We start from the raw sequence: 144,179 nt of genomic DNA on the forward strand, positions 1-144,179 counted from the left end.
AATCCACTTGGTAAAATAATCAGTAGCTACTATAATCCACCTATGACCTCTTCCAGATTTTTTGACGATTTCTCCAATAAAATCAATGCCCCATTGGACAAAAGGGGCTTCCACTAAGATCGGGTTGAGGGGTAAAGCTCCCTCATACTTCAATTTTTATGAAAACTTCTAGCATGGGTCACATCTCCAGACATGTTCATGGGCATCTTTAAATAAAGTAGGCCAATAATATCCAGCTCGAACTATCTTACCAGTAGTTGTCTTGGCATAGTAGTGACCTCTACACACTCCATCATGCATTTCAGTTAACACTCTTTTAGGCTGGGATTTATCCAAACACATCAGCAATACCCCATCTCTATTCCGCCAAAATAGATCACCTTGAATGAGGACATATTTTTGTGACTTCAACTTCAATGTTCTTTTCTAGTTATGGGTCATCCCTTATGAAAATGTTGCATCCCTTAAAAAATGTACTCTCTAAGTACCAGGGCTATGTCTCAATACTGGTGAGTAGGATGTTCTCAATTTCAACATTATTCACTTCAACATCAAGAAGGTTTGATTCAGCCATCAGCTTAGCAAGGCCTAAACCTCTCACTAGTTTAGTGATCTTAATCTCTAAATCAAACTCCTGGATTCTGGTTATCCATCTGCATCTTTTACCAGTGACCTCAGACTAGGATAGAATATCTTTGACAGCCACATGTGGGACATAAGAAATTACTCATGCATTTACAAGATATGGCCTAAATGATTTAATAGCCTTGACCAAAGCATATGCTTGCTTCTCCATAATTTCATACTTTAACTCTGCAGCTTGTAAAGATTAGCTATAAAAATCTATAGGATGTTCATATCCTTCATTATCCTTTTGTACAAGAACTCTAGCCACTATGTGATATGAAGCAAAAGAAAATAGAGAGAAAGGCTTACTGTAGTCAGGGGACTTCACTGGTGCTTCCTAAATAGCTTTTTTAATTTCATCAAAAGCCTTTGAAGCTTCTTCATCCCAGCAGAACTTTGTATCCTTCTTAAGCAGTTTAACAATGGGCTTAACTATCTTTGCAAAATTTGCAATAAATCTTCTAACAAAATTTACTTTGCCTAAGAAAGATTGGATACCTTTAACACTCTTTGGCTTAGGTACATTTTTATAGCTTCAATTCTTTCAGGGTCAATCCTAACTCTTTCTTTGGAGATAATATGCTCGAGCAACTTCCCTTCAATGACAACAAAATGATACTTTTTCAGATTTAAGGATACACCAAATTCCAGAGCTTTACTGAAAACCTATTCTAAGTGCCCACAGTGGTCATCTACCCTTTTAGAGAAACACGTAAAATCATCTTGATATACTCTCATGATAATATTGATGAATTTCTTTAAAGCTACAACCATTGCCCTTTGAAAAGTAGCTCCAATATTTTTCAAACCAGAAGGCATTCTGACATACACGTATGTTCCCCAAGGGGTGGTGAAAGCAGTTTTGAATTGTTCACATTCTTTTACTAACACCTGGTTATACCTTGAGAACCCATCCATCATAGACAATAGGTCACAAACAGTTACTCTCTGCAACATTGCTTCCATATTAGGAGAAGAGTAATTATCTTTCAAGGAAGGAACATTTAGGTTCCTAAAATCAACACAGAGTCTTATGTCCCCATTCTTCTTTCTAACCGGGACCAAATTTGACACCCATGATGAATTCCTTATAGGCTTAATGATTCCCCCTTCCCTTAACTTGGTTAATTCTTGCTTCATTTTAGATTCCAACAGGGGGTTGATAGGTCTTTGTTTCTGTCTAAAAGGCTTAGCATCTAGAAGCAAAGGGACTTCATGCTGAAACATATCCTTTCTATACGCCTTCAGATCTTCATAAGACCAAGCAAAAACATGCTTATATTTCTTTAATAAATTAATAAGGTTTACTCTGACATGAGGAGGCAAATTTTTTCCAATATACACCAACTTAGGGGATGATTTTGTCCCCAAGTTTAATTCCTCTAGTTCATCTAACTTAGTGGTTGATTGCTGATGCAGATGACTGTCACTGTAACTGAACATACCTTCCAGTTCTACCAACCCTTTAGGTATTTCATTAGTTTCTAACTGAACTAGGTCATTTCCAAACATAGTTTCTCTATTTTCAACCACTTCTACTAAGGCATTGCAATCAATTTTCTGTCTATCATAGTCATCAATGCATTGTATAAATCTGAGAATATCTTTATCATCAGAAAACACTTGCCAATTATGTACATTGTTAGGAATGGCAGGCCTAGCTTTTATCTCAACTGTGGATATACCGGTTAGTGTTGCACCATCATTCTTTAATACAACATTTGCTAAGAAATCAGCCATGATATTCTTTGATCTCTCTATCCAATTTATAGATAATGCACTAAAATGCTCAATCACATCCCATACTGCATGCTTATATCTTTTCAGTCTATCATTCTTAGATGAATACTTAGCTCTAACCTAAGAAACAACCAATTCTGAGTCTCCTAACACTTTTAACAACTGAATGCCATACCTTTTTGCAACTTCAAGCCCCAATAACAAGGCTTCATATTCATCAGTGTTGTTTGTATACTGAAAGGCTAGCAAAAAGGAATATTTGAAGGTTATACCTAATGGGGACACAAAGAGAACTTCTGCTCCAGATACTTCTTTAGAGAAAGATCCATCAAAATACATGTGCCACAAATCATGCTGTTGAGATTCCAATTCAGTCACAATAGAGTCAATATTCTTCAATTGAGGTAAAATTGGTTGTATTCTAAAATTGTCAAGATCCACATCAATCATACAGTTGAGCATACTAGGATCTACTTTCTTAATTACCCTAGGGGCACGTGGTTCTCTATACAATTTGACTTGGTTTCCATTAATTGGGATAGTAGCATATGACAGATCCAATTGAACATTTCCACCTATTGTTGTAGCCCACTGTCTAGACAACAACATGCCATAGTGAGGTTTAGTGTCAGTTACAATGACATCCATCTTGTATGTTGCTTCAGGGAATGCTACTATTTTTACTTCAACATCTTTGATTGTACCTATCACTGGCACTTCTCTATTATCCATAACATAACACTTCCCATACACTATACTTACTAACAATCCTAATTCTTTCATGACACCATAAGGCATTACATTTGCAACTGCACCAAAATCTATCATACATTTTTTAATTAACCGATTATTCACTAACAAAGTAACATAAAAAGGATCAACCTACGAAGGCTCTTGTGTAATAGTTGTTCCAACATATACCTCTGGAGTTTGCAACTAATGATCCTTTTCACCTTCCATTGAATGTGAAGGCAAAGCTGTGCTACTGTCAGATATCATAGAAAATAAAGATAAAGCAGCTTCTCTATGTTCCTTTATTTTCAATAACTCTATCAATGGAATAGTGACCTTCATCTGGGTAAGAGCCTGAGTCATATCAAATGTGGAATTATTAATCAACTCAGTATTAACCTTAACTTTCTCTGTCTTAGGTTGACTTGCCTTCTTTATTGCAACAATTCCTTGTATATCACCAGTAGCATTATTATCCATACCTTTGGCCATATCTTTTAATTGGTCATTCCCTTTTTGACTATCTTGGGGCAAGGTGACTTTACTTTCTACTTTCTTCTAGGATACCTCTTTTATAAACATTGAACCAGGTTCACCTTGATCCCCATCCTTCTTAGTACTTCTCAAATTGTAATTGTGCTTCGCTTTGGCTATGGCAGCCTTACTGAGATTTCTTACTTCTTCATCACTAGGTCTTCTGAGATGAACTTCTCCATCTTCAATTGTTACCACATTCAAAGTGGGATGCCAATCAAGTGTCAACTATCCTTGGTAAGACCTTTTACTATTTAGCACATCACATTCACTAAGTTCACTTTGTAATGACTCATCATCAGTTTATATGATAGTTTCAAACATATTTATATCAGGCTCAGCCTCTTGTCTCATGGATTCTTTGAGGGCTTGAGCTACAACACATTGATGAGGAGAATGTGGTCCATCACAAGCCATGCACCAAGGAGTATTCTCCATATTATGAACGTTCCCTCCTTTCAAAGGATCTGGGGTATCTTGGTTCTGAGTGTTTTTTGACTTCTCATTTTGAGGTTTGCCATCCTTCCAAGTAGTGTTGTGAGGCATGTCATGCAACCTAGGAGGCCTATCTTGCCAATTGTAATGAGGCTTATCATTTTTACTCACCTTGGCAGTAAGATCTTTCATGGCAGTCACCAATTTCTCTATTTTGTCTTCTTCTTTAGCAACTTTATTGGGTTGCTATTTTGATTCTTGCCACAACCTACCATCAGTTCTTCTCCCTACTTTCCCAGATGCTTTCCTATTACTCTCCACATTGATGGCAATTCTGAATGCATCCCTCAGATTATGCGGATTTTAATCCCTCAAAATATAGGCCATTTTAGAATCAAAGGCATTGTAATAAATATTCAGACACATATTATCATCTAACCTCATCACTTGATATAGCCTATGCATTGCTTTCTGAAATCTAGCATTGAAGTCTGTGACAATTTCATTATCAGACTTTCTAATATATTATTGAACTTATTGAGCATAAAGCTCACATTTGTCTTGTCACCATACTGTTCTTGAAAGCAGTTTTTAAAATCTTCCCAAGACCTGATGCTATTCACAAGGAGACCTCTATACCAGTCCCTTGCATCATCTACTAAGGACTGTACCGACAATTTCATAATGACATCTTCATCTATTATTTCATAGTCATTAATTAAGTCACCAAAAGATTTTAAGTTCTCTTCTGCACTGATTGCATTGTTGCCAGCAAATTTGTGGAGTCTATCCCTTAATTCTGTAGGAACATGGTTGGGGTACCTTGGGATTCCATCAAAGAAAAGTTGTCTGTATAACTCTGTATAACTCCAAGTTAATAGGTCTTCTCTAGAATTGATTAGCAGCAAGATTATTTCCCATGTTCATTCTTACATTAGGGCCATGAGTTAGAGGGATTTGGTTACCTTGGTTATTAATAGGGGCTATATTAACTGGAACATTACTCATAGGCAAGGCTGACTAAATTTTGACTGGAGGGAGTGAAGCTTGCTGAGGAACAAGTTTATTTAGGTTTGCTAAGGGAAAACTTATAGGAGGAGCTTTTAGATAATTAATCTTTCTTTTAACTTCTTGATTGGCTGCTTCTAATTCAGCCTTTTCCAACTCCATTTGCAAATCTTCTTTCTCTTTCCTCATCCTCTCCATCTCTCTTTCATGTGTAGATAGCATGTGAGAGATCTTTTCTATAGTCTTAGATCCAGACCCACCTTCCATGCACTTTTGCTTCCCCTTATCTATATTATTTCTAACAGGTTGTGGGTCACTAAGGACTTCCCTATTCGATTGCACAACAGATTTGTATGGAGGGTTGGTCTTGGGAACTAGAATTTCTTTGATGACTGGACCTTCATCCTCACTCGTGGCTTTCTCTTTGGTAAATAACTCAAGATCAGCTATCTATCTTAAAATCCTGTCTCTCTCCATCAATTTTGCTTTTACCTCTCTTTCTTTATCTACTTCCTTTTATGTTCTTAAGGAAATTAAATGATGGACTCTTCTATTCAGGACTTCAATTTCTTGGGATACCTTATCTTCATCAGGGAAGATTTCTTCAGAGTCTAACACATTGACTTTGTCAATATCAATTAAACTGATGTTTCCATCAATTGTCCTAGGTACAAAATATCTCTTAATATTTGAACTATTTTTGTCCTTCCCAGACAAACTAGCATGGGAGATCCCTAGATTTAAAACTTGGACATCTTCAATATTCCCAAACAGACCAAAATGGAAGCCTAAAATATCATGCACAGATTCGTGGGAAGAAGAATTTGAATTTGCATAGATGGGTCTCTCAGATGACTTACTAGTATTGATGCTCTTCTGTACCCAAGCAACATTAGATGGCTCATGTACAACTGATCTTTTCTGGCCTCTCCGTGCCTGTTTAGGTAATCCCTCTTGCAACATCTCATGAGGATGCTTCCTCATGAAAGACTCGGTGTTCCTTCTTCTCTGCATTATACTTGTTTTCTTAAAAGAGTTACACTTATTTAAAAGGACTGGTTATACTTGTTAGAGTCGCCACCCACAAAGATTGTGGGAAATAAGAAAACAAGCTTAAACAAATTACTTGCCAATATTTAACAAAATCACAAAGATTTTCAAAGAGACAAATAACACAAATGAGAGATCAAGCAATCTTCCACAACACAAATATTCGAACAAACTTCTGAACTAATTCAGGAAACAATCTATAACATAGATATGCACTATGACTCTCCCCAGCAGAGTTGCCACTTTTGTTAGTCTCAAATTTTGATTTCCCTTCTATCCTTCATGTAAGAAATAAATCAACTCTATCTGCATATGAAAAGATCAGGGAAATGGAACTCAAGAGTAACATATAACAAGGTTTTGAGACCTTCTACAATTTGAACTTATCCAAAGTTTAGGTGGGTATACCTTCTGTGAATACTTTCACACTTTAAAATTTAGATCCACAGTAAACCAGTGCTAAAAAACCTATGGATTTCATCACCTCAATGAAACTGAAACACTAAAAGAAAAACTTGTATTCATTTTCAGTATTGATCTTCAAGAAAGATAGAAAGAAATCCTACAATCTGATAGCAGTGCCCTATCCGGGCCACAGAGTCACCTAAATCAAGCAAGAGTTTTCAAAATTGAACATTCTTATACATTTCATCACTTTGGCTTTCATGAACCCCATACATGCTTAACATATACATAGGTCCTTTCCCACTTAACTAAAACAGTTCATCAAATTCAAATCAACAAACAGTTGATCTACTGATAGAAATATTTCATGCACATTTAATCCCTCTCCTAAAGAGAAAAGCTAGAAATATGTCTATAAGATTTCCCTACAATCCATGCTCATTTGAATAACCCTAGATTCCTCAAAATGAAACCAACAAATTAACGAATGCACACCAGAAGACAACACATATTTAGGTTTGAAAAGTATTGATCTGTATTTTCATATTTATTTTGAAAATGTTACATAATTCAAAGTAATCTTTAAGAGAACCAAAAAAACCTAGATATATTTTGCCAGAGGTTCTTTACAAAATTCTTGTGATGTCTTTTCCTAATAGTCCTAGTATCCATTTATAACATCATGGATGCATACAAGCTTTGGAAAAACCTAAGAAAAGTTTGTTGCAAACCGCAATGTTCTCCAAGAAACAGTTACAAGTGCTTTTCGGTGTCACCTCTTCAAATTGTTGTTCCACTGAAATATCTTCTAACCATTTGGGAACTTCTTCTCTTTGTCCAGCATATTTGTCCTTCCATTCCTGGAACATGTCATCATTCAGCTAGGAAAAGCTAACAATCTTTTTCTTCATTCCTTCCAGCCTTTTCCAAGTGACCCTTAATTGCCCAATTTCTGTTTCTATGAAACTATAATGTGATTTTACCCTTTCAATCTCAATTTTCTTGACAAATAAGGATGTGTCATTAGTGTTAATGATTTCATTAACCCTTTTGGACAATTTGTGGTCCAGCTCTTCTAACCATGCCTTCTCCTCTTTTAACTAAGTTGGACCAACAAAACCTCCTAGAAACATCTCATACTTGTGATCAAAATATTCCTTTCTATATAGTTGGGCCTTTCTTTTTACACCTACCATTTCCTCTGATAGTATATTCATTTCTTTTATGAATTCATTAGTGGACCTAAGATTGTCATTTGCCTCTACATCTGCATGGGATTAACACATGAGCTCTAACTCCTTACCTTTAGGCATCCACTTATTAAGAATTGGTTCCAAGGTGGTTTCATCCTCTCTTAATTCGGTCAAAATATTTATAATTCTCTTCATATAAATGTGAACAATAGAGGGCCTAACTGAATCAACAAACTTCAAAATTGTGGCTTTTACCTTTTCCTCATATTTGCTTGCAAACAAAGCTTGAGCCTGTTTTCACTTTTTCAACTCATGTTGAACAGTTTCAGCTGACTGGAAACCAGAAGGCATAGGAGAAGGGGGATATTCTATGATAGTGCTCATAGGTGGAGGTCTTGCTAGAGAAGAGGCTGTCATAAGAGTAGAGGATTCACCTGGATGGTGCTGACCTGCCAACTAACTCTGAAGTCTAGCAATAATACTGTCTCTATTGGCTACTCCCTCTTTGGCCTCATTGTAAGTCTTTAAGATTGTTTCCAATTTCAATTGGAGATTAGCCTTTTCTTTTGCCTCTTTTTCTGCCACTGCTACATTGAACTTTGCAGTTTCCAAGACCGTACTTGCAACTTCCACCACCCCTGTATCTTGGATTCTTTCTACAATCATGCCTCCTAGGAGACTAGAATCAGATACATCTGTCCTTCTTTTATTTTCATCCTTCTTTAGTGACCACATGACTAAAGCAACATTATCTCTATTGAAGGTCACTCCTTCCATGGGTTTAGTTTCCTTCCTGACTACTTCAAGTACCAGAGTATCAGCTATATCCCACTCAGGGAGGATTAAAACAACAGCTTTTGATACCATCTCTCTTCCCTTTTCAGGAGTAATGGTCTTGAGCTCTTGAATCATTTCTTATTTCACCTCTTCCTCCACCTGAGTTATATCTTTGTGAGCCTTCTCACTCTTCCTTTGTTCACATCTAGCTTTAAATTGTTGCATGTTTTGCTTCCATACAAATTGCATTATGGCCCCTATTGTAACAAAGTTACTATCAACCAGGAACTCCTCATTGGCTTGTGTGACAGTAAGGTCTAACTCTTTACCTTTGAGCTCACCATCAGTCAAGTTCATTTCAGCACTAGGTGCCTCTTCTAGCATCCCCTCTTGTGTCTCCTCATATGTGTAGGCAATCTCCCCGAGACTCCCTAACTGTAACAACTGTTTGGCCACCGGCTACTCATCTCCTATGTGGATAGGGGACTAAGATGGAGAATACAGAGTCTCCTTTGTTTGCACTTCCCTCCCCACTCTTTGCCTTTTAGGGGAGTCTTGGATGCCAATGACATCCTCAATTTCTCTTTTCCCTCTTGAAGTGGAAGGCTCACCTGTCATTGGCATCATCACACTGTATCTTGATTTCTTGTGCATTACATAATCACCTAGTGGGATAGCCTTAGCAAAGGCAGTATTAGCTAGAACCAATTTAACCCTGTCAGGATCATTTCTCGTTATAGCCTCCCTTTTTTCTTTCAAAGTTTGCATGAGGTCTTCAAAATAAAGAATTAATAATTTTATTTTTTCCTCAAAGGGATTGAAACTAGAGAGAGGGTCATAACTGCCATCAAACTAATGAATGAAGTCAAGAGCCCTTTTATATGCAACCCACTTCTCTTTCCTTAGTTCTTTCTCATCCAAATTGAATTCATTCCTAATTAGTTCTTCACGGAACTGAAATTGGTGAGGCCTACCTTTACAAACTACTCTCTTTCTAACCATGCCGTTGAAAAAGTCTTCAGGGTCTGCACATCTTGAAATGACAGTTGACAATCTATATGGTTTAAGGAATTATTCAAAATACTTCCAGCCATCTTTAGTGATCACAAAATGATGTACCATGGTACAAATACATATCTCCCCAATTATGAACAATCTTAATACCTTCTGCAAACTCCTTGGGCCTGAGGAATTCCAAGAGAGCTTTATGAATCCTTGGGTTTTCCGTGCACAAAATAATCCTAATCTTCCTTATCTTTCACCTTGACCAAATCCATTTCTTTTGCAAAATAATCAGCACCCTTGAACAAAAACATGTGCATTAGAAGAGAATACCATCCAAACAATCTATCCACCTTACCATTTTTTATCCCTACTAGCCCTGCATGAATTTCATTAGTGAGGTATGGCGCATAATCAAATGTTATTGCCAGAGATGGGTTTATAATTTGTGCAATCATCAACATGTAATGGGTTGGCATGTTTTTCTCAGCATCTTCTCCAAAAATCTGACAAAGTGCCCAATAGATACCTTAGCTCTTAGAGTAAACAGATTCAGGGAGAAGGGTTCCATTATACTGGGGCCTACAGAATTTAACCCTCCTATTTTAACAAAGAACTCTTTCAATGGGCCACTCCTAAGGTGATCCCTTTGTGCATCATAAACCTGGGCCAGTGATTCAAAATCAATAGGCTCTAACAAATTTGAAGCTTCACTAAGCTTAAACACACTTCTAAATTCATCATCTTTAATTTCAATCAGGGCTGATCCTTTCACATTCCTGATACATCTAGCTATAGGGTCATAATTTTGTGCAATCAAAGTCAACAAATATACATCCATGAATACACCAAGGACTATAAGCTTCCCCACATCCAATTCCCATATGCTATTTAAAAGGGAAAGGGAATGTCTCTGACCAAAACAAACCTTGAATAATCCTAAACCTGACATCCCTATTTGTGGATCCCTTAACCAATTGCCTTTGTCATATAGGCCATCCCCAATTCTTAAACAAGGGTTCTTTGGTACCAATTCTTTAGCCTTGGCCATGACATTGGTAGACATAGTTAGCTATTCCAGAAAATCATCACAAATATTCCTATCCTGGTAATTTACTTTTCTTGTTAACTCCCTTCTTGGCACCATCCTGTTAATGCAACAATATCAATTGGAATTTGCACAAAACTCTAATGAAACAATTCACATAGCAACACCGATTCTTAGACTGCAATTAGCGAGAAAAAGCACAAAAAACTTGTTAATCGCTTGAAGAAAACCGCTCTGCACCAGTTCCTCTACAATAGACTCGTTTGAAATGATGCCAACATTCAAGTTTGATACGGACCCTAATACGGTGACTCAACATTGAGTTGAGAAATTAATCCTGCATGCTTCGGCCATCACCTCAGAATTGAATTCATAAAAATTGTATTAAAAAATAGGCTCCAATAGACCACAAGTTCTCTGAGTCTTTCTCTATTTTAGTCGTTTCACCATTTCACAAATTTTAAAATCCCTTCACTTTTCTTTCGCGAAGCAATGACGATCGTTGGATCTCGGGAACTTGCACTACTTTTACTCCTTCCGGTCTTTCTATGTTAGTGACGGGCCCTACCTTCTTTTCGCCATTTCACGAACACTAAACCATGTGCACTTTTACCTCACGAAACAACTCCGTCCACTAGATCATCATTTACTTGCTCGGTTTTTACTTCCTACAGTGACCGCTAGTCTTCTTAACTAACTGCGCTCAACCATGACGGTAACGATTTTCGCCACTTCGTGAAGACTAAACTGTAGGCATCTTTGGGCTGTGAAACAATGACAACCGTTGGATTGACCATGAGATGAACATCATTTAACATGCTTTAGACCTTCCAAGTGGGCCCTCAGCTTGGAGACCAATTGCTTTGTCTCATTACTGGCTAACAAACACCACGTGGCAATCAGCTATTTGCTCAGGAAATATCACGGGGTTCCATTCTGAAGCCGCCACGTGTTTTACTTCACCATTCTCAACATAACTGCTGGTTGAACCAATGTGGGCCCTCAACTACCCTTCAGAGCCACATGTATCTGACAAGTCACTAGTTCTTTGCACAAAATAACCCATCTGTCCTGCCATGTCGCCCGTCGTGTGATTGCCACATCATTTTTCTACTTCGCGAACATTAATCTCCTCTTGACTTGAGGCCACGAATCCATGACAACCATCTGATTAAATCCTACTTAATTGGCCTTTAAAACTTATGACCTACCTGTCCGTTGGGCCCACCGACCTTTTTGCTATTTCATAGAGCTTAAACTTCAGGCCACTTATCTTCGCAAAGCAATGACAATCATTGGATCTCGAAAACTTCCTCGTTTGTTACCTTTGCCGTGACCACCTCTGTCGGGCCCTCCACCTTTTCGCGACTTCACGAAAGGTAAACAATGGGTATCTTTAGGTCGTGAATCAACGTGAGTCGTTGATCTTTTCTAAGCTGATCATCCTTTAACCAATTACCTTACTCACCTTTGGGACCTGCCAAGTCTTTCGCTACTTTGGAAAGGGTAAATCATGTGCACTTTGGGCTAGCAAGGCAACGCGAGCCATTGGATTCAAAACAAGATGCTATCCTTTAATCAGACGGTCAACCATCTAGTTGGGGCCGCCTAGCCTTTTCGCTATTTCGCGAACATTAACCTGCTAGCATCTTTGCCTAGCGAAACAATGACAACTGTAGGATTAACAATGAGTTGCATAATTATTAAGGATCCTGACAAACATTAGAACAAGACATAGGCAAAGGCATAAATTTTGAAAATATTTGAAAGACCGCCTAGGGAAAAACCTATGGGGGAACACTTTTAATGATAAACCGACCCTTCTTTAAGTGGCAAAAGTAACACAAAAATAGAACATAAGGGTTTTTCAAACATAGGAAGGGCTAAACTTCAAAAAACCTTAAACCCCCATCTGACCCAAGAAACTCAGGGGTAACAGGGCCATGCTAAACACATTTTTACAGACTTCTAGCCAAATATGGGACAAGAATACCCTATTTTTAAAATAGTGATAACAACTTCCATTCTCTTTTCACGATATGTTATTATATGGTTTATATGTACGTGTTCAATAGTTTGGTTATGTAGCTACAGGTACCGAGCATCGACTCCACTTGAACCTTTGATATCTGAGCGTGCTCTACAACCCAATGATAATGTGGAAATTGGAGTTATCAGTCAGACCCTTGTCTAACCATTGTCCATACGAGAATGAGTCCCCAGTCATGTATCCTTGTTTCTTGGTTGTCTAGTCATGCAATTCGTTAGCTTTGTTGGTCTTTCGTATTTTGGCTTGTCACAATTCATTACTCCTATGTATAGTATAATAATTATCTAGTATTTTTGTGAAAGAGATTAATATTATATATAAATGGTATTTATATATTATTGATTAATTAATTAATAAAATTGAAATTGTGCAAGATTAAATTAAACTAATGTTATTGGTAAAATGATTAAATTTATTTTACCCTTGTTGCAAATAATTAATTAAATTGGGAAATAGGACATCTAATTTGGTATTGTATTGTGCTCAAGGGAAATTAATTTTCAAATGGTAATTTATAATTAATTGTTTTCAAATTTTAAAAATCTACATGTGTGGGAGTTACAAAAAGAAAATGGTAAATTGATTAATGAAATTAATAAGTGGATTCTTGCATGCTTTTTGGGGGTTAATTTTAGGGGAAGAAATGTTTTTTGCTTCCTGTGAAGTCTACGGTGTGGAGAAAGTTTCTGAAGATGGCTTTTGAAAAGAATTTGGGAAAATTGGTTTGAAAAGAAGAAATGGGAGAAACAATGGAGTTTTGTCTTGGGTTTTTGCTGTGAAATTAGTAAAGGGGTTTGAAGGATTTTGTTGAAGCTTCTAGTTTTGTGTGCTTGGCATATTGTGCTCGGTGGTTGTGAATCTTCTTGAGGATTTTTTTAATGCTTCTATGCATGATTTCCAGATCACATTTTAGAGGTAGGGCTCCAAATGTATTTCTTGCATATAGAATTTCTTTTAGTTTGATTGAAAAATTAGTTTGTTGTTTATTTGAAAAGAGAAAATAAAATGGATTGTCCGTTAATGGGGATTTTTGGGTTATTGAAATTGATCTGTAAATCAGGGTTAAATTAAATGTGAATTGGAAAATCTGATTTTTTTGGGGGGGGGGGTAGAACATATTTTGGTGAATCTGCACATTTGGGATTTATGGATTTGAAAATTTATAAAATCATTCATGTAGAAATATTTCTGACAAATCAAGATTGTTTTGTGTTAATATATATATATATATACATATACATATATACATATACATATATACATATGCATATATATATATATACATATATATGCATATATACATATGCATATATATATATATGCATATATATATATATATATGCATATATATGTATATATATATGTGCATATGTATATATGTATATGTATATGTATATATATGTATATATATTTCTATGTAAATATTATTTCTTGTTAAATCTCTATTATGTGCATTAAATTTTATTACTGCATATTATATTTATGTGTTGTGTCTTTGTGGGTGTCGTGGTAAGCCACGATACCCATGGTATAATCCCCGCCAAAATACCCTAGAGAAATAAACCAAAATCTACTAACAAAAAGAGATTTTTTTCTTTTCTTTTAAGATAACCATTACAACTACCCTATTACTAGTATTTAGCAATGTTACTATCATTATTCATCAATGCATCGGTAACTATATAAATGAATACATAAATCAACAAGAACATAACCATATAATTGTATTACACAAGAAAAACATCTATTTAATCAGTAACTTAACTACATAATAAAACCATATAATGCATCTCCATTCCCTAGGTTATCTCAACATCACTACTTGACATTAAACTAGCACATTGCATATCCATCTAGAACACCATATACTATCATCCAACTAAACATTTTTCTTCCCATGCAACTATGATAAAATATTAACACATATGTATAAATCTATTCCCTTTCATACTCTTTCTAAGGTTCATTTTTAAGTACCAATTGAATATTTCTAATACCCGTCTTTACTCATTTGAACACTTAACACATCATAAAACTAAATTCATTTATCCTTCTTTTAATAATGGTGTTTGATTATTTCCTTAAGAACAACTCATCAATAATACTATCCATAGCCATATGAAAGATCATAGCAGCAAGTACTTATCTACATCCAAATAGGATTCCAATCTACTAAACGGGTTCGAGAGCCATATCTATAACATGAACCACATACCAATACATCATCTTATAGCAATAAAAATAGCATAGTTCTTCTATATCAAGTTCATTTACATAAGAGCACATGGAGAAAGCACATAGTCTCTTTGCTACATCCCATCTTAATAATACAAGTTACATAGACACATATTCATATTCCTCATTTACAAGACATTGTAATATGGTAACATCTCTAATACATAGAAATAAACACCAAAGGACAACCACATAATAAAGAGCCATATTTCCATACGAACCACAACTACTCCCTTAACTTCCATATCTCAAGATGTCTAACATTGGAGATTAACATCTTTCAAATCAAGGCATATATGATAATTAACATAACCACTACTATCCATAAAATTTAATCAAGACATAGCATACATATCTCTAAATCATTTAATTCCTTTCTAATCAAGAACACCATCTAAAATTAGAATATCCATTTACAACAATGTTATTCAATACTTTTCATTTAGAAATAATCTTACTACATGTTTTATAATACATGATCTCAATACGCTGATTACATAGTCTTCTTTACATTTCCATATTTCATGACACATGATATCAATTCTAATTACATAAATATGTTCTAAGAATCCAAGCTCATGATGATATACTATAGATCCAAATCGATGCACACTAACATCCAAGAAGAATATCCCAATGGTAGAAGGCATCAAACCACCCGACCATGTGGAACCAAATAGGAACCACCCCCCGTGCTAGGAGATGACATAAGATTCCAACTCACACTCAAGACCTAAGCTGACACCTGACAACCATAGGATACAACATGACACTACAAGACTCCAACATAAGAATATAACATTGAAATACATCACATGCCTAAATCAAAGCAATCAACCTCCAGAGACGTAATTCAACAAGTCAAGGCTTATGGATAATGGAAACATGTGGGGTAGAGTGTAATAACATGCTAACCTCATGTGGCATCTATCTCCACCTTGGAGTCACTCAAGGGAGATCGGGTATATCGCTCCAACGGTCTTCCCAATCTAGGATCCCAAAACCATCTCCCTGGGTTCGTCAATTGGGGCATACAACATCATATTCTTAATCTTGATTAGGTGAATTCCTAAATACCCAACCCACTAATTAATTATCAATAATGTTATCACTTGAAAATTAAACCATAAATGCTTCATGGGGTTCCATAGGTCAAGACCCCTTTCCTACAGATCTAGTGCTCATAACCTAGGTCCAACACATGCAAGAGCCCACTCCCCCAAACACGGGCCAAGACCATAGGGTAAAAAACATAACAAGATGCATCTTATAACAACATGAAACTCAACATGGGAAGCATCCAAAAGTCATTATAAAACTGATACAACTAAATCACAAAGATAGCCATCAACATACAACCAAGAGCCACTTAACAAGGACCAAGCCATAAGCTCATAATGCCAAAATGCAATAATAAAGAAAGCCTCAAGAATGTCAAATATACATAAATAGGGGAAATACATGAATCCAATAACATAGAATGATCCTCCACAATGAGGCACAACATATCAAAACCTCAACGGACAAGCACAAAGCCACTTGCTAGAGCACAAATGGATTCACACATATCACAAATAAATGGCACAGTGCCCCAAAACCATCAAACATAACAAAACAAGCCTCTGGAATAAAGACCAAGTAGAGAAATCAGCTAAGGGACTCAAAAACCAACCCATAAATATGTTGACACTACTTTGGTGCTATTGAAGCCCATAGTAGCGCTATAGTAACAAGGGACCAACTCACGGAAAATGAAATATAGAGATATTCAAATTTACCCAGATTCGAGCACAAGCCTTATGTTGGCATAAATACGACCAAGAAGTCACTAAAAGCCAATAAGATATCAAAACAAAGCCTTGTTAAGGCCAACAATACAACGCATCCAAGAATTCCAACTTATATTGTCAATAACTTGCACATAAATGATTATAGACATAGCCACTCTAGATCTAATCAAACCAAATGGACACAAGACATGATATACAACAACAAATAAACCTCACAAAACCAATCATTACCACAAATAAGTCACAGGCAAATTATAATCAACATATTAACATACACAAATGCCCTTTTCCGACAATACAACACACATAGATTCATAAAAACATATATACATCTTTTTCTAAAATATTACTTCCAATTACTAATAATAGAATAATCATTCATTCCCAAATCTCCCCAAACAATCTTTTAGCAGTCACAAAGAAAACAACTCTTTTCAAAAATAAAAATGCAAGAATGGAAAAAGATCTCCAACCTGGAAGTAGAGTGATGGTAATGCATTTGTAGAAGAGAAAAAATCCAAACCAACAAGCTTTCCAAAATTCAACCCAACCAAGCAATTCTCCCTCCAAGCAATTCTAAAATCCAAAAGTCGCAGAAAGATATCTCAAAGCACACCCACAAAAATGCTCACAAAGCCAATAAATAGAATCTCATTCAAAACTAGAGAAGAATATTTGCCATCAAAATATTCCAATAAAATATATTCTATACCAACCCCCCAACCAAAAATCGAGGTAAGAGTATAAAATAATATTATTTACTTACCCTCAAATCTCAACCAATAAAATAATAGGGTAGGTATAAACATAATATTTAATTACTCAATTAGTAACAAGAGAATGTAATAATAATAATATTATAATAAATAATAATAATAAATTAAAGCCCAAATAAAATAAATCAAAGGCAATATAAATAAATGCTCCAATTAAAAATAAAACCACAATTAACATAAATAAATAAACAACCAGTTAAATAATATTATCCTCACAATAACAACTCCCAAGAGGGACCAATTAGCAAATAAGTAAAACAACAATGCAAATAAATAAGCAAAACAAAAAATAATCCAACAATAAATAAATAAATAAATAACCATTAAAGAAGATTAATGTATAGAGAGACATGAATACCCATCTAGTAATTAAACAATAAATAAATAAATAATCCAATAAATCAAAAGCTCAAATAATAAATAAAAACCAATATAAATAAATAATAAATAACCAATAAATAGATGAGCCAAAAATAAATAAATAGATAAACAATAAACAAATAATTAAATGTACATATACATATAAATGCTCTAGCCAATATAAGTTAAACTCAATACTATAAATATCTCCCACATACATATAAAATAATCAAATAAATAATAAATAAATAAATGTATGCACTGATAAGCATAAATACTCAACTAATATAATTCCACCAATTAATTATTAATTAATTATAAAATCCCAGAAAATAAATAGGTATAAATATATTGTATCCGTACTAACCATTATTTAATGATTTACGCCAATGGCTATATGTGTGTGTGTGAAAAGTGGAATAAGTTTGTAAGTTGCAAGACACAACACTTCAATTAAGTCATTACACATATGGTTAGACAGATATAAGCATGAATATGAAAACCATAATAAATCGACTAATTTCCATCTAAAAGATGTGAGTATAAGATTGCTCTCAGATTTGTATAAGCAATACCAGTGACTAGACTACACCAAGATGAATGATTTAATCTATATGAGCATGAGATTAAGCTAAATGGATACAAGATTATGCTAGATGGATGAATAGTAAGCTATATGAATTCAAGCAATCATGAAAATATGCAAAAAGAAATTAAACTAAGATGCAATAATCTCAAAAAGCAAGCACACAACCTTCAATGACTCCAAAGCAAAAGCTGTATAATAACAATAAATCTCCAAGGTGTTTTGAATAAGAGATGAAGGCTGAATTTATAGAGAATCACAAGAGAGATCAAGAAAAAAACACAATTTAGGATAATTGAAATAATTGAGAAATCAGATTCAGTTAACCTTGAGATAGATTCCAATTATAGTTTAATTGAAATGCATTTAGAAAAGAAGTTTGAGTTTGCATTAGAGATATAACTCAATAAATTCCATGCACATGAGATAAAAATAGGCAATTCTTTGATTTATTCAAGAAAAGAGTCTTTTCAATGGAACTGAACTTCTTTTCTCAAAATCTTTGAGTTCCAATTTTAGAGAATGATTAATAATTTATTTTAATTGCTTTTCTAATTTCAAGTTCTCAATTTAGAAGAAAGAAATAATATCTCAAGTTTGATTTCTCTCTCAATTCAATTCTTTTATTTTATTTTCAATTTAACTCTTGCTTTGCATATTAATTCCTCTTTTGTAATAAATGAATTCCTTTTTTTATGATTAAATGGCAAATTTATTAATTAATTAAATATGCTAGGACATTTAATAAATTAAATAGGATAATTGATCAAAATGATTTACTTGGAATGATTTAATTAATTAAATTAATACAGAATAATTCACTTGCCGTGTGACATTTGATGATTGAAGAATTAATTTTTTGTGTGCTCAAAGTTGATTTATTGCCTTTGGTTAGGACCTTGGTGATGTTGTCGAGATTAGGGGCCCATGGTTAAGATGACCAATTTTAGGGTATTACATTTGCCCCTCTTTGAATTAATGTGCGAGCATCGCGTTGGTTCAAAGAATAGTTGATGTCTAGAAGATACCAATTCTGAACTTGATTGATCACAAACCAGATGAAGAGTAAGGTGTTTAGCTTGATTTGAAACGATGAAGCTAAACATAGTTGATTAAAGTGAAACCGATCCCAAACTTGATTGAACTAGGACCGATGAAGAGAAAAGATACCGAACTTGAACTTGATTGATCAAGAAGCGGATCTTACTGATTTAGAACTTGATTGAACTAGACATAGTGAGCGAAGATAAAATTGATCTTGAACTTGATGGATCAAGACATGATGAGCGAAGATAAACTGTCTAGCTTGATTCGATGCGATGAAACTGAACACTAGCTTAGATTGAGCGTGTCATCAAAGATACTCTTAAAACTTTTGATTGAGTTGAAATGAATAATCAGCTTGATGAAAAGCGATGAAACTGATTAACGTTAAGAGACTGATTCAGATGAAGACAAATATCATCTTGATTTAAAGTGATGAAACTGATATGCCCCGAGCGATTGATTTGACTCAGATGAATGAGAGATCCCAACTTGATATGAAGTGATGAAGCTGAGATGCCCTTTAGCGATAAGAATTTGTTTGATTTTCTTTAGTTGAAAACATTTTTACTCAACATCCTACTTACATATTGAAGCTATGATTTTTACTCAACATTTTTAGTTGAAGCGGGAGCGAAATCGAAAGATAGCGAGGGTACATGATGATTATAGGCAATTGATGGTGATAATAATTATTTGAGCGCAAAGATTGAGTTAGAGGATATGCGAAGATTTAGTGATGATTGATGAGAAATTGAGCGCAAATTGGAGAAAAGAATGAGAATGTGATGAAAGCGCTAAGTGGTCGCAGTTGTATTGAAATTGACTAGAAGAATGATCTCGGATTTTGATTTCGATCTCGAAAATGGAATTAGGACGGGCAAATTAGCTAAGGGTACAAATTTCATGTCCATCGGAGCAAGTTGAAAAATTAGGGTTTTGGCTATATAAGGGGTCAAAGTGTCATTTTTAATTCATTTTAACCTCTCCAAGTTTGAAAATTAAAAAAGCCTTCTACGAAGAAAAATGGTCATTCTGATCCAAGAGCACCGATTTGAGCGCTAGAGACGTCATAATCGACCTCAGAATTACGAGCCAGCAGTGAGTGACTAATCTTAGACCTATCCATGTCATCAATTTTGAATTTTTTTGTTAATTTTTTGAATTTTTAGTCTTGTTCAAGTCGGTCATTATCATTTTTCGTGCGAGATGACATATTGTGTCGTACGACAAACTGATTTGTATTGTTTTGTCATTTAAGTCCATTTGATTTTGCAATTAATGTAGTTGGATTTGCATGATGTTTAAGTTGTTTTATAGCAAATTTGGATGAGTTTCTGATGCTCTATTGTTTGATTCTTGCAAGTTTGATTACCACATGTTCTTTTTCGATGCATCTATCCTCTGACTATGAGATTAGTGCATGATTTATCTGATATAGATTTGGCACATATTGACTTGTGTGGGTTTACTCACCTTCTACAGATGCCAGATATCCATGTGAATCATGGGATGCGCACAACACTTGTTGAGAGATTCCATTCTGAACATAACACGTTTCATTTACTAGTTAGGGAGATGACCATCACTATCGAGGATGTTTATAGGATTCTCAGGATTCCATTCGCTGGGGATAAGGTTGATTACGATTCTGCACAATGTCTTGGCTTACTAGCTTTGAGATAAGTATTTCATGATGAGGACATCCTTACATGGGCTATCAGCTAGGATGAGATGATAACCAGGTACAGTGAGCAGTTTCCACTGGCTTGTGTCTTGGCAGGATTTATTGGTTGCTTCATTATGCTAGACAGGGGATAGCAAGGTTTCTTATACGGCTGGGCTAGGATGTTGCAGAGGCTTGTGGATCACCCTGAGAGATTAGGATGGGGTTTGTGTTTATTTGCCCACATGTATAATTAGATTCTTGAGATTGTATACAGAGAGGGGAAGAGCATGGTTGCAGGGGTATTGATTTTACAGATATGGGCCTGGGAGCATATCGTAGTTTGCAGACCTATAGTGTATGACACCAAAGATCCACATAAGATGATTGTTTATAGATATTTTGGATACATTACTCAGCCCCACTTGGGAAAGACAAAGTACTGGGGATGATAGCTGGATGATTTGATAGTTGTCATATGGAGACCATACATGGGTCTGGAGCCTTGGGACGATTGGAGAGCCATGAGGAGAGATATGTTCATGACTCATCCTCTTATGGGCAGATCAGTGATAGTCATCGAGCACTTTGTTGTTACTCGGGTGATGAGGTAGTATGGTAGGCCTCAAGGGATCTCACAGGAGTTTACTACATATGCTCGTTATGTAGACGATGAGAGACAAGGATGGGCCCCTAGGTTGTCCTACGCTTTGAGCATGCAGGCACTAATAGGGTTATAGTGACTGAGGTGGGATTACTTGGATGACATCGTAGATGTAGGGGTATTGCCCTAGTACAGGGATTGGTTCCAGCAGCATCTGTTCGCTAGATTTATAGATCCAGCTGAGTAGACACCTCTCATAGAGGAGATTGAGGATGATGCCCCTGCACAGGCATAGGGAGAAGAGATAGGGATAGGGACAAAGAGAAGAGGCTCCTAGGCGGGTAGGTGGTGATCCTAGTGTGAGCAGCAGTAGGGTACCAGCTGAGGGGAGACTACAGCAAAGAGGAGAGGATGGGTCTCTAGGGACTGTTGGTGTGAGGATGAGTGGTGTTAGGACAGCAGAGGGTGGAGGATGAGTGGTGTTAGGACAACAGAGGAGGGATGAGCAGGGTGGAGCTGGAGGCAAAGATGGAGGTGGAGATGTAGGTAGAGAGCCTCTAAGGGAGCATGCAGCATCTGTTGCAGTCTGAATGATGAGAGCGTGATTAGCAGGTCTGCAGTCACAATTGACAGTGGCTCAGACACAGCTTACAGAGAAAGCATAATAGCTAGCGGACCTTAGAGCTAAGAGATATCACCAATTAGCTTAGGTCAGAGTTGAGCATGATCGTCAGCTGGTGGAGCTCAGGGCAGAGCATGATCGTCAGGTCATAGAGACGATGGCAGAGCGAGATGCTCTTCAGCAGGAGGTCTTACACTAGACTAGTCAGGTGACTTATTACGTTGCGGCTTATAGCATAGCAGTTCCTATAGCGCAATAGGTTGTTCCATATTCCTAGTATATGGCTAGATTTGAGGGAGCTCAGGCACCAAGACAGGATGTCGGTCAGCAGGCTCCACCTCCTCCACCACTTGGCGATGAGGGAGAGACAGAGAGCTAGATTTCTTATAGCTCTTAGATTTTGTTAGATACCCCATTTTTTGTAGCCCATACAATTCTTGCTCCGATGGGAGATTGTAGATGATAGTTATATCACTTGTACTCTGAGATATTGATGATTATATATACGAGATCTTGATTTGACTTCATTGTACTTGTGTCGATTGATTTATGAGATGTTTCTTCTATATGCTTTGTTCTATAAGTATGCATATATGTTCAATATGGATGTATGTAATGCAAATGAATATGAATGTTTGTTTTGTTTCTTCATATGCAAATAAATGATGAAAATGAATAATGAGTAATGCAAATTTCTTTTTTTTTTTCTATGCAATGATATGAATGCAAATGAATGTGTAAATCTATATAAAATGCATATGTATCCAACTAACATCTCAATACAAAAGTACTCAATCAGAGAAATGATGAAAAAGAGACCACTCAGCTTAGAAATGATGAAACTTCAAACTCTCATTAAAAAGATAAAGAGGTCATTGTTATCATGCAAACATCACTCAGAATGCAGAAAATGCAGAATGAATGCAACTTAAAACTAGTTACTGGATTTGAAATGCTTAATGTTCACCACTGAGCGTTTACAAACATAGCAAGTAGATTAGAGTTCCTTCCTTTTCATATGCAATATTAATTATCTTGTCCGCAATGACCCTTTTTTTGTTCATATCCTTGGACAGATTACGCATGGACCCAAATTGCACATTTAAAGAAATTCCCTCAAAATAGACAAAGAAATGATGCCAACCTCCCTGTAGCGTAAAACTAAGTGGAGTCAAGGTATGTGTGGTGATTTCACCTTGATGTGAAGGCTCTTATCATAGACACCTAGCTGATTAGATGTTTCCAGATCATCAGAATCATTCCTACAAGCAGAAAACAAAGAAAATATTATGCCCCCAATCCTTGCTCCTCTTAGTCAAGATAGACTTCCTCGAGTTACTCAGAGGGAATAATAATTGAAAACCAATATAAAATACAACACACAAAGAAAATTTTCATGCATATCTCAAACTGTTTAGTGATTGTTTTCAATAATGTTGTTTTGCTTGTGTAGTCAGTGATAAAACTCTTCAGTAGTTAGGAGATAGGTGACTAACTAAGATTGGATGATCGGGTATCACTGATAGAATGATGACTTGGTTGATACTACTTAGAACACGTAAAATGCTCATTCGATTACCCTAAGACTAGGACATTGATCAATTTCAAGCCATGAGGGTTCTAAAAGAACCAGGATGTCACAAAAGTAAAATATTTCTCGAGATCATCCAACATTCTCTTATAAGGCATCAATTTCTCATCTTGAGTCTGATATGTATCATTGATTTGATTGATGATTAACTGAGAATATCCATAGATGTGTAATTCCATAACCTTCCATTTGATAGCCAGCTTGATCCCGTTTACTAGAGCTTCATACTCTGTAATGTTGTTTGTGCAAGGGAAAAGAATCTTATAAGCCTTTGGGATTGAATACTTTTGAGGAGTAATAAAAATTATTCCAGCACCGAAACCATGTTGCATGAAAGACCCATCAAATAAATTCTTCCATGATTGTTGAGTAAGGTGTATTATTTATCCATCTGGAAATTCTATATGCAGCGGTTGAGTGTCTTCAAGTGGAGCATCAACAAGTTGATCTGCAATTACTTGTCCTTTGATGAATTTGTGTTCTACATATTCAATATCAAACTCTGTAAGAACCATGACCCATTTAGCCAATCTTCCCCTAAGTGTTTCTTTGTTGAGAAGATATTTGAGCAGATCAATCTTAGCTACTAGCTTGATGGAATGTGCTAACATGTAGTGTCTCAATTTTTGTGATGCAAAGACTAATGCTAAGAATGCTTTTTCTATTATAGTGTAGTTCATTTCATAAGACACCAATGTTCTACTGATGTAATATATAGCTATCTCTTTTTTATTTTCACCCTATTGTGTCAGAAGTGCCCCCAATGATGAATCAGTAGCTGATATGTATAATATCAATGGTTTACCCTGAATTGGTGGCATCAATATTGGTGGATTGGATAGGTACTCTTTGATTTTCTGTAGGTTTTGTTCACATTCTTGATCCTAGTTGTAGATTACCCCTTTCCTTAATACTTTTTGTGAAAGGTTGAGCCTTATCTACTAGCTGAGAAATAAAGTGTCTGATTGACTAGAGACGTCCTTATAGACTTCTCATTTGACTGATATTCTTTGGAGGTGGAATTTCCATTATAGCTTGGACCTTCTCAGGATCAACCTTAATTCCTTTCTTTGAAATAATATAACCAAGTAGTTTACCAGATGTCACTCCAAATGCACACTTTTTAGGATTTAGCCGGAGCTTTAATTTTTCCATTCTATCTAGTATAAGGCCTAGCTCTTGAATATGTGTGGATCTCTTCATAGTCTTCACTAAAGTATCATCAACATAATCTTCCATATTCTTATGCATCATATCATGAAAGATAGTAGTTACTACTCTTTGGTAAGTTGCTCCTGCATTCTTTAGCCCAAATGACCTGACGTTCCAACAGAAGGTTCCCCATGCACATGTGAAAGTTGTCTTTTCTTGTTCTCTAGGAGCTATTTTGATCTGATTATAACCAGAGAATCCATTCATTAGTGAGTACATCTCATATCCAGTAGTCATATCCACTATCATATCGATGTTAGGCAATGGAAAATCATCTTTTGGACATGCTTTATTGAGATCCTTGAAATCTGTGCAAACCCTAATAGATTTGTCTCCCTTTGATACAGGTACTATGTTTGAAATCCACTATGTGTAGTCTAGAGCTTTGATAAATCCAACTTTTAGCAGTTTTTCTAGCTTGGCTTTGACTAACAATGCCACATGAGGGTGCATCTTGTAGAGTTTTGCTTGACTGGTTTAACTCCTGGTGTAATAGAAAGATGGTGCATGATGAGATCAAGATCTAGACCCGGCATATCAGAGTATGTCCATGCAAAGTTGATCTTCTTTTCTAGGAAGAGATTGCTGAAATATTTCATCTCTTCTGCTAATAATGATTGAGCTAAGTGGATGATATGTGGTGTCTCTTGACTCCCAATATTTACTGGTTGAGTTTGTTCAATCAATATAGAATACCTTTCCTAAAAATGACTCGGCAGTATATCAAGTATCTCACCTTCAAGTGCCTCAAAGAGGTTTTCACCCTTAGGTATGTCCTTTATTTTTTCTCTTTTGATTCTGACACCCGCCACAATGTGGTTTTCGCCATCATATCTTTTCTTTTTCTTTTTTTGTTTTTTGCGACTAAGATACTTGATATTTGTTTTAGTCATGTTCTCACTTTGTTCACTGGTGGAAGAGTCCATTGGTTCAACTGCATAAAGGTTGTAGGCTAACGTATAGTCATTGGCAAAGATAGGTACATTTATAGGTTGGTTTTGGAGACTACAGTCAATTAGTTCAGGATGTACCAAGGATAAATTTTGGACAAGTTCGAGAGAGTTCACAATATTATCATCATAACTGCGGACCGATAAGTTGAGTTCTAGAAGACTACCTTGCATAAATGTCTTGAGACCAGGAATAGTTACAACATGATTATCGAAGTACACGTTAATATTTAGTTGACCAAATCTAATAGACCTACTCGTAGCACCATTTTCTTCACCAAACTGGACTACATATCGTGGTTCGATAGTAACAAAATCAGTAGATAGATTCCCAACATCCATGACAAAGGAGTCAGAGTTTGATGTTGAATAAGTATTGTCATCAATAGGACTGTTGTCAGAGTCATCTGAGTCATAAGATGATGTTTCCGACTCTTCTTCAAGTGATTGAGTGAATTTATGTATAGTGTCAATACCTACATCTTTGATGTTGCAAGTTCCTTCATGATTTGATTCATTTATCACTTGTATCTGACATACCCGTTGACATAACCTTGATGGTTCTATGAATTTTTGTCTTCTACCCCATTCATCTTCTTCAAGACTAATGAATGGTTCATTTTCTGTAGCTTCCAATTCTTCTTGTGTAGTGCCATACCTGATTTGTTATGTCCTATTAGAGGGAGACATAGTAGGTAAATAATTTTCTTGTGTGCTTCCTTCTTTCAGCTTTCGTTTATAGTTCGCCTATCTTTTTAATCCAATTTCTTCTATCTCTATTTGTAGATTTAAGCGTATCAATTCTTGAGTTTCATTTGTGATATCATTGGACTCTTCTGGAGTTTCTGTACTAGATGTATCTGAGAGATGATTTGGACCCCATTCATACTCATTTGAGTCCATTTCTGAATCATCTACTTGTTGTCTACCAGTGTATGTGATTGAAATTTTCAGTGGTGCAAACAATTCCTTGATTTTTCCTACCTCTTCTCTCATATCCTCTGATACTTCTACTCCTTGTAATGTTGTAGCTAATACCATTGGAACTTGACCATTGGTTGTTTCCTCTCTCTTGATTGCTATTTCTTCTTATTCTTTTTTATACTCTTCTTGATCCTATTGAGTGTTTACTTCCTATGATAGTGAAGGCAGTGTCTTTTTCTTCCACTTAGACTTAGAAACATCTTTTTGGTCTGATGTCTTTCCTGGATTGTATCTCAGTCCTGCTATATCATTTGTAGACTTTGTTTGTAGATGAATGGGTTCAATAATAACTTCTTGATTTTTTCCCAGAGGACCAATACCTGCATATCCCATGCATTGAATCATTTTATATCCTAGACCATACTATGTCGGAGAAATCTCACAATGTCTTACTTCTTTGTTTTCACTATCTTCTTTGAAAATCCATTTGAGAACAACATGCTCTTCTATTTCATCTACAAGGGAAGTAGAGAATTGTACAAAGAGACTGCCATATATGACATTTGGAGTGGAAGTCTATGGCATCATAACCTTTGATGGTTTCCCTGATTGTCTAGGTGATGGAGGAAGAGAAATGAGTGAAAGTACTGGTTCTACCTTGTATCCATCCATGCTAGTATCTGTGATTTTTTAATTTCTTTTCTAAGTCCTTCATCAAGGTTTCTGAGCTTTCAGCTGTATAGGCTACTTTATTATGAGGCACAAAGATATCAACACTCTTTGTCAATGCATTATAGGGGGATTTTGTATTAGCAGGAATAGTGACTTCAACCTCATTATAAGGAAATTTTAAGCACTAGTGATATGTAGATGGAACTACCTTCATTTCATGAATCCATGGCCTGCCCGGTAAGACATTGTATGATAGAGGAAGATCGAGCACCTGGAAAACAATATCCCTTTCTACAGGTCCTACTTTGATTGGTAATAGTATCAGACCTTTAGAGGTTCTTTCTTCTTCATCATAAGCTTTAATTGTTATTTTCTTGGCCAGATCAATGACATTTTCAGAAAAGACCAGCTGTGTAAGTAGATTATAGGTACAAATATTCAACCCAATGCCTCCATCTATCAAAACACATTTAACTCAGTGTTTATGGATCATAGCTTCAATATGTAATGGTTGGTTATGTGGGTGATTCAGTGAGTTTTCATCTTCTTCAGAGAAAGTAAGATAATGAGGCGAAGTTAGGCAACCCACCATAGATTGAAATTGATCGATATCTAAATCTTTTGGGACATTAGTTGTGAGAAACACTTTGTCCAAGATTTCTTTGTGAGCATAAGAGATTTTGAGCAATTCAAAGATGGAGATTTGAGCATTCATTCTTTTCAATTGTTTGACAATGCTATATCTAGAGGACGATGATGAAGTAAGCTGTTTAAATTTATCAAATGTTGTATCTTTTTGTTTGTTTGATGAGGTTGGTAAGTTTGACGTCATTTTATCAGGATTTGAAGAACTAGCTCCTTGGAGAGTGACTTTCTTTTGAGCGCGGGTCACATCATTTGCATTTCATGATTCATTTTGTTTATCTTTGATTATAATCACATTGTAATATTCAGGTTGGGAAGACTCAATCATGTTGATCACATTGTCATTGTTGGTATAAGTGTAATTAACTTTGGCACCTTTTTTTGACTTTGAGGAATCACCTTGTTCATAAACAGGTAAGGGGTCTTTGAAAGCTTTGTGATCAACATTAGTTGTGTGATTTCCAACAACAATTTTACCAGCGTCAATGAGATCTTGAATCTCATGCTTGAGCTTCATGCAATTGTTTGTGTTATAACCTTTGTTTTGATGGTAGCAATATTCATTTTATTTCCACCATTTTGGTTTAACTTCCGGATCAAATGGCCTAGAAGTGTCTAGTAAGGTTATCAAATTGTTTGCCAATAAAGTTTTGAAAGCATATTCGTATGATTCCTTCAGAGGAGTGAAGTTGCGTTTGGGTTTCAAAAGCCAAGGTTTCTCTTTAAACCTTTCTTTTACTTTCTTCGAAGGATTTTCTACTGCGGTTTCAGCTGCTTTGAGTGCTTGTTGTCTTTGCCATATTTCCAATATTTGTTCTTTTCTTTGGAACTAGAAGCTTGTTGTGTTTCTTTCCAAAGTGATATATCTCCTTTCTTTATAAGCACATCTTCCATCCTGAGGGCATTATCTACCATTTTGTTGAATGAAGGATGCACTTGCATTTGAATACTGTATTTAAATTCAGGGATTAAGTTGTTGACAAAGATATCCATCTTCTTAGAATATGGAATAGGCCGTAAATATCTAGAGAACAACTTTCTCCATCGTTGGAGAAAAGTGAGAAAGGGCTCTCTTGTTTTCTATTTGGTATTGCAAAGCTCTATCATAGTGACTGGAAGATGAATTTTATAGGAGTGTTGTTGTAGAAACAGTTGGATTCATTCTTCAAAAAAAATTATTCCCATAGGTAGGCTTGGGAACCATTCCATAGCTTGCCCTCCTAAACTTCTCAGGGAAAGGCACATGACATACATTTGGTCATGCATGAACTCCATACATAAAGCACAAAATTCTCTAATATGGTCTTGGGGATCTGAGTTACCATCATATTTGTCAAAATTTGGGATCTCCACTCATGAAGGAAATGGAGGCATGTATATGTTTTTGTTAAATGGAAATGGGCATATTGTGTCCAGAGAATATTGCTTTGGTAATTTATCCTTGTTTTCCACTTTTGTGATCTCAATTTGTAATGCTTGTAATTGTTTGTTTACCATTGCTAATGGTGTCTGTTCCTCTCTAGTGACGAGGGTCTCAACGTCATAACTAGTAGGAAGTTTAGCGCCTTTTTTTGCTAGCTCTAGAAAATAGTCTTCTTTTTCTCTAGCCATGATAAGCTTCATTATTTTTTGGAAATATTTATCCTTTTGAAATTTATGAATATCAGTTTCTGGAGGTTCAGAGGCTTCCGATTCACTATATGAGGAATCACTGTCTGTATCATGGACACTAAAATTGTCATAAGTTTTGTGTTTAGCAGCTTGTCTTTCTTGTTTTGTTCCAGATATGGTGGGAGATAAGGACTGATCATAAATTTGGACATCTGAAGATGAAGGTTTATTAGTGAGAGGATCCTTTACGTAAAATGGATTATTTTGATATGAAAAGGATTGTCCTTTGCCCTCGGCAACCTTCTTATGAGAACTTCTGGTTTGAATAGGCATTTTTATTGATTGATGTGGCCTAAAGTTGTTTGTGATGCAGAAGTCAAGATCAAATTTAAAGTTGTTGTTTGTTTAACATATCGATTGAGAGAAGCAACTAAGATTTAGTCTGGTTTCAGGAATGATCTATCCTGTGTAAGATGCTTATCTAAGTTACCTAGTTTGATTTAAGAGAAGTGACTAAGATTCAGTCTGGTTTCAAGAATGATCCATCCCGTGTAAGACGTTATCTAAGTCACTTAAGTTTGATAAATGGTTATTGAACTAGCTAAAAGATGATTGACAAAATCGTGCAACACTGCGACAAAAGTGCACTGTTCAGATTTGTTTATGCTCAGAATGCTGATAACAAGTTTTATGCTCACTGTAGACTATTTTAGGAAAGTTTGACTGTTTTGGACTGACAAAATCAGAGATTCATATGACAGGTTTTACAGGACCAGACGACAGTTTAATAGCTTCAGGATGATATTAGTAGTATTTCGTACGAGTTGTAGTCTAGGCTCATACTATAGATGGGTATCCCTCAGATGACAAACTGATGAATGCAATGGTATTTTGTACGACATAGAACCAAAGACCAGATGATAATTCCCTAAGAAGGATGACAATTTATCAGGTTTCATACAACACATAACTGAGGCTCAAATGACAAATTGTTAGACCTGATGCAATTTCATATGACAAAAGGTATGTAGGAGGATGATAAATCAGAAGACTCGTACGACAGTTTACTGGACAAAGACAAAATTTTTGATAGACCGAGTTTTTAATGACTGACGACGACCAGTTTTGAGATAGACCGAGTTTTTGGATAACTGAGATAGACTAGTTTTCCACATGGACAAAGTTTCGACTAGGATAGACTAGTTTTGACATGGACAGAGTTTCAACTAGGCTAGACTAGTTTTGACACGAACAGAGTTTCGACTAGGATAGACTAGTTTTGACACGGATAGAGTTTAGACTAGGATATACTAGTTTTAACACAAACAAAGTTTTGACTAGGATAGAATAGTTTTGATATGGACAGAGTTTCGACTAGGATAGACTAGTTTTGACACAGACAAAGTTTTGACTACTGAGTTGTTTATTATTTTTTCTAGTTTTGGTATTTCAATTTCAGTTTCAGGGATGAAAACACAGCAATCATGCAATATGTATAATGACTCCAATCATAACATGCTAACCCTATGAAAATTAGTGCGAGAAGAAAACCTTTGCTTGCAGACTCAGGTACACACCCAATATCTAATCAGAATACGGCCGCTAAGTCTCACGCAATGGATTCTCAAAGCTGTATTAGCCGACTCCAAACACTAATGGGGGCACGAAATGACAAGTATCTTGGGTGAGTTACTATATCTCTTGCACAAAGATTATCCCCCCTTTTGGAGGTGAACCAGGTAGCTTCTAATTTTAATTGGAACTAGTAAGGGATCCATTCGACGCATCGAGGTATAAACTCAATTAAGAGGTCTCCCAGCCTTGAAAATCAAGGTTTAATATACCCAAAGGTACATAGGAGAGCTATTCCCGAGCACTACCGTTGACTTGATTTTCATCAAATCACATTTATTTTATAGTGGGTTGGAGTACTTGGCATTTAACCGTTCCCACTTGGGTCATTCCCCTCTCATCGGCCATAATGGCTTCGAGTTATTAGCTCCTCGGGAGGGTAGGCCCACTAAAGATATACAAATCTCAAACTTAAAAAAATGCCTCAAGGGTCTAGATTTCTGCTTGTCTATGCAGACAAGAGCATACTCTCCTACCTCTCAGAATTTTCTTAAAACACAAAAGATAGATTTTTTCATTAACCATATAGCAAGTTAGGTGCCTAAAAAATGAATTTAATAAATACACAATGTTTGCTTGAATCTCCTTAGGCAACCTTCAAAGACAATGAATCAATAGTCATATTGTCTTTGTTTGACAAGCATATTCTTCGATAAGTGTTCTGCAAAAATTGATTAGGATGTGAAAATTTCTCAAACATATGAACAACAAGCCAGGGTTAGCATTAGTATGATGAAAATTGACTAAGAAAACTCGAAGAAAGAAATCTGCTTTTTAACCCAGAAACATAAAGTACCGTACGACAATTCTCACAGAGTAGTATGATAATTCATACAAGATCGTACGATATTTGCAGTTTGTCATCCTACACTGTGGGAAAACTTGTATGATAATTCACAGAAACTATACGGACGAAAATCCAAAAAAATAAAAATCTGAAAAATAAGAAAAAAGTTAGTCTTCGAGGCCGAAAGATGTAGTCTTCTGCCCCACGGTGGGCGCTAGAAATGTGTGTGTGAAAAAGTGGAATAATTCTGTAAGTTGCAAGACACAACACTTCAATTAAGTCATTATATGTATGGTTAGACATATATAAGCATGAATATGAAAACCATAACAAATCGACTAATTGCCTTCTAAAAGATGTGAGTATAAGATTGCTCTCATATTTATATAAGCAATACCAGTGACTAGAATACACCAAGATGAAGGATTTAATCTATATGAGCATGAGATTAAGCTAAATGGATGCAAGATTATACTAGATGGATGAATAGTAAGCTATATGAATTCAAGCAATCATGAAAATATGCAAAAAGAAATTAAACTAAGATGCAATAATCTCAAAAAGCAAGCACAAAGTCTTCAATGACTCTAGAGAAAAAACTGTATAATAGCAATAAATCTCTAGGGTGTTTTGAATAAGAGATGAAGGTTGAATTTATAGAGAATCACAAGAGAGATCAAGAAAAAAGCACAATATAGGATAATTGAAATAATTGAGAAATCAAATTCAGTTAACCTTGAGACAGATTCCAATTATAGTTTAATTGAAATGCATTTAGAAAAGAAGTTTGAGTTTGCATTAGAGATAATTCAATAAATTCCATGCACTTGAGATAAAAATAGGTAATTCTTTGATTTATTCAAGAAAAGAGTCTTTTCAATGCAACTGAACTTCTTTTCTCAAAAGCTTTGAGTTCCAATTTAGAAAATGATTAATAATTCATTTTAATTGCTTTTCTGATTTCAAGTTCTCAATTTAGAAGAAAGAAATAATATCTCAAGTTTGATTTCTCTCTCAATTCAATTCTTTTATTTTATTTTCAATTTAACTCTTGCTTTGCATATTAATTCCTCTTTTGTAATAAATTAACTCCTTTTTTATGATTAAATGACAAATTTATTAATTAATTAAATATGCTAGGATGATTAATAAATTAAATAGGATAATTGATCAAAATGATTTACTTGGAATGATTTAATTAATTAAATAAATATTTAATTAATATAGAATAATTCACTTGTCATGTGATATTTGATGATTGAAGAATTAATTAATTGTGTGCTCAAAGTTGATTTAATTACCTTTGGTTAGGACCTTGGTGATGTTGTCGATATTAGGGGCCCATGGTTTAGATGACCAATTTTAGGGTATTACAATATGTAATAATTGATTAATTAATTTTCATAATTCCAAATAACCAATAAAATATAATTCCATGAAATAAACATTAATGAGTAATAATTTTCCAATAATAATAATAATCACACATTAATATTAAATATTAATGTCATCCATTGGTTTAATTTAATATTTGAAAACTATATAAAGTGCTTAATTATTATTTAATAAATAATCACAAACTCACAAGACAACTTGACATAAGGTTGAACAAAATACCATGTGACACAGACCAATGACTCAAGCCAAGACAGTAATTGACAAGGGTATCAACTTAAGCCTAGAGTATGAGAGGGAAACATATGCCATCTCCAACAACTTGTCATTGGGATAAAGACATGCTCAAATGTGTGAGACTAGGTTGAATCAATGTTTGGTACTTGCAATCTTGTATCCACCACTAAACACAATACAACATATATACAATACATATACATCATAAATGATCAAGCAAGTGATCGAGAATCGCAATGTCATATCATGCTCGCAATGAGTGGTATGACATTGTCTCTAATCACGAAGACACTAGAAGACAATCACAAACATTGTAGTGTCAACTTAGTCATCTTAATCATAGAGTAAGGTTAACGTAATCATAATGTCATCAAAATCCCATTAGCAATATGATCCATCATGAATAATGATCAAATATAGATCCATCATCATATCCAATACAATCATGAAATAGGGTTATTACATAACATGATACCATCAAATCATCATAAAGTAGACTAAGCTAGATTAATATAATCATTTGATGTACAAAAGACAAGATAAATCAGGGAGGGGCACTACACATGGCGGTGGGGAACCACCCACCATGGGCTTACCCACAACGGTGGGAAACCATCCACCGTGGACATGGGCTTCATGATGGTGGGAAGCTCACCCACCGTCGAGGTCCACGGTGGAATCATCACCCCCCCTCACGACAATTTGTGTTTCAGTCTGTAGCAATCAAATTAAATATAAAAAAAGAGATTGTTTTATTATTAAAAAAATTATAGATATTAATATTTCTTGTTAGATTTTTTATGTGGGATCAATTATATATATATAGTTATTTTGACAAGATAATATAATTGAATACAATAATTATATTTGGATAAATAGAGCTAGGTTATAGAGGATAAAATTAGATATTTTTAGATTAATGTTAATATATATATATATATATATATATATATATATATACACACACACACACACATACATATATATATATATACACATCTACATATACATATATATATACATATACATATGCATATGTATATGTATATGTATATATACATATGTATGTATGTATATGTATATATGTATACATATATACATATACATACATACATACATATGTATATATACATGTATATATGTATATATATACATGTATATATGTATATATATACATATATATGTATATATATACATATATATGTATATATATACATATATATGTATATATATACATATATATGTATATATGTATGTGTATATATGTAAACACACACACACACACACACACACACACACACATATATATGTTTTGTGTTAAATATAGATATATCTAGAAATTTGATATATTTTTGAGGAAAGTAAATGTATTTAGATTTATACATATATGTTATCTCATATAATGAATTAATCATGTGGTTAAGTTCTGTTTAGGATTATTTTTATGTATACTTTATTTGAACTCTACATTATTTCTTTGAATTTGTTGTTGATCAAAATCATGATAGCCAACTGACAACAATGCATTACGTTATCTTAAATGATTGAATAATGAAATGTTAGTTTTATTGTTCTAATTAATAGGAATAAAATGAGTATAAAGATTTAAATTTGGGTTATTGGAAATTAATGTTAATTTGTATTAATGGATGTATAGAAGTTAATTTTTGGACTTTTGGTGATATGTTAAGATTGGATTCTTCTATGTTTGGCAATATAAGACCCTGTAGTTGGTTTGATTCTTGATCATCATTGTGGTATACCAAGTTATGTTATTAAATGCTTTTGGGCTCTAGATACTAGGAAAATGTTTCAGTTCCTAATTGTGTATGGTTTCTCATTGTCATTCAATGTAATGAGATTGGTGTCCTGCATGACTTCTATGTTAGTCATTCTTTCTTTGTTGCATTGAACCTTCTTGTTTGTAATCATGTTCTAGCAAGTCAGTGAACCTTGCTATGGTAGAGGGGTCTACACTCTTGGTGTTTTTGGGGTGTCTATTGAATTTTGGATTCCTAGGTGCAAGTCAAGGGGGAGTGGCTTTCATTGAGGGTCAGGACCCAAAGTGGCCGCTAGGGTAACTCAATGAGATTTTTGTAATCAAGTGAAAATTTAAAATAATAAACTGGGGAGGGTAGCTAGTACATGTTAATTAAGATAAAATTGTTGCCTCTCTTACGCTCAGACAATTGCTTAGGTTTGAGGTAAGTAAAGAAGACTTGGAATGGTGCCCACCAATCTTGTCCCTTTGAAAGGTTGGTGTGGTCCACTAGTGTTTGTATGGGGGTCAGGAGAGGTCACTAGGGTAACCTAGGAAGGGGGTCGAGATCTAGTGAAGACTCACAAGGGTAACTCATGACAACCTAGTGATGACACTTTTCCCTATTGCATACCTAGTGGTCTATCTTATATTTTTCCTTCTATGGATTGCTTGAGCCTCTCAAAATTGGTTATTTTTCTTTTAATTTCTTGTGATTATAGCCTTATGGGTCTCCTATGATTGTAGTCTTGTGAGCCTCATGTGAGTCATTTGTATCTTCTTGTATTTCCTTCTACCTCTTGGGTCTAGCTGATACCTCCTAGCATGAGGGGTGGACTTGATGGTACCACATGGTTGGGTGGAGTGCTATTTAGACACTTTGGGTTTTGGTTCATCCTGCATCATGTTCATGATGGCTCATGGGAAGATTGAAGACTTCATTATGTACTAGATTCATGTATTCAATCCATTGTTTGTACCCATGGAGATTTTACCCTTATGGATACCTTGTGATGTAATAGATGAGCATATGTATATTCTTTTGGAAATGTATTATGAATCACGTTCCTTGTAAATGGCCTATCTTGTTATAGAAGTTTCATTTGTGTTAGTTTCTTGGTTAATGTTATTCTTGAGTAACATTATTGTGGGGCCTTGAGGACTATTGCTAACAAAAAAAAATATTTTCCATTGTTTTATTTATTTAAGTCCTCTGGGCCTCATAGCGGGGCATTATAGTACAACTATGCTAGCACCAAGGTACCCCATGCCATAGGTCATCCACCATCAACTGCCTCTATCTTGACTATGATAATACCAAGTACAATTGACTTGCCTCCATGATCGGGTAATACATATCCACTAACCAAGGTGCATACAAAGAAATAAATCCTCTTAGCAGGTGGTGCATGTGCCAGTGCCTACTCTAGGGTTAATTGTCCATGGTGTAAAGGAACATCTATTCCCACCAATAGTCTCACGACCTTTGCCTAATCATCTCTCCTAACAATACCCTGAACTCGTCATATCGACGATTTGTAAATATGATACATGTTCTCTATAGTCACCGTGATCTCTCTTGTCAGTAGGTGGAATTTCATTGTCTCACTCCTCCATTTCTCGATCAATGCTATGAGCATGGTCATATGTGATCTAATGTTGGGCATCTAATGGGGTTCACCTAGCTTGCTCACACTTCACCTAGCTGGTGTTGCTCAATTCCACCAACTCTCCAAGTCTATTTATGCTCTAAGACCTCCAAGTCCTTCTCAATCTCTTCTATGGCTTGCTTCTTGTCAATCTCAAGGGGTTTTCTTCAAGTGTTTAACTAGGAACCCTACCAATTCATAATGTTTCCCATGTGCTCATTATGGTTGTCTTGGCTTCAACTTGTCAATTTGACCTCCTACTATTGTGAGTTGATGCATAGGTGTGGAGGTTGCTTCTAACATTATTTGAATACCTTTTGGGTCCATTTTAGGTTTGCATCCATTTGCTTTCTTACCGATTTCACCATTTTGCCTAGAAAAGGGCTACAAGGAATGAGCCCTATTAGGCCTCCAAAATCTAGTTTTCTAGAACTTAGAGGAAAATGGTCCAAAATACCCTACAAAAAGGTTTGATATTATTAAATTATGCACATATCCCCAAGTTATTTAGGTGGTTTTTGTTTCTCAACCCACCGTACAATGCCTAACCCAAAAAATGAGGGTTTTGAAGGGGTTCTAGGCCTTCTAACCAGCAGTGACTGGTAAAGTTTGTGAAATGGGCATTAAATGGTCTTTTCAAGGCTTCTCCTTGCATTGGAAACTTTTTATGAACTTAATGGACCCCTCCAAAAGTTTAGATTGTGGTTTTTCATTCACCCTTGCACTTTACACTCTGATTTCACCATGTCTTCTCTAGTCGGGTTGCTCCTGGACTCGCCTAGAATAAGGTGACAGTCATATCAATATTCATCTCTAGAACTTGTCCCTACATGTGTACACTACACAATTGGTTTCCTTACATATCCCAATAGGCCATGATGGTATCATTGAGGGATTTCATGGGGCAACCATTTTACACAAAATTGCTATGTACAAGCCAAAACTGGCTGTTTGCAAACTAAGCAATGAAAACACTAACACAAACTAACTACAAAGATTTAAATGAATTAAATGAAACTTAAACACACCAAAGAAACTCAATCCATTACTGGATCAATGGATTCAATCCATTTGTATTCACAATATGAGCAAAATAAGCCAAAATAGTGTCAAACAGTCCGAAAATGAGTAGTTTCAGATTGTTGATCATACAAAAACAAAAACTCCAACCTTGGAAAATATGAAAGAGAAGGTTTTTAAAGTATTCCCAATGTGTGGAGGCATTCTAGGGTGTTGGGCTATCCCTAACTCCATCACTAAGCATTTTAGGACAAAAATTGTTATGACAACTTTTGCAACTTTGCACTTTTTGAACTTTTTGCTTTTCTAATCCATGAAACCTATTCTAAGTCATTACTCATGACTTTTAAAGCATTCCTAAGACTATTTTAACCCTTCCTAATTCCTATACCAAGTTTTTCCACTTTTGACCATCAAGAAGGTCAATTTCTTACTCAAACCACTACCTATACACAAAATGCAAACCTAGGAAGACACTAACTCAACTAGGCCTACATTTGACTCCTCACACCCACTCTTGGACCCTCCTAGAGTCCTTATTAAATACCTGACTTGGCTAAGGTTAGTACAAGACAAAATTGAGAAAAACCTATAAGCCAAAGCACTAGGTGCTCCTACACCAGCATCCACCCCACATATCCCAATCCAATTGCATCAATCTGTTCCCAATTGGTGGCACTCAGCTCCACACCAAGTCTCAAGACAACCGATCATCTCTCTCAGCTGACAAGTATATCCACGCTCCACTGTACATCAAACAACAACTAGTCAATTTCTTGGACCTCTTTCCTACTTGTTTGTCCATCTTGTTCACCTTTTCAGTGATTCACCCTATCCTTTTTCTTCCCTCTTTTTTCCTTCTTCCTCCCTCTGACCAACGGGTTTGCAAACCCATCAGTTCTTCTTTGGTGGAAACACATTCTTGCCACTTTTTAAGTGAACCTGCTATGGCAAGATGAATTTTTTATAGCCCTTTCTTGTCACCTATCTCTAACCCTAGCGGTTTCGTGAATCTGCTATAATGGGATCACAATCCCTTTTCTTTCCTACCCTTGTTGTTCAAACCCACTATCACGGGATCGCGTTCCCACGATATCCTATCAAGAACCCACCGAACACTTTATGACAGGAACACATTTCCTAGTGCCATAAATGCTAAAAACAAAACTAAAATGAAAACACAAGATGAGTTTTAGGGGCCTACCTTGCGGTTTGGCACTCAAAGTTGCCTCACATTGTGTAACACGTCCACCCGGTGCCTCGGTATCACCTGCTCAACCATCTCATCCCCATGCACAATAAGCTCTGAAATGCACTAAAAACAATGAAAATCTCTCTCAAAGCTCACAATTCTCAACAATCATGCGCGCAAATGAGCCCTCTTCTAGCCATTTTTAAGTATATAAGGTTCTCATATGATCCTTTTCATCATCCTAGGCCTTTCCAGACCTCTTCTTTTAGCGTATCTTCTTCCTAGGGTCTCCTTTTAGGTTGTCTTTTTCACCTCTTACTCTCGTTTCTTGTCCCTTTCTTTCCTATTTGTTGGGCCAGATTTTTTTCGAGATGCCACCTGAGCTTCATTCCCCGTGCACCCTCTTGAGGGGCACACCTTCCCTCATCTTTCCTCCTTTCGTCAGTCAAGTCTGAGGCATTTTTTCTTCATACTAATGCTATTCTAGTGTCACTACGAAGAGGGGAAAAATGTAGACACCTAAAATTTAATTAATCTAATTAATGAAATTTTAGTATCCCGAATGCTTTTAAATTAAATAATTAGCATTCTTCCCCTTCTAGTTGATTAATTCTATTTATTACTCTATGGCCTTATTTGATAAATTAATGGATAATCTAAGACCATTTAATTAATTAAATCCCCTTTAGCCCTTCTTCTATTAAATAAAATAAATTTATTTTATTTTATTTAATTCATTAGCCTTTTATCCTATCCCATTAATTAATTCCTAATTAATTAAAGCCACCTTCCCATTCCCATAAATTAATTAATTCCCCCTTTTTCATCCCCTAATTTGAATTAATTAAATTCAAATATTGCTATTTAGGGCAAATGGCTCCTAACTCTTAACCACCTAACCCAACCTAGCCTAATCCCTATCTAACCTACCCCTTGTCCTTACCCTTGGGTTCCTAACCAACCCTCCATCCTAACTTCCATGTGTTCACATTCCTCCTTATTTTCCAAATATTGGAAAATATCCTATTTGGTTGGTTATTCCCCAAAAAGATATGTCCTTGAGGACACATGTCATCTCTTCCCAAAACTTGTGTCCCTCCATTGGGACACTTGTCTCCTCCCCTTGAGAAACTTGAGGACAAGTGTGGAACCTTCTTCCACATAGCTCACTTTGGATTTCTACTTGTTCTCCTTGAGGATAAGTGTTATCTCCTCCCATCCTTTTCCTCTCCTCTCATCTCTTCTCATCTCGTATTTAATCCCCACTTTTTCTATGCTTTTCAGCCACCATCATCCAATTGCACCGTTACTTTACAAAAATCATTACTCACTCCCATTTCATCACCATCCATTATCATTTGCAGCCATAATCATGGAGCAATATCGAGCATCTAAAGACGTCATCAAGCACACACAAAATCGAGAAATAATCAAATTGAAATGGGCATTTTGGTTTGCATTGCATGGTTATTTTAGTTTCGTTTCCATTTTATCATTCTAGTCTTGAGGTTTATTATGTTTTGTGTATTTTGGTTAATTAGCTAGCTTGTAATCCCTTTATATTTCAGACATATTTTTCATCGCATAGATTCCATCATGACAATTTACCTCCACTAGCTATCTAAGCTTTTTCCATGATGACACTCTCCCTCTTCGACTTGAAAGAATGTTGTTGGTTTCTATCATGCTTATAAAAATAGGACGCATAAGTATTCATTATCATCATAATCATTCTTATTTTATCCTTTAAGTAGTATCATACTCAATCAAATTGTCTTTCCTAATTACTTGATATTAAGCATTTACTGCAATAATTCAATGATTAAGTTAGGCTAATTGAATGAGATGTGACACAGTGTTCTAATATAATAATTTTTCTAGAGAATATTTAATAGTTACATGCTACAACAACATCGACACCACACCATTAAGATGAAGAAAAACTAGGATCTCTCACTATCGAGTTGGAGGTTAGTTTGGGCAATAATGTTTATGATTTGACCAAGGACAAGGGGGAAGATGATGATGTTATCTCAACATTGAGGGGACTCGATCAAGAGATGTGTCTTGATGATGAGATGGATATTTCCACCATTCCTGATTGCTTAATGTAGAGCATGGAGAAAGGGAAGAAGATGATAGGGACACAACCTATTGATGACATTGATGAATATCTAGCTAGGAATGATAAGGAGAAAGAACCAAAGTAGGCTAACATATTTTCCAATATAGATAGAGATGAACCTAGCATGCAAATTGCACAAGTGGCTATCTCGATGGGTGATGTAATCAGAGATGCGGCTACTCCCATGGATTACTAGATTGCTTCAGTCGTCATTTCATAAACTACAAAGACATAGGAGTTCTAGGAACTCGATGACACAATCTGAACTATCAATGCGAGATTGGATAGGGAGATAGAAAAGAAAAATATGTATAAGGAAGAAAACATGAAGCTTAAGGAATATATTGCAGGGATGAGGCATGAAGATCCCACTTTTATCTCACCTATTACAATTGATCATGATTTCACTTTGACCATAAGGCAGAAAGGAATACACATGCATAATTTGGGAAGTGGATTAAAGATGTGATAAAGGAGGTAGATAATTTCCTAACCCAATTTGTCCAGGCATTTGACAGGACATCAATGCTCACATTTAGGATACAATATTTGGAAGGAGTTTGGGATGATTTCCAACCTATACAGGAGAAGACCATTCTATGCCTTGGAGTGTTGAAGAGAATTCATGTTCCCACGTTGACCCATGAGGGAGTTATGCAAGAGGGAGATATCTATGATTTCCAAGGTTGGTATTGTTCATTGGCCATACAACAATCTACTTATGAGCACGCATAGAGAGTGTGCATAAATGGAAGGATCAATTCAAGAAAATCAATCCAAAATCCTTGCTCCATTAAATAATTATTAGGTGTAGATGTTATTGCTTCTAGCAGTCTACACTTAGAGTAGACAAGATGAAGTTAAAGTACTTCAGCCAGTTGGATTCTTTGAAGAAGAATCAAATTGATGATTTGGTTTCCTTGCTAACCCATGTCCATAGTTTGTAAAATCTCATACCATATTGGGAGAATGTTTTGGATGCTTGTTTTGATGCATTGGATGTGATTGATGCACAATAAGAGGCTTTTCCCAGCATCACCATGAATGAGCTAGATTCAGTTCTAGCCAAATTCTTGGAATATGCCTCTAGAGAGAGGAATGTAGTCCAAAATCTTCTAGAAGATTCCCTACTTGATGACTAGGCATCATTCCATTGGATCACATGTTGGTGATTCTCTTTTTGATGTAAACCCTAATTAGGACAACTTTAGAGCTATGTTGGCATAGACTTGGCCCTTGATTCTAAATGAATCTTGGCCATTCATTTCTTTTGAGACTCTATATATACCCCATTGCCTCTCATTTGTAAGAGATATTTTTGAGAATTATCATCTACATGCTGTAGATTTGAACACAATCATTAATTTTTTGTGATTTTGTTTAAGTATTGTATGCATTTGTGGTTCTTATTGCCTCCAAGTTAGATTAGAATTTGTTTCAAGCTTTTTAGATTGAATGAAAGAAGTGTTGAATGCATTTTTTGGGAACCCATTTAATCCATACCACTAGCTTCTTGTTGATTGTAAGATTGCCTTGCGTGGTCAACTAGAATTTTATTGAGCTTAACTTTAATTATTGTGCGTCCATTGTTATGCATTGCTTTTGATGGCATCAATGTTTGACGGTTATAATTTGAATATCTATGAGATGATATTTACCTTAAATGATTACACTAAGCTTGTTTCAAATTGTTCATTGACGGTGAGACCTTGCCTAGTAGGATTTCATTAAATCGTTCATTGCCTCTTGCATTCTAGGTTTTAGATTAGAATTTCTAAACCCCATTCCTTTTGTCCTTTTTTAAAATCCTTGTTAGATTAGATAAAGATCTCAATTTCAAAATCCTAAGTTATCAACATAGCCTATTCCAAATCCATGATAAGATTTATTGCTTTGAATAATTGTGTAAGTCCCCAAGTGAAAACAACATATCACATCAAGCCATTGAGATACCCACGTGTCAAGAACTGACCATAGAAACCTTGGAATTGTCTTAGTTGATCAGATATTTAGTATCTAAGGTGATTTTTTTAAAAGGAGCATAAAATACATTGGTATTTTATTTTGTGTTTGTATGTGCTTAAAATACACATCAACACACCAGAGGATCTGTCATATCAATTTTGACAATTTTGTGAAGATTAGTATGATAAAAGTTGTGAGAGATTTACCAACATTGACTAAACCAGATAACAATATTTATAGAGAATGTCAAGTGGGAAAGAAGACAAAAGGAATGTTCAGAGGAAAGGAACAATCGTCTACCAAATTATTGGATTTGATACACACAGACCTGGGTGGTTTGACTAGAATAATGAGTTTATAAGGTGAGAGGTATTTCATGCTTTAATTGATGATCATTATAGAATGACTTGGGTTGCATTTCTAAGAGAAAAATATGAGGCATTAGAATAATTCAAGACACTTAAAGAGCTACAGTTGAGAATGAAGTAGATATAAGAATTAAGTGTTTGTGATTAGATAGAGGAGGAGAATTTATTTTTGATGAATCTAATAATTTATGTGAGAAATATTGAATTAGAAGGCAATTATTAGCTCCTAGGACACCTCAACAAAATGGCGTAGTTGAACAAATGAACATGACTATTCAAGAAGTGGCAAGAACTATGATCAATGAAGAAAACCTACTGAAAATTTACTAGAGAGAAGCTATACACTACTGTGTATACCCTTAACAAAGTCTTATTCAAAAACAAATTTGGGAAGGCATCATATGAACTATGGTATGGAAGGATCCCTTTTGTGAAATATTTCAAAGTTTTTGAAAGTACTTGCTATATTTGAAGAGATGAAGGAAAATTTGGAAAAATTTATAGCAGATCAGATGAAGGCACATTTATTGGTTATTCTACAAAGAGAAAAGCGTACAAATGTTACAACAAGAGATTGAACAAAAATTGTGAAAGTGCAAATGTGAAGGTTGACGAGAACATTTCAATAGAAGTTGTTATTCAAGCAGGGTATGAATACGATGAAGGATAAGAGAAGAACATAGATGAAGATAGGTAGAAATAAACTGAGGTTTCTCTGATAACTATATCAAAAACCCCTAGGTATGTGTTGAAAAATCATTTTGAGAATCAAATGATAGGAGATAAAAAAAATAGGAATCATTATAAGAAGATAAGTTGCCAAAGAACAAATTCTTTTATGTTTAATTTCTAAGACTGAACCTAAGACTATTGAAGAAGCCTGTAAGGATCATAATTGGATGAAAGATATGAACGAAGAATTGGATCAAATTGAGAAAAATTAGACTTGGGATTTGGTACCTAGATCGGCAAATAAGAATGTTATTGGAACAAAATGGGTATTTTGGAACAAGCTGGATGAAGATGGATAGGTTGTAAGAAACGAAGAAAGGTTTGTATGCAAAGGTTACACATAGGTTGAAGGCATTTATTTTGAAGAAACTTATGCTCCTCTTTCTAGAATGGAGTCTATTAAGATGTTTTTGGATTTTGCAACATATAAGGATTTTAAAGTCTATCAAATGGATGTAAAGTCAACATTTCTGAATGGAGAATTAAAGGAAGAAGTCTACAATGAACAACTAGAAGGATTAAAGTTATTAGATGATCTAGATGTTGTTTTAAAATTGAAGAAGGTGTTGTATGGATTGAAGAAAGTACCTAGAGCTTGGTATGGAAGGTTAGATAAGTATCTACTGAATCAAAAATTTCTAAAAGGGTTTGCTGACAACAATCTCTACTTTAAACTTGAATCAAGTAATATCTTAATTATTGTTGTTTATGTAGATGACATAATCTTTGGTGGTAATGATGATATGTGTAGGGAATTTGCTAGTGAAATGCAGAAAGAATTTGAAATGTCTATGCTTGGTGAGTTGAATTTCTTTATTGGATTACAATTAAATCATATTAGTAGAGGCATTTTCATTTCTCAATCAAAATATGTTAGAGAACTATTGAAGAAGTCTGGATTGGAGAACTTTGAAACAATATGTACTCACATGACTACCAGATGCAAGTTGACTAATGATGAAAAATAACCTAAAAATAATGCAAGAAACTATAGAATGATTGGAGGATTGTTATATTTGACTACTACTAGACTAGATATCATGTACGTTGTTTGTTTTGCAACAAGATCTCAACAAGAACCAAAAGAGTCACATGTTCTGGCAGTAAAAAGTATATTTAGATACTTGAAAGGAATAAAAGACTATAGATTGTGGTACCCCTAAGGGTAAAATTTCACTTTGAAAGCTTCTACTGATGTAGATTGGGTAGGAAGTATTGATGACATAAAAATTACAAGTGGTGGAGCATTTTTCCTTGGTTCTCGATTAGTGGCATGGCTAAGTAAGAAGTGGGATTCAATATCTTTGTCAACAATATAAGTTGAGTATATTGCAGTTGCTTCGTGTTGTACTCAAGTGCTTTGGATGAAACAAACATTGAAGGATATTGGTGTGTTATTTGATGAACCCATCTCAATCATGTGTGATAATACAAGTGCAATCAATGATATCTCTAAGAACTCAATTTTTCATTGTAGAACAAAGCATATTTCTATTCATTATCATTTATTGAGAAGAGAAAGTATTGGGCAATGAAGTAAAACTTGAATGCATTCCTACCAAAGAGCAAGTTGCAAATATTTCTACAAAGGTGTTGTGCAAGGATACTTTTGAGTATCTTTGATATTTGTTAAGGGTTATTCCCCTTCCTAGTTTGAACTAAGTGCATTAGTCTAGGATATTTCATGCAAAATTCTCTTTGGGCTAATGTTTGGGGCTTCCTCTTAGGGGGAGTTGAGTAGTTTCTGAGCTATGTTTCTCTCAACCTTTGTCCTTGATGTCAAAGGGGAATAATTTTAAAGAACCTTTAGAAGGCTGGAAGTATATAGTTTCTCTTTCTAAGGGGGAGAAGCATTTGAGAAATATTTTGAACATGTTGGAGAAATTGTTTGTCGTTGATGAATATTGTGATCAATACCAAATAGGTTGATTGTTTGAATTACTTTTCTATGTTGTCATTGATGCCAATATGATGGTCTGGATTGGTCCAGATTGATGTGGGAAGATAGGTATGTATGTTGTGTTGTATACAGTGGAAGATAGGTATGTATGATGCAAATGCTACAAATTGTTGTATTGGTAGTATGAGAGTTTTGGTATTCTGAAAGCCTGTGCAATAATCAGAATATTTGTGATATGCAGAGGTCTGAATTGCTCCACATTTCATGTTTTCTTGTTGTGTGTTTGGAATTATAATATTCATACATGTGTCTATGGTATTCTATCTTGACACGTGTTGTTGTGCTCCAGAAATGTGTTATTGATCATGATGTTTATCGGTCCAAACTATTCTCGGATGTTCTATCTTTTGGTCCACCAGTGTTTTTGGCATTTAGTAACGTGTTGTTTCCTTGTGGTGTGATCTACTTTTCATTCCTATCCACCATAGGAATGCTTATTGGAGACCTATTTTTGAATTATGTTTTTATTATCTCCTTTGGCTGACTTGAATGTTATATTTTGGAGATCGATATATATATATATATACATACACATATATTTATATACATACATACATACACATGTATATGTATGTATGTATATATATATACATACATACATACATACATACATATATGTATGCATGTGTATATATATGTATGTATATATATACACACACACAGACACATATATATATACATATATATGCTTATTGGAGACCTATTTTGAATTATGTTTTTATTATCTCCTTTGTTGACTTGAATGACATATTTTGGAGATATATATATATACACACACACATATCTATATACATACATACATACATACATACATACATACATACATACACATGTATATGTATGTATGTATATATATATATACATACATACATACATACATACATACATATATGTATGCATGTGTATATATATGTATGTATATATACACACACACACACACACACACATATATATATATACATATATATGCTTATTGGAGACCTATTTTTGAATTATGTTTTTATTATCTCCTTTGGTTGACTTGAATGACATATTTTGGAGAGATATATATATATACACACACACATATCTATATACATACATACATACATGCATGCATACATATACATGTGTATGTATATGTATATGTATATATATATATATATATATATATATATATATATATATATATATATAAGTATTTACATATATATGTATATACATATGTGTGTGTATATATATATATATGTATATATATATATGTATATACATATATGTATATATATGTATATACATATATTTGTATATTTATATACATACATATATACATATATGTGTATATATATGTATACACATATATGTATATATGTATATATGTATATATATATACATATATGTATACATATATGTGTGTATATATATGTATATATACACATATGTATATATATGTATATATATACATCTGTATATATATGTATATATATACATATATACATATATATGTATATATGTATCTGTGTGTGTGTGTGTGTGTGTGTGTGTGTGTGTGTGTGTGTGTGTGTGAAGAAGGTTTTAGTAGAAGGGAGTTGATTGTAAAAGGAAGATCAATGTTTGATCAATGTCGTTGCTTGCTGATGTTGTTTGGTATCGGTGGCAGTGAGACTAGGGCTTCTTTCGACATTGTAGTTGTGTGGTAGTTGTGCCTCTTGTGGTGGATTCATTCTTTATTCCTCCAGGCAGTGAGCCCTCCTTTTTCTAGCGGTTTTAGTCGGGTAGTGAGCCCACCCATAGTGAGCAATTATGGCAATGAGCCATTTTGTAAAAATCACCTTAACCATTGTCACCCTAACAAGTATTTTTATATTGAGAACTAAAATTCCCTATGGTTTTTCCCTTCTTGGGTTTTACATGTCCTACCAAGTGTCTCTTGTATGTGTTCCTTTCATGATATTATATGTTCATGGTTGTGCAATATGAATTCTATATTTGTCGGTTTTGTTGTTGTGAAAAATTTAATGAGTTTTAATTGATAACTGATTCACCTCCCCCTCTCTGTTATCCGACACATTCAACATCTCCATCTAAAATAATATGTACTTTTACCATGCATTTCAATGTAACACTACAAATTTCTACACAATTTTTATTTTTGAACATAAGAGTGGTTTGGCATGAGAAGCTCCAGGCAAAGAGAATACTGCAAAACTTTTAAGCATTTGAAATTTATCCTCAAGATATTTTAGCTGGAAGTCTCTCTCAACTTGAACTTTTAACCTATGAATACTAAACAATTTATTGTTTTCATTAGTTCACATTAGTTTAAAATTCATATTAGTAATTCAAAATATTTTATTCATTTAAAATAATTTAATTAAAATCCACATTAGAAATACTTTTCTTAGAATATTTAACAATGTGCTTTTTTAATGTAGAGGAGGGGAGAATAATCACAAGCAGACAGATGAACTATGAGATAAATTGCCTTGATTTGATGTTTATATTTTGTTATGCTCCACCAAGGAATCCTAGAGGATATGAGAAAAAAGCACATGAAAAGACATGGAAATATTTTTTTTAATATTAACAGAGAACATACATAAGGATTAAGCTCATGCCTCAAGATAGGATAACTATATGTCTACAACTACATAATGCAGAAGACTCAATGTACAAATCCAACAACTCCTCTAAGGTTTCCCTAACATAATTACCTTAGTAGAACATATAAGTAATCTACTATTGGATGAAATTTTTGTAAACTAGGAAGGTTTACAAAATGGTAGTTTTCAACCACAGTATGATGAGATTGAATCTCTCCTCTCAAAGGAAGGAGAGGCTTCCTTCTTATTGCAACTTGATAATTAGTATCTATTTAACTTTAATCTCCTAAACTATTTCCCAGGGTGTTACAATCACTATATTCTCTTTATTCAAAATAAGTGTTTATCCAAATCTCTTACTTCAAAGTGGATATTCTCCTTTACAACAAATTACCAATTACAAGATACTAACTTGAGAAATGATAACTGATATAACTCCTACTCAAACAAAATAATAACTTGAAGATGTACCACAAATCTATACTAACTATAGAACTACTGTAAGCCCAAAGTCTTATATGGTGTCTCTCTTACTGATTCTTAAAACTTGAATTGCAATATAGAAGTTTCTCAAAGTGTTACATATCTATCATAATATTTTCTATTCTAAATGGATAACTCGGTACATCACAAAGTCTCCACCTTATTACCAATATCAGATAATTGATTCACAATAAACTACTACAGCACAAAGTCTATAATACTTCACCTTTATACCTTTCAATCCAATAACTTCTCACAATGTGCAATTCAATCTTTAAAGATAGTATGTTAAGAATGACATAAGGACACTCTCACATACAACAAAGTTCTTCCAAGACAAAGATTATAGAACAAATCTATTTCTTTATTGATGGAATTTTTAGATTTTCACTATAAGAACAAAGTCTATGATAGCCCTCTAATTTGGTAGAGTTTTTATGCATTATCCAAAAGATGAATATTTACAACGAGGCCTCTCATTTATATAGAGAAGATTCCTGAGAAAATTTAGGACATCTACAACTAATTTTCACTTTTTCAAAGTACAGTCCGATTTGAATTAAGACTTGTACTTTATTTACATGAAAAATACATATGTACAAGTAGACATGTAAAATGTCAAAAAAAAAGTGAAAATTACAATACTAAAACTTAGATAAAAACTACTAAGTATCACGAGACACTTCTTCTTCTTCATCATAATTCTTCTTTAGAAATTGCTTGAATTTGTTGAGGACTTGTTTTATTTGGGATTCATCGAGTCCATTAATATGACTTGCAATAGCATGAGATCAAGTGACTAAATCACCAACACTACCACACCCTTTCTTATGTTTCTTTAGAAGAAATTCTAGATTATCTAGGATTACTTGAAAGTATATCAAGTTTTCAATAGAAGGAACTAAAAATTATTCTTCATCCATTTATGTACTAACCAATAGACTCAATTCTTGGGTAATAGAGTCAATAGGGAGGAGCTCCAAGTCATCATCAACTAGCTTGCATGGAAACTTAGAGACTTTATTATTAATATCAAGCATTTTCTCATTATAGTCCTTCTGAGATTTTTGAAAATCTTTGATTAACTATTCAAATGCATCCATTTTGTATTCTAGGGCTTCCCATTGTTCAGTGTACATTTGATGAGTGGGAATGACTTCACTGTCAACAAGAACATTTAGTTCAAAATCCTCAAGATTAATCCAAGCATCAAGGTCCTTTTCTTGTACATGTATTTCTTGTGACAATTGGTCGAGTGTTTGATCCAATTGAGATATCACACTGTCCAAGTTGTTTAACAACTTGACAATAGAATTCACAAGGTGAGTTCTTTGGCATAGCATCCTATTTCCCCATTCAAAAACAACTTTCCCATGACCCACAATTCACTTTGCCTTTTTCATATTTTCTTCATCAATAGAGGAGCCAATAGGCTCAACCACTTGTGAGGATTGAGTAGTTTTGTACAACACAAAAGTAAGTTGTTCCACTTGAAGTTTAAGATTGGCTTTGATCTCTTTATCTTTTTTATATCTCTCGATCAAATCTCCAAGTGCTTGATTGAGCATCCTCTTCAACACTCATGGGTTTTCTTTCCAAGATCAATCCTCCTTATTTCACAGTATGTTTCTTGAATATCATCCCTTTCTTTTCCCTTAGGTATGATTGCCACTTTTTTTGGCATTTCATGAAGATTTCATTGAAGAAGTATAATAGGAAGTGTTGTCATTGATGTCAATAGAAACCGGTAATGAAGCAGTAAAGCAACCTGTAATGCCCCTACCCTATTCGGACTTGTAAAACCCGTTTGACCTTGGTTGTGGCATTCTTGAATGGTAGGTTAACCGTGATGCAATGTGTAGTTTAGATAATATAAATAATCGTGCATACCTATTATTGTGCTTTTGCATCGATTCTTGTGTATATGTAATTGTTTCATAACTCTTGTGATAAATCTCAAGCTAACACCTTCATTGAATATGTATATGTATATGTATGCTTGCGTGATTCATGGGTGCAAGAGATTGCAGGTACAACACCGCCTAGGGCGAGGTTCATCTCCTTTGGGATTCGCAGGTTTGAGTAAACCTCCTCCGTCCTTAGAATTCGGATTTGGGGGTCATAAAACTCTCATCTTGCCTTAGCCATGGTCAGGTGAGCATCGCGTGTGTGGTTCGTGGGGATTTCTTTTCGTTGGGTTGCGTGTCGTGTGATTTGGTGGACTTCCTCGGTTTGCGTGCCTTGCGCGGGTTAAGTGGAGTTTGTTATCCTAAGTATTAAATTCAATTTAATGAGTAGATGTATGCATTAGTAATTTAGAAATTTAAATAGGTAGATTTTTTTATATGATTAATCGTTAATTTAAAGAGATTGCTTTAATTATAATTATAGCAAGCTTAAAGCATTTAAATTGAAATAATGTGTTCATTTACGCATTAGTAGTTGAGAAAATTAGAATAAATAGATTTCTTTCATGAGATTAGTCATTTATTAAAAAGGTCACTTTATTATGTTATAGTGAGTTAATTTAATAGTTAATTTTAAAAAATAACGAATTTAATGAGTTATGCGTTTTAGAAAGGAAAGATTTAAAGTCATTTGGGAAATAGAAATAAATTAATCATTTTCGCATTTTGGAAGGGAAAGGGTAAATTTTATTATTTAAAAGAAATTATTTTCTTTTTACTTGTTAAGTTGATATAGTATACAGGATTGATTTTTGGAAACTTAAATTAATTTAAATACCTTACCCTTGTTAATAGTTCAAAATATAATTGTTGGCTAAAGTAATATGGAGAAATTAAAATTAGAATTAAAAAAGAAATAGAAGCATTTTAATTTTAAATAAGAAAAGCGAATAAGATGTATTGGATAATGGAAAGGAATGATTTCCATTTTTCATTTTCATTTATTTTAAAAAATAAATGCCTAAATTCGAAATTGAAAATTAGGTCAAAAATGGGGTTTCTCATTTAACCTAGTTTTTGGAAATATTTTTGGGGGGTTCTCTTTTTGGGGATCTTTTTGGAAATGGAGGTGGGAAAAATGTTGGATAAAATGGAGTTCTTTTGCTTGGAGTTGCAGGTGGAGCTCTCCTTCAAGTCTTGCCCAGAATGCAATATGAGGTAGGATTCCAACCTACCCTTTTATTTATTGTTGAATCAAAAAAAAAAAAATACAAATTTGTGTTTGAATGTTCTCCATGAAATGCTGGAAAAATAGAAATGATGCTACCCATGAGTGTTCTTAAGATTTAGTTTTCAATTTTGTTGAAAGCTTGATTGTTCTTGGATTTAAGATTTGTCATGGTTTCTTGGACTTTTTGAAAGAAGAAAAATCTTCCCCAATCTATTGCTTAAATATTTTGGAAAAAAAATAAAATAAGAAAGGATAAAAATAAGAAAATAAAAATATCAAATAAATTGCTATGGTTGTGATTGTGTAAGGCTTTTCTTTCAGTATCCTCATTTAAAAAAAAATTTGTCTTAGTTTCAAACTGTGAATCTCCAAAAATGTAAAAAAAAAAGGAAATGTATAAAAAAAAAATATAAAAAAAAAAAGGGAAAAAAAAATATACTGGGGTTAGGGTTTGGTGGGCGGAGGAGCCGAAGCTCAGTTCGTGCCGCCGGCCCCTCCCCCATTTCCTCCCTACCCCGTGGCTCACAAGGATCCCTGCGTCCACGGTGTCCGCAGGGTAAAACCTACGTCCACTGTGGATGCAAGGTAAAACCTGCGACCACGGTGTCCGCAGGGAAACCTTGCATCCACGGCGGCCCGCAGGGGGAGTCCCTGTGCCTATTCGGCAGTGAGGGAGCTAGGGTTCCCACCTCTTCCGTGTTGGAAGGTGGGGCCCCCAGTGTCCCCTCCTTTTTTTTAATTTAATTTAATTTAATTTATTTTTTTTGTGTGTTTTATTTTTTTATCATAAAAAAAATATAATACAATAAAATAAGCAATTTGGTTTTAAAGGTAGTTTCCTTAAATATAGATTTAGTTAATAATTAAATTGTGTTATTAATATATATATATTATGAGAAGGTTAATTTATGAATTAACAAATAATTAATTTGAAATTGTACGATATTGAACAACACTATTGATATATATATTTTTAAAGAAATTTATATATATTTATATGTCGAATAGTATTTAATAACTAGTGATTTTTAAATAATACAGTAATCAAGAAATACATGGTGATTCGGCCTGATCATTCTGAGAACTTAGAAATAGAAATCTAAAATGTATTAGAATTTTAAGTTCGTCATGGTAATTTTGAAAACTCAACTGATATGCTAACAGGATCATCAGAAAACTTAATAATGTGTCGATTGGTAGCTTGGAATAAAATGATACCTTCTTTTAGTAAAATAAATAGTTTAGTTATTTCTTCCCCGATGATGTGAAATAGAAAATGGTAAAGATGGCAGGTTTATTTTATGTCTTTCGCTTGTGTTAAGTACTGGCAAGGCTTTGCTAGGTTTGTTTGGACCCTGTCATCTGGTTACTTGTGTCCTCATAGCCGGTTACGTCCCTAGTCAGAGTATTGTCAGTCATTAGAACCTGTAATTGCTTTGAAGTGTTCAGTTGGATCTGCTTCAAAAGGGATCATTATGTAAATTCCGACCGAGGTGTCTATTGTATATTGGTTGTGTTCGCCCAAGTGGCAAAGATGTAAAAGACATGTAATTATGTATTCCTAACTATATTGAATGCCAGAGGGGTCTTGCAGTTGAGCAGACCCAGAGATGTAGCCCTTTAGGGGTGAACTCCGAGATCATATCCGTGTTATGCGATGCCTTGTCTCTTTTATTTCATACTTTAAGTTATCATGTATGGTTGTTATCTTGTATAAGTGTATGGTGGAAATTTAATGAATTTAAATCAAAGTGCATAAAATTATTCATCTTGATAAATGTAGTAATCAGGTTCATAAAACATTGTAAGTATGATTATGGAAAAGAATTTGGTTTATGTTAATTAAAGGAAATAATGGTGGAAAGAATCTCATTAGGATGCCTTCATTGTTTTAGCTTGATATAAGTTGGTAATTTGAACGAATGTGAAAGGGAAACAAAGTTAGAATTAATGTTATAAATCCTAAATTGAAATTTAAAGGAAGAACCTCATATAGGTATTTACTTTTTTATTTTAGTTAATGAGCATCGTCATGTTAGTTATATGTCACTATATTGGATGAATTTATTTAGTTATTTATGTTATAATCTTAACAAATAATCTTTATCAGATTAATTTTATAAATGGGTGAAACTCAACTAGTTATCCATAATTATAACCCTTATAAAAGAATTCTCTTTATGTTTGCTAAAATTGAACTGAAAAGGGAAGTATTCATATAGTTGTTTATATCTTAATCTTGGTAAATGTATCCTTTCATATTAACTTCGTTTACTAAAAAGAGTGACATGCAATAAGATAATTATATTTTAATCCTAATGGAAGATCGTCACTATGAAACTTACATTTTAATCCTGTAATGATGAATTTCATCTTGCTAACTATATTTTAATTTAAAGGATGAACTCATGTGTCCTAATACATATCCACCTTAATGAATTGAGTCCATCTAATAGCACTATTAAAGCTTCAATGAATGAACTCTATGGCTTCTTGCATCTTATCCTCCATAAAAGAACTACGGCTCATTGGTTGGTTAGGCTTGAATTCAAATGATGGAACCCCACTCTATTAATCGAAGTTTAATCCTTAATGAATGAATTCTCATCTTATTAGCCATACTTTTAATATTTAAGAAAGATATCATATGTGGGTGGTGTCTTAAAACCAATGAATGAACTTTGTTATATTTATCTCATTGAACCTTAAGGGAGGCCTCTTAAATTAAATAGGTGTTAATGTGCATTGAGTAAATAACCTCACGATGGCCTCCTAACCACCCAAAATAAATGAACGCTTCCTAAAATTCTAAGATGTCAATTTATCGAACATATATATATATATATATATATATATATATATATATATATATATATGTCTTAAGCATTATCTCGTAACTAAGTCATCCAGTTTATTGGATCAATTGACGCAAGTTGAGTTAGGTGTAAGGTTACGTAATCATGTTGGGAAACTCCTTAGGATCGTTTAGCCTTCCGCTGTGCTATCTAAGTTTATGTTAACTCTAGTTTATCTTGAGGTTGTAACTTATTAGTAATACTCTTAACTATTATTATAAAAAATATATATTTACACTCTATTTGAGTGTTTTTAACTTAAACCCTTAGGGGTTTCCTGGCGGGGCATTACACAACCAGTAATGAAGTAGTGAAGATCAACCGGTAACCCTATCCAGTTGAGAAGAAGAACCCTAACCAATGAACCTTGGAGATCCATTGTGATGATTTATGATCGAATGATGATTAGTGATGAAGATACCATGAAAGCATGTTGCACATGCTGAGTTTCTAGAAGGTTTTGGTGCGTAAAGATAACCGTTTATCTTGGGAATAATCAAATTCATAGTATGAAGTGACAAACGTGTGTTGTGTTACAAGATTCAAAGTGAGATGATCCAGGAGCAGTTTTAGATGCCTAGAAGAATGTAAAGTTGTTATATTACCCTATGCAATATAATCTAATGGTCAAAATTGAACCGATGTGTTTGTAATCTCTATGAGAATTTTAGTGTTTGTGTTGTGTTACCGACCTAATGTATTTTTTTATAATGTCGATGGACTGATTGAATGAGTGGTTGGAAAATTTGATAAAGTGTGAAAGTGATTGTTGCTAAACTAGAAGGTGTGTTTGTAGAATGATGTGAAGGTACATAGGAGTGGAAAAGGATCTGATTCAACAAGGAAGTGTTATTTCCAGATCAGTCAAAGAACTTGTTGTTCTCTAACCATTACAGCAGTTTGAAATCCCCTCACATGGTAAGCTCTAATAGGATTCTTGTTGAAATCCTCTAATCAGGTGATCCATTAGCTTGTATTTGAAATCATCCACTAAGGTTACCTTTAACAGGGTATTTGTAGTCAATCCCTTAATTGATTTTGTTTCTAACAGAACATTCTTGTATAATATTCTAACCAGGCTTGGCTCCTAACATGGTGAACTTTAGAAGAGTTCAAAGAATACTTGTGGGTAGTCATCCCCACCATGGTTTTTCCCATTTGGGTTTCCATGTGAAAAATCACCGTGTCAAGTGCTAAATGATTTTGTGGATGTGTTTTTGGTATGGTTGATATGAATGATTAGTAAATCTACATAGATATATTTAAATGATTGGAAATGATCTGAAATATGTTACTATTTGTATTAATGAAGTGATTTAAGGTTTTGGTCAAAGGATATTTAAGATTCAGATCTATTGCATTATATCATTGAATTATTAGGTCAACCAGTAAGGTTTAACAGAGTAGCTGCAGATTTGTTAAAATGACTAAACCGATAAAATTTGTGAGTTGATTCTAAGTTGAAAGAGAGTTTGGTAAAATTTAGTTGATTTTTCAACTACTGATTCACCCCCCCTCTCAGTGGTTGACCGAATCTTTATAGTTTCATCATATTATCAACTTTTTCATATTTATTTCTTGACACCCTTTGGCTTAGGAGATGCTAGTTTCCTAAAATCAAAGTCATCTAGAAAGATAACTTTCTTCTTTCTCTTTGGGGTCGCTGACCACAACCAACAGGGAAGAGTATAAATCATTCTAGTACAAGCTACCACATTCTGGACATACATGGTTTGTTGTAGAATGGAGGCAATTACAATGGGCTCAATATAAGTCATAATTGTGGGTGGAACTTTTGTAGCTGAGGTGCTTGGAAGGGCATCAAACATGAACATGTCAAATTCAATGTAAGCCTCATCAAGCATTATGGTAGTAAATTTTGAAAGGCTTGGAAAAGAAGAGAGGGAGCCAAAAACATTTGTTACATTATTCTTTGGTGTGTCTAGGACTGACTTAGTTGAAGTAGAAGAATGAAAAGAAATTACAATAACAATATTAGGAATGGTAGAGACAATATTTGTTGACACCCCAGTGGAATTTTCATGCATAGAGGAAACAATACGAATGAAAACAATACATTGCACACCTATTGTGACAAGAGGAATTGAATCCTCTAGATCTACCTCAGAAGTAGATACTTGCCCTGCTACTATGGGAGGTTATGAAAGATTTTCTTCATTTGAGACTTCCTCATGTTCATGTTCTTCATCAAGTTCAACAATATTAGCTTGTTTCTACACCTGAAGGGGTATTTCATCCTTATCTTTTTTCTTCTCTTTACCCATTGTAAACTTAATCTTTGGACCCTTCCTTGGAGAAGATAGATCCTCTCTATTCTTGGTTTTGAGTTATGACATCTTCCCAAGAGGTCTTGTTATATCTTCCCCATATCTCATCTTGAAAGGATTCAATATAATCCCTTTCTTTTGCAACCAGACATTAGTATTGGTAAGAATTTATTGAAACCTTTCCCTAATGGAGGTAGCTTCCTTTTGAGACCACTGGATCCTAGAGAAATTGGAGTTTCATTAATTTTACCTTGTACATATTTAGAATCCACTATATCATCAATATCCTCCATGGTGTTAGGAATATTTGCTAGATCAAGATTCTCAATTTTCTCAAGTATGAGTCGGCTATAATCTAACCTCCTTACATCTTCATTGGTCATGCATCCTGCCCAATTGTCTTCAATCCTGTGTATGTGAGTGTAATTATTTTTTAGTTTGTCTTTCATTCAATGGTAATAGAAGTTTTATCTCCTCTTGAATCTCTTCATAGTTACCCATTTTATTTCATTTTCCATTTGTTTTGCTCTGTAGGATGCACCTACTAATTAATGACCTATTTCAAGAGGGAACTTGAAACTTTCTTTGTGTGCTTTAGATTGTTGACCATGGACAATTATTATTTGTTAGCTCAACTCCATCAGAACAATCTTGTCACTGGGATACTTGGGTTGTACATGAATGGTTCTCCTTCATAACAACCAATTCTAATGTAGGAAAATGTGGGAAATTAGAGAAAAGGGCATCCATACTTCTTCACTGTGTTTCAGGCTTCTTCTAAAACTCTTCTCTTCTCCAAGGTTGGGTCAAGTGAGCACATCAGTACTCCAAAGAAAGCATCATTGGCCCTTCAAAAATGATTCAAAATTTGTTTATAGGTAAACTGAGGGTAGTACTTATAAACATGGACAACATTTCTATCTCCCTCTATGGTAAGGCCTAGAAAATGTTTGATAGATGCGGCTGCATACGCCAGATATGAAGTCATGTATAATTCCAGTGTTGTATTTACCTACTAAGATAGTTTCTCAATATTGAGTCATTGATTAACTCTTCCCAATAGATCATATCCTTGCCTTTCCCAATTATTTGGATGAAGTAAAACATCTAATCTTGAAAAACATTTGATGTGAGCAGACCTTTGACCCTACTTAGGAGAGTAATCATATCTCCCATTTAATCCTTGAAATCACTTCTATTTAGAAACTTAGTCCATTTGGTTGTCATAGCTTTGGATGATTCCAACAAATTGGTGGTTATTCTCTTCTTACAATTTTTAGTGTTCTTACCATAATATTCTTGTGCCATGTCAAAAGAAATTGTTGGATATTGTTGCTGCTAGGATATGTTGTTGTCATTGATGTCAACATATTCCTATGATTTATTGCTTTGATGCTTGCAAATTAGTTTATTGGGATTATGGTTTGGTGTATGGAGTTTTTATGGTAATTATATTCTTTTGTATTGGTTTTGGTGATCCGAGAAGCTTAATTGATCATATCATATGATCTGGTTTGTATTTTGTTTTTCTGATCAATGCTTTGTAGAGTTCGGTATTTCCTCCTATATTCTGATGTGATCATATCTTGATCTGAGTCTTTGGGAGATTGTTTGGGATGGTCTTGTGTATCTTTATTTCATATGGTTCATGATTTGATGCTTTGAAAGTTATTTTTATTCGTGACAGTTGCTGCTATTTGAGTGTTCTTGAATTTCAAACATTGACAGATGAAGATTTGATAAGTGATGTTGGTGCAGCTATTATTGATGTTTCTAATGTGCTTGTTGGTGTTTCCTAATTATTTCCTATTTTTTTTTATGATCCGCATCGATCGTTGTGTGATCTCTTAGTGATTTTGCTGAACCAGTGATGTTCTTCGTGTTATGCGGTTGGTCTTGGCATGATTTCCAGTGGTGTTGTGTGTTTAAAGATTTGAATTAGGTCCATTTTATGTCATGTATATCATTATATTGGTCTAGTGGTCGATATTTTTATTGTGTGATGTAATTTTTTAATTATGGGTTGAGGGTTTAGCTGACCTTGTTGTCAAGGTTGATGAATTGTATAAATAGGTGATATTGTCATGCAATTTAGGTATCAAGGTTGTGTCTGCATTACTAGAGAGTGGTGTATGTGCAAACAAGATTCATCTTCCAGTGTGATGTATTGAGCAGAGATTGGTATTGCAGAGAAGACACTTATGCTTAACCGGAACTATCATTAGGTATTTGTAGATGTTATTATTGAAGTTCATTCCTTCTGTATTGTAGTCTGAATCTTGTTGTAAGTCAGTGAGACTTCCCTAAGGGTTGTATCCTTCTGAGTCACTATCTTTTCAGCAGTGAGCTCTAGGCAATGTGCCTAAATTCATGTGCATTCCCCATTGTAATATTCTCATATACTATACTACAATGTATCATCATATTGTGGGTAGGTTTCCACCATGGTTTTTTTTATCTTAATCGGGTTTTCCACATAAAAATCTTGGTGTTGTGTGTTGTGTTATCAATTTGCTTGTCTTTGATATTGCTGCAGTTTATCAGATCTGTATTTGTGATTAAGTTTATAGATCCGATGAAAACTGATTCACCCCCCCTCTTAGTTTTCCTTCATTGTTGTTGCTAATAATTGGTATCAGAGTTAGATCCTCCTGAAGAAGCTTAACCACTTGAGGAGATCCGAGATGGCAACTAGAACTGGAGGTGTTATCTTTAAGAAGGAGAGTCTGAGATTTGATTGAAGTAACTATGCTATATGGAAGAACTAGATGGAAGTGCACTTGAGATGTCTTGGAGAAGATTACAAAGAATGCCTATTCTTCTCCTTTGAATGGATCGGTTACTGCTAATGAGATCAAGGAAGCTGAACATAACATTAGAGTGAAGGAAGCATTGCTGAGTGCCTTGACTGATTTAGAGATGACAAATGTAATGGGACTTTAGACCGCACATGAGATCTGGGAGAAGCTTGAAACCCTATGTGAAGGAGATAAGCAAGTGAAAGTTGCTAAGTTGCAGAGTTTGAAAGGGAAATATGAGATGCTGAAGATGGAAGAAGATGGGAACATCAATACCTTTATGGCTAAGGTGATAGACCTTGTCTTAGGTATCAGATGTGTCAGTGGAACTCTTGAAGAAGATGAAATTGTTGCTAAGGTGTTGAGATCTTTGCCTCCTGCTTATAAACACAAGGTAGTTGTTGTAGAAAAATGTATTTTTCATCATCACTAATTATTCGTCCTAATTAATTAAGTAATTATTTAATTAAGCTAATTAATTCTTCTCAACTAATCTAATAATCACCATTCAAAATTCCTAATTATCCAATCTCTATCTATTAATTGATTCATCATGAAACCCCCTTTTCAAATATTAATTATTTAATTAATTACAATTAATTTCCTTAATTAAATAATCTTAATTATTTAATTAATCACATTTCGAATATTTAAATAATTTCATTTAAATTAATTAACTTATTCCTCCAATTCCCCAAATGTGGATTTCAATTAATTTCATCTAATTTCAAATCATCAAATAAACATTTCACTAAATTTGAATTTCAATAAATTTCAATAAATTTCATGTGCATTCCAGCATTCGAAAGTTCAAATTCAAATTCAAATTGAAAATGAAAATGAAATTCAATGTCAAAATCCTACAACACATGTTGAAATCATAACTGATTGATCAAATCAATTGACTAATTAGTTAGCTCATTTAACTCTTCAATCTCCCCTTTTCACTCCAAATCACCTTTTCTGAATAATCAATCTAACCAGTCTTCTAATCAATCCATTCAGTCATCTAATCGATCAATTTAGTCAACTGGCTAATCTATTTAGTTTACTATTCAATCTATTCAGTTGACTACTCAATCAATCTAAGTTAACAAATCAATCTAAATCAATTCACTTTCAATTAGGACTTGAGTTCAAAATCCCTCCCCATCTCTCATGAAAATCCATATAAACAACATCATTTTCTCAAATCAAACTAGATCACACTTTTCAAAGTTATTGCCAATATATGTAGGAATTTAAGTGCAATACCTGAGAGCCACCCACACATTTTTAGAGATAAACAATGGAAGCTACAATGCGATTGCGGGGGTTTTTCAATCATTTAATTGTTTAATTCTTTCATATTTACATTTATTCTATTGGTTTATGTTTGATTTTGTTTAAGTAGTTAAGGATCTATGATCGTCCTTATTTCTTGATTGAGCATATTGGATTGATGATATTCAAGCATAAAACAACTGCTATTGATGAGATCTGGAGTGTGACTACAGTAACAAGAGATATGTTGGTTGGGAAGATTGTTGCATTTGAGCTGAGTGAATTTGGTGAATCACATGGAAAGTTTGAGACAACATTTAGAATATCTAGATATGAAAATGAAAGAAGAGAGATGGAAGAGTAAGAAAGAGTACTAGATGATCTTGAAGCATTGATTGCCTGGAGACTGCTTAAAGGAGCTGGTAAGTATGATGGGAAATTGGCCTTGAAATGTTTCTCTTGCAATAAGGTAGGACATTTTTCTTCTAGGTGCCCGGAGAGAATGGCTAAGTATGATAGGCATGATAAATTTGATAAGCATGATAGGCACGATAAATTTGATAAGTATGATAAGCCTTACAAGTCTAACCGAAAGTATAAGCATCAAAAGAACTGCTATTAGGTTATTGATGAAGGTGTTATAGATGAAGAATCAGAAGGATATGAAGTTGTGTTTCTTTCTATGAAAGAAGATGGATTGGTGCATGTTGATTCCAAAAGCTGCACTTTTGAGGAGAAAGCTTTAGTTGCTAAAGTTGAATAAAAAGATGAATGGGTAATTTCCAATAGTTGTTCACATCATATATTGGTAATTAAAGAAAATTTGTGAGTATGGAAAGATATAATGATGGAATAGTGAGATTTGGAGATGACAAAGCCTGTGTGATCCATGGTAGAGGTTCTATTTCCTTTGATGTTAAGCATAATGTTGATGATGTTCTGTATGTTGAAGGTTTGAAGCATAATATTTTAAGTGTTGGACAGATGGTGGATAAAGGCTATGATTTACAATTCAAGAATGGTAAATGCAAGATCCTAAATTCCTCTGGTATAGAGATTGCATCTGGAACTAAAACTGAAGGTAATATCTTTCATTTGAATGTTGATGATAAAAGTTATTTGATTGCTTAGATTGATGAAAGTTGGTTGTGGCATAGGAGAATGTGTCATGTTAATTTTGATTCAATGATTAAGATCAGTTCTACTCAAGTTGTTAGAGATCTACCTAAGATTGTTAAGCCTACTAATCTTGTATGTAAGGAATGTCAATTGGGAAAGAAAACAAGAATTTCTTTCAAGAGCAAGTAGTACACATCTAATGGATTGCTAGATCTTGTGCATATTGACCTATGTGGACGTACAAATGTAAGATTATGTGGGTTGTCTTTTTGGAGGAGAAATCAGAAGCATTAGATAAATTTAAGATATTCAAAGCAAAGGTTGAGACTGAGTCAGGATTGAAGGTGAAATGTCTGAGATTTGACAGGGAGGAGAAATTTGTTCAGGTGAGTTTGATTCATTTTGTGAGAAGCATGGGATTAGAAGACAATTATCTGATCCTAGAACCCCTCAACAAAATGGAGTTGTTGAAAGGAAGAACAAGACTGCCTTGGATGTTGCAAGGACTATTCTGATTGAAGGGAATGTTCCAAAGATCTATTGGAGATAATCTATTAGCGCTGTTGTTTACACATTCAAATGAGTTCATATTAAAGGTGATACCAGTAAGACTCCTTATGAGCTATGATTGGTTCATGTTCCTACTGTGAGATATTTCTGAATATTTGGTAACAAAGGTTATATCAAGAGAGATGATGACCTAGGAAAGTTTGATGCAAGAAGTGATGAAGGAATTTTCTTGGATATTCAACAAAGAGCAAAGCCTACCGGTGCTACAATAAGACATTGAGAAATATAGTGGAAAATGTTGGCAATTGACACTCATCTGGAGATTTTAGATGACTTCCGCTAGCTGCATATTTGTATAGGGTTGTCATTGATGGTAAATCTTCTTGGTGATTCCATCTAGCAGTCGTGATTCATCTTATCCGAAAGATGGAGTTAATCGTTAAAATGGGTTATTTCAACAATTTTTTAATCTTGAATGATTTTCGATGATTGCGGTGTTTTTGGTGATTGTTTTTGTGATCTTGATGATTGGGAAGACCCTTAGGAAGCATGTGATTATAATATTTTGATCTGGTGCTATGTTGTGTTCGATATTGAAGCTGACTTGGAGCTACATGTTATACTTCTTGAAGCTATCTTGAAGAAGATTGTTTTTGTGTTAAGACCGGATATAAGATTGAATTGGTGATTGATTTTTGGTATGTTAATAGTATGGTGATCCATTTTGGTGTGATTGAGAGCATTTTCAAGTGCGCACTTTGATTTCAGACCATCCAAGTAGCTGACTGAGACAAAAACAAAGTATTCAATAGAGCGAAGATGGTCAGAGATTCGATACTTAACCATAACTCATTCGTGTATAGTCAGATGCTAATTGAGAGTCCATTTCTTTGTATTTCCTCATTGTAATCAAATTGTGAGTTAGTGAGACTTCCCTCAAGGTTGTATCCTTCTGGGCAATTGTAATTGAGCAGTGAGCGCTAGACAGTGAGCCTGAATGCAACTGCATTCCCCATCTATGTAATATTTATGTACTCTTGGCCATAGTATATGAATATTGTGGGTTCCAACCCCACTGTTCTTTTTCCCTTTCCAGGTTTCCATGTAAAAATTTCAGTCTTGTGGATTTGTTTATTCTTTGTTGCCTATTTATCTTCTTTTTTGCTATGCATTGCTAACCAGTGGATAAAGAATAAGTTTGTGGATTTAAAATCTATTAGATCACTCATTCACCCCCCCTCTCAGTGATCCCTAATTCTAACAACTAGTATCAGAGCCTAGTTCCTTTGAGGAATCTTAATCCCAGAGGAAGATCTGGGATATTGATTCAATGGATTCTGGTTTTTAGAGACAACTCAATGTGGCGGTTGAGGATCTTGATGCAACTAGAAGTGAGGTCTGTACCTTGAAGAAGAACCTGAATGTTGCTGATGAATTCATTAGTGAACTGAAGGATCAAGCAAGTGTCTATAGAGAAAAGAGGAAGGAATTAATGGACAAGTTGAAGGAGAAAAAGATCAGATCATGGAATACCAAGGCAAAGATGATGAAGTTAACAATCTTGAGAGAGAGAATGTTGCTTTGAAGAATGAGATGCAATCCATTGTGATGAGATTGACTAAGGAGATTGAGGATCGGAAGAAGAATGAAGAGAATTTGGCACAAACACTGAAGGAAAGAGATGATGAATGCTTCAGGCTTACCTATGAGAATGATTAGTTGAAGCTTGAGTTAACACAATCAAGGAATAATGGTCAAGAGCTTGAATGACATATTGCTACCTTGAGGAATGAACTTGCTACTGCTAATGAATACAAAGACAAATTCAAAGCTAGTTCAGCGAGGCTTGATGAGATGCTGGAAAGTCAGAGACATGGAAAGGATTTGCGAGGCCTTGGATTTGAGAAAGGTGAATCCTTCGGATCTGGACAAGATAATGCAAAACTTGATCAGAAGAAGAGCAAGAATTCTTTGGTAAGACAACCTAATGCTTATAAATTCAATGGTATATGTTTGAATTACAACAAGTTCGGTCATATGGAAAGTCAATGTAGAAGTAGGATGAATAGTGGAATGATGAACAATAACAATATGATGAATAACAATAATAATTTTCCTACCTTTACCGATCAATGTTTCATATGCAATAATTTTGGACACAAGTCAAATGTGTGTCGAGCAATAATGAATAAATTTCAGAATAAAATATGCTATGCTTGTGGAATGTTTTGACATATCTCTAATAAGATGAACTTTAGATCTATGTAGAATAATGTTGTTTGTCGAGAATGCAACAAAACCAGTCATATTGGAAAATTCTGCAGAAGCAAGTGTGTGATTATAATCTTTTAATCCAATGCTCTGTTATGTTCAAGATTGAAGCTGACTTGGAGCTACATGTTACACTTCTTGAAGCTGACTTGAAGGAGATTGTTTTTTTGTTAAGACCGGATATATAAGATCGAATTGGTGATTGATTTTTGGTATATTAATAGTATGGTGATCCATTTTGGTGTGATTGAGTGTAGTTTCACATGCACACTTTTCTTTAAGACTAATCAGTAGCTGAATGAGACAAAAACAAAGTATTCAACAGAGCGAAGGCAGTTAGAGATTCAATGCTTAACTAAAACTCATTATTGCATAGTCAGATGCTAATTGAGAGTTCATTTCTTTGTATTTCCTCATTGTAATCAAATTGTAAGTTAGTGAGACTTCCCTAACATTGTAGCCTTTCGAGCAATTATAATTGAGCAATGAGCTCTACGGAGTGAGCCTGAATGCAAGTACATTCCCCTTCTATGTAATATTTATGTACTCCTGGCCATAGTATATATATATTATGGGTTCCAGCCCCATTGTTTTTTTCCCTTTCCAGGTTTCCACGTAAAAATTTCAATGTTGTGGATTTGTGTATTCTTTGTTGCATGTATATCTTTTTTTCTGCTATGCATTGCTAATTGATGGATAAAGAATAAGTTTGTGAATTTAAAATATGGTAGATTACTGATTCAACCCCCCTCTCAATGATCCCTTATTCTAATAGAAAGTGAAAATGTGAAGGTGGATGACAACCTTGGAAAAGAAATAAGAGCTTGCGGATATGATGATGGTCAAAACATTGTTCTAAATCCTATTCAGACTAAAGAATCAAAGTAGAATGATCTGGTAGAGACTGTTAATCTGTATGTTGTTGCTTTCAGTGGAGAGGTGTTGGAACCTAAAAAATTAGAGCAATCAAAAGACTCTGAGGTATGTAATATTGAATCATTCAAAAAATCAGATTATCGATGATAAAAATAAATGTGTGATGACTAGAAGAAGGCTAGTTGCTGAAGAGGTATGTTTGATTTCTAAAGTTGAACCTAAAGATGTTGTTGAGGCTTGCAAAGATGAAAATTGGATAAGGGCTATGTAAGAAGAAATAGATTAGATTGAAAACAATAACACATGGGAACTTGTGCCTAGACCTAAAGATAAGAATGTGATAGGAACTAAATGGGTATTCATGAATAAATTGAATGAAGTTGGTGTAGTAAAAAAAAAAAGCAAGACTAGTATGCAAAGCATATTCACAGAAAGAAGGGATTGATTATGAGGAGACTTTTTCTCCGGTAGCTAGACTTGAAGTTGTTAGACTATTGCTTGCATATGTTGTTTATAAAGATTTCAAGGTGTATTAGAAGGATGTCAAGTCATCTTTTCTGAATGGTGGTCTTAAGGAAGAATTCTACACTGAGCAACCTAATGGATTTTCGTTATCAAATGATGGAGATATGGTATGTAAACTAAAGAAATGTATTTATGGATTAAAACAAGCCCCTAGAGCCTGGTATGCTAGATTGGATAAGTACTTGCTAAAATTAGGATTTAATAAAGGGACTATTGATAGTAATCTATATTTTAAGATTGAGAATGATAACATCTTGATTGTTGAAGTCTTTGTTGATGATATTAACTTTGGAGGATATGATGACTTGAGCATGAAGTTTGTTGGTGATATGCAAAAAGAATTTAGATGTCTATGATAGGAGAGATGAAAATTTTCTTAGGTCTGCAGATTTAGTAGACTGGAAAAGGTATATTTATATCTCAAACTAAATATGTGCAGGAATTGGTGAAAACGTTTGGGTTAGATGACTCCAAAGCGGTTGGAACTCCTATGGTGATTGGCTGAAAATTTTCTAAGAATGATGAATCTCTGAAAGCTATTCAGAGTTTGTACAGATCTATGGCTGGTGGACAACAATATCTTACTCAGACTAGACTAGACATTATGCATGTCATATGCATCACTGCTAGATATCAAGCTGATCCAAAAGAGAGTCATGTCACTATTGTAAAGAGGATATTTAGATACTTGAAGGGAACTGTAGATTATGGTTTATGGTATCCAAAGAATGAAGATTTCATGTTATGTGGTTACATTGATGTTGATTGGGCTAGTGATTTTGATGAGTGGAAGAGTACCCCTAGTGGTGCTTTCTTTTTAGGTAATAAATTGGTTTAATGGGCTAGTAAGAAACATGATTTAGTGTCCTTATCTACTATTGAAGTTGTGTACATTGTTGTTGATGGTAGCTACACTCAAGTAGTTTGGATGAAGAAAATGTTGAAGGATATTAGAATTATCTATGATGAGTCTACTATCATATATTGTGATAATTCTAGTACTATTAATATGTCAAATAATTTGGTGCAACATTCAAAGACTAAACATGTGTCAATCAAATATCATTACTTAAGAGAAAAAGTCAGTGTAGAGGAAGTGAAGTTGGAATATGTGTCTACTAAGTAACAGATTGCTGATATTTTCACTAAGACTTTGCCTGCACATACATTTGTCTACTTGAGAGACAAGCTAGGGGTATCCACCCCTCCCGATGAGAATTAGATGCATTAAGTTGCATCAATTCTTCGGACTTCACAATTTTATTCCTTTTATCCGGATTGATGTGTTGGTGTTTCTCCTCTGGTGGAGTAGTATGTTGGATTGGTTATATGTTTATGGGCGAGAGAATCATGATTTGTTCATCAAGGGGGAGAGTGATTTTGGTTTCTTGTTTTGAGATCTTTGGCATTGCTATCAAAGGGGGATAGAAGCATGTGAAAAACTATTTTGTCTTCTTGATCTTAGGGGGAGTCTATTGGAGATGTTTTCTTTCTTTGCATTGATTGTTTTTCACATTCATATGTTGTCATCAATGTCAAAGGGGGATATTGTTGGACATTGTTGCTGCTAGGATATGTTGTTGTCATTGATGTTAACATATTCTTGTGATTTATTGCTCTCGTGCTTGCAGATTAGTTTATTGGGTTATGGTTTGGTGTATGGAGTTTTTATAGTATCATTATATACTTTTGTATTGATTTTGGTGATATGGGAAACTTAATTGATCATATCATATGATCCGGTTTGTAGTTTGTTTTTCTGATAAGTGCTTTGTAGAGTTTAATATTTTCACCAGTATATTCTGGTGTGATCAAATATTGAGCAGAGACTTTTAAAGATTTTTTGGGATGGTCTTGTGTATCTTCATTTCAGATGGTTTGTGATTTGGTTCTCTGCATATTATCTTTCTTCATGATAGTTTTTGATGTTTGAATGTTCTTGAGTTTCAGACATTGACAGATGAAGATTTCATAAGTGGTGTCGGTGCAATTGTTAATGATGTTTCTAACATGTTTGCTTGTGTTTCCTAATTATGTCCTATGTTTTTTTATGATCTGGGTTGATTGTTGTGCGAGCTCTTGGTGATTTTTCTAAACTAGTGATGTTCTTCATGTGACGTAGTTTTCCTAGTGGTGTAGCGAGTTGTGGTTGGTCTTGGTGTGATTTCTGGTGGTGTTGCATGTTTGTAGATTTGAATTAGGTCCATTTTATGTCATGTATATCATTATATTGGTCTGGTGGTCGATCTTTATATCGTGTGATATAATTTTATAATTATGGGTTGAGGGTTTAGTCAATCTTATTGTCAAGGTTGATGAATTGTATAAATAGGTGATATTGTCATGCAATTTAGGTATCAAGGTTGTGTCTGGATTATTAGAGAGTGGTGTATGTGTGAACAAGGATTCATCTTTTGGTGTGGTGTATTGATCAAAGACTAGTTTTGCAGAGCAGACAATTATGCTTAACCAAAATTGTCATTAGGCATTTGCAGATGCTATTATTGTAGTTCATTCCTTCTAGATTGTAGTATGAATCTTGTTGTAAGTCAGTAAGACTTCCTTGTGGGTTGTAGCCTTCTAGTTCATTATCTTTTGAGTGGTGAGCTCTAGGCAGTGTGCCTAAATGCATATGCATTCCCCATTGTAATAATTTCATATACTACTATAGAGTATCATCTTATTGTGGGTAGGTTCCCGATGTGGTTTTTCCCTTAACCGAGTTTTCCACGTCAAAATCTTGGTGGTGTGTGTTGTGTTATCAATTTTCTTGTCTTTGTTATTGTTGTAGTTTATCAAATTTGTATTTGTGATTAAGTTTGTAGATCTGGTGAAAACCGATTCACCCCCCCCCCCCTTCTCAGTTTTCGTTCATTGTTGTTGCCAACATAAATATCTACATATTCTTCTATATTTGGACACCTAAAAATTCTGTCAAAGAATTTTGTATCTAGCCTAATAACCACCTTTCCAATCGGGCCTTTGATGCTTCTTGTTTAGTTTTTGAAGTGGGCTTCTACTGCTAGGAAAAACTTAGGATCATGAGCTACAATAGGGAATGAGGCTACTAGGTGAAGACCTTTGTTGATGAGCGCAAGCATATTAAAGATTTGTGGCCATTTCTTTATCCATTGCAAGAATTTAACAATGTCCACATGTTCAATTTCAGTGTCCTTAATGTCCTTCACATTTGAGGAGTCTGAACTATTCGAGAACATGTTTAGGTACTTTTGATTTTATACTTCATATTCTTGTTGGGTGATGGTTCTGACATCTGATGTTGTGGTTTTTCCTATTGAAATCTCACAGGTGTTAGAAAAATTCATTATATGAGAAGCTTTGTAAATTAGGTTTTAAAACTCGATTTACAACATAATATGGATGAGAACTTAAAAATAAAATTTTAAAACCCGATTACAAGTCTTAGAGAATCAAAATATCAAAAGATGCAAATTAGATTTTATAACCCAATTTGCAAGTATGGGCACTTAACCTACAAATCTAGATGTCAAACCCAATTTTCAAGTTTTAAAACCCTATGAAAAATCAATTGAAAAATTAATGTTGTTCATCAAGTTTTAAAACCCGATGAACACATTTGGTTGATAATTTCATGTTTGTGTTGGTTTGGATTTGAAACCCCACCAACACCTTTCACATGTTGGTCGTGTTTCAAACCTCAACCATCATGTGTTAGTGCATCATGGGTATTACAAGGTATACATTTTTGGTCCGAGTTTGCAACCTAACCAACAACAACCTTACTATGGCAACCTATTAATATAAAATGGGGTTCAAAACCCATGTAACATGAAAAACGTGTTGGCTGAGTTTTGAAATTTGGCCTACATGCATGGGGTATGGCTATTGTTGAAAACTTGTAATGTGTTGAGGGATTTTTTCTCCCCGATCAACACATACAATCTATTGATCAGAGAACAAGATCCACTCAACAGATTAGAGTTTTTCAGAGGTTGGTAAAAATGATACAAACAAATAAAGAAAATAAAATCCTAAGTGAAACACAAAGGAGAAAAAAATTACCCACTAAATAAATTCAAAATCTAATGCCAAAATGACAACTCAAATCCATATGAAGGTGACATGACAAGGGATTTGATGTTGCAAACAAGGAGAGTGAAGAGATCAACAACTTGGAAAGAAATGACAACTTTACACAAAAAGATTAACAATAAGATTTCAAAAAGAACTCGAAAACCAAAAATCATTAATGCAAGGTCGAGTGCAATTAATAAGGTACACTTTGGCCTTTGAAACCCAATGTTCATCTAATTACACATTGGATTTTGAAACCCAAAGTGCAATTTTCAATGTAAAAATATAAAAAGGACTTGTAATTTGGGTTTTAAAACTTGATTTACAAGTGACATAAACAATGTGTAATTCAGGTTTTAAAACTTGAATTACAACTTAGAGGAGAAAATGACTAACTTTAGACAAATAAAGAAATGGGCCTTTAGAAATTTTTAACATAACATTCAAGGGATCATTCCAAGATGCTTTAAAGGTGTTTAAGCCATGAACAAGGCAAAAGTAAAAGCGGAGTCTTAAATTCTAGAGTTATTAAAAATTGAGGATAATAGGTACATAACCTCAATCCATTTAAGAGATAACTCAATTAATCTTCTATTCATTAGATTACTTGCCTAATTTAATTTTACAGAACCAATTGAAGAGTTGCTATTATAACATCATAATTTAGCATCAATTAAAAATCATGCATACTCATGGCTGATGGCCGACTACTCATATCATTATGTGTTCATTGCATCATTATCCATTGGAGTGTTTCATAATTTACAATGTTCAATAATTGCAATTCTCAAATCATATAACAAATACTTTAAAACTTACAATGACAAGGAAAGAGAAGATCAAGAGAGGAGGAAGTGATGAAGCTCCCCAAGGTGCTCATGGACAAGGTCCACTGATCCTTAACAGTGGTGTGCAACACCACTGACCACGGGGTACCCTCAATTCTACACTACCATGCTCATGAAGATAGTCACAAGGCCCAGACACTCAATAAGAAATAAGGATACAATAGGATAACACTTACATCATACGCAAAGCATATACTCCAATTAAGAATCCATCATATCACAAGGCATTATATTATTGAATCAATAGGAGGGAGTTTCATCATATGTGTTCATGGAGACACACCATATTAAATTGAGAATCATCTCATACGGATGATAATGTTGATGCACAAGTTTGATCACTACATGTGTGGGCATGTCTCTCTAAATAAGTCTCAATTAGTCAATGTGTGGGCATTCTTTCTCAAGACATACATTACCTAATGACAAAACTCATGGCATGCTTGAGGAATATAATTATCTTATTATGTGTTTACTCCATTGTTTTAGTTATGTTACCACTTATTAAGAGACTTCCCAATCAAATTGCCAAGCATACCACTTGCAGGTCGAGGACATGATTGGGAGCCACTTGCTAGTCTCACTCTAGGACCTAATCCTAGACTTATACACAAATGAAATAAATGAATAGATACACATATACCAAATATCATATAAACATCACAGTAGGTCATATTAACAATATATAGTGTCTCCTTGGGTTCTATGTTGCTTTTTGTTGTTTAGCTATTTTTTCTGTTCGCTGGTCTTTTGACCAGACACTCTATATGTGGACTTTATTTTCTCTTCTTTCTTCCTAACTATGATGTAATGGTTTCGGGTCCTTAAAACCTATTTTTCAATCAATCAGAACAATACATAGCCTCGTAATTAATCAAAGAGAATCCTAGAGGTTTCTAAGTTAAGAACTCAATCCCAATTAGATCAAATCCACAAATATAATTATAATTCATTTATGGATCGCATGGAGGTATGCCTAGATATCATAAATAATCACATCATAAGTCAATTGGGTTCATACACCAAGGCAAGTAGGTAGGACAATTCAACGAATGCACGAAAAGAACCAAAAACACAAAAAACATATTAGAGCGGCCAATTGTGGAATTCAAATGGTAGATGCAAAATTATATTAGGAATTGTGAAATTCAATTGTTGGTTGCAAAATTTTGCTTTTCCAAGAGTGAGTTGAGTCTGGGAGCCAACTAAGGCATCCAGTTTGGCATGTACAACATGAGAGGTCAAATTGGAGACCAACCTAGTTGAATACTACATAATGAAACCCTAAAACATAATTATGACATCCATACAAGAATCCTAGAGATATTTGGATAACATTTTCCTTGAAAACCCCAATTTCCTATAGATTTTGCAAAGCCATTATCGAAAATAATTAAACACTTCAACAAGCACTAAAAAGATTGAATGCAATTGTCCAACATGGTCCCAATTGACATCCAAACACTTTGAAAACATTCAAGAAAACTTCAACTATGAACTACACTTCACACACTCTATCGATGACCTTGAGATTGAAACAACAAAATGACCTTCCCAATCCAATTCATTCAAGACCTTTCCCAAAAAATACCACTCCATAAATATCTCAAGATCAACAAATCCTTTGTGCCCTAAAGAAGGTTTTGTATGGAGAGAATGAGACAAATACACTGCATATAAAGAATGAGCCCAATTCCAAGTTATATACTCATTTTATGAGAGAGGGTATAAGCACGGGGGCTTTGACACTTAGTGAACTTGGGTTATAGCACATGCTTTAATGGCATACTAAATAATCCCCCTATTTTCAAAAAATATTGCCCTAAAATCATTTTTTGTCACCCCCTCCCAATACAGAACCCAAATTAAAAACCCCCCTATTTTGACCATATATTGCATTTTTTCATAACCCAAAATTAAAAACTCCCTATTTTCACCCAATAGGCAATATATTGAGCTTATATTTTGAGATATTAAACCCCCCAATATGAATGCGCGTGATATAATATTGCCTATCCAGTGAGGCCCCCGTGGGTATAAAATCAATTTTGAAATACAAATTAAATTCATATGTGACACATTAGTCATTATTATATTATATTACAACTATTATATTATATTACACTATATTATATGATATTATATTATATTATATTATATTATATTACATTATATTACTAGTAAAATATTTAAGTGACAACGTCACACAATTGGTAACTAATGTACATACAATCTTTACTAGCTTCTCACATTATACACTAGGGTAATAGGCTATTACCTCAATGGTAACTTGAAGGTAGGGGATGAATCATCCTATTGACGGGCATTTTGACACACTCACCAACAGTCAGGTAGTTTATGCAAACACTCACCACCTCTCCTGAAAACTAACGAGTCTAGAAGAACTCACTACTCCAGGGTCTCTCTAGTCGGGTCTCAACGGTGATGGGTAGCCCAATGGTTGATGTGGTTATACCTATAAAGGGCCCTGCTAGTTAGAACTAAATCTCACTGGTTACGGATAACTGCACTTCCTATCTTTTTGTATTTTTATGGTTTAAGATTCTCTGGGAAATAAAATGCGAAGCGTAAAGGGAAACAAGAAAATAACAATAAAGACCAATATAATGACAACTTAATGAACTACTCAATTAGTTCCCTGCAATCCAAGCAATTATCAAATATTATCCAAATTAGCATTCAACAACAGACCTCCAGAAAACCTGCAAAATCATCAATTTCAAAAGTCTACGGAAATAAAATCATCAACAATAAGGCCTATCACAATGATTATCATACACAACTGACATGTGCAATATGATTCATAAAGTGATAGACAAAAAGATTAAACCACATTGCTAACTCCAAACAATAGACGTTACCAGATTACACAGAAACATGTGGTAGAATTTGAACGTAGATCAAGCAATCTACAAGCTGTTTTTCATATTAATCTCCATGAATGTATAACAAAAATAACTCAAACTTCTTAACAATCTGCAAAATATTCTGAAATCTCTAAGTAGGCCACAAATCATCAATTTGGGACCCTTACAAATGAATCTAACTTCTCAATTTACAGAAGTTCTTTACCCTACTATCTAGGAAATAACCCTATCCTAAATTAAGAACTGAAACTAGAAATCGTAGTTAACTTGCAAGTTTCTGCCTTGACACTCCACTTCAAAACTACAAAATGGGGATTGGTTGAGCACTAGGAAGACCCTGCTAGGTGAGACACGTTTTCGTAATCATGCAAAATTTCTCTCAAAATTGGAACTCAAGTAGGGCAATCCAAGCAATTATCAAATATTATCCAAATTAGCATTCAACAACGGACCTCCAAAAAACTTGCAAAATCATCAATTTCACAAGTCTACGGAAATAAAATCATCAACAATAAGGCCTATCACAATGATTATCATACATAACTGACATGTGCAATATGATTCATAAAGTGATAGACAAAAAGATTAAACCATATTGCTAACTCCAAACAATAGACGTTACCAGATTACATAGAAAAATGTGGTAGAATTTGAACGTAGATCAAGCAATCTACAAGTTGTTTTTCATATTAATCTCCATGAATGTATAACAAAAATAACTCAAACTTCTTAAAAATCTGCAAAATATTCTGAAATCTCTAAGTAGGCCACAAATCATCAATTTGGGACCCTTACAAATGAATCTAACTTCTCAATTTATAGAAGTTCTTTACCCTACTATCTAGGAAATAACCCTATCCTAAATTAAGAACTGAAACTAGAAATCGTAGTTAGCTTGCAAGTTTCTGCCTTGACACTCCACTTCAAAACTACAAAATGGGGATTGGTTGAGCACTACGAAGACCTTGCTAGGTTGGACACATTTTCATAATCATGCAAAATTTCTCTCAAAATTGGAACTCAAGTAGGGGCTGCAGCTAAAAATACAAAATTAAAGCTTTGCCTTATCTCTTGGTAAAAGCTTTATAATTTTCAATTATACATGCAACTGCTTGGACTGGAGGATTAGCTACATGCTTAACTCTAAATTTATACTTCTTCAAAACCTCATCGGCATGTGTTACCTATTCCTCTAACTCCTTCACCGTGTCTACCACCTCTTGACATTGAGTAATCATATATGTGTATTTGTCCATAAGGGCGACATCAAACTGGGTCGCGAGTCCTAGGTGTTGTGCCTCATATGCATCCCATGGATTCAAAACTTGTTGTTGGTCCATTATTCCCATATCAGTTATTTTGAGGCCAAAAGGTCCTAGCATATTTGTTACAAAACTCTCATATGACAAAATTTCCCTGAGGAGAGGGTCCCAAATCTCAGTCATATCCTTGATATACTACTGAAACATTTCAATCTTCAGCTCAAAAATGTATACATAGGATTGTAAGTTTTTATAGTAGTGGTCTCCTAAGAGGTCTTCTTTTATTACCATCTCTTCTCCTAGCCTCAATATCCTTTTCAAAACTTGGAACTGTTTATTGAAAGTGTTTGCCCTTTCCGCTCCCATTGTGTCGAACCGGTTGCCAAAGCTCCACCTGCCTGTACCGCTTTATAGTATATTTCTACTATATTTTGCAAGAACAACCTAATCTTTTTCGCATTTACCTGGGTCAGATTTGTCGACAACAACCACTCATCTCACCTCTACTAGTGCCTTTACTTCTCCCTCTGGTAGTGATGAGGTTGAAGGTAGGTCATCAGCTCTACAAGAGTCTAGAGGTTTACTCATTTCAATCAAGAGTTGTTTATATTTCCCAAGTTGCACCTTAAGCTCTATATCAGAGGTGTGCTCCTTTTCAACGCGCCCTCTGACAACACTTTTGGCTAGCTCCAAAGAATCTAGCTCTCCCCACTTGTTTTGCTTACCCAAATTTACCTGGGATATTTGATACTTGGGAGAAACCTATCCTTCAACTTCATGTGGAACTGCCACATCTACAATCACCTTGCCAAAATCTATTTTTGATAAATGATGGATGGTTTTTAGCTTTTTATCCTTTGGTGGTTCCTTAGTGATTACTTGTTGTAGAATGACCTTTGGGAGTTCTTCTTTTCTCTTTTTCTTCCCGAAGGTAAACTCCAGCCATTATGGTATATCTACATCTTTATCACCCTGATGTGACACTATATCTCCAGTTATGACATGAACCTTTGCATGCTCCTCTGCTTTTGTTTGCCCAAGGTCTTGAGGTGGTATAACTTGACAAGTTAAATTGGCTTGGAGAGTTTGTTGTTTATGCAACTCTCCTAGTTTGCCACTGACCTCCTTGTTGAATGCCATTTCTTCATCACCTGGCTCTATTTCCCCTTGTCGGGTTGCTATATCCTTAAGAAGGTCCTCTTGATCTTGAGGAGTTAGAATCAATCATTCATTCAATATGTCTTCTACCTCATCCCCTTCTTGTTCGCCTTCTAGGGGTCATTTTTGCTCAAGAACCTCTTCTTCCTGATCAGAATTAGACTCGATGTTTCTAACTTTCATTCTTTCAATTGTAGATGTGAAGCCTTGCACTCTGGGCTACCCTATGGATAAATTGACTAATGGTGGTGTGGGAGCAGTGGTGCCTGGAGCATTTGTGCAATCTCTTGAAGTTTGCTAAGCGGGTATTGTTAAAATATGTTCGTTCGTGTTTACGAAAATGACGTAAAACTATATATATATATATATATAATGAGTTATAGTATATATATACTAATATAATATATCAATCATTAATTATGTTATACATATATATATATATATATATATATATATATCATAATATATATAAAACACTAAATATTAATCGAATGGTATAATCTACAATTCATAAGTTAACTATGTATCACGATACTATCGTGATTGTTATACATAAACAGTCACGGTATTATCGTGACTGTTCATGTATAACAGTCACGATAACTATCGTGACAGTCCTATTACAATTAGTTAATGCCGACAGGTTATAAAACAGCGACTATATTATTATTATGTCATTTGTTAGGAAATAGTCGGTATTCAAAAGACGTGACTGTTGACATTTACATCGATTCAACTTATATATATAGTTGATCTTCGTTGGTCAATCAATCAATCACAACGGCAATTGCATTGATCAGCGAATATCAACTATACATAATATATTTATATATTAGTATCTTCTGATCCAATTTCCTTAACATGGTATCAGAGCTGTAAGGAATATAAAGAAGAAAATATATATATAAAACCTAACATATAGCTGAGAATATTTTAAATTATAAATTAAATTATGGCTCACTGTATGAGAATGGAAGATAGATTAGAAGGTCCTTCAAACTTTGTATCTTGGAGGACAAGACTTACTTCTCTTCTAATGGAACTTGAACTAGAGGAATATATTGAGAAGGATATGAAAATGTCGGAAGAAGAAACTGAGAAAACTACATGGAAAAGGAGAAACAACAAAGCCAGGAAATTGATTATAGATTCAGTGAAAGATTCTATCCTCCTGAGCATATCGAGAATTACCAGTGCCTTTGAAATGTTTAAAATCATTCAAGACACATTCGAGATAAACAATGCCAGTAGAATCTTAACATTGAAGAGTCAACTTCTCAACATGAAAATGAACAAAGGGGAAACAATCACCTCCTATTTCCTAAGGATATCTAAAATAAGAGATCAACTTCTCTGTATTGGAAATATTATAGAAGATACTGAACTTACACTTATCGCCCTAAAGGGTTTACCCATCTCTTGGGAAACCTTCATTCAGTGCATAAGTACAAGACCACCTTTACCTAGGTTCGAACAATTAAAGAACGATTGTACTCAAGAAGAATCGAGATTAGCATCCAAAGGAATAGGGTCGAAAAATGAAAATGAAGTACAAGCCCTTCATACTAAAACTTCTCAGAAAAAGAAGAGAAAATTCAACAATTCAAGTAATGGAAAACATCACTTCAAAAGGGATCTCTCCAAAATAAAATGTCATAAATGTGACAAATTTGGACATATTCACAAATACTATCCAGAAAAACAAAAAATTCAAGCAGCCTTAGCAGAAACTAAAGGAACAGAAAATTCTCTTTTTATCTAGCCTTAGCAAGTGAATTAAATTCCAATAAAAATACTTGGATAATAGATAGCGGTGCATCAAGACATATCACTGGATTCAGAGATCAGTTCGAAACCCTTTCTGGAAACTCTATAGAAGAAGTAACCATTGGTGACAACTCCACTTATCCGGTAAAAGGAATTGGGACCTGTTTGATACAGATAAGAGATGGAGTCACTCTACAGTTAAAAGAAGTATTATATGTGCCCAGAATAAAGAGAAACCTAATCTCAATATCAGGGTTAGCTGATCAAGGATATAGGGTAACATTTAATGAAGAAAAAGTTCTTCTCTGGACCAAAAACACAAACATCAAAAATGCAATGTACATAGGGTCCAGAGATGGAAGCTTATACAAACTATGTAATGAACAAAAAGTAGCCCTAAATCACAATGTTCAACAAAATAATGAAATTTGGCACAAAAGACTAGGACACATTGGATATAGTGCTCTTCCTACTTTGCATAAAATCACCTCTGGGGTACCCTCTCTAAAATCTGAACATTTGAGCATTTGTAAGGGATGTGCATTAGGAAAGAACATTAAAGGATCTTTTCCAACAAGTGAACACAAGACGAATAGTGTTTTAGAACTCATTCACACTGATATGTGTGGCCCCATGTCCACTCCTTCTTTTTCAGGTGCCCTATATTATCTAATCTTTGTGGATGACTATTCAAGGAAAACATGGATATATTTTTTAAAACTTAAAGAGTCAAGTGAAGTATTAGCCAAATTTCAAGAATTCAAAACATTGGTAGAAAATCAAACCAATAAGAAAATCAAAACTCTTAGGTCAGACAATGGTGGGGAATTCACATCTGACAACTTCAAAAACTATTGTAAATCTGTTGGGATTAAGAGGGAGTATACTGTACCTTATAACCCTCAACAGAATGGAGTAGCAGAAAGGAAGAACAGAACCATCATTGAAGCAGCAAAAGCTATGATGCATGATCATAATATTCATATATCATATTGGGCAGAAGCTACCAACACTGGAGTTTATATTCAAAACAGATGTCCACATGCAATACTTGAAAATACCACACCAGAAGAAGTATTTATAGGAGTTAAACCTCATCTCAGTCATTTAAGAGTATTTGGATGTCCAGTATATATACATGTACCAAAAGAGAAAAGAACCAAATTAGAACCTTCTGGTAAGAAAGGTATTTTTCTAGGCTACAGTGAAGACTCTAAAGGATATCGAATCTATATCCCTAATCAAAAATCAGTAGAAATAAGCAGAGATGTCAAATTTGAAGAAAACTTCTCATCCACTAATAATGAAGACAACAGTTTGTCTGATCTTGAGAAAGATTTATCACTTGAGGAAGAAAGCGAGAATAACAATTCAAATATGAATTCAACACTATCAAATAACGAAAACGCAATCCTTGATCCTGAACCTTCTTGTGTAGAAAATGTAAACAACAAAAAGAGACCATTATGGGCTAGGAAAATGCTTGAAGAAAACAATATGGAACCAGCACAAATCTCCAGAGAAAACAAAAGAACTAGAACGCAAAAATGTTACACTGCACTTCTAACTGAACTATCAGAATCAGAACCGGTCAGTGTTGAGAAAGCATTATCAAAACAAGCCTGGAGAGAAGCAATGGTTGAAGAATATCAGTCCATCATGAAAAATGATGTATGGGATATTGTCCCTAGACCTAAACATAAGTCAGTTGTATCATCAAAATGGCTATTCAAAATCAAGTATGCTCCAGATGGCAGTATTGATAAACATAAAGCCCGATTTGTTGCTAGAGGATTTTCACAAAAAGAAGGCATTGACTATGAGGAAACATTCGCTCCAGTAGCTCGTTACACATCTGTCAGAACCATACTTGCAATTGCAGCCTCTAAAGGATGGAAAGTACATCAAATGGATGTCAAAATTGCATTCCTAAATGGTAAGATTGAGGAAGAAGTCTACATTGAACAACCAGAAGGATTTCTCACTCATGACAAAAATAAATTCGTATGCAAGTTAAAGAAAGCACTCTATGGACTCAAACAAGCTCCCAGAGCATGGTATGAAAGAATAGATCAATATTTGAGCAAATTGGGGTACTCCAAAAATATTGCAGATCCTAATATATACTTCAAAATTGAAAAAGGAGACATGATAATCCTTGTTCTCTATGTTGATGACTGACTCATTACAGGAGAAGACAATCTAATAGATAAATGTAAAAAGGACCTAGTAGCTGAATTTGATATGAAGGATATGGGCCTACTACACTACTTTCTAGGTCTTGAAATTATTCAAAACAAAGATCATATTCTCCTCAGTCAAAAGAAATATATTTCTGATATTCTGAACAGATTTGGTATGGTAGATTGTAAACCTCTTGCTACTCCTATGGAGACAAATCTTCAGAAATTAAAGGATGAAGCAGAAAACTCAAAACCTGCAGATGTGACACTCTTTAGACAGATAACTGGATCCCTCATGTATCTGGTGAATACACGTCCTGACATTTGCTATGCCACAAATGTACTAAGTCACTTCATGTGTGAACCAAAACATATTCATCTAGTGGCAGCTAAACACATCTTGAGATATTTAAAAGGAACAAGTGATCTTGGACTAAAATATGACAAGACTGAAATTCAACTTCAAGGTTATTCAGACTCAGATTGGGCAGGAAGTACCATTGATCGGAAGAGTACCACAGGAGTTTGTTTCAGTTTGGGTTCCGCAGTAATATCTTGGTTTAGTCGGAAGCAATCAGCTGTAGCTCAGAGTTCGACAGAGGCAGAATACATGGCTACATCTATGGGAGCTAGAGAAGCAGTATGGTTAAGAAAATTACTTTTTGACTTATTTGGTAAACCTCTATTACCTACCATTATTCATTGTGATAATCAGAGTTGCATCAAGCTCTCTATAAATCCTGTTTTTCACAATCGGTCAAAGCACATAGAGATTCCACATCACTATGTGAGAGATATGGTAGACAGAAAAATTATTAAACTAGTCTACATCAGCACTGAGGAACAAAATGCTGATATCTTCACTAAATCCCTTGCAAGGGTGAAGATAGAATTCTTCAAGAACAAAATTGGTTTGATCAAAATATGAACTACTAACGTACATTTCATTCATAAATATATATATATAATCTTTGAAATATTTCAAACTTGTGCGAAGATGACGATCTTCTGTTTATCGTTTCTATTTTAGGGTGACGATCCTGACAATAGAAACCAGGTCTCAAGATAGACTCCCGAAAGGGGTTGAGCCGGATTGGTCCGGACATCTTGTTACCAAAATCATCACTTGTTTAACAATTATTTAAGATAGACTCCCGAAAGGGGTTGAGTCGGATTGGTCCGGACATCTCAAATATGTATATTGTTATAAGTGATAAATTATCATGATATGACATTTTGAATTGAGTCATATATTTTGATGTGAAAATTCTACAAACTTGGTAAACTCTCTCTCAAGAGGGAGTGTTAAAATATGTTCGTTCGTGTTTACGAAAATGATGTAAAACTATATATATATATATAATGAGTTATAGTATATATATACTAATATAATATATCAATCATTAATTATGTTATACATATATATATATATATATATATATATATCATAATATATATAAAACACTAAATATTAATCGAATGGTATAATCTACAATTCATAAGTTAACTATGTATCACGATACTATCGTGATTGTTATACATAAACAGTCACGGTATTATCGTGACTGTTCATGTATAACAGTCACGATAACTATCGTGACAGTCCTATTACAATTAGTTAATGCCGACAAGTTAATGCCGAGAGGTTATAAAACAACGACTATATTATTATTATGTCGTTTGTTAGGAAATAGTCGGTATTCAAAAGACGTGACTGTTGACATTTACATCGATTCAACTTATATATATAGTTGATCTTCGTTGGTCAATCAATCAATCACAACGGCAATTGCATTGATCAGTGAATATCAACTATACATAATATATTTATATATTAGTATCTTCTGATCCAATTTCCTTAACAGGTATCTCCTTAGTAGCTTCTACATTCTCTTCTTGTTCTTGGGTACCCTCTCCCTCGGTGCTCCCTATAGCCATCCTTGGTGGAAGAACTTTGGCCAGTGGTACCGCTCCTAATCCATCGATCACTCCTAGGTCTCCAGCCTTTTTCAACAACTTAGACTCCCTCATCTTCTCTTGGAGTTGCTTCAGTAAGTCCTCAGTGCTTTCTTGAGGCTTGTCTTCTTCACTTGGGTCGGTGGACGTATTTTCCTTGAGGCTGATCTTGTCTTTCAAGCGTACTCCTTATGGCCTCTTGACTGAGGTACCCCTGAGGTGGATTCCTTTTGTTTTGTCTTCAAGATGTTGGGCCTTACCCTCTGGCATTACCATTGCTTACTCCTGTTGATGACCACCTGGGAGACCTTCTCCATATTTGTATCTTTTCTTGCCGACCATTTTACTTGGGAGAGGGGCCTCTTATCTATCCTTGATTTCCTATAAACTGGATCAAGTAACTCTCCATCATCCCTCAGGTCTTTAGGGAGGTTAGTCCCAATCCTGAAATCTCTTACCTGTGGCACGTATAATCTATTATAGCTCTTCTCCCTAACCTCAAAACTATCTTGCAGGTTGGCCCAAAATTCCTCCAAGCTAGGCTTGTGCCCCTCATATGCCTTCGACATAGCTTGTTTAAGTTTCACGTAGGGATCATAGAACTCCCTAGCATGGTCATACTCCTTCAAGTTCAAATCTTGGAGCTCTTGTTCTACTAACTTTGCCACTTGTATTTTAGAACATGCAAAGTATCCAATAGATATCGAGAAATCGATACCTGTTTTCTATTTTGAGGTCAACAGTGACTGTAGGCCCACAAGCTGCCTCGCATACTCGAGCAAGATTATCCTATCATTACAGTACCAGGGCAAGAGCATTAGGTTACCTGTGAATCCAATAACCCTGATGTAAATAGAGCATGGGTTTTGGATAAACCAACATGCCCACTCTCGGATGATAGCCATTGCCTCCGGGCTAATCCAATATCCTGCATCTCCTGTCAATTTGATTATTATCAAAAAAATAAAAGCATCATTAAATCTCTTGAAGTGAGTCTTTTCATTGGCTAGAGTGAGTTGAGGATAATACCCCCATATCTTCTTTTGTCCTTCCTCCTCTCCCAATTGACCTTCTATATGCAGCCCTGGAAGGTTTCCAGCCGTAGCAGCTACCCAGATGACATATGAAGTGAAAAAGAACTTTTGGGTATGTTGAACTTCCTTCATCTATTTACAGATATTGTTAGAGAGGACCTGTGGCCAATCAAAGTATTGTTTCCCTATTAAAATGGTGGTCATGAATTGGAACATCCATGGATGAAAATGCTTGCAATCCGGCTTTCCAAAGGCCCTGCTAAGCATAATGATTAAATCTCTTTGAGGCTCTTTGAAATCTGCCCTTAGGATCTCCATCACTTTGAGACCTATCTTTCTTTCTTCTTCTAGCTAGTTTGTGTTCATGTGCCTCTTACTGGCTGATATTTTTTCATTCCATGCTTTTAAGGCCTCTTCTTCAGTTAATATAATACCTCCTCCTGGGTTGGGATTCCAAAGACGAACCCCAGCATATCTGGAGACAAGTCTATGACCGTCTTTCCTTGTGCATCTGTGCACTTTCTATTTTTTGAGTTATAGAATGGTGCAATGGCCTTTATGAACTCTGGTTCCTATAATGACTATGGGAAGATAGTAGCCTCAACTAGGCCAGATCTCTTGATTCTTTTATGGAGGGCCTCGAGACTTAGTTTGTCCAATTGAGTCTTGATATCCTCAATTTCTATGTGGCCTATTTCAGTATCCGTGACCCATCTGACTTGATCTTCCATCTTTGAAACATAGACCTGTCCTTGATAATGATACTTCATGGTGGCTGGGAGTCTATCAATTTCTTTGCCTCTTTTGCTAGAGGATGAGTCCATCTAACCACTCGAGCCTGCAAGGAAAACACAAATCTTCAGTCTTCAATATTAGGGATAAACTTTGATTTACTTTGGGACTTCGGGGTCCCGGGATCCCGGGTTAGGCACAAGTGAAAAAGGCTCAGAACTCCAGGGTTCCGAGGTTCTGAGGTTAGGTGTGCGCAAAAGTCACCTGGAACTCCAAGGTTCCGGGTTATGAAATGGTAAGACCCAGAACTACGAGGATCCGGGGTTCCACGGTCATGGAATGGTAAGACCCAGAACTCTAGGGATCCGGGGTTCCGGACTCATGAAATGGTAAGACTTAGAACTCTGGGGGGGAATCCGGGGTTCTGGAGTCATGGAATGGCCAACCACCCAGAACTCCAGGGATCCGGGGTTCCGGGGTCATGGAATGGCCAACCACTCGAAACTCCAGGGTTCCAGGCACAAAAACTAGGGCACACAACAAAAAAAATAAAGGCATATGAAAACAAAGGGAAAGAAAAACAAACAAATAGAAAAAAAAAAAAAAAACTAAACTAGAAACCACAAGAAAGGCAAGAAAATTCACCAACCTAGTGAATCAAAATGCTTGAAAATGCCAAGGAAAGCTTGGAAGTCTGGAAGTTCGTGACTTGGAGCTAGGAAAGAGGAGCTCTGAATGCACAAATGCACTTTAAAATGTCCACCAACCCTATTTATAGCTCATCACAAACCCGTTCGTACAAAACCTTAAACACAACCTCGGGACTTCAGGGTCCTGAGGTTCCGAGCTCAAAACAAAACACCCTACCCCAGAACACCGGGGGTCCGGGGTTCCGAAGCAGGCAAGCAAAAGACAACCTCAGGACTCCAGAATATCGAGGTCAAAAAAAAAAGGACCTCGGGACTCTAGGGTTCCGGAGTACCAAGGTAAAAACAAAAAAAGACCTCGAGACTCTAGGACTCCGGAGTTCCGAGGTAAAAACCAAAAGGGACCTCGGGACTCCAGGACTCCGGAGTTCCGAGGTAAAAACCAAAAAAGGACCTCGGGACTCCGGGACTCTGAAGTTCTGAGGTAAAAATAAAAAAGGACTCAAAGGGAAAAACAAAAAGGGGCCCACATTTCGATCCAAGGAGACTAATGGGGACATAGATATGCTACACATAACAAATGGTGACTATCTGGGAAAAATGACTATAGGCAATTTAGAACTTCAGAACCTCTGGTTAACCTGACACCTAAGGCTATTATCATTCACAAAAGGATGTATAAGAGTAAAAGATGAGTGAAGCAATGAACAAACAACCAAGAAGAGAAATAGACATGATTAACTCTTAAGTGTGTGCGTATGATTTGTTACTCCATCATTTCAATAATGTAGATAATCAGAGGAAACTAGGCACAAGCTACATATGTGAAGTCATTAACCGTGTTTTGTGCAAGGTCATCCTTGGCATAGCTCTACTGCCAGTCAGGCGTTTATAGCCCCGACAGAGATACCTTTGGTTCTCGTCAAACAGTGTTCCACTACCAGCTAGGCATCCATAGCCCCGGTGGAGATTACTTGAAACACCCATTTGAGTTACTTAAGAGGATCATTTCTTCTTCTTCTTTTTTCTCTCTCTTTTTTTAAAACATTATAGGATATAGAGAATGAATTCTTTCTTCAATAACCTTTTAAGCAAGTTTCAAACATTGAAGTTCGATAACTGGGTTGGGAGCCACAGTGGATAACATGGAATGCCTTGACTTCAGATTTTTCACTTGAAAACTAGATTATCTAATATCTCACAAAAATTTTCTAATGTACCTTAATGTGATGTTAGTGCTAAGTTTATCAAGCTAGCCTTTTCCAATTGAAAGTCAAAACTCAAATCATATTTAAACGATTATATACCACTTTGAACGAGTATAGACAAAAGTTTCAAACTTAACCAAATGATAATGAAGTCGTAAATAGCAAAGAGTCGAAGTCTCTCAAAATTTGGCAAGATGTTATGCGAAGGATGCCTTCCTTTTAGAATATTTGAGAACAAAATATGTATACCCCGACTCAACAAAAAAAATGAACAAACAAACAAACAAAACAAAAGGGAAACAAGCACGCAGCAAGAACAAAGAGAAAACAACTAACAAAAGAAAACAACTAACTACTGTATACAACAAGTCAAGCTTCATTGAGGATTTAGTCAAAGTAGTGCTTGAGGAACTGACCATTGATGGGCAATGGTACTAGTTCTCCAGTCAAAGAGCTTAACCTAAAAGTGTTCTCACCTAAAATTTCAGCTATTTGGTAAGGACCTAACCACAATCTTTCAAACTTGTGATGATCACCTTTCTTCTCCCTGGCCTTGTCCCATAATAGGACTAGGTCAGAGATCCGAAAAGCTTTCACCTTGGCCCTTTTATCAAACCATCACTTAACAACGGCTTGGTGCTTGGCAAAGTGTTGTAGTGTATTAATCCTTTTTTCATCAAGTCTTAATAAATTTAAGAGGCAAACTTCTACTTGATCCTCAATGTCAAGTTCTTTCATTAATTGGAGGACCGGTATTTGCAATTTTATTGGAAAAATAGGGGTCTGGCCGTAGACAAGGTAATATGGAGATGTTCCTAAGGCAACTTTTACTCTGGTTTGATCAGCCCATAAGGCATCTCAATTGATTATGCCAATCCCTAGGGTTTTTCTCAAGTAGCTTTTTGATGAAATTTAGGATGTTCTTGTTTGTGGATTCAGCTACTCCATTACCTTGCGGGTAATAGTTGGATGAAAATTTTAATATCACTTTATATTCATATGACCATTGTATCAACTGTGCATAAGTAAAAGCAGGACCATTGTCACATACCAAAGCGAATGACATACCAAACCTGGTTACGATATGTTCTTCAATAAATTTCAAGACCACCTCAGCAGTAGCATTTCAGCATGCAATGGCTTCTATCCACCGGGTACAATAATCTATTGCTGTAAGAATAAACTTATGTCCTATAGATGAGTTAGGGTTAATAACACCTACGAAATCCAGTGCCCATTGAGCAAAAGGTCTTACCTCAAATACTGGTTGGAGAGGCATAGCGGGATTTCTTTCTCTAGAGGCTGCAATTTGGCATATAAGGCAATGTCAAACATGCTCATGAGTATCCTTAAATATGCTTGGCCAATAATATCCATCCTTTAAGATTTGATTTGTAGTGGCATCTGCAGATCCATGACCTGTACCATATTTCCCATGAAATTCCTCAATCATATTATGGGTTTCTTGATGATCAAGACATTGAAGGTAGATACCCTCATAATTTTTCCTATAGAGTGTTGAATCCTTGATCATATAATTAGCACTTTTGAGTCATAATGCTTGTCTTTGCGTGGTTGTCAATCCCTCAGGACACCTATTATTCAGCAATATAAATACCAAGTCTGTGTACCAAGGGTCCTGAGTGAATGACTTCAACGTATATTGTTGGCACTAGATTTGAGGGATGTCGGTCGCCATGGCCTGGGACAATCCTTGGCCTCGGACCAACTTCATTGGATGCATCTCTAAGTCAAATTCTTGCAATATTTCTATCCATTTCCCTTGACGTTCTCCCAGTTTGGACTGCATGAGTAGTGACTTCACTACTTCCTCAGGATGTAATGCCTAAACTTTTTGACTACTCTTACCAATGCAAAGGCCTATTTTTCAAGAGCAGAATATCTAACCTCTGCTCTTTTGAAAGGAGAGCTCATAAATGCAATAGGCTTCTCATCTCCAGCTTGCCTCTGCATCAAAATAGGTGCTCCTGAGTGTACCGAAGAAAAAGAATATATGTAAAATGACAGTGTTTAATCAGGGCTAGCTAGTATAGGAGCTTCGGAGATGGATTTCTTGATCTAGGTGAAAGCCTCTTTTGCTTCAGTTGTCCATTTGACCTCAGCATCCTTCTTCATCATTTCATTCAATGGCTTAACTATTTCTGCAAACCCCGTAATAAACTTTCTAACAAAATTGATCTTCCTAAAGAAAGATCTCATCTCCTTTTTACTGTCGAGCATTTGTAACTTCAATAATGCTTCTACCTGATCTAGGTCTATAGAAATCCCCCTTTCAGAGATTACGTGGCCAAGTAGCTTTCCTTCAGCCACTCCAAACACACATTTCTTGGGGTTAATGGAAATCCCATATCTCTGACATCTCTCCAATACCTTTTGGAGGTGGTCTAGGTGATCTTCTCTAACCTTGGAAAATATCGTCAAATCGTCCATATAAATAATAATGCATTTTCCAATCAGTTCTTTGAAGGTTGTATCCATCGCTCGCTGGAAGGCTGCCCCAGCATTAATCAACCCGAATGGCATTCTTTTGTGCGCATATGTTCCCCACTTCGTTGTAAATGCAGTCTTCATACGATCTTCATAGTTTACCAATACTTGGTTATATCCTGAATAACCATCTAAAAACGACATCATTTGCAAACCATTCACTATTTGTAGTACTTCATCCAAAGAAGGGAGTGGGTAATTATATTTCTCGGAGGCCTTGTTGAGATTGCAAAAGTCCACACAAAGCCATATTTCTCCATTCTTTTTCCACATTGGTACCAAATTAGCAACCCAAGTAGAATGTCGTACCAGAAAAATAATCTTAGCGGAAAGTAACTTTTGTACTTCCTTGAAAATCAAGGGTTCTATTAGTGCATTGACCAGACATTGCTTTTGCCAAAACGGCTTTATGTTAGGTTTTAGGGGAATCACATGGGTGATAATCATTGTATCAAATGTCTTTAAATCTTCACACCCCCATGCTATTACATGGATGAACTCTTTCAAGATCTGTATCAGTTTTTCTCTTTCATTTTCAGTGCAAATCTTCCCAATATAGACAATTCTCTCTTGTCCTTCCGGACCAATATTATGGGGCTCGTATTTTCCAACATCTAAATCTATTGTTAGTCTCTCCTTTACTCTAGGGTCTGAATCAAAATGTCTCTCTAAGGTGACCATCTCTTTAGGAATAACGTTAGTTGGTAAATCCAAAATATCAACATTACCTTCGATATTAAGATCATCTGATTTGTCTTCCTCATCAATAATTTGATCTTCGAAAGCCCCTGAATTGGCAAGAAAGGCTAGAATGTGGGCATCATCATGTTTGATATTATCAGGTACAGTAGGTATAGAGATTAATTCCACTGAGATATTTTTAAAGGGGATTGGCTTACTAGTTCTAACGTACTAGCAGCTACGGCCAGCGCATCAGGTATTCTGTTGACCTTCCTAGATACCAGTTGAGTATCAAAAGCATCAAAATCCTCAATCAGATCCCACACTCTATTTTGATATGCTACTAACCTCTTATCATGGCATGCATATTGGCTTCGCACTTGTTTAACCACTAACTCAAAATCTCCTTGTACTTTCAAACACTTTGTCCCCTTCTTATGAGAAAAAAGTAATCCTCTAATTAAGGCCTCGTACTCCGTCATGTTATTAGTATAGGGGAATTGGAGTCGGTAAGAAGCTAAAAGGGTTTTCCCTTTTGGGTTGGTTAACTCTATGCCAACTCCACTGCCTTGCTTGGATCTTGACCCATCAAACTTAAAAAACCATATTTCATCTTTTAGTCTCTTCACATTTTTCACCTTTGGGTCAATGAGCAGGTTAGCGTCTGAAGGGGATTGTTGCTTCTCAAACTTGAGCCCTTGTGATAATTGAGGTTGTTTAATTTCTGGTTGCATAAACACTTTAGTAGTGTTAGGAACAACCTATTCCGATTGAGGTTGAAGTTTAGATTGTGTTTCTTCTTTCTTTGGCTCAAGAGGAATATCTTCCTCTTCATTTTTAACAATCTCTACTGCAAGAATCTCCTAGTTGTATTCTTTAGGTAAGGTAGTCTTGTCTACAGGGTCAACTATCTGGGGCTCTAATTTTTTTCAAGTTAAACCTTGAACTTCCTCCATATTGGTGGTATGATCATCCTCTTCATATGGAACTAGACTCATCAACTTCATAATCTCATTCTGACATGGGATACATGAAACTTTTGAGTGCTCCTTATGGTGCATCTGACACCACTTCAGAAGCAACAACTCTTGTATCTTCATAGTGTTTCCCAATAAACACATTCCTTGTTGTACTACCATAGCAAACTCTTCGACCCACCTTCTATATGTGGTCTTGTCGCCTTGAAATAGTTGAAGAGGAACCGGTGCAGAGAAAGTAAGAATCTCATTGACCTTGTAAACTCCTGGGCTTACTTCAGCAAACACCACTTCATTGAGAGCACCATAGTCCATGACTAATTTCTTTAATTTAGGCTCACTATCAATTCGGATATGGTTGCTTACCCTATTCCATGGAAGACATAAGTATGTAAAACAAGTTGAGAAATATCCTCCCAGCATCTTGGACCAATCCCTACTAAGGAGCATCCCATATACTTCTAGAATATCCACCACTTGAATGTCAATATAACGAGATATTCAGGGATCCACACCTAACTGGATGTACACATCTTTCAATTCTCCGATGATGTTAACCTATGTTTTGTCCAATTGCACCACCTTACTATTTGCATGTATTGGTTGAAGTTCGAGCTGGTGACATATAGAGTAGGGCATTACGTTTCCTGAAGCTCCTGAATCTACCAAACAGTTATATAAATTCTTCCCACGTATCTTCAAACTTAGTAAAAATGGTGGATTTTCTATTGCATCACTACTAATGTTGGCATTGACTTCATTAAAATCTGCCAACTTAACCTCATTGCTCTATGATTCTAATAGTTCCAATTTCCTAAGGAGAGCCCTCTTTCATACAAGGCAATATCTCAATACTTAGTAACGTCAAATGATCCTTTAGAAACATAATCTTGCCCTTGAGATTGTCTAGGACATGTTCCTTGGAAAGCCTGAGGAGGACGAGGATTGTTGCTTGCATTAGCATCTAGAGGTACAAACCTGCCCGTCGGGAGAGGTGGCTCTGTTAATGGAGCTTTGCCTTGACTCCTAAGATTGTAATTGCTCCTGGCCTGAAAGGCCTAAGCATCATAGACACATGGTTCACCTTCATCTTCAGCCTAAAATTCTTTACACAAGAAAGTATCGACCAGCATGGTAGTATTAACCTTATCAGGTTCATCATTGGAACAATCATTGGGCTGAGAGTCAGCTTGAGCAATTCTTGTGATTTTCTTGAACTGAGCACAATTAAACTCAGAATGCGTAGCTCTATCATGCAACCTGCACCAATTTGTTAGCAAATTCATATCAACAAGGTCAACACTTTGTGTGTGGTTTGGGTTATCTCATGCGTCTGGGTGATCATGGTTCACCCCACCATTATTCAGACCCATATTCCACTGCCTATTATAAGTTTTATTGTTGTACCTTGGATTTTGGTTCTGGTTATTGTAGTTCTGCTGATTATTATATGGTTGGGATTGATTATACCCTCCAAGAGGATTCATCTTTAGCTGGCTCAAGTCTGAAGTAACCTGTGAGATCATTTTCTTTAAGGCTTCTACTTCAGTGGATATATGGGATCCTTGATTCTCAGGTGCCATAGTTGGAGGTTGGTTTGCTGGATTAATGTTGTCAAATTGTTGACTTTCAAATTGCACTTGACCAACATATTATGTTTGAGTGGGGTTAGTATTGGTACCATTTTGGCAAGTCGATGCTTGAGTGGCAAACTATTGATTTGCCTAAGGTTGGGGTGCATAGATTGGCATGGGGTTCATCATTGGGGCACCTATAGGTAGAGATGAGGGTACACCTGGAAGTTGATTGTAGTTTCCTTGATTCACCCCTATAGGTAAATTATATCTGATCCCTCCCGAGGTTTGTTTCAGCTCATGATTCATGCTAATTGCTAATGTGAAGACTTTTGCCAAGGCGTCCCTTTGATCTTGAGGAACACTCTTCTTAATAAACATAGCAGTCCAAGGGTCAATAGCTCTTAGATATGAGTCGATGGCTATGTTAGGTGCTACCTAGAAAGGGGCTTGTAGCCTCTTGAATGCCCTTTGGAAGGTAGTATTAAAAGTCATTAATGGTTCATTTGGCGATTTCTTAAGAGAAGCAAACTGGTGGTATAGTTTCCCGAGATCTACATACACTCGAAATCGATCAATGAAGGCCTTCTCCAAGAGGTCCCAACCTGTGATGGAGTTTGTAGGTAAGGTTAAGTACTAATTGTATTCATTCTCCCCAAGTGAATATGGGAAGAGTCTACATACTACATCTTGGTGTTCAATATGATTACGAACAACCACATCTTTGAATGCTTCAATATGTTCATTAGTCATTCATCCCCCTAAATAGTAAAATTTGCTACAAAATTTATTCAGGTTTCTAGGTAGGTCATGTATACCCCTTGGTATGGTCCCTAGTGGTGTGGTGTCTTGGTTGAAGTAGGCCATTGAAGGTGGTGACGGTGGATGTTGAGTTACAAAAGGTGCAGCGATGGGCTGGGGACTAGGAATCAGTTGATCTCCTACGTTGGGTATGGATGACTATACAGGTGAGGCTATTGAGGGTTGTTTCTTAGCTTTGTTCTTCTTCCTCCTAGTGGCAGGCCCTAATTCAACTATGTCGGATGGTGAAGAACCACTCCTAAGGACTCGATGGAATCTCTCGGGAGAGAAAGATGATATACGATCCAGCTTAGTACCTCAATTTTCTGGTTGAGGAGGTGGTTGTGGATTTTCTCATGGGTTCACCTGAGGATTGAGTTGTCTTTGTGCCTCTGCTTCTATACATATAGCCTTTTGTCTCTCATTGTCTAAGACTTGTATTTGTAACCAATCATTGTAATATCTTGTACTATCCCAAGCAAAGTCATATAATTGGCTAAGAATGTCGTTTTGCTCGTTGTTGAGGGTAGGTTGGGTAAATGGCATCAATCCATCTCTTGGGAGTACCACATGTGGTTTACCAAAGAGGGGATTAGTCTTGGCCCTCCTTCTAGCGCTAGTTTCTATTGACGGGAGTTTTGACACACTCACCAACAGTTAGGTAGTTTATGCAAACACTCACCACCTCTCCTGAAAACTAACGAGTCTGGAAGAACTCACTACTCCAAGGTCTCTATAGTCGGGTATCGAAGGTGATGGGTAGCCCAATGGTTGATGTGGTTATACTTATAAAGGGGCCTGTTGGTTAGAACTAAATCTCGTGGGTTATGGATAACTGCACTTCCTCTCTTTTTGTATTTTTATGGTTTAAGATTCTCTAGGAAATAAAATGTGAAGGGTAAAGGGAAACAAGAAAATAACAATAAATACCAATATAATGACAACTTAATGATCTACTCAATTAGTTCCCTACAATCCAAGCAATTATCAAATATTATCCAAATTAGCATTCAACAACAGACCTCCAGAAAACCTGCAAAATCATCAATTTCACAAGTCTATGGAAATAAAATCATCAACAATATGGCCTATCACAATGATTCTCATACACCACTGACGTGTGCAATACGATTCATAGAGTGATAGACAAAAACATTAAACCATGTTGATAACTCCAAAAAATAGACGTTACCAGATTACACAGAAAAATTTGGTAGAATATGAACGTAGATCAGGCAATCTACAAGTTGCTTTTCATATTAATCTCCATGAATGTATAACAAAAATAACTCTAAATTCTTAACAATCTGCAAAATATTCTAAAATCTCTAATTAGGCCACAAATCATCAATTTTTGACACTTACAAATGAATCTAACTTCTCAATTTATAGAAGTTCTTTACCCTACTATCTAGGAAATAACCCAATCCTAAATTAAGAACTAAAACTAGGAGTCACAGTTAACTTGCAAGTTTCTGCCTTGACACTCCACTTAACAAGTACAAAATGGGGATTGCATGAGCACTACGAAGACCCTGCTAGATGAGCCACATTTTTGTAATCATGCAGAATTTCTCTCAAAATTGGAACTCGAGTAGGGGCTGCAGCTAAAAATACAAAATTAAAGCTTTGCCTTATCTCTTGGTAAAAGCTTTATAATTTTCAATTATACATGCAACTGCTTAGACTGGAGGATTAGCTACATGCTTAACTCTAAATTTATACTTCTTCAAAACCTCATCTGCATGTGTTCCCTGTTCCTCTAACTCCTTCACCGTGTCTACCACCTCCTGACATTGAGTAATCAGATATGTGTATCTGCCATAAGGCCGACGTCAAACTGGGCCACGGGTCCTAGGTGTTGTGCCTCATATGCATCCCACTTATTCAAAACTTGCTACTGGTCCATTACTCCCATATCAGTTATTCTGAGGCTAAAAGGTCCTAGCATATTTGTTAAAAAACTCTCATATGACAAAATTTCCCTGAGGAGAGGGTCCTGAATCTCAGTCATATCCTTGTTATATTGCTAAAACATTTCAATCTTCAGCTCCAAAATGTATACATAGGACTGTAAGTTTTTATAGTTGTCGCCTCCTAACAGGTCTTCTTTTATTACCATCTCTTCTCCTAGCCGCAATATCCTTTTCAAAACTCAGAACTGCTTATTAAAAGTGTTTGCCTTCCGCTCCCATTGTGTGGAACAGGTTGCCAAAGCTCCACCTACCTATACTGCCTTACGGTATATTTCTACTGTATTTTGCAAGAACAACCTAATCTTTTCCGCATTTACTTGGGTCCAAGATTTGGAGGCAGTAGCCACTCATCTCACCTCTACTAGTGCCTTTACTTCTCCCTCTGGTAGTGATGAGGTTGAAGGTAGGTCATCAGCTCTATAAGAGTCTAGAGGTTTACTCATTTCGATTAGGAGCTATTTATATTTCCCAAGTTGTGCCTTAAGCTCTATATTTGAGTTGTGCTCCTTTTCAACGCGCCCTCTGACAACACTTGTGGCTAGCTCCAAAGTATCTAGCTCTCCCCACTTGGTTTGCTTACCCAAATTTACCTGGGATATTTGATACTTGGGAAAAACTTGTCCTTCAACTTCATGTGGAACTGCCACATCTACAATCACCTCGCCAGAATCTATTTTTGACAAATGATGGATGGTTTTCAGCTTTTTATCCTTTGGTGGTTCCTCGGTGATTACTTGTTGTAGAGTGACCTTTGGGAATCCTGCTTTTCTCTTTTTCTTCCCGAAGATAAACTCCAGCCATTGTGGTATATCTACATCTTTATCACCTTGATGTGACACTATATCTACAGTTATGACATAAATCTCTACATGCTCCTCTACTTTCATTTTCCCAAGGTCTTGAGGTGGTATAATTTGATGAGCTAAATTGGCTTGGAAAGTTTGTTGTTTGTGCAACTCTCCTAGTTTGCCACTAGCCTCCTTGTTGAATGCCATTTCTTCATTACATGGTTCTGTTTCCTCTTGCCTAGCTGCTATATCCTTAAGAAGGTCCTCTTGATCTTGAGGAGTTAGAATCAATCCTTCATTGACTTGCACTCTAGGCTGCCTTGTGGATAAATTTACTAATGGTGGTGTAGGAGCAGTGGTGCCTAGAGCATTTGTGGCATCTATTGAAGGTGGCTGAGTGGGTATCTCCTCAGTAGATTCTACATTCTCTTCTTACTCTTGGGTACCCTCTCCTTTAGTGTTCCCTATAGCCATCCTTGGTGGAAGAACTTTGGCCAGTCGTACCGCTCCTAATCTGTCTGTCACTCCTAGGTCTGCAACCTTTTTCAACAATTTAGACTCCCTCATCTTCTCTTGGATTTTCTTCAGTAAGTCCTCAGTGCTTTCTTGAGGCTTGTCTTCTTCACCTAGGTCGGTGGACATATTTTGCCTCGAGGTTGACCTTGTCTTTTGAGCGTACTCCTTATGGCCTCTTGACTAAGGTACCCGTGAGGTGGATTCCTTTTGTTTTGTCTTCGAGATGATGGGCCTTACCCTCTGGCGTAACCATTTCTTAGTCTTGTTGATGACCACCTGGGAGACCTTCTCCATATTTGTATCTTCACTTGCAGACCATTTTACTTGGGAGAGGGCCTCTTATCTATCCTCGATTCCCTATAAACTGGATCCAGTAATTCTCCATCATCCCTCGGGTCTTTAGGGAGTTTAGTCTCAATCTCGAAATCTCTTACCTGTGGCGCAGATAATCTCTTATAGCTCTTCTCCCTAAACTCAAAACTATCTTGCAGGTTGGCCCAAAATTCCTCCAAGCTAGGCCTATGCCCCTCATATGCCTTTGACATAGCTTGTTTAAGTTTCCCCTAGGGATCATAGAACTCCCTAGCATGGTCATACTCCTTCAAGTATCCAATAGATACCGAGAAATCGATACCTGTTTTATGTTTTGAGGACAATAGTGACTGTAGGCCCACATGCTGCCTCACATACTCCAGCAAGATTATCCTATCATTACAGTATTGGGGCAGGAGCATTGGGTTACCTATGAATCCACTAACCCTGATGTAAGTAGAGCATGGGTTTTGGATAAACCAACATGCCCACTCTCAGATGATAGCCATGGCCTCCGGGCTAATCTGATATCCTGCATCTCCTGTCAATTTGATTATTATCAAAAAAATGAAAGCACCATTAACTCTCTTGAAGTGATTCTTGGCATTGGCTAGAGTTAGTTGAGAATAATACCCACCTATCTTCTTCTATCCTTCCTCCTCTCCCAATTGATCTTCTATTTATAGCCCTGGAAAATTTCCAGCAGAACTTTTGGGTATCCTGAACTTCCTTCATCTATTTACAGATATTGTCAAAGAGGATCTGTGGCCAGTCAAAGTATTGTTTCCCTTTTAAAATTATGGTCATGAATTGAAACATCCATGGATGAAAATGCTTGCAATTCGGCTTGCCAAATGCCCTGCTAAGCATAATGATTAAATCTCTCTGAGGCTCTTTGAAATCTGCCCTCAGGATCTTCGTCGTGTTGAGACTTGTCTTTCTTTCTTCTTCTAGCGAGTTTGTGTTCATGTACCTCTTACTGGCTGATATTTTGTCATTCCATTCTTTTAAGGCCTCTTCTTCAGTTAATAGAAATACCTCCTTCTGGGTTGGGATTCCAGAGACAAACCCCAGCATATCTGGAGACAAGTCTATGACCGTCTTTCCTTGTGCATCTGTGTACTTTCTAGTTTCTGGGTTATAGAATGGGACAATGGCCATTATGAATTCTGGTGCCTGTATCGACTATGGGAAGACAGTAGCCTCAACTAGGTTGGATCTCTTGATTATCCTGTGGAGGGCCTTGAGACTCGATTTGTCCAATTGAGTCTTGATATCCTCAATTTCTATGGGGCCTATTTCAGTATCTATGTCCCATCTGACTTGATCTTATAGCTTTGAAACGTAGACCTATCCTTGATAATGATACTTCATGGTGGCTGAGAGTCTATCAATTTCTTTGCATCTTTTGCTAGAGGATGAGTCCATCTAACCACTCAAACCTACAAGGAAAACACAAATCTTCAATCTTCAATATTAGGGATAAACTTTGATTTACTTCGAGACTTCGTGGTCTCGGGGTCTCGGGTTAGGCACAAGTGGAGAAGGCTCAAAACTCTGGGGTTCCAGGATTCTGAGGTTAGGTGTGCACAAAAGTCACCTGGAACTCCGGGGTTCTGGGGTTACGGGTTATGGAAAGGAAAGGCCCGAAACTCCGGGGATCCGAGGTCATGGAATGGTAAGACCTGGAACTCTAGGGATCCGGGGTTCCGGGGTCATGGAATGGTAAGATCTGAAACTCTGGGGATCCGGGGTCACAGAATGGCCAACCACCCGAAACTCTGGGGATTTGGGGTTCCGGGATCATGGAAAGGCCAACCACCCAGAATTCCAGGGTTCTGGGTGCAAAAACTAGGGTACGCAACGAAAAAAATAAAGGCACACGAAAACGAAGGGAAAGAAAAATAAACAAAAAAAAAATGAAAAATAAAAACTAAACTAGAAATGACAAGAAAGGCAAGAAAATTCACTAACCTGGTGAATCAAAATGCCTGAAAACACCAAGGAAAGCTCGGAAGTCTGGAAGTTTGTGACTTGGAGCTAGGAAAGAGGAGCTCTGAATGCACAAATGAACTTTAAAAATTCCATCAACCCTATTTATAGCTCATCACAAACCCGTCCATACAAAACCTTAAACATGACCTCGGGACTCCGAGGTCTTGAGGTTCCGAGCTCAATAGAAAACACCCTACCCCAGAACTCTAGGGGTCCGAGGTTCTGAAGCAGGCAAGCAAAAGATGACCTCGGGACTTCAGGACTCCAGAATACTGAGGTCAAGAACAAAATGACCTCGGGACTTCGGGGTTCCGGAGTACCGAGGTAAAAACAAAAAAAGACCTCAGGACATCGGGACTCTGGAGTTCCGAGGTAAAAACCAAAAGGGACCTTGGGACTCTAGAGTTCCGAGGTAAAAACCAAAAAGGTACCTCGAGACTTCGGGACTCCGGAGTTCCGAGGTAAAAACCAAAAAGGACCCAAAGGGAAAAACAAAAAGGGGCCCACATTTTGATCCAAGGAGACTAATGGGGAAATAGATATGCTAGGCATAACACATCCCAATTAGAATAGTGGTTTACGCTAGGAAACATGTTTGGCCTTGTGCTATCTCTTGTAACCACCATTGGGGAATGCAGTCATGCTCAAACCTGTAAAGCTATGTGGAGTCGATGCCTAGAGCCTACATCAACCAAAACATACAAAATCATGTGTATACATATAATATAATATAATAAAAAACATCATTACTCATCCCTAATCGGGGTCACGTAGAAACCATGATCAGTAGCATCATATCTCATCAAAATATTACATCATCAAAGCATCATCAAGTGATCATATAATACCAATATGACCACAATATCCTCATATATTAATCTAGACATTATCACATAACATAATGTCACATCATCATAGAGTCATCATGTATATATGATCAAAATTGAACTACAAGTATAACCTACTATCCACATCAGTAGTGATATCATCATATGAATAAAATAATATAACAGTCATCGAATGCACCACATGGATGCCAATACAAAAAAATATATACACACAATCAAGGGATAAAGCATATATAGAGTCTAGCTCGTGCCAAAAAAATAAAATGATAGAATGCAAATGCGAAAGGCATTACATCTCCTATCAAGTATAAATAAAACATTGTGCCTATTTCTAGAAGGAAGAGATGGAAGAATGTCTAAAATTTTGACCAAATATTAAGCCATTACCAAAAAATCCCAGACCATTGGAAGTAGGAAGAGAATATGGAAATTGAATTTAATCAAATTACAAAGGAAATTGAAATTTTATCAGATGTTGCAATTTGAAATGCCATGTATGAAATATGTGGAAGCATAAACAAGGCATTGGAACCACCAATTATAAAAAGGGTGCACAAGCAATAGATAATGTATTTGAATAGTTAATTATGAAGGCCTTAAATCAAAGATAAAGGTTGTAAGCATGAGATCTATCTTCTTGTACATTTTTGAATGATTTACACTATTAGGAAGAGGGACTTGTTGTTGTTGAGTATTATGGTGCCTTTGTGAGTTACAAGTTGCTCATATGAGTCTACATAGTAAATAGTGTCATCCAAATACATTTTTCAGAAAAAATAAAATAAAATGTTTGGAACTTTTGTAGCCTCGATACTAAAAATAGATGATTCTAATATGGTAGTCTAATTTATTTTACAAGCTTTGATTGACCAATATAAATATTGGTTTACTAGATTCGTAATTACTTAAAAAGATGAAAATCATATAATGACGTTGTCACACCCTCCTAGGGTTTCCTTCACAAGTTATGGTCGATATGCAGGAAGCGATGGTGTCAGTGGCTCCTCCTCTTTCGGGTGAGTGGGGGGGAAGGGCATAATTCCTTGGACAAGAATGTAATGTCCCCTTTTTGGGACATTAGAAGTCAATTAAATAATTAAATTTTAAGTTGTCAAAATATATCAAATTTACTGACAACTTAATTTAATTATTTAATAAAGTATTAAAATGACTTAGTGGAGCTCAGTGAATAATTAATAAAGTCATTTTAATTTAAAAGAGGGAAAATAAAGAGACAAAGAAAAAAGAATGTGAAGGGACAGTCAGAAGGGGAAATGAAGGGTCATAGTGTTGTGTTTTAAAAGAACATTGAGAGGCTCATTTTGATTATGCTTGTTTTATGCTTGGTTATTGCTTTCTCTCGAAGAATTCTGGGAAGCTTGGGATTTCAGCAGATTTCAAGACGGAAACCCTTGAGCTTGGAGGTAGTGGACGGAAACCCATTGTTTGTTGGAGATATCACTTAGGTGTCTCACATTGTGCTTCAAATTCCTTTTTTTGGTTATCCAATCTGACTGTAAGTTTTGTGGCTACGACTAGATTTTTCTATTGTTGCTCTACTGAAGATTTAAGGGCAATATTCATATTTATTTTCAGAATCTATATTTTAATTTGATATTTATGATTTTCAATATAAGTTATTGGATAAATTGAAATTAGTTGCATGCAAATTGTTTGTTAAATTTTTTGTGGAACATTGGAAAAAATCTGAGCAAATATCCATAGGGGGATATTGCAGTGGTATCAGAGCTTGTTTTCTTGCCATCCTGTGAGATTTTGAGAAAGAAGTACATGCTTTATGTTTTTGGAGACAAATTTGTAAAAAATAAAAAAAATAAAGAGTTATTTGTTCGGTGAGGTATTTTATATCTGATTTGGAGAAATAAGGTTTATATCATTTTGAATATTATAATATTTTTTGATGTGAGCTTTATTGGAGAATTATTATTAAAATCTAAGAATTGTTGATTGTTGAATATTGGAAAAATATGTGTGGGGCCTAATTCATATTGGATTTGTTTTTCCCAATTGAGTTCTATAAATCTAAATATTTATCAAAGGATTATAGAGTTTATCGTGATATTTATTTGGAGCAGTAAATATGTTTTGGAATCATCATTTTAATTTTTTGGTTGAAGCTATGCTATGCTTGGTGATTATTTCTTGTGTTGTGGAATAAATTTTTAGCACGGCAGATACCGGAAATCTCTTACTAGGGTCAAAGTTACATCATTTGATGCTACCAAAGGCAAAGCATTGATGTATTGAGGAATAGATGACGCATGCCATTTTAGTTCACTAAAGATTGGCAAGGACATGAAGGTTGAATGAATATTGGTTTAAATCACAGCCTACTCCTAGAGTTATGTTTTGTCCTTTTGCAGCAATAAAATCAGGAAAACAACAAAAGAGTCACATTGGAAACCAAACATGACAGCCTATTACATTGGTGAGAGAAGATTCAGTGTTTTTTATTTTCTATTCAAACCATGGCATCAAACGATATTAAACTCTTGGAAAGATCACTCAATCCAATATCCCTTGTTGATTGTGGCCTTAAAATGTTGAAGATGGGCTCAAGGAATATTGTCAAATAGTTGTCCTACATCCTCTAAACCTGTTGTTACTAAAATCTGATTGCTTTCTTTATGTTCATGACTTGAGGTATTATATCAAACAATTCACACACAAACATTAGGCTTGTTGTTCTGAGTTTCAAACTGATAACCTTGTGCGTATTGACATGGATACACAATAAATGCATTTGCAATAAATTTTTATGATATCTAAATCATAAACTCAATGCATCAATGACTCTTTGATATTTCAAATGCATATAGATGTATTTTCAAATGAAAATATGTGCCTACAACCAAAAGACATTTTTATAAATATTTGGCATGCAACTAATTAATTGGAGTAACAACATATGAGTTGAATGCTACTTTATTCCTCCTTATTATTAAAAAGTAATTGACTAATTACAAAGTACTTAAGCAATGGCCAAGACTCTTGGCTTACAATGGAATACTATTTTAGAAAATTCTGAGTACTAATGACAACCCATAAATTCATGCATACATGATTGAAATTTGAATTCAAACAATGCAAAGTGAACTTGGATGAAGTGCCTAGGAGTGAGGATGAAGAAGCAAGCAATATCAATACACTTTATGCTCTCCTCTTGCCAAATCGACCGATTTTCTAAAATCGCCCCTGTTCTGATATGAATGTCAATAATAAATAAATGGCAACCCCTTAGTCTCTCTTAAAGCACTAAACTCCATTGATATGACCCCAGGTAGAGGGCATTCCAACTAGCAAGTGGAATCGATGTAGTGTGAACCCTCCATGAGTGAAATCGTGGTTTTCAATGGTTGTCCAATATGACTGTAACTTTACATCAGACTTCAGAAAATAATAAAATTAGTCCTCCAATATGCCTCCAATGCAACTAACCAATGCAATATAATTCTACCAATGATCTCCAATCTGCTATGCAAGATGGCCTCAGAAAATTTGACCTATGGACACCAATGAAGCTTAATTAGAAAGACTAAAATTTCTTCCTCACAACTACAACCCTTCAGAGGAATCTTTCACCACCTCAGTTATGTGAATCAATGGGAGGTATCATTCCCAAAGACCAATATAACCCTGCAAAAGCCCTTGGCTCTACAAATGATCATAACAAAATAATATTCAACAACTGGATGCCCAACAATGAGGTTTCCTCATCTATTTATTTTTTCCTTCAAGAGGTTGGCCTCCTTCTAGAAGAAATAAAATAATATTTAATTGAACTTTCTAGAAGATTCCCCTTATAATAATAATATTATTCAGGTGATTATTATTTAATTGCACTTTAGATAATTAAAATATAATTATAATATAAAGTGCAATTGACAACATACGTGACACCATAAGTGAGAACACATTATCTCAACAAAAAATCATATAGAAATAGAATGTGAAGCCACAAGCAACTACCCAAGCGACCCTCTTATCAACTTCTTGGCCTACAAGGGTCAAATAATAGGCCAAACCCCTCTACAAACTGATCCTCATGAAAATGGGGACATTACACTCGATGAAGCGGGTACTCAGCTCAGTGATCAATTTCAATCGAGGAATGATGCCTTGAACATGCTTAAAAGGGTGGAAGACTGTTTGATCCTTGTTGAGTAGTCACCTTGTGAAGTGATGTAGTTAGTTATGTCTCCTACAATGACTACCTTAAAACAACACAGGTGGTTAAGGAATCTAGATGATGAAACTAAGTTGGTGGTTACTTATTTCTTATCTGAGATCATGACGATTATAACACCTCTAGTACCTTATGATGATGATACAATGAAAGAGATTCTACAGTTGATTGTGGAGAGTCTACATGGGTTACATAATGTCAAAGACCCATCTTTTGGTAAGAGGGATAAAATTTTAGAAATTATGGCAAGGATGAGATCATGTTGGTATTATGGATGTGTTGAAACCGGTAAGACCCCTCATGAACTATGGTTTGGTAATACTCCTACTCTTAAATATTTCAGAATATTTGAAAGCAAATGTTATATTAGGAGAGATGATTATATTGGCAAATTTGATCCTAGAAGTGATGAAGGAATATTTCTTGGTTATTCATCTAAGAGCAAGGCATTTAGATGTTTTAACAAGAGATTGCAGAAAATCGTTGAAAGTGCAAATGTGAAGATTGATGAACGGTTTAGAAGGTCTATAGACTCTGAACTGGCAGTTGAGATAATCGCAAATGAACCTACAATGAGTACACCAGTACATAATATTGATCCAGTCACACTGGAATCATCTGAGAATTCCATAGTGACTGAAGAACAACAACAAGTGAATACACCCAGGTATGTAAGATTGAATCACTCTGAAAGTCAGATAATTGGGAATAAGTATCAAGGTGTTATGACTAGAGGAAGACTGGAAAATGAAAAGGTATGTCTAATTTCTCAAATTGAACCAGCAACTATTAATGAGGCATGCGAAGATAAACATTGGATTAAGGCTATGGAAGATGAATTAGAACAAATTGAAAAGAATAACACATGGACATTGGTTCCCCAACCTGACAATAAAAATGTAATTGGAACTAAATGGGTATTCAGAAATAAACTTAATGAAGATGGTCAGGTAATCATAAACAAAGCAAGATTAGTGTGTAAGGGATATTCACAAAAAGAAGGAATTGATTACAATGAAACCTTTGCACCGGTAGCTAGAATTGAGGTAGTCAGATTATTCTTATCTTTTGCAACACACAAGAACTATAAAGTATATCAAATGGATGTTAAATGTGCATTTCTGAATGGTGATCTTGAAGAGGAAGTTTACATTGAACAACCTGATGGATTTTCTTTGACAGATGACAAAGATATGGTTTGCAGGTTAATGAAAGCTTTATATGGATTTAAGCAGGCTCCTAGAGCTTGGTATGCTAGATTGGAAAAATATCTTTTGAATTTGGTTACACTAAAGGTGATGTTGACAACAACTTATACTACAAAGTGACTAATGATGACATCATGGTTATTGAATTTTTTGTTGATGATATCATTTTTGGAGGAGAAGATGGATTGTGTAAAGACTTTTCTAATAAAATGTAGGAAGAATTTGAAATGTCTATGATTGGGGAAATAAAAAAAAAATTAGGATTGCAGATTTCATAGATTGATAAAGGTATATTCATAAATCAATCAAAGTACTTGAAGGAATTACTTAAGAAATTTGTCATGGAAAACTCTAAACTGGTAAACACACCTATGAATATAACTAACAAACTATCATTGAAGGATGAATAAACACTTGTTAATCTGACAAGATACAAGTCTATGATACGAGGTTTACTATATTTGACACAAACAAGACCTGATATTATGAATGCAGTATGTATTTTTTCAAGATTCCAAAGTAATCCTAAGAAAAATCATGAATCAGCAGTAAAAAGGATTTTCCGGTACCTACAAGGCACAACAAATCTTGGTTTATGGTATCCTAAAGATGGAAATTTTGATTTATGTGCATACACAGATGCAAATTGGGCAGGAGATGTAGATGAAAGAAAAAGCACCACCAGCGGAGCATTTTTTCTTGGTAGCAGACTAATCTAATGGTTGAGAAAGAAACAAAGTTGTTCATCACTATCAACAACAGAATCAAAATATGTTGCAGCAACAACTAATTGTACAAAAGTATTATGGATTAAGCAAATGTTGAAGGACATAAGGGTAAAATGAAAAGAACCTATAATCATTTACTGTGATAATATGGCAGCAATTGATATATCTAAGAATCTGGTATTTCACTCTAAAACTAAACATGTTCCTATCAAATTCAATTTTTTGAAAGAGAATGTTGAAGCAAAAGAAGTGAAATTGGTTTATGTGAATACTAAAGGGCAGATTGCAAATATCTTTAGTAAGCCTTTTCCTAAGGAAACTTTTGAATATCTAAGAGAGCAGCTTGGAGTTATACCCTCATTGGTAGAAACTTAGACAGTTGGAGCATGGTATCAGACCAGCAAAATTAACAGAAAAATCTTTTTCTGGCTTTGATGAAGGAGAGCTACTTCTCAGGGGAAGTAGATTGGATAAATTTGGTCCTAACAAGTTCTATGAACTGATTGTATTTGGTTTTGTATTTATTTGGCATATGATGTCAAAGGGGAGATATATCTATGGAAAAACACATTATCTTTTGGGAGAGATTATTCATTGGGGGAGAGATTGTTACTCTCTATATCTGTATTTTGATTTCTGGTTAATGATCTCTTTGGGAGATTATTGGTTTTTGGTTTTTGGAATTTCTGCTTTGCCACTTAGATGCAGAGAGTTTTTTAGTGGCGAATCTTTGCCAATTGGTGAATTTTGCGCGAATACTGAGGGGCACAATCATGGTCAAATCGTCCAGAATTTTAAAGAACAATGCAAATATTTGTAATCTAGTTTCACCATTGACCACACACCATCGACGTGCATGCCCATAATATTCACCTGGAATCACTTGGACGTGGGTATTAGATCACCTCCGCTATTCGCCAGCAATAGTAAAATGACCATGTACCCAAGACCTAATTCGCCAATGGTAATTTAAATGTTCATTGCACGTGTTGGCCAAATTCGCCAATATCAATTAAAACATTATAAGCATTCGAGGACCCATTTTGCCTTGCTTAAATTAAATGTTCATTGCACGCCCGCGCAATTCACCAAAAATGCAATTAAATTAAATGTTTATTGGCAATTGCGATGCTCAGGCCCGCGCAATTCACCAAAAATGCAATCATGGATTGCTATAAATACACTATTTCTTACACTCTTTCTTACAATTTGTTCGTGTCTGATTAGTAAATTGGGAGCTCTCAGAGTCTCAAGTCTCGATCTGCATTCCACAAATTGAGTTAGAAAGTTGAATTTCATTGTAGGGTGGAGGGCTAGAGTTACAATCCTACAACATAGGCCCAGGCATTCATTTCTGATTCCCGATTTAGAGAATTGAGAAGGCATAAAGGTGAGTAATCATTTCTTCATACTTGATAGTATTAGTTTTAACTTTTAATTCATAGTGAGAGGTCAAGACTCAAGATGTCACAGTCAGACATGGGTGAGACTCCTCAGGGTGGTGAAGGGATTGGAATGTCAGACAAGGGTAAGACTCCTCAGGGTGGTGAAACTGAAGGGATTGGGAGGCCATCAAAATGCCCAAAACTTAAACTTAAAGATAGTACCATAAAGTCTTTTTTTGGAATTGGCAAACTTTTTGGTCCATCAACCTCTGCAGTTGCAGAACCCATTCATAGTAGCTCACCACCACCACAAGGTGGGATTATCATTGAGTTAAATGCATCAAATGAGGATGATGATACTAATAGGGCAGAAGATGTTCTAAGGGATACACACATTGAGATAATTCACTCGGATGCAAATGCTAGTACTGAAGATGATGTTGGTAGGAAGAAAAGAAAAAGGAAAGTAAAACTGGGGCGAGAGTGGGAGATGACAAGGATTTTTAAGATTGATTGGGTAGAAAAGTACCCATTCATTGAACTGGTCCCAAACAATGATGAACAACCAATAGAATGCAGGTGTAAGATTTGTAGCTGGAAAACTAAAAGAGAGAAGAAGATGCAGCTAAAGCTTGACACCATAGAAAAGCATATTGGTAAGGTTTATGAAAAATAGATCATAGATGGAAAGGAAACACGAGTAGTAAGATGGAAATCAAAGGAAGAATGTCTTCATGTTAAGCATGTCACGGAATATGAAGAGCATAACCACAAAATAACACTGATTGGTAATAGTGGATTTGGAAATACAATCAAGGTTGGGCATGAACATGCAACGAAAGATGCAAACCTAGCAAAGACTGTTCAAATGAGTTTTTTTTCATATTATGTCGAGAGGGTGTCCTATGAAAGATTTCCTAGAATTTAGTAAGTTTTTATCTTTTTTGAATGTTCCTCACTATCCTATGTCACATTGGTCAATAAACGCTGGATGGGAAATGGCAAACTGTCTCGCTAAGGTGGAAAAGAAAAATTTACAAGAGAGTGTAAAAGAGTCAAATTTTATTTCATTATCCATAAATGAAGTTACTGCAATAGATAACACTGCTTGGGTTTGTATGCATGTGTATAACGTAAAAGAACAAGTCCACCGAGCTCATCTACTCTGTGTTCATAAAATGAGGGGCAATTCAACAACAAAAAATTTATATTTGGAAGTTAAGAAAGCTTTAATGAAATTGCTGGTATGGATGACTTGACAATTGCCAAGAAGTTGGTGTGTGTTGGAGCTGATGGAGTTGCAGTAATGCAAGGTCAAAGGACCAATCTTTGTGCAAGATTACAAATTAGTATTGCACCATACATGGTTGGCATTCACTGCATGGCCCATCAAATGAATTTAGCATATAGAATTGTAAGCAATTTCCCTACAGTGTCAAAAGTTGAAGATATGGTCCACGAGCTCCACTCATACTTCTGCCAAAGTCCTAAACGTTTTGCAGAATTTCAGATTTTTGCTGAGGGTGTAACAGGAGAAAACAAGCTTCTCAGGGATGTTGAGACCAGATGGATCTCCTTGCATGGACCAGCAGAACGATTTCTAACAGAATATCAATCCTTGATCAGACTAATGTATGAGCAACGCCTCACAGTAGACAAATCTCTTGATCTCTTGCATAAGATAAGTGATATAGAGACTCTGTTAACTTTAGCTAGTCTTCTCCCCATGCTAGATTCAATGAACAAACTTGTTAAGAAAGCCCAAGATAGAACTATGTATATCAATGAGTATAGCACTCTACGTAAAATGACATGCTTGAGCCTGGATGGTCTATATTCAGATCTAATAGGGCGAAGCCTAAACTTTTTTAGGTGGCAGATAATTACAGATTTGAATCATGCTGAAAATTTTTTACATTTCAATACAAAAAATGAGTTATGTGTCTTTGTAAAAGGATTTCAGATACCAATGCACCAATCTAAGACGGGCAAGCGAGGCAGAGCACTACCAGTTAAAAAGGAAGATTTTGACAGGATTGTTAAATCTGTTAGTGATAATTTGAAGTCTACTGCATGTGAACTTTCAACTGAGATTCGTGAAAGATTCCCTCGTGAAGAAATACTTGAAGCCATGGGTTGTGTGTATCCTCAATTTTGGCATTCAATTGGAGATAATCCAAATGACGCAAAGATGTTTCATAAAAAACTAGAGGAATTGATATTGACATTTTCAAAAGATACATATTGCAATGGACAGCCAATAGAAGGAATTTTAAATTCAGATCATCTTAGAAAACAATGTAAACAGTTTGCATTGGTTATGAAACAGCAGTTGGTTAGCTTGGAGAATCCATTTGAACCTGGATCAATCACAAGGTTTTGGAAAATGATAGATCAAAGTGAAGCATTGTGTATTGCAATACTAGAATATTTCAAACTTGCTGATTTATTTCAAACTTGCTGATTTATTTCAAACAATGATATTGGGGTCGGTGGAAGATGAGAGGGTTTTCAGTGCATTAGGGATTTTGAAATCAAAGATCAGAAACAAATTAGACAAGAATTTGGAAACTTGCTTGAGGTTGTTTGTAACCTAGTATAATGTAGAGATTTTCCGTATGATAGGGCACTGGCAATCTGGAATTCCATGCGTGAAAGACGAGGGGTGTGCAACACTTTAAAAGTTGGTGGTGCTACTGCTAGTGCTAGTGTTGAGACAAATGAATATGATGGATCGTAGACTCAGAGTCAACATGAAGATGAAGACATTTTTGAATACCCGACTCAAAATGAAGATGAACCTGTTAGTACTTGTCAGTTTCTAGATCTTGAGTCCATTTGGGATATAGAAGCCTCAGATAGTCGGACTGAGTCACTGAAGTGAATTAGCAGTCAGTTTATAGGTATTTATAATTATACTACAGTTCTTGAGTCATATTACAATTTCAATTTGCAAAATTGCAATACTATAGTTGTCATTGATGATTTTTGATATTGTATTCCTTGAATTTGTCAATCAGAAGTAGAACGGATACTTATTTCATATTTTTAATTGTGAATTTGAATTATTACTAAACAATTGAATTATTAGTAAATTGGTATTTGGTTCCACATTATGTTGAACATGAAATGCAACAATTTGTGTCACAAGATCCATAAAATTATTCATATTGCATAACTGTTACTGCTAGAACCTTTCTACTATTCTACATTAAATGCTTAAAATGATGTTCATGGCGATTAGGGTTTTGTGTTTGTTTTTTGTCTTAGTTGGCTAGTAAACCGAAGTTGTCGTGAGTTGAAAATCTGAGTTGTCCTCTATTTATTTGTCCATGTCAACGTCAAGTGTGGTCAAACGGTTGGTTAGACATGTTTAATGTTTCATCTCTAACTCGCAAATAAATTTCATGTTTAACAATTTAAGTGGTGAGTTAGCCAGTGTTGGACGTGTTGGTTTGGGTTTAATTCGCGAGGTCTCTAGTTTTTTGAGTGTTAGCATTTTATGTTAGAGAGGTGGAGATTGTTAAGGAAATCCCTTTGGTTGCGAGGTCTCAAATTAGTTTGATGCCATGCATTATAGCCATTAGCTGCGAGAGTTAGCAAGTAAGTACTAAGTCATTAATGGTCGGTGTGCCACTGCTCGTGCCTATTTATGACGATAATGGTCTGTGTGCCACTACTCACAAGATGTTTTGCACTTGACCATTTTATGTTGCGAGGTTGCGACTGGGTGTGATTTTATGTTATCGCATAGTCGCGAGGTGTTTGTGGTTAAGTCATTTTAATTTGCGATCATGCGATGCGGTTAAGTCACTTGCTCACAGGTTTTGAAGTTGTTTAGCATTTTAAGTTGCGATCTGGCGACAGGTAAGTTTTGGTCTTATTTTGTGGTCATCGCATGCTCATGGGTTTGTAAGTCTTAAGTCAAAAAGTGTTGCGAGCATGCGATGGCAGTTAAGTGCCTTGTTGTCGCGAGATCGCAAGGGTTTAAGTTAAGTTTTGAGTTGCAAGCTTGCGATGAAATAAGTTATTTTGTTAGATTTGCAGTGCTCACCAGCTCGTAGGTAAATAAAGAATATTACAAATGTTGTTGCGAGGTTGCAACTGAAGGGCTTGATGAAGATCAACAGCTGTCACTCACTCGTGAGATTCTTTGAGGATTTGTAAAAGGGGTTGCGAGCTTGCGATTAAGAGGATTTGGTAGCATTGTCGGTAACTCGCCGGTTCCTTTCCTAATTGTTATAACTAGTTGAGAGTGTGCGATTAAAGATGGGGATTGACACGTGGACTTGTTTGTCGGGTTCTGTAAAAGTTTTGAATGGCAATCACCAATCAAATGCCACAATAGCTAGTTCATGCAAGTGTGGAAATTAATGAGACTTGAGAGAAGTGACGGCGCCCAAATACCATAAATTGCATGATGATTGATCTAGCTGAGATTTTGACATTTGTACAATTGCATTAATGCATTCTATCAGTTTAATTGAATTAATGCCACACTAGCTAGTTCATGCAAGTGTGGCAGTTAACGAGACTTGAGAGAAGTGACGGAGCCCAAATACCATTTTATGTTGCGAGGTTGAGACTAGGTGTGATTTTATGTTATCACAAGGTCGCGAGGTGTTCGCGATTAAGTCAATTTAATTTGCGATCATGTGATGTGGTTAAGTCGCTTGCTCGTAGGTTTTGAAGTTGTTTAGCATTTTAAGTTGCGATCTGGTGACAGGTAAGTTTTGGTCTAATTTTATGGTCATCACATGCTCGCAGGTTTGTAAGTCTTAAGTCAAAAAGTGTTGCGAGCATGCGACGACAGTTAAGTGTCTTGTTGTTGTGGGATCACAAGGGTTTAAGTCAAGTTAAGTTTCTAGTTGCAAGCTTGTGATGAAATAAGTTATTTTGCTAGATCAACGGCTATCGCGCACTCGTGAGATTCTTTGAGGATTCATAAAAGGTATTGCGAGCTTGTGATTAAGAGGATTTGGTAGCATTGTCGCTAACTTGCTAACACATGGACTTGTTTGTCGAGTTCTTGTAAAAGTTTTGAATGCCAATAGCCAATCAAATAGAAGGGCATGAATTCAAATTTCGCTCGAGTACTTCAGTTTGAAGTTTGAATTAATGCCACAGTAGCTAGTTCATGCAAGTGTGGCAGTTAATGAGACTTGAGACTTGGGAGAAGTGACCGCACCCAAATAGTAAATACCATAAATTGCATGATCGAGCTAAGGTTTTGTATAATTGCATTAATGCATTCTATCTTCGAGGTAATCCAGTGAATTGAGCTCTGCAACAACGTTGGAGAATTCGGAGTGTTGAGTGTGAGAAAATTTCAGAAAATTGGTTAAGTTTTTCTCCTGCAGCTAAAATGAGCCAAGCGACGAGTGGTACTGGAGGTTCCAAGCCCAAGCCCAAGCCCACGACAAGTGGAGCAGGAGGACCTGGAGGTTCCAAGGCCAGTGCCACTGAGGAAACGATGGTTAAGAAATACAAAGAAGAATTTGTAGATTTGATGCCAGGGACTTTTGTTGTTTTGAATACAAATCATTTGGCATGGAGAGATTTATGGAGCCAATGCAGAAACCCTATCACACCTAATATGACTGGTTCTGCTCTATTTAATTATTTCTGGAATAATAGGGTTAAGGGTGTCCTGATGTCAAACCCTTGGGATTTTAATATGGCAAAGTTAATTGTGCCAGATGTGTATGTTGATGTGGATTTGATCAAAGAGTTGGCCAAACGCTATTGCCCAGTATCTAGGGTAATCAGAAGAAAGAACCAGTCTGCCCTAGTTTCAATTAACAGAGCTAGCTTTCTTGAAGCTTTCTAGATTACCAGTGCTACATGTATAGATATAGATTTGGAGCGGATTTCATAGGATTATGACAAATACAAAGGCGTTATCAAGAAGCATGCAATCCCCAGATACATGCCTAGGGTGAATAGGAAACTGGTTATAATTCTAGAGAGTATCAAACCACCATTTGACATCACACCTTTCCACCATTACATGCATTGTACAATCTATGGATTATGCAGAGTGTTGGGTTTTGATCGAGATTCAACAGTGTCAGCTGAATTACTGATGATGGCTATGGACATTCAACCCAGATGTTAAAAAAGATTACAATTATGTGGGCTATGTGGCTGAGCACATTCATAATGCTCTAGTTGAAATTCAGAGTGGTGCACCCAGCCCTACATTCAAGCATTATTCATTGTTGATGCATTTAATCTTGTTCTATAATGTTGAGTTCGTGGATAAAGAATTGGAGCTTTTCAAAGAAGAATTGGGTGTCTTAATGCCAATACAAAGATGGACCCAGGTTTGGGACAGTAGTTCTCCCCATTCTTCTTTCCTTTTCTTTGAAAATTGGATTGTTTTGCCAATTATGGAAATGCTAGGAATAAATAGGGAACAATTGTCAATTAATGTTAGGAGAGTTTTGAGACCTTACCAGTATGTTCCAAACTTTCCTATTTCACATAACTGGGGGGACTTTTATTTTTTTGATAACTTTACTATGATTAGGGTCTATGGGTCTCCTCAGCCTCCCCATATTTTACCAAAATTTGTTCCAATTAGGATTGCTTTTATGGAGTTTATCTGGCAATTGACCCTAGTTGAAAAAGAATACCTTGACAAACATAGGAAGGGTTCTCTTCTTCCTAGGCTTTGGGTTGTGTCTGATTTTACCATTGGTAGGAGTTCCTTTGATGAAGTAAACAATTTCCTTAAATAGTATAGGTTGGTTAATGTTGTGTCTAGATTTTGTGATCCTAAACAATTTATTAAAATTGCATTGCCAAAAATAACACCTTGGGCCAGCATAAAGGACCATGAACCATTGGATGATGAAGATGTGGTTAGAAATTTGCTAAGAAAAGATGAAGTATAAGAAAGGAGAAGAAAATGGAAAAATTTGATGAGAGTTGAAGCAGAATTGAAGGCTGCTGACCCTAGTTTCTCAGGTTTTTGCCTTGATAGCCCATACCTGGAGAAGATTAACATAATGTTGAGTTTATATGAAACTCTGATGGAACAAATGCCTCAAATTCCAAAAGTGGTTGCTCAGCAGCAAGACCCCCAAGATGGACATTCTTCACATGGCAAGAGGCCACTTAGTGTGTATGCTAATGATGTAGTGGGGATGAAGTTCAATCTACCTGAGTGCCAGTTGCAAAGAAATAAAAAACCACAGAGGTCGGTACAATTGTGAGGAGAGACCTTGCTAGAACAATTGTTATAGAACAAGGACACTACTTTAATCAAATAAGGACTCATCTCAGAGAAGCAGGGCAGAATGAAGAACATGGAGAAACAAATGAACCCCTTGCTCAAGTCTTTGATGAGCGTGTGATGTTATCAAATGAGTTCATGAAAGATGATGACTTTATTAAGTCAGATGAATTTAAAAGTTTTTTGACAAGGTTGAAACAAAATCAATTAAAACAAGATCTGATCATAGAGGAAGCAAATGAAGAAAAGAAAGAGGAGATCATCAAGGCACTGCAAGAATATGATCCTGACAAGGAGGAAATATCTGTGGAACAGGCAAGATAATTGATAAAGAGTACTGGTATGATTATGATGCCTGATTGGGATATCCAGTCTATTTTTATTATTGATCAGATTAGGAAGCAAGAGGACCCAATGTTTAGAACTGAATTTGAAATTGGAGATGTAATAAGAGGATCGGGATTTAATCCTAAGTCAAAGACACTTGCTGCTTGGTCTTTGGCCCCTTCCACTCAAAAGCCCCACCTTCTAAATATCCAAGTAGAAAAGAAAGCTGACAGAATGATCTGGAACTTGTAGAACACAACTGACACGGAGATTGCCTCATTTTTTACTCAAGTTTCTTTCATGAATTTATCAAAAACAGAGGATTTGTCAAGAAGATACACAAAAACATATACCCAATTGATTGCATTGTCTAAAAACTATGAAGAGACACTGATGAAGAAGGGCGCTCTAGAGGAAGAGTTAGTGGAGTTGAAAGAAAAAATTGCAAATGAGCCCCCTCCAATACAGATTACATAACAAGTACAAGAAATATCAGCTGATGTGACAACAAAAATGGAGGAATACATAGGGAAAATTGAAAATCTTGAAAAGGAACAAAATTTCAAGGCTATCTCTGTTGTGTCAAGAATCCTGAAACACAGGATTAATGTATTGAAAGGTAAATTGATGCTTGTACATGATTTGCACATTTCTTTGAAAGAGGCAAGCAAAACATCCTTTGAGGCTGTCACTTTTCTTGGACCTTTGTTCAATGTTTGGTCAGGAAGAAGCAGATTAATGGATAAGCTAGATATTGCAATGATGTATAGTGATGAGTTCCCTCCCAAGATCAGTGACATTAAAGACATGGTGGAGGTAATGAATGCAGCTTATGCATTTTTCATAGGGAAGGATGCGCTTATAAATGAAAAATTATAGACATTTGGGGAAGGTTATAATAAATTGGTGCCTTCAATTTATGGTAATAATGGAGATTTGAAATCAGTTTCTGATTGGACCAGTGAATTTGATTTGATTCTAGAGAAAGAAGAAATAATCAAGCATGTAAATGAACAGGTTGATGCTGATTTCCTTAACGGTCTGCTTGATTCACTGTTCAAGGTTGAGGTTGACCATGCAAAGTTTATTGTTGAGTCCAGGGCAGTTACAGATGCCAGATGGATAGATTCAATTGCAAAGTTGGAAGAGGTAAATGCATTTAGTTGGCCAATAGACAAAGAGGTGGATAGGTGGCAAGCCATGCTAAAGCCAAAGAAGAAATCTCAGGTTGAGGTTGCTACCCAAGATTCCTCACAGTAATCCTAAGCTTGTTGAATCCTCAGGTTGAGGTTGCCACTTTTATTGATCAATGATGTTGAACTTGAAAACTCTTATATAGTTATAATAGCTCAACTGTTCAAGAATTTGATAAGTGCATAGTTGAATCACATTGTGAATTTACTTTTTGATATCATTATGAATATAATATCAATATCATTTGCAGTTTGAGCAATGAGATCTTCACATAATTGTCTTTGTGTTGAATTTATGTTTTCACTATGAATTGAAGGGTCAAGGGTTTTTCAGTTTACATATGAATCTGGGTTGTGTATGTAATGGCATTATTCATAGTTTCATTCCTATTTATCTACAAATGAATCTTATTGAAGTTTATTATCAGGTTGTCTTGAATTTTAAGTGACTCTATGCCCTAGGATAAGGCACTGGTCTGTTGTTTTGATGTTTTACTAATTATGTTGTATTCCTATCTAATAATCTATTGTGGTGTTTAATACTTTCATTCTTAATACTCTTATGATTTTATATGCTATGGTTGTTTATGTAATATATATGGAGGTGTTCTATGACTGTCTATAATCCACCCACCAATTACAATGAGGTGAATCCTTGATTATTTAATATGATTCCAAACTAACAAAAATTTTGCATTCTTGGGCATAATAGGATTAGGAAGAATTAAATGAAAAATTACCTACACCATAACAATGCAACAAATGAAAAAAGTTAAATCTCATGATTCTGATCATTTGAAAGAGATAGAATTATACACAAAATAAATTTATATATAACTGCTTCAAGAACCTGCACAAAGCTTGACACTAAATGCTTTTCATTTGCTCTGTAAATGACTATACAGTATACAACTTGCTCCCTTCACCTAGAGTCTAGAATCACTACTGGAACCAAAAAAGGAACCCTAATGACTATACAACTTGCAAAACTGCTTGAGCCATGCCATTATCACCATGATGCCTTCTGAGGGAATGTGAGATGTTACGTTTTGTCCAACAGATTATTTCCAAATAGAGGAGGAAGCCTTCATGCCCAGGAATAGAGAAAATGGAAAGAGAAGCCCGAGCCTTCATGCCCACGATCAGGGGAAGTGGAAATAGGAGCTTTAGGGTAAATGTAATCTATTGGGGAGGGGTCATAGCTTCCATGTTATCACAAAGATGACTGGTTGCCACTCCCCACCCAAAAAAATCCTTCTTTCATTCCTCTACGGGCTCCTTCTTCAAACCCCTTGCCATCCTATGGCAAAGTAGAAGCAGAGGATGTGCCATGCTTGGCCTTTCTTGACAAGAAAAGGCTTTGACACCCCCTCTAGCAATCCTTCTCACTTTCACAACCCCTCTGACAATAAATAAACTCAAACAGAAGAAAACAAAAAAACACCCATCTAGTATCACAGAGCACACAACAACTCCATTCACGATCCTACTCAAACATCATCTTCCTTTTTGAGGAAAAAAACACTCTCAGAAAATGAAAAAGGTTTATTTTCTGAGTTTCTCTTCTACCAATTAAGTCACCACTCCATTGTATTTATAACATTTTCACACTTCATTTGGTGATTCTTATTCACCTAAAAAATCATCATTTTGGTGTTTTTCAACATGACTGTAGACTCTAGAAGTCATGCCTATCAAATCCACTACATTCTGCTAAGGCTCATCTATTGTGAACGATTTTGTTCTGATTTTATTCCTCCTTGATTGGACAAATTCTACTTCAAAATCCCTGACAACAAGCAACCTGAGCTCTTATTTCTCAAAGAAATCCGTGGTCTCCCATCTCTAACTTAGAAGCTATCAAATCCTTTTATGCCTCTGAAACTATCGTCCTCGCTTGTCTAATCAACCTTGACTCAAGAGAAACCTTCAAACTAGTCCCTTAGGAACGAGTTAGCATCCAAGCCTTAAAAATTTTAGGTTGCAAGCTACAGACCAGATAGTTTGTGGTTAAGTTTTATGGTTATCGCCAGCTCGCGAGGTAAAATGTTTGAAGACGTGATCAAGCCACGAGCTGGCGACAAGTTGGTTTGGGTTTACATCGCAAGGTCTCTAGATTTTTGGGTGTTAGCAGTTTATGTTACTGAGTTGGAGATTGTTAGTGAAATTGCTTTGGTCACAAGGTCTCAAGTTGGTCTGATGTCATACATTATAGTTGTGAGAGTTAGTGAGTAACTCATTTCATACAGTTGTCGCTAGCTCTCATGTTTGTTTAATGTTAGCATTTTTAGGTCACGAGCTAGCGATTAGACAATTTGTGGTTAGGTTTAATGGTTATCGCCAACTCACAAAGTTAAATGTCTGAAGACCTGATCAAGCCGCAAGCTTGCGAGTGAAGTTAAATGTCTGAAGACCTGATCAAGCCACGAGCTTGCAAGTGAAGTGCTAACGGTTAAGAGATAAACAATTTTATGTTGGCGAGTACGCGACAAGGGTTAAAGTTACCACTATCTCCAAGTCGTTGCGGTGACAAGGACTTAACATTTGTGGTTGAGAATTGGCGAGTGCCAGTTCAGTTTCTCTCAGTCGCTAGATCTCGAGGTTAGGAAGGCTTAGCATTTTCAGCTTGCGAGTTGGAGATAGAGAGAGTCATAAGGGCTTGTCGCTAGGTCATGAGATTTTCTAATGGGCAATCTTCCAGGCAAAGAGTTGACGACTGTGTGCCACGTGTTTTAATTACTTAAAGTTAATATCTTGAAATCGCCAATATTTTTTTTTTATGGTTTGAAAATAGCTTGAAATCGCCAATATTTTTTTTTTATGGTTTGAAAATAGCTTGAAATTGCCAATATTTTATTTTTATGGTTTGAAAATAGGTTGAAATCACCAATGCAAATATTTTTCTAGTTTTAAAAACATTACCATTCGCCCATGCAATTATTTTTTGGGTTTTAAAAACAATACAATTCACCGGGATTTTTCACAAACTTTGAGCGATCATGGCTAATTCTCCAATGGAGATTATTATTTTTCTCTGTAAACCGCAAAAATTTGCTAGTAAAATTAAAATTTTCCTTCGAACTATACAACTTTCGTCAGGTTTTTACACCTTGTCCAAGGGGGGGGTTTCTTAAAGTTTTCCCTACTTAGATGGTTTTTCCATCTTGTGTTGCCATCAATGCCAAAGGGGGAGATTGTTGGTATTATGGATGTGTTGCATTGGTTTTGTCATTGATGTCAACACTTGTCAACACTTATCCTTGTGAAGATCTTTGGTTTACCGTTATTATGCACTAAGTTTGGTTAAGTTATATTTGGGTTAAAATTAATAGACAATTGATTCACCCCACCCCCCCCCTCAGTTGCCTCCGGGTCCTAACAGATCATTCATCCTTATGTTGGATCTCAAATGTGAGAAAATAATTCTTCAAATGTTTCAATGTTTCTTAACCGAAATCAGGAAACATCATCTATATAATGTGAGGGCTTGTATGCAAACCATTATGTCCTTAATTATAGATGAATATGATGATATTTGTAAGTGGTTGCAATCAAACTTGTTGGATATTTGGAGTAAGGAGCATGTTGTATCACCTATTGATTATGATGTCCAAAATATTGATTAAGAATAAAATTGAAAGGTTCAAGGAAGACATGATAGAAAATGAATTAATCTCAATAGGTTTACAGGGTGCAGGAACCCCCAAAACAAGTAGGAACCAAATGAGAAGGGAGAAAATTTGCTTTACATGCTCGGAAACTTGGACACCTAATCATATTTGTGGGGAAAGTAAGGATGACAAGTCAACCAAAGAGGCATGGACCAGCAATGAAGAAATTAGGAATGTCACAACTTTGTTCCAACAGGATATCACAAATGCTTGTGAGGAGATGGATTCAACTATTGTTATTAATAAGGGTTATATAAATCTCTGTATTGGTGACTTGGAGGATTTTATTGATAAACATTTTGATGAGGATTTTCTTACTCAAGGAAAGAGCATATTGGAGTCCAAAAATGTTTCCAACGAACTTTATGAATCTTCACATGATGAGAAATTGTTTGAGAATGATGACATAGCAGCAACTTGGACTTTGTATGATAAGGAGTTTGAGGCTTATGATGACATTGATGACATCCTTGAGAGGTGTGATGAATCAAGTGCTCTTAATAGCCATATTTCACTGATGGCTGATGGTGTTTTGGATGACCAATTAGAAAATGCATTTCAAAATGACAATGATGAGAAACATACTTTTTGAATCAGCTGAAAGTTACTAATAATATGGTTGTTGTAGCATTAGTATGCTATGATGACACTCACAAGATCATTTTAGATCTTTGCAGGAAGGCTCAGGTGGAAAAGAATCAAATGGGTATGGAAGGTGATTCTTATGTTGCTAGCTTGCAGATGGTCAAAGTGGCTCTGGAATCAATGAAATTTGAATATTTGTATTTACTTTCAGATAGGGATCATATTTTAAAGGTTGCTAATGTATATACTAATAAATTGAAGGGAAAGGAGGATGAGGTTAATAATCTCATCAAGGAGCTTAATGATACATAGGAGACATTTAATAATACACAGATTGCTCTTCAAGAATAAAAAAACCAAATTATGGTCACTAATCAGTTCAGCGAGCAAGAGAACATAGGAAGGACTGAGTTTTACAAGGAAGTGGTTAAGGAACTTGAAAACATACAACAAACTTATGACTTGGATAGCTATCCCAAAAGATCAAGTAGTAAACTTTTGGACCAGCCAAAACATCAGTATGAGTTGGGAGTAAAGGATAAAATTCAAGTTGTTGACAATTCTTTGTTTGAAGTGGATGCTGATTTGACATTTGATAATCCACTCTTCAAGTTGGATGAGGGAGTTACTCCTGATTCCAATGATAAGAATGGAATTTTTTACATGATTTGGGACCTAGGTATAGGGTGAATTCACAAAACTGGTTCCCACTTTTGCCAACGAAAGAATTTGGCGAAAGTGGGAATTTCGGATTTGACAATGTTCGAGCGAAACACAAATGTTCGCTCGGACTGCCCCTGGGAGTCCGAGCGAACCAAACGGTTCAGCTGGGTTCGAGCGAACACGGTGGTTCGAGCGAACCCATTAAATATCGATATTTTAATGGGTTCGCTCGAACCCCACATTCGCTCGAACCCTTGGCAGTTAGGGTTTTTTTTTAAATTTTATAAATATCGAAAATGACAGTTAAAAGGTCATTGTTACATTTGACTTTTTCTGTCTGGTGGGGGTTGGATCGAACCAGTCGTCAGCATCACGTCATCGAGCCTTGTTTGCAGCAGTTAGCATCTTTCTTATTTCAGTTTTCGACCCTTGTTATATCAGGTGCACAAAATAACCCTTTGTTTGGTTTAATAATGTCTTTTTTTATTAAATTTGTAAATAATTTATTTGTTAATTTAATTTTTTAATTAAATAATTATATATAGTTATTGGTTTTGAACATTTTAGAAAAATGTTTGATAATTTATTGTTTTTCATTATTTTAGAAAAATGTTTGATAATTTAATATTTTGATTGAAATGTGTAAATTTGTTTTTAAAATTACGTAATTGTATAGATGTATATTTTTTTCAACATTTTAAAAAATTGTTATGAAAAACATAGAAAACTACCCTGTAGTAAATCAGATCTTAGAAAAACATTAGCAAAAAAAGAAAAACGGTAAAAAAATTAATTTAAATAAACATTAGAAAATTTAGATACCAAATTTAAACAAATTAGACAAAATAAATTTCCTCTACAATGTGACCTATTTTCACATCCTATTACACGCACAACATGACCCCTTAAGACCACATATGACACTATACGTTCTCTTAGGAGGTCATAGAGGATCACATATAATATAATAGTGTACATGTATGACATTCCCTTTAGGATCACATCTAGTGTCCTAAGGGGTCATACGTGGTTCTAAGGGGTCACACGTGTTATAACACATGCGGGACCCCTTAGAATCGCATATGACCCCTTATAAAATTGTAGGTTGAATGACATACCCCTTAGTCCATCAAATAGTGTCTTAACACATACGTGACCCATTAAAATCGCATATGACCCTTTATAAAATCAATCTTAGTGTGAACGACATATCCCAAAACCCATCACATAGCGTCTTAAGGGGTCGTATGTGGTCCTAAGGGGTCATGCATGCTTTAACACATGCGTGACACCTTAGTAGGTCACATAGGACCCCTTATAACATCCTACTATACATATGACATTCCCCTTAGGATCACATAGTGTCATAAGGGGTCATATGTGGTTCTGAGGGGTCATGCATTTGTTATAACATATGCATGACCCCTTAGAACTGCATATGACCCCTTATAAAATCCTAGTGTGAACGACATACCCCTTAGTCCATCACATAGTGTCTTAAGGGGTCCTATGTTGTCCTAAGGGGTCACACATGCATTAACACATGTGTGACCCCTTAGTAGGTCACATATGACCCCTTATAACATCCTACTGTACATATGACATTCCCCTTAGGATCATATAGTGTCCTAAGGGGTCATATGTGGTTAGACCCACATATGACCCCTTATAAAATCCTATAACCACATATGACCCCTTATAAAATCCTAGTGTGAACGACATACCCTTTAGTTCATCACATAGCGTCTTAAGGGTCGTATGTGGTCCTAGGGGCCACGCATGCATTGACACATACGTGACCCCTTAGTAGGTCACATGTATGACCCCTAATAACATCCTACTGTACATATGACATTTCCTATGTGTCCTAAGGGGTTGAATATGTGGTCCTAAGGGCTCACACATGCATTAACACATGCGTGACCCCTTATAACATCCTATTGTACATATGACATTCCCCTTAGGATCATATAGTGTCCTAAGGGGTCATATGTGGTTAGACCCACATATGACCCCTTATAAAATCCTATAACCACATATGACCCCTTATAAAATCCTAGTGTGAACGACATACCCCTTAGTTCATCACATAGCGTCTTAAGGGGTCATATGTGGTCCTAGGGGGCCACGCATGCATTGACACATACGTGACCCCTTAGTAGGTCACACATGACCCCTAATAACATCCTACTGTACATATGAAATTTCCTATGTGTCCTAAGGGGTTGAATATGTGGTCCTAAGGGCTCACGCATGCATTAACACATGCATGACCCTTTATAGAATCCTAGTGTGAACGACATACCCCTTAGTCCATCACATACTATCTTAAGGGGTCGTATGTGGTCCTAAGGGGTCAACATGCATTAACACATGCGTGACCCCTTATAACATCCTACTGTACATATGACATTCCCCTTAGGATCATATAGTGTCCTAAGGGGTCATATGTGGTTAGACCCACATATGACCCCTTATAACATCCTACTATACATATGACATTCCCCTTAGGATCATATAGTGTCCTAAGGGGTCATATGTGGTTAGACCCACATATGACCCCTTATAACATCCTACTATACATATGACATTCCCCTTAGGATCATATAGTGTCCTAACATACATATGACGTGTTAGATCTCTCTATTCTTGAATTTTTTATGTATGTCAAAGATTTAAATATGTACATGTACATTAGATCTCTCTATCTCTCTGAAATATATGTTATCTCTAGATCTGAAATATATGAACTCTCTCTCTCTCTCACTGAAATATTTGAAATTTTTACATGTATTTTTTGAAAATGAAAATGATCTCTCTCTCTCTATCATGAAGATTTATATGTATATAATCTCTCTCTCTCTCTCTCTCTCTCTCTCTCTCTCATGAAAATGATCTCTCTCTCTCTCTCTCTCATGAAAATGATCTCTCTCTCTCTGCTTACGTATTTATTTTAACTTTATGACATGTACCTAGATAGATGGCATCCCAGGATATACCTTCGCAGGCTCCTGATCAGGATCCACCTTTGCAGGCTCTTGATCAGGATCCACCTTCATAGGCTCCTGATCAGGATCCACCTGCGCAGGCTCCACATTAGGAGCCACCACAGCAGGATCCTCCACAGCAGGATCCCCCCTTGCCCGATATTGCCACTATTTTTCATTACAGTGATCGAGAGCTGCATAGGTTGAGGGCCATACTAGATGACCCTCGTACCTATGGCGTGTACAAGAGTACGTGCACGTCCATTTTTGACAGTTTGCAGACATTGAGGGACCGCTTAGTATCTCATACCTCATTGTCACCTGAGGTTATAGAGGATATATATAGACAGTTGAGGAGTGAGGTGAGGGGTCCTCATTCTTTTGCTGATGTGGTGGGGGTGGTCTCGAAGGAGACCATCAAGGAGAGATGCTTCCCACAATATCAGGAGAAGAGTAAGGTGAGGGGATATCAGGTTACCAGATGTATTGACCCACAGGTTGCGTCACTGATTTACCCACGATTCTTAGCAGCCCATGGTCGTTATCCTAATAACGACCAGATTCCATTATACTTTGCACAGCAGGTATTTGCTGAGGTTCATTGTTAGATGAAACCAAACTACCTTGATATTCTGGGATATTATGGACAGGGGAGGGGCAGGATTGCTGATAGAGATGCATACCGTAGGCGTGATAGAGCTCCGCCTAGACACAGGGACCTTGTTGGCCAGAGATTTCCTGCAGTAGTCCCAGCCATGGCACCCATAGCAGATCACGTTGTGATTGCTTCTTAGAGAGAAGCAATTGATAGGATTGGACATATTGCATCAGCAGCAGCCACCATATCTTCTGACAGGGTGGGCAGATATATGATGACTCGACCACGTTCGCGATCATCCATAGATCATGCATCTTCTAGGGGCTTCAGATTCAGATGATCGGTATATTTCCGCTGGCATCCCCTCCCCAGATGAGGTAGCAGCTATAGTCGGAGGTAGTAGACATGTACAGATGTCGCAGTATTTAGTCGAGGACCTACTACATGCTTATAGTTTTATTTCATCTCGACTTGGGATACCATTGGGTGATGTTAGAGAGGAGATTCTCAGAGATGTTCAGGCTACAGCGGCATCGACGCATACCCCGAGGCAGTCACAGCATTCTCATCACTCTACGCATGCTCCAGGCACTGACCCACCTACAGATCACTCTGTTGCTGCAGAGGAGGAGCTACGAGCTGATGAGCTCCATATCACAGATGAGGGCCGGTTGGATTCATGTGAGGAGATACGAGCTGATCAGGTACATATCACAGATGAGGGTTTGGACTCATTTGAGGATCAGCTGAGAGATTTGAGCCATACTGGATTTATGGACATGCTACTACAGTCAGACACTTCATCCACGATGCCCACTCATCTAGTTAGCCCCTTGCACTCCTCAGTGATACGTACAGCTAGAGAGAGATATGCTGGCACGAGTGATGTTGTTGATATGATTACGGGACAGGATCAGTCTACTATACAGCCTACTCCAGGTGATACACAGGTATGTACATGTACATGTGCGTTTAAAATTTTAGAAGATATGTATACTTACATTGCAAATTTGTACCTAATAAATCTATATATATATATAGATCTCATGTTTAATTTAAATAATCTAGAACTTTCTAAGTTTTAATTTGTAGATCATTTAAATTGATTGTGGACTAATCCTTAAATTGACAGTTAGCTCATGTCACTCCTTCCTTGAGCTCTGAGCATGTGCGTAGGAGAGATTCTTTAGATGCTGACATTAGTGTACAGGTTAGTTATGGTTTTTGGTATATATATATTTGATGTACATGCACGTCTAGAGAGATCTATATATATTATATTTAATATTTAAATAAATTCTACTTTTGCAGGACTCCCCCTCAGATGGTCGCTCAGTTCGTAGCCGACATGATGATCCCCAGTGTTGATTTGCTCCAGACTTTATAGCTCATTTACATTTATCTTTTTATATACTTTCATATTATATATATATTCATGCACGTACATGGAGTTTAGACTCTAGATTATACTTTATACCTGGTTTATGTTTGACTCAGGATTATACTTTATACTTTATACATGGAGTTTAGACTCTAGATTATACTTTATACCTGGTTTGTGTTTGACTAGAGCTAGATTATACTTTATACATGGAGTTTAGACTATAGATTATACATGTTATAAGTTTTATACATGTTTGATTATATTATATTTATACACATGTTTGATTATATTCTAGATTTATGTACATGATGTTTGATTAAATTAGATTTAAATACATGATTGATTAGATTGTATATTTCATGCATGTGTACAATGACTTGTTTAGACTCTAGATTATACTTTATACCTGGTTTGTGTTTGATCAAGATCTATTATACATGTTTGATTATATTAGATTTATACACATGTTTGATTAAAGATTAGATTTAAATTCATGTTCAAGATTAGATTGTATATTTCATGCATGTACAACGACTTGTTTAGAATCTAGATTATACTTTATACCTGGTTTGTGTTTGATTGATCTATTATACATGTTTGATTATATTATATTTATACACATGTTTGATTAAAGATTAGATTTAAATTCATGTTTGATTAGATTGTATATTTCATGCATGTACAACGACTTGTTTAGACTCTAGATTATTCTGTATACCTGGTTTGTGTTTGATCATCTATTATACATGTTTGATTATATTAGATTTATACATGTTTGATTAGATTAGATTTAAATACATGTTTGATTTTCAAACAAACTTGATTTAAATGTATTCAATTATACATGTTTGATTTTCAAACAAAAGAGTATGTATGAAATGAACAAACTAAACTAAGATAGGTCATGTATTGAATAGTTCACATCCAGTACATGTATATTACATAGGTATGTATATTTGTAGGTATGTGAGCTTCTAGGTATGTATATTGTAGTTAAATAGTTCACAACATGTACATGTCCTAATTCCATATTAAATATATCAATTTTACAAATGTACATATTACATTCTAATTTAAATATGCATTTTTTAATTAAATACAAATACAATTACATACAATTAAACACGTGCACATTTAAATACATCCTAATTTGATATAATGTATAAATAAACTTAAAAAAATATTTATCCTAAATAGTTTCAAAACAAGTTACTTGAGATCTAGAATTTATCTTGAACTTTTACATTAAAATTCAATTCAAGTGGATTACTAAATTATGTATATATAGTTCATACCACATCAAGTGGTTCACAACGCTCTTCAATAACACTTAATATTTTGTCATGATCTTCACTATCTAGTCTCCACTTTTGAGTCCGCCCTCGACGTGGAACTGTTTGAAGAATTAGGCCAACAGCAATGACCAAGTGACTATACTGATATACCTTGTTATCAATTTGGTATTCAGTGAAATGAATCCCATGTTGAACAATTTTAACTTGTTTGAAATATGTCCCTTGCACTACAACTGATCCTGCATGTACATGTATATAAGAAACATGAGAAATTAAAAAAATTCACACAAGCGATTTGTATGTATGTACATATTCAAATCAGAACTCAAACCTGTGGGAAATGACATTCCATCACTCATCTCAGATTTTGATAACTTCTTTCTCTCTTCTGTGCAACGCAATAAATAATAACTAACACCTTCTATATTTCCATCTTCTGCTATGACTGCAAAAATATCTCCTGCAATTTGACACAAGTTAAATAAATTCTAAGTTATATGTCATTTTTAAGGAAATGTTTACATGTGTACGTCATGTACATACATACCTTTTTTAATCAATCCTGAAATATGATCGTAATCACCAGAAATCAAAGGAATGTCTTCAAAGTTTTCATCCTCATTTGAATCCTCGTATGTGTCAGAAACATCTAGTGGCACCATTTTCCATTCACTAACATATCCAAGCTCTTGGTTCTTGCAATCAACATAGTTTTCGAAAATGCATTCAGAACAAAAACATGAATAATCTCTAGTGTATAATGTCCATGGGCGATTATCTGTACTCATGACACAATGCAAAGATCTTGTCCTTTCCACACTCTTGCATCCATGCATTGATTTTCTATCCACATCTGTAAAATGTACATGTGTACAAGAATACATACATGTAGATCAAGTTGTTAAATTAAAAAAAAATAGAATAAAATACTAAAAGAGAACACGTACCGGTTATCTCCCAAAACACTCTATATGGAATGGGCTTATATGTTCTTGATGATGATTCCCCAGGATAATTAGGTTGTTCAAAGTGTTTCTTACACCATTCAACAACATCATGTGCATTTTCTATACGTTCTCCTGTGTACTTTATTTGATGCTTTCTTATAGCACGTTTGATACAAGCTCCTGCACCATCATGTTCACCCTTTCCATGACCACTCTCAAAAAAACTCCAAACATGTGGTATTTTGTCATTTCGATGATATCTACATAGTGCATAAAATGGCCTCGAAGATTTGAATTGTGCCGCACATCCATCAGACCAAACAAAATGTTTAACTATTGTTATGCCTCTATCTTTCAAATATTCAAAAAACTTCTTAAAGCAATGTTGTACAAAAAGTGTGTCATGCTCCTTATCATCACTGATATAGAAGTGGTACTCTTTCTTAATGACACGATTTTCAAATGTACTATCAACACCATCTAAATTCATCTGTGCATGTCGATAACACACATGCACGAAAATAGTGATTTGCTTTGAAAAATAATACTCTGATTGAATCTCTTTTTGATGCACAAAAGAGTAATTCTCTGCGAAGTCAACTACAGATAAAATAGTTCCAAGTGGGAAAGTGTCTCTTAATCTTTTAAATTGTTCTGCTTGCCACTTGGCAAAAAAACCATGGCATATGTATGGTTTTATCAACTTACGAAAATTTTCCATAAATGTTCCAATAGGTATTTCTTCTTCTACATAATCTAGTCTTGTAGATTCCTTTCCAAATTTTGTTTCAATTTTTTTGTACTTATAACTCTTGCAATTTACCATCTTCCTCATGTCAGTATCTTCATCTCTCAAATGCAATTTAGCCAAGTCCCCGCATGTTCCACAAATTCCTCTTATGCAATTTATTTGACCGGTTGCATTATCATCTGATTTATCACATAAGATGGATGCTATGAATTGACTTGTTCGTTTAGGAGGAGCATTTTCATAACCATCATTATCTTCTCTAATCTTTCGAAACACCTGATAGTACAAGTCAAATTCGATGTGATAACGACAACAACAAGTTTCGAAAACTTTGTTTAACTTCACATAATATGGCCTTAACCGTTCAAACATGGTTTGTCCAATCTTTATATGAGGGTTTGTTTTAGTAAACAATACATACAATTCATGTTTTGTTGTGTCTAGCCAATGTTTTACATGGAGATCATAACGATTAGGACCAATCCTTTGCTTGATAACATCTCTACTATTTGATGAAGGGCGAGTATTATCATTCCAAAAACTTGTCACAAAGTTCCTAACAACATCTTCAATTCTATCAGAACGAGGAGCTCTACACATAATTGCCCAATTCCCTTCTGAGGTAGTATCATCCGAAATCTTTCTCCTTTTAACATATTTAGATATTGTCCTTCTACTAAAACCAAACTCAGATGACAGTGAAGAGATTTGTCTTTTTTGAGGCAATCTTTCATTTACTAAAGATGTCAACATCACTCTTCTTGAAATGGTCTTATCTAGTTTTCGAGATTTTTTACCAATGTTCACCAAACCTTTCTTAACATTATCAACAATAGATTTTTGTAGCTGAGAATATTTCCTCTTTTGATTTGTTGTATCTATACCCAACAATTTCATTGGATCTATTAAGTCTTTATGAGTAAGTACAATTGATAACAATTGAGCTTTTTCTAGTGTAGTATCAAGATTGTTGAAATGCGACATTATTTCTTTTGCACTTTTATTCATTGACCTCCTTTTAGTATGTCTAGGTTCTTCACTGAGACGTTTCAACTCATCGACATCCATTTCAAGTAAATGATCTAAATTTTTATAAGAAATATTTCTCTTCACCTATTTAGCTAGATCCACAATATGCTCATCCATATCAGTGGTAGGAGGTAAGGAGCTTGACCCCTCTCCTTCAAAGGTCTCCATTGGTTCAACTTGGACAATCTCCTCCCTATGTTCATCAACTATATTGTGTTCTTCAACAGGTTCATTTGCCCGTTCTGCACATAATTTAAGAGTTTGTGTAAGGTTCTTTAATTAATCAGAGATTATTCAATTAGGATTAAGAATAGGGGTGAATTTGGCTTAAAGCTTTACATGTTAAAATTAAAGCCCATTCAATTTGGTTTATTAAATTTAAATACTTTTTTAAGACCTTATTGTTATAACTCTAATTAAATTACTTGTTTAGGTTTAAAGTTCAATTTGTTCTCAGGTTAGGATTAAAGTTCAATCTCTAATTTTGAGCACTAATTTAACACATAAAATAAAATTTTGATAAATTAGAAATTCCAATTTTGAAAATTAAAAGTACAAATATTTTGATGCATGCATACGATAACTTAGGTGACCTCATATTAATTTGTTATGGACCATAATGTAAGTGGACTATAATTTGTCACATGTGAGTATATTTAAGACCTATTATTGCATAATAGACCTCCTAATCTAAAATGTTTTTGCATGTACGTGAAGTTGAATATAAATAGTTCACCTAAATTATTCAACATGTTTAATAGGAGAAAAATGCAATTACACAACAAGCAAGTTGATGGAAATTGAAATTTGCAAATACACATGTATTATCTCAAATTAATTATGTTTTCCAATTAAAACAAAATTATTTTTAATCCTATTAAAAATATTAGATAAAAAATATTGAATTCTAATTAATTGATACGTAATACATATTAAATTAAATAGAAATAAAATTAAAAATACATACTTGCATCATGATATCTTTGTCTTCTTTGTTCTCGATATCTTTCTTCCGTTTCGGGAGAATAATTCCTTGCAGTCTTATTTTGCCTTCTCTTCTTGTTCCCCATGCTTTTACAAAAAACCTTCAAATTATTCGCTTTCAAAATAATTTTCAAATATCTTCTCTCATCCAAAAGTGCGAATTATTTTAATCATTTGAGTGATAAAAAGCGAAAAAAAATTATAGATATTTATACGATTCCACAAATGAAAAAAAAAACAAAAAATGCATCGGCCCTTGTTCGAACGAAAGCCGACAGTTAAAAATTGTTGGGTTCGCTCGAACATGGCAGTTACCAAAAAATGCGTGCCGAAATTTAGCTCGTGGGTTCGAGCGAATGGGGGTTCGCTCGAACCCACTTTGGTTCGAGCGAACCCAATCCGATCGAACATGTGTTCGATCGAAACCCCAAAATTGGAAGTTTCTCCCAAAAAATTTCAGAGTTCTGAAGAATTAATGACTTCGGAGCTCCAGTTCAGTACACGAATGAAATAATCTTCATAACCCAAAAATATTAGATGGTAGTACTCGAAACAAGCTTTCCAACGGATATAATTTTGTTATATTTTGAATTTATTATGTTCTTGATTTTTTAATTTTATTAAAAGTTGGTTTTTAACCGAACATGAACTTCTCTGTTCAACGCATTGGGAAAAATAAGAAACTAATTCAAAAAAAATTTGAAAAACATCTATGCCCTTGGTATTGATGTCTTCTTTCTAACAAAAAAAATAAAATTGAATTTCGATTTATATAGAACAAGTTATGTGTTCAAACGTAAACCTATGTTTGAATTATGACTAGTCGGACTTCAAAACTTTATAAAATGAAAAATATTGAACATATCACTATAAAACCAAATGCATGCCCTGGATATTGATGTTACAAACCAAAATTCGAAAGAATTGAGTTTTTATCATTTATAGAAAAAAAGTTATGCGTTACGGAAGGCACATCACTCTTAAAAAATGTAGTTTGTTGTAAAAAACTACTTTTCGAGGGAGATGGAAAATTTTTTAAAAAATCTTTCAAAAAAATTTGAAAAAAATGTATATAGAATCTACAAACAAAATGCTAGAAATCACTAATTTACATCATCTTCAAATTTTTAATAGTTTAAAAGTTATAGTTCTCGGAAGTTGAAGATTATTTTAAAAATGTACATCTCAGTGTCAAAAGTGGCAAAAAATTGGGAACCATTATTGTGAGTTCACCCTATAGTTCCTAGTGATGAGATTTGGCCACATGATCGGAATAGTGATTTAATTTTTAGAGCTAGTACTACTGCCCACTTACTAATTAGCTTACAAATGAGTTCAAATTTTGATCTATAGATGAGCTGGAGATATTTTGTGGTTCAACATATGAGTAGTTCTCGGTTGAGGGTGGACAGTAGGTATGATTTGATCAAAGAAAATGATTTTTTAGCTACTTCCTTACTCGTGATTCCTATGTATTCAACGATATTTCAGATTGTTTTCTATTGTGCTAGTTCCTTCCCAGCATTGGCATTGACTTCAGAGTACTTATAGACTTAAGTGCAACTAGTTGCGAGGAATCTTTGGGGCATGACTCAATTATTGTTCACATTTGTCTGGGATAATTTAAGTCATTATGGTCACTTCATAACATAAATATGTGTTCTTGCAATGAGTTGAGTTTATTGGAATATTCATTTTTCCTACACTAGCATTTGGAGGCAAACTATTGATGTCATGTTGTCAGTAGTTGACTATAGGAGTAGTACTTGGATCATGATTGACAGGGAGTTTTCTGAAGTGGTCTCTCTTGAGTTACCTTAGTAGAATATATATCATGGTATTGATCGCAATTCTCTTAGAGTTTCCTGACCTATGAAAGTTGTTATGGATTACACCAGTAACTCAGGATGGGCTGATATGTTCTATTATGTGCCTATGATGAGTGTTATGCACTTCCATGGGAGATCATTCATAGTTGGAGAGTTGTTCAGTGTTGATAAATCCTTGAGATACTACTATCTTATCATATTTGATAGTTTTGATAGCATGATAATGTGGAATCCTGGTATCAGCATGATTGGTGCATTACTTCAGTAGGATTTTGACGAGTGGCTTCACAATTATGGGATGTTTTTCATATCAAAGTAGCGTAGTGGATTGGTGGAGAAACATTCTTGAAGTTGATATGGGATCCATACATTTGGTTTCAGCATGCAAGTGCATATTTCTTGAGGGTAATAAATCTCTATGAAGGGGGGACTATAATGTCCCCATTTTGGGACATTAGAAATCAATTAAATAATTAAATTTTAAGTTGTCAAGTTATATCAAATTTAATGATAACTTAATTTAATTATTTAATAAGTATTAAAATGACTTAATGGAGCTCAATGGATAATTAATAGTCATTTTAATTCAAAAGGGAAAATAAAGAGAGAAAGAAAAAAGAATATGAAGGGATAGGCAAAAGGGGAAATGAAGAGTCACAACGTTGTGCTTTAAAAGAACATATAGAGGCTCATTCTAATTATGCTTGGTTTATGCTTGGTTATTGTTTTCTCTTAGAGAATTCTGGGAAGCTTGGGCTTTCAGCAGGTTTGAGGACAAAAACCCTTGAGCTTGGAGGCAGTGAACGGAAACCCATTGTCTGTTGGAGATATCACTTAGGTGTCTCAGATTGTGCTTCAAATTATTATTTTTGGTTATCCAATCTGACTATAAGTTCTATGGCTATGATTGGATGTTTTATTGTTTCTCTACTGAAGATTTAAAGGCAATTTTTATATATATTTTTTAGAATATTTATTTCAATCTAATATTTATGTTTTTTAGTATAAATTGTTGGATAAATTGAAATCAATTGCATGCAAATTATTTGTTAAAATTTATGTGGATCATTTGGTAAAAAATGGAGCAAATATCCATAGGGGGATATTACAAAAAACCTTTGCAAAGGTTCTCATCGATGATAATGCCATTAGCGGTGGCCCTGACTGCAATTCCTTTTGCATGGGCTCTTTTCGGAAGGTGTCTCAAGGATCCAAAGGCAGGGGGAAGGAGGTCGTGTGTGTAGATCTGGAGGAGGGGTTTTGGTGGGTAATAGGAGTAATGAAAAGATCAGGGATAACCCTTAGGATATCTTGGCGGCAGAAAGGAGGATGATGAATCTAGCGGCGAAGGTGGTTAATGAAGTCAAATAAAATAAGAAATATTTCTCTAAGCTAGGCCTGATTGGGAGATTGAAAAGTTTTGGCCAAGTTTGAGTGAACCCTACAAATGGATCACAAAGTTTTGGAAACCCATACTTGAAGGGGATGTCCATATATTCCCAGGGGTGAAGGGGAACTTTGTGGTTGTGTTTGACAATGAAATGGATAGGAGAAAGGTTCTATGTGATTACCAATGGAGTTGGGAGGATAAGTTTATGTTACTTCTGAAACCGTGGTATCTTGCCTTCAATCCCACCACATAATCTTTCAACAAAGTTCCAATGTGGGTAAGACTTCCTTACCTCCCTTTGTAGTTCTAGTTTGAAGATTTCTTTGAGGCTATTGGTTTACTCATTAGCAAAAAATTTGGGAGTGGATGATGGGTTATTGTGTTTTAACACACAACCTTTGCCCGGATCCTGGTTGAGATGGATCTAATAAAGGGCTTTCCTACAAATTTATTACTGAAATTTGGTGAAGGAAACTAGTTGCAACCAGTGGATTATGAGGGTATACCTTTTAGATGTCATCAATGCTTCCAATTGGGTCACAAAGAAGTAATTTGTGAATATAAAATACTCAAAAAGCAGAGCATGTGGTGGAATGATGTTTCAGATTCCCACTATGTGGTGGAAAAGGACAGTCAAAATGATCCCCCTCAAGTCCCAAAGGAGATAAATGTTGCTTGTGACATATCCCAGAATGATGACACTTCTTATGAACCTGATGGAGGTCATAGGAGTTTGGAGAATGCTAGTATTGATATTGGTTCTAGAGATAGAAAATCGGGGAAGGACAACAATCAAGGATCGATTACTTGCCCAAGGACAGGGGATTGCATTGGTGCGAAGAATAATGGTAACCAAGACTGTGCAAGAAGCCTAAAGACTTGAAGGAATCCTAGAGTTGAATCCAAGATAGAGGGGTTGGAAGCTAGGGACCAAGTGGAAGGGTGGACAGAGGTGAAGAGGAAGAGAGACAAGAGGCATAAGGAGGAGGCTTCATTAAATATGCTTCTTCATTCTCATGATAAAGGTGGGGCTAAATCCAACACGTAACTTTTGATCTGTTAAAGGGTCTCGCACTTTGGTGTTGTTTGGTTTTGGGGAGACGGCTCCCTTTTTGTAGCCCCACCTAGTTCAAGCCAGGCTTAAAACCTGATATTTAATAGATATAAGCAACAATTACTGATAAAAAAATTACTTAAAAAAATATTGGTGCTTCCTATAACAATTTATATAACCAAAATTTAGTTGTACATATTTTGTCCACTCCCAACAAACAATAAATTTTAGTACAGTTTGTTATACACATCATCTTAATAGAGCAACTAATAGAGGTAAACACAAACACAATGTAAAAATTCATAGTGAAAACGAATTTAGAATATCAAAAAAATTTAAAGCTAATGGATCATCAAAAATTAACAATAGTCTTGTCTTTATTACATACACTTCTATTATTTCGACTATGGTGCAGGAGCACCTCCTTACTCATTAGGCCTCCATGAGGTCAAATATGGAAGACAGGTATTTTGATGGATTATCAATGTAAATAAAGTCAATTATGATCATTTTTTATGTAATAAGGTCATCTAGACCAATATTTGTTATGTCTAGTCATAGGTTACTCATATTGGCAAAATTGCTCAAGATTGCTCTCAAGTTGTAAAAAGTTGTTAAAGAGTGCTCAAGGTGTCTAAATGGTCCATTTTGATGTAAATGTGTTGTGAAGATGTTCTTATGTCCATTTGGACCTATTTTGATGTTTTGGGGGTCATAGGTTTGTCTAAGGTCAAAGTTGTCAATATTGCAAAATGTTGTCACAAAATTGTCAAGTTGTCATTTACACAAAAAGTTGCATTATTGTACTCAACGTACATATGGTTTGATATGTAGTTGGAGAAGTTGTAACCTCCATGTGGATGAATAAATAGACCTTGGGAAGGTCGAACCAAGGTTTTTGTTAGATGTATGAAGGAAGAATCAATAAAAATCTTGAAACTTACTGCACTTCCCTGTGTTTCTCCACATGATAGTCTACTCCAAGGAGTTATTCATTGACAAGTCTTATTAAATTATTTTGAAAACTTATTTTTTATGATTCTTGAATGATTATTCTTCCTTTTCCAAGTGGTTTCATTTGATTTGGTGTACTGTAGAAGAAGATATCTTGTTTTTCCTAAAATCTGTCAAAACCCCAAACTAGGGTAATCCGAGACAAAGGAAAATGTAAAACTCTTTATATTCATGATTGAGACACCATCAAATGGATGAAAAAAATTGTAAATATTTATTTCTTCGTCTTCCAATGATTGCAAGGTTTCATGATGGAGTTTGCACATGCTAAAGAAGAATACAAAGACTGAAATCCTCGTCTCAGTCTGAGAAATCAGAACTTCAGTGGTGATTTGGAAGGCTAAATGTAAGGTGAGAGCCTTGAAAGGGTGGTGAAGGTATATAAGGGTGTGTGAAGTGTCTAAGGACATGTACTCAGCATTGGTAACCTTTAACAAGCCAATGAGATTAAATACCCTTGGTTGTCCTAAACCTTATGCTTGACTGTCACAGTTTGAAAATGACTTGAATTTCTATGCTTTACACGCTTTAGAGTGGATTTGGGGCTAACTTGGAAGATAGGGGGGTAACAGGAAGATTCCCCATCATCATGAATTGAATTTAGAGGGTTGATAGTAAAGAATGATCCCTCAAATCATGACTATCCCCCTCTTGTACATGACTGTCCTAAAAGTTGATTTTTGTCCCTATGAACAGGGTTGAGACAAAAAGGTGTTTTGATGTTTCCTAGGGTGGTTGGGAGGGTTGAGTCAAGTTTTTGGCCATGGAAGAGAGCCTCAATAAAGTCTCCATGAAATTCCTTGGGGTGGGGTATGCCTATTTGGCATTGTGAGCTATGTGAATAAGCCTTTGGTAGTCCTAATTGGGAAAGGCCTAGTGTTGTTGGCCATTGAGTGAATCTATGGTGTTTGGTATTGAAGAGTTTAGTCTTGGGTTTCAGTATGTTGTTATGACCTATTGGAGCATGTTTCATGGTTGGATGGAGGTTTGTGGATTAGGAGTGTGTCCTTAGTTGATTGAAGCAATTTGTGTGGAGTTAGTGGCCTAATGTGAGTTTGTGAGTTTGAAACCTATTGAAATAGGTGATTTGGGAGAAATATTCCCCGAAGTCATTGAGTTTGTGTGGATGCTCTACATCAAAATACTCATGACAAATCACAAAGTGTGATCTGAAACATTAATGTAAAAAAATTCTACACAATCTAATCCAAAAGTATATATAATAATTCACTATGGATTGTGGAAACTTGATATCATATGTATTAACAATTTCTAAGTTAAGATCAAAAGTTGTAAGTTGTAGAAAGCTACTTTAAAGTTACTTATGAAAGGTGGAAGTGAAAAAATAACAAAATATAAGACTCATAAATCTCCAATGTTTTGTCAATTTTGGCATTTCCCATGCTTATGATAACTCAATGATGAGCGAATACTACCAAACCAGTACTGAGGGGGGGGTGAATCAGTATAGACAAAAATACAGTCCAAAACCGGTTTGATAGCAAACACTTCAAATGACTGGCAGACAGTGATACCGGTTTGAAATAGAGTGCAACTGGTAAAGCTAAGAATGTCTGAGTCAAGCATTAACCGGTTACTCACTTAGCTTTTCACTCAACTTGAGACTACACTACCATTTCACCCTTATGCATAAAAAGGTAATCTATCATCAGACCACAATAACAGCTAGTTCAACATGTTTTATTGACAGGCATAAAACACAGAACCATCATATGCTTGACAAACAATAGCAAAGCATCACAAGATAAAAGCATCACACATGACACACATATTTTTCATGCGGAAACCCAACTGGGAAAAACCACGGTGGGGATGAATACCCACAAGCTATTTTTGAACTCTTTAGAAGTCCGCTCTGTTAGAAGCCTTGTCCGGTTAGAGACATTACAATAGGTTCTGCTAGGAACCGATCCTGTTAGGGATCACCCAGTTAAGGGATGGCTACAATACTCAGTTAAGGGTTAAACCCTGTTAAAGGTTACCTTGTTAGAGGATTTCAAGAACTCAATATCTAAAGGATTTCAAACTCAGTAGCTTTGAATTACCCTGTTAAAGGATTTTCAGCAAGCCGGTTAAGGCTACCCTGTTAAGGGATTTTCTAGCTATTGAGGTGGTTAGAGATCAATAGGTATTACAATGATCTGGTAACAACACTCAATGCCAATGCAGATCCGCTTAAGCTCCTCTTCACCTTCTACACTTAGACTCTGCAGGTACCACTTCTCTCCTTTTGGTCTGGCAAGAATCACGTATCCCCTCTCTTGGATACACACACACAACTTTTGCCAACAACCTCAGAAAGAGACACAACATCGACCTTATAGGAAAACAGATAGGTCGGTAGCATAAACCCTAAACCCTAAACCTGTTAGGTTAAGGAATTCAAACGGTTCAATCCTAACCATTGAGCACACTGCATTAAATGCAGCAAATCTTGATCCAAACTCAAGACATTCTCCATCATCCATTTCCACCGATTTTATGGCAGTTGATAACCCATCACATGTTATCACCATTTTATAGACTTCGCACATTCCCGAGGTAGATAGGAACAATCTCCCTCATGCAAGATCCTTCACGCACACAGGCTTACGTGGCAACACGGTCTGTTCTTCTTTACAATGCTAACTCATCACACAATATCATCGGTTGAGCCACATAGGATTGAAGCACATCAACCGGAAACCCTAAAGTTGAGACTACCAACCGGTAGTCATACAATAATTCCATATGCCGGTTCCCATAACTATATGCCGGTTCATCATGAACAAGCACACCGCTTCACTTTGGCACAAATGTCGGTTCACAGTGTTATACCAGTTCTCACATATTCCAGTTCACACCTCTTCAACATATTGACATCAATGACAACATACAATGTCATTATGTGCTCATACCGGTTCACATAATGCCAACAATCTCCCCCTTTGGTATTGATGGCAGTATACAAAGATATCTCTCTGCTTCACATATTCTCCCCCAATTTCTACAAATATCTTCTCCGCTTCACATCTTCTCCCCCTTTGACAACTATGCCAAAGTGGAGGTACAAGCTTCCCTGTTCCATTATGTTGCTCCCCCTGAGGAGTAGCATCCTTCAACACATCAATCCAAAATAAATTTGACTATGCAATACCTAAATGATGTGGAGCATATGCTTTTAGTTCACCTTCTAAAGGGGCAGTACCCCTTATTCACCTCTTAAGTATGTAAATGTAGTCTTTGGGAGAGGCTTGGTGAATATGTCTGCTAACTGCTCCTTACTGGAAACATGCTCCAGTGCAATCTCTTTGTTATGAACCTTTTCCCTCAAGAAACGATACTTAAGCTCAAAGTGCTTGGTTCTAGAATGTAAAACCGGATTCTTGGAGATATTAATTGCACTAGTATTGTCACAAAATATACTTATCGATTCAGATACAGGAACTTTGAAGCCATTCAATACATGCTTCATCCAAATTGTCTGAGTGCAATTCATGAAAGCTGCAACATACTCTACTTCCGTTGTAGACTGAGAGATACAACTCTTCTTTTTACTCATCCATGAGACCAGTCTACCACCAAGGAAGAATGCACCACCGGTTGTGCTCTTCCGGTCATCTACATTACCAGCCCAATCAGCATCTGTGAAAACTTTCAGGTTAAAATCATTATTGTATGGATACCATAACCCATAGTCAATAGTTCCTTTCAGATACCGAAGAATTTGCTTGACTGCGACCAAGTGGGATTCTCTTGGACTTTTCTGGAATCTTGTAGTAATGCCAACTGCATGTGCAATATCCGGTCTGCTATGCACTACATAATGCAACTTACCAATCATTGATCGGTATTCTTTCTCATCAACCAATGCAGAGTCATCCTCTTTGGATAGTTTACAACTGGTCACCATCGGTGTACCAACTGGTTTGCTATCTTCCATGCCAAAGGTCTTCAACACCTCTTTGACATACTTGGACTGAGTGATAAAGATTCCATCCTTCATCTGTTGGATTTGCAGTCCAATGAAGAACTTAATCTCCCCTATGAGTGACATCTCAAACTCTTTCTTCATCTCATCTGCAAATTCATTACTCATCTTGTCATCTCCACCAAAGATAATGTCATCAACAAATACCTCACAGATCAAGATCTAATCTCCTTCAAACTTCAAGTAGATATTACTATCTTCACTTGTTCTCTCAAATCCAATCTTCACAAGATGGGAATGCAGGTGTTCATACCATGCTCTAGGTGCCTGCTTTAGCCCATATAATGCTTTATGTAGCCTACATACCATGTCACTGTCTTCAGATAGGGAAAACCCATTTGGTTGCTCTATATACACCTCCTTTTCAAGTACACCATTTAGGAATGTAGATTTTACATCCATTTGATATACTTTGAAGCCTTTGAAAGCTACATATGCAAGAAGCATACGAACTCCTTCCAATCTAGCTATAGGAGCAAAGGTTTATCCATAGTCTTCTCCTTCTTCTTGGGCATATCCTTTGCACACCAGTTTGACTTTGTTCCTAATCACTGTGCCATCCTCATTCAGCTCATTTCTAAAGACCCATTTGGTACCAGTGACATTTTTGTGCTCCGGTCTGGGTACCAAGGACCATGTACCATTTTTCTCTATCAGGTCAAGTTCTTCTTCCATTGCCTTGATCAAGTCTTCATCTTATGTGCCTCTTTGAATGTTTTAGGCTCGAATTTAGAGATCATACATGAGTGTTCTCTGACTTTTCTTCTTGTAAGGATTCCTACATCCTTATCTCCTGTGATCTGCTTAGGATCATGATTCAGCTTGACATACCGAGGAATGGTCTTGATAGATTCCTCTTGCTTTTCTTCTTCATCCTCATCTCCATCAGTATCAGCATCTACATTTTCCAGTGTAGGAACACTATTACTGGTACTCGGTTGACTCACAACCGGTTCCCAGAAGGTTGCAACCGGTTTGTTTACCACTTTCTCACTACTAGTTTCCTCAGTTTTCTCAGAGGTTTCATCAACTCTTACATTGATGCTTTCCATAATTCTCTGAGTCCTATTGTTGAATCACTTGAGAGCTTTGCTCTTAGTGGAATATCCTAGGAATATTCTCTCGTCACATTTCACATCAAATTTTCTCTGGTGTTCACTCCTCTTGATGTGACATTTGCTACCAAAGACTCTAAAGTAGCTAACCACAGGTGTCTTACCGGTCCAATACCCATAAGGAGTTTTATCCTTACCTTTCTTGATGAGTACCCGATTCATTGTGTAGACTGCAGTGCTCACCACTTCTCTCCAAAAGGTGTGAGCTACCTTTCCTTGAATCAACATGGTTCTAGCTACTTCAACCACAGTCTAGTTATTCCTCTCTACTAGGCCATTTTGTTGTGGAGTCCGAGGGGCAGACAATTGCCTCTTGATGCCATGTTCTTCACAGTACTTGTTGAATCCACCGGAAGTGAATTCCCCTCCTTGATCAGTTCTCAGGCACTTGATCCTTTTACCGCTTTCCTTCAGACCATCAACCCAATACACATTGTCAGCACTACTCTTTCCATTCAGAGAGATGGACCCTCTGCCTTTGACCATGCATGGTGCATCATTTCCAAAGCAAACCACGGTGGGGTTGAATACCCACAAGCTATTTTTGAACTCTTTAGAAGTCCGCTCTGTTAGAAGCCTTGTCCGGTTAGAGACATTACAATAGGTTTTGCTAGGAACTGATCCTGTTAGAGATCACCCGATTAAGGGATGGCTACAATACTCGGTTAAGGGTTAAATCCTGTTAAAGGTTACCTTGTCAGAGGATTTCAAGAACTCAATAGCTAAAGGATTCCAAACTCAGTAGCTTTGAATTACCCTGTTAAAGGATTTTCAGCAAGCTGGTTAAGGCTACCCTGTTAAGGGATTTTCCAGTTGTTGAGGTGGTTAGAGATCAACAGGTATTACAATGATCTGGTAACAGCACTCAATGCCAATGCAGATGCGCTTAAGCTCCTCTTCACCTTCTACACTTACACTCTACAGGTATCACTTCTCTCCTTTTGGTCTGGCAAGAATCACGTATCCCTTCTCTTGGATACACACACAACTTTTGCCAACAGCCTTAGAAAGAGACACAACATCGACCTTATAGGAAAACAGATAGGTCGGTAGCATAAACCCTAAACCCTAAACCTATTAGGTTAAGGAATTCAAACGGTTCAATCCTGACCGTTGAGCCACTGCATTAAATGCAACAAATCTTGATCCAAACTCAAGACATTCTCCATCGTCCATTTCCACCGATTTTATGGCAGCTGATAACCCATCACATGTTATCACCATTTTACAAGCTTTGCACATTCCCGAGGTAGATAGGAACAATCTCGCTCATGCAAGATCCTTCACGCACACAGGCTTATGTGGCAACACGATCTGTTCTTCTTTACAATGCTAACTCATCACACAATATCATTAGTTGAGCCACACAAGCTTGAAGCACATCAACTGGAAACCCTAAAGTTGAGACTACCAACCGGTAGTCATACAATACTTCCATATGCCGGTTCCCATAATTATATGCCGGTTCATCATGAACAAGCACACCGCTTCACTTTGGCATGAATTTCGGTTCACGGTGTTATACCGGTTCTCACATATGTCAGTTCACACCTCTTCAACATAGTGACATCAATGACAACATACAATGTCATTATGTCCTCATACCAGTTCACATAATGCCAATAGCTTACACCTTCATGGTTCCTCAATTAAATCCAAGGCACATGCGTTGCAAAACTGTACTAAGCATACCAGTCTCATGTAAGACTATTATGCAATGGAATTATATAGTTTAGGACTTTTCTATGGATAAATGCAATCATCATACAATGGAATAGTATTGCAACATTTGGAACTAACATTATATGCTTCTACAAATATGTCAATTTACAATTTATGTGAGCTTTATAATTTATTTATTTGTTCGGGAATATTGCAATGCACGATCTCCCAATTTTGGTTATGCTTATTATTGATGGCAATTTTTTATTGCCTATTGTAACATCCTTATGCAGTTCACCTAATTCACAAATAGCTTATTAAACTTGAAATGGTAAAAATCAATTGAATTTTGTCATTGAATGGTGATTACAAGGTCTTGCAAACAAATTCCACCTCTATTCATTGATCTTCTTATTCATTTCATTCCCTTGACACTACAAAATAGTAAGATGGTGAAACAAAGCCAAAAAGTACAAAAGAACAATCATGTTTTTCAAATATCTTGAAAAGTTTAAAGGAAGATGTTGGGTGAAGTAATACTTCAATATGGCCTAGGAGAATGAAAAATGTCTCCACATTGACATAAATTTAGAAGTAAGAATACACATATGCTTACCGAGTCATTTCAAAGGGGATCTTTTTTGGCAAGCATAATAAGCCTATATTTTAAGCTTGTCATCTTATTGCTAGTTACCTAGCACCACAAATGACCTCCCGAATCATTAAAACTAGTTTCAACTAAAACAATACATCTCGTAAACATTTCTCTCGAATTAAAGATTAGTAATTATCTCAATCATAGCTACCTAGAT

This window comes from Cryptomeria japonica, chromosome 3 (assembly GCF_030272615.1).
Source record: "Cryptomeria japonica chromosome 3, Sugi_1.0, whole genome shotgun sequence".
NCBI classification, from domain to species: Eukaryota; Viridiplantae; Streptophyta; class Pinopsida; order Cupressales; family Cupressaceae; genus Cryptomeria; species Cryptomeria japonica.